This window comes from Conger conger, chromosome 4 (assembly GCF_963514075.1).
Source record: "Conger conger chromosome 4, fConCon1.1, whole genome shotgun sequence".
Classification (NCBI taxonomy): Eukaryota; Metazoa; Chordata; class Actinopteri; order Anguilliformes; family Congridae; genus Conger; species Conger conger.
Window position 1 is genome coordinate 40,942,776 of NC_083763.1, and position 144,179 is coordinate 41,086,954.

Consider the following 144,179-nt stretch of genomic DNA (forward strand, 5'->3'; position numbering starts at 1 on the left):
AATGCCTTTTTTAAAGTGAATTTTAAATTATTTTATTATTGGTATTATTCTGTTAAATATACTCCTATCACTAGTGTTCATGACAGTACCATAGTTAACTCTACATTGACTTCAGATACAGTAAGACACTGTTAAACAAGCCATTTTTAGTTTTCAGCCCCTCTAGGCTGCCTCATAATATGACTGACTGTATTCCGGCCGCTTCCACCAGAAGTTAACTTCCGTTGAATGGTAGGCCATTTCTTCTCCTCAGGAAGGTGGTTCCTGAATATGGTTGCTTATTGGCTATCACAGACACTGAAACACTTGGAAATAACTACACAATTTCCCTGTGTTCGAAAGATCGTGTTAGCTCAGGATGTTCCGAACACCTATTCACGATGTTCCGAACGGCACTACAACAGTTTTGCACTCTGTTATGCTGGCAGATCTCTAGAGAAATATTTACCTGGTTAATCTTAACATTACTTAAAACTGGTACCGCCTAGCTATATAAAACGACGTGTGTACGTGCGTGAACAATTTTACAAGGAACACTTTTGGCTGACCCGTGCATCTAAGCCTGCCCGGTTCGCAGTCTCTTGTTAGCAGCAGCTTCCCCACCATACTGTCATAGGGGAGCACTGTTACGATGCCACTGTATGATGAAATGTAATGCGTATGTGACTCGTACCAAGTTTTTTATGAATACGTCAGGAATTGAACTTTACACACACAAAATCGAAAACTGAAATCGATCTGAAAGTTGCACTGTTCGGAACATCATGTGCTAACTTGTCGTTCGGTACACGGCGTCTACGCACTTTGCGCACTGATCTGCAGTTATGACACTGTAAGTAACAATAAGTGAGAGATGCAGTTTTCTGCACGAGACTTAAATAGTCATCAGGCGTGTAACTGACTATAGGGTTTGCTTCAAACAGACGTTTGTCCGAAATACTATAGATAATGTTGCAAAAACAAAAATCTGTATAAGCAGCTGCTTCAATTAATCGTGCAAAAATGCAAGCAAACCCGAAATCACCTTTAAAGTTCTGTCAGCATCAAGCAAAAGCACTGCCAACGACAACAAGGGCGACTTCCAGGCAGCTTTGCAGTTTCCGTATTTTTAGTATATAGGCGACAATGATAAGACATCTAGCCAAATAGCACGCATGACACAGAAACCTCATTGATTGATAATTGATGTTTCTTATTTGCCGAACAGGCGTTTCGCGAGAAAAGATCTACAGTTAGTTACAAGTTACATGTAGCTTTTCAAGTTAACTCACCTGTCTGAGAGCACTTTCTCCTTTTATCTCTAATTCAAATTATAGAAATTCACCCGGAAAATACCCAGAAACTTCACCCGAGATAAGAAATTTAAGAAATGATGAAACTCTACAGAATGGCTCTTTATACGTTGATAGAACTATCCACTGAATTTCATAAAACATTCACTGATGTTAACTGTTCAGCGGTGTTATCGCAAGCTAACGTTACACCATTCAAACAGTAATCCAAGCGCAAACTGTTGCCTAGGAAATGACGCCGACGCCTTTTTTAAAGGTTACGTTACCATTCACAAACAGGTGTATGTTTTCTAGTCTATACATGGGGTAAATTATCAATATAACGTTATAATAATTATACTTGCAGCCACGCTGTGATATCCATTCATTAGATTTGCAGTATTGTTGTTAATAGTCTGTATGACAACTAGGCTATTATTTAAAAACAATAGATTGACAATAAACAAGATTGAGCGCCAGCAGTCTACCTAGTTGGTCCACAGGCTGCATTCTCATTGTATTTGGCAGTAAAACAAAAACAAGATTTAAATAAATTGGCCTAATTGCACCTTCAGCGCTGAAATGGTTTAGAAATTAATTGTGTACGGTTTATGAATTGGGGTACTTTATTCGCCACTTAGCTACTAGGTAACGTCGTGACAGTCATTTTAAGTTTCTGCGTGGTTTGAGATATTTTGTAAAAACAGAAAATATTGAATGGCCTGTCATATGCAATGCGTAAGATTTCAACTCAACGTGATAAAGTAAACGAATATTTTACTTTTCCAGTTCTGGAAAACTTCTGGTCTGATCTACAATTTAAAACGATTCCTGAAGGAATGTGTGCTTTTTGAAGATGATGTACAGGAGATCGGCAGGAATTCTGTAGGATTTTAAAATGTCCCAATGGAATGGAATTACTTGACCCATACAGTGCTGTCCATAACTATTTGGACAGTGACACGTTTTTTGTTGTTTTGTGTCTGTACTCCAGCACATTAAATTTGAAATAAAACAATGACTATGAAATTAAATTGCAGACTTTTAGGGCTAGTACATTCACATTTGGTGAACAGTGAAGGAATTGTAGTCGTTTTTATACATAGTTCCCTCCTATCTTAGGGGACCAAAAGTAATTGGACAATTGGCTGCTCAAATAGTTCTGCGACAGGTGTGCTAAATTTCATCATTCAGTCATCAAGGAGCTAGCAAAAGGTCTAGAGTTGATTCTAGGAGTGTCATCTGCATTTGGAGTCTGTTGTTGTCTCTCAACATGAGGACCAAAGAAGTGTCAAAGCCAGTAAAGCAGGCCATCATTAGGCTGTAATACCAGAATAAATCAATCAGAGACAAAGGCAAAAAATTTGGTGTGCCAAAATCAACTGTTTAGTACATTGTTAAGAAGCAAGAACGCACTGGAATGGCAAACGACATGGTAGACCACAGAAGACCAGTGTAGTGGATGACAGTAGATGACTCCTCTTGGGGCTGTGAGAGGGTGTGGATGACATCAAATAGTGAAGAAAGATCCCTTTGTAACTGCTAAACAAATCAAGAACACTTTCCAGGATGTAGGCATAGATGTTTCAAAGATGACTATCAAGAAAAGACGAAGCCAGCATAACATCAGAGAGTTCACCACTGGATGCAAACCCCTGGCAAGCCTCAAGAATAAAATGGCCAGGTTACAGTTTGCAAAAATGTAACAAAACAAAGTGTTATAGACAGATCAGATGAAGATCAACCTGTACCAGAGTGATGGAAAGAGGAAATTGTGGAGAAAGAGAGGAATGATGATCCAAAGCATACGACCTCATCTGTCAAACAAGCAAACCGTCTCAGTTCAGTGATGATGCGACTGGTGACAGCAACAGTGGGATGAATAAAGAAACAGAAACATCATATCTCCTCACGTTCATGCAAATGATTTCAAATCTGATTGGACAACACTTCATCATGCAACAGTAAATGATACAAATCATACAGCCAATGCAACCAGAGTATTTTTAGGCTAAAAAGTGGAATATTCTTGACTGGCCAAGGCAGTCATTGATTGCAAAGGATTTGCAACTAAATATTTCATATGATGACTTTATTTCAGTTTGTGTTCATCCGTCCAAATACCTAAAATTGGGGGGACTATGTACAAAAAGGGCTGTAATTCCTACATAGTTCACCCAATATGGATGTAAAAACCCATAAATTCTGCCCTTTAACCACATACAGTAAATCCTCAAATTGTGTCCGGGATTCTATTTGAAGCCGGGCCTCGGATAATAGCTGGGGGTGTGGCCGATTTGGACAAATAAAGGCCGGCCCCCAAATACAAGCCGGGGTAATATTGCCTACAAGTAGGGCTATCAGTCCATGAGCACTAGAAGACATTGTTTCGATTTAACTCAATTAAATAAAAGAGCTCTTCTTAATATTTTATATTGTTGGTTGGTTTAATACTGTTGCCAATGAAAAGTCGTTGTCCAACACCATGGGTCTCCAACACGTTGCTCTCAAGCTACCAGCTGCTTGCTGCCCCCTTCTAAGTAGCTTACCAAAGGCTGAAGCAGTATACAATTGTTGCCGCGAGGCATTCCAGCCTACGAATTTAATAAAAAGTAAATCAGGCAAAATAAAAAATTAACTCAATTTAGGCTACTTGGCTACGCAATAAAGTTTCCATGTATTTACAGCACAGTGCACATTCAATGAATGAATGAAAGCAGCTTCCTTGGCTCGCAATAAACAGACGGGTGGAAATCCCGACACTCTTTCAACTACGTAAAACTTAACAGTGAACCATCAAATACCCCCCAGATTTCAGTGCCCATCAGTCCCAACATTTAGCAATAGAATCAAACAGTCCAAAAGCAAATTAAATCCCAAACCAAAGCGAAAATCTTTTGATAGCCTACCAGTATGCTGCTCCAAACGAAACGCATGTCTCACAATAAAACGCACTTTAGGAAAAAAAGGTTTTTAACTTGCTGTTATCTACGCTAATTTGTTATTGTTCATGAAGGCGTGTCTGGCAAGTTGTTATTTTATGGATTCTGGACTTGTATGTGATTTATTGTGTTTGAGAATATTTGCAATAAACTAAGTCTGTTAAGACTGACACTATGACTTACCAAACGGTGTTTCCTGATTAGCCTACACTAATTGATTTCTGAACGGTTACAGGAAGTGTTGAACAGTGTTGGCCCACTTGAAGTGTAGCCTTTTACTTTATTTCAAAGAATAAAATTCTACAACAGAAGCCTAATAAGAAATAAAGGCCTGCCTCGAATACAAGCCTGCCCCAAATAAAGGCCTGTTCTTTGTGCAGCCTAAGTAAATAAAAGACCCCGAACACAATTTGAGGATATACGGTAGTCTAATTCCACCTTTTTCTTTTCTGGAGTAAAGAGACAAAATAACAAAAAATATGTCACTGACCAAATTGTTATGATACTGATTTCTGTCTGTTAGTTCATTTGGTATTTTTGTAAATGTATTATTTTTCATATTCATGTCTGGTTTTCTGTTTACATCCATTAGTCTTTGCACTTGTCTTCCCCTGTGATGTCTGTGTCTGAATTTTCGCGAGTCTGCGAGCCTGCATCCTTCACTATTCCGGTGGTTTCTTCCGGTTTCCCACGATTCCTTCTGTCTCGCTGTTCTTACTTGCTTTCTCTCCAAATTTTCCATATTTGTAGATAGCACTAATATACTAATCCCAACTAACATAGAATTTGTATAGTACTAATTATATAACTAAATAAAATAACAAATATTAGCGATTAAACATACAGATAACCTGAAGGATGGAGTTCTTCGGAAGACTGATTTGACTCCGCATAGATGTCATGTAACACCAAAACAGTCATGTATAAAAAATAATGTATTAAACAAAACTACAAACACAGTGTACGCAATGACTAATCTGAATGAATGCTAACAAGGGATGCTATAGGGAATGCTAACCAAGGAATGTGGGTGTGGGTGCGTGTACGCGCGTACGTACGCTTTGTCTGGGATAAAGGAGAGGTGTGTGTGTGCGTGTCGGTGCGGGTGTGCGCATAATTGTACCAGAATTATTTTTGTCTCTGGACAAAGAGGAGGATACATGGTGTGTTTGTATAGTATGCATTAGTGGTTATTATTGGAGTTCGGAAGAGTTAGTTGTGGTTAGTTGTAAAACACGTGTGTGTTTAGAGGTTACATACGTGATAACGGTGAACCGATTCACATAAATAAGCAACAGTTAACAAGCATACTCGCATAATAAAGTGAACTAACATCACAGACAGAAAACACATATATTTGCCGAAGGCAAACCACAATTAAGACTAAACTAAACAGTGGCTAATGCTTGGGATGTTTGGTCAGTCTTACTGAGTCCGTTTATGCGTTGCTGTCTCCGGTCGTGGATGTCCTGGAGAGATACGATTTCTGTGGGGAGCTGTGTGCCACATGAATGTGACAGGAGCACCCTCTCAAAGCCCCAAGAGGAGTCAGGCAAACCACCATGACACATGGCTTATGGCTGTCATCTTTGCAAGGGCTGTTCACACATAGTATTAAACCATTGGTGCCAATAATTGTGGAACATCTTTTTTGGTTGATTCCATTGAATCATGAATAAAGCGCACAACTTTACGCATGTTGGAAAACGTCAATAACTATATTATTTTTTAGTTTTTGTGCATATTTACCAATAACTCTGGAGCCCTTTGTATCTGCCAGGCTTCAAAATTTAATATTGGGCAAACGCACCCCGTAATTGCCACAATGCCCCCCTGTAATCCATCATGCTTCCAGGGCCCCTTTGCAATTTCAGAATTACTGCCCCCATTGAGAAATAGCCTACACAAATAATATGTTATTATTGGGGCCTTCACAAACAATTTGTCATTAATTTGCCAGTTTTTTCAAAATGTAGAGGTTATCACCCCCTTTCCCCCCATAACTTACTCCTTTGCGTCAGACCAATGATATCCTTTTCCAATCTAATTTGGCCAGTGACACTTAGGAAGGTGTCAGGATTAAAATCATAGCACAAGACATTTCAGGACCCACTGAATTGTGAGGTTTAAGTTATCCACTCAGTTGTCATTAGTGGGTGCTGTGGTACCTTTTTGGACCTTTTTGGTGACATTCAAGAAGTGTTCTACTGCAACGGCCAATTTGTTACAATGAATAAAGCTATTTTGTGTTGGAAGGAGTGAGAGCTATTTTAAGCGGCTGCAAGATGTGGACAGTTTATTCTGCTTCAATTTCATGCACAGTTGGGCTCACCTCCTGCTCATCCTTCTTTGTTCTTACAGTGGCTGGACTTAGTCTTGGTGGTCATCTGCATGCAAAATACTGCCATCTGGTCATTTAAAGTATGATTGAACAAAGGTGCAGTGGTCAGATGAGACAAAATTAAATATTTTGGTCAGATACAGCATCAAATGTATGTTTGGCATCAAAACATAGATGCGTAAAAGGAGATGTGCCTCATACACATGGTGAAATATGATAGAGGATCAGTGATGTTTTGTGGCTGTTTTAAGGTCCAGCGGCACTGGTAAAAAATCAATGGTATAATGGATTCCACCATGTATCAGGCAATTTTGCCTGACAATCTGGTTGCCTCAACCACAAGGCTGAGACTTGGCTCTAGGTACTTAACGAGAGGTGCCAATCATTATGGAACCTTGATTTTGATTAAATCTATTTTTTATTAAAAACCTTTGGTTGATTTGGTTTGTTCCATTGAAACATTATTAAAGTATAGTATCTTTCACATGTTGACAATTTAGAGTTTATCTCAATAATTCTCAATAAAGATAGTTTTTTTTTAGTATTTGTTTGTGCATTACCACTGTAGTTTTCTTATATGTTTGAACATAACATTTATATTTATTCATTCGTATAAAGGGTGTCAATAATTCTGGAGTATATACAGTATATTGTGCATTCCATTTTTTAAACATTGAGCATTTTTGAAGTAGACCATTACACATTATGAAGCGCATCCTTACACATTCACAGATTAGACAAAAATAAGTACCGTTTAGCCATACCAGTGACCCGGCGCACTGCAAACACATAATGTAGCAATATTAGAACTGCATTGGAAAATGTCTCTGTATCCCCACTGTAGGGGTCCTCGCCCGGGACTCCAAATTATGTAGGGTCCTCGCACGGGCCGCCAAATAACGCAGGGATTTTACTCTCTACGAAACCGGGGCGCCAGTTAAACGTTGTGTAGCAGTATAACTGCAAAAAGTAATCAGTCTCATAAAATTACTATTATCAGAAATATCTAACCACAAATTTAGTATTTTAATTAATAATTAAAATAACCAATTTTAATGATTAAACATACCGATAACCTGAAGGTTGGAAGTTCTTCGAAAGACTGCTTTAACTCGGCTCTCATGTCTATGCGATTCCAAAACGGACACCGGGGTTTAATAAAATATATTTTTTTTTTTTAATAAAATATATTTATTAAACAAACATACAAACACATAACAGATAAACTAACGGGAAGTTAGTAAGGAAATTTAGTTGGGTATGTGCGTGTGCGTGTGTGTGGCGCGCGCAAGCGCGCGTGTCGCTAGAGTTCTGGGTGTGGTAATGAGTTAGAGTTAGCTGTGAGAAGGGACTACTTGCGTAGTTTTACTCTATATATGCGCAAAAGACGGCGAATCAATTCACGTACATATATATGTAGCTAACCAAACACATTACAATGGTCGGATGGAAAATATTGAAACACAGATTCACAAAAACAGTTAAGACTAAACTAAACACTGGCTATGCCTGAATGTTTGTTTTCTTACTGAGTCCATACGCATTGCTGGATCCAAAAGACATGCTGTCCTTGTAGAAGAGGCGATGGTGCTGTGAATGGTGTCCGGGAGAGATGCGCAGGCTGGGGTGTTCCCGTCTTAGCAGCGCGTTGTCGTCTGATCCGCTGGTCCTTTTCCAGGTGTAAAAGTTCGTTGCTGTTTCGTTGTTGAGCTTTATTGGGGTAAACTGATGTAGCGTTCCGCGTACAACAATTTCCACTCACTATAGGCCACGTAGTTACCGCGAGGTAACTGGGTGTGTCCGTAGGCCTGGTAGTGCGCTGTGCAGCCTTCAGCCTCTGTCCGAGTCTCGGAGCAGATGAGCTGAAGCGACTGGCCAAAAAGGGTGCGTCGAAGAGAACAAGCAGAAGAGGCAGAAAAAGCAGAAGAGAGAAATCCCAAGAACGTGTCTTGCTCTTATACGGGACCGTTTATTGCTCCCGCCATTACGGGATTGGCTGAATCAAGTTAGACGTCATTCGTGGTGGACGTCGCAGAATTTTCCTGTGGGAATGTGGAAGTTGTAGTCCCTACACCACAAATTCCCGAATGTTGCAACACAACAATAAAAATACTTTGCATGCACTCCCATCCACTCTGAATAAAGCATGCAAACATAAAAAAGAAGATTACCTGTGTTTTAAACAATTTGCATTGTGATCATGTGCTTCTGAAAAAATATGAAAAGAACCAGATCATAAGGAAGGTGAATAAAACAAAGATACAGAAAATATCTCTCAGTAAAACAGGTCAGAGAGAGTAGGCTACCTGGTTTATTTCACAATATGAGAAGTAAAAATGATCTCAGTGGTGCCCAAAACACTGCAAAAAAACCCCAAACATTATCTGAACAAGCTAAAGGTAAAATACCAAAAAAAGGAAGTCTAATTAAAAATAAGTCTCATTATTCCGACCAGTAGTGGTTTGCATAACACACTGGTCTTGCTGGACCCTGCTATATAAAATCAAGCTATGCCAGCTTTAAAATTGAGCTGGTTAAGCTGGTCAACCAGCATGGCCAAGCTGGTCATAAACCTTGGCTAACTGGATATGAGCTCATCAACCAGCTAGTACTGGTAGCTTGTCTGATTTCAAAGCACAAAGTGAGCACCATACCTTATTGGACAGTGATACAGTTTTTATTATTTTGGTTCTGTATTTGAGGGTATTTTCATTCATGTCGGATGAACTGTGTAGAAACGACAGCACCTTTTTGTACAGTGTCCCCCCATTTTAAGGTACTACAAGTATTAGTTGGAATGGCTTCACAGATGTCTTTCATTGGATAGGTGTATTAATTTGTGTCATTAGTGAATGCAGAAGAGAGCTGTTGATGTCTTGTCTTGATTCAAGACTTTGCAATTGCCTTGGTTTGCCTTGCCCTCTTGTTTTGGTTGCCCATCCGTTTCTTTGGTTTTTGATTATTTGCTTGGTTTTTTTTAGCCTTAGCCCTTTTGTACCTTCGTTTTTCTGACTCCCTGGATTTTGACTTTTGCTTGGTTTATTCAACTATTCTTTTGCTTTCTGTTTTGGGCATTGTCTGTTGATCTCTTGGCTCTGAACTAGGACTGAATAAACAAAGTTTTTGGATTATCCCTTGGTCTGCTTTTGGGTCCTCAGTGTCGTACATAACAGGAACATTGCAAAAACCATGGGCATGCCCAAGTCAACAGTTTGGTTCATTATTAACAAGAAAAAACTATTGGTGAACTCAATTATGCCAAAAGACCTGGTAGACTGAGGACGACCACTGTAGTGGATGACCAGAGAATACTCTCTACAGTGAAAGTATATCACACATAGAAGACTATACCAGCATGACTACAGAGGGTACACCACAAGATGCAAAGTACTGATAAGCCTGAAAAACAGAAAGGTGAGATTAATGTGAATGTGCGCTGATTTGTACAAATACGTACCTGCGATCACTTTTTAGTATTTATTAGGCTTATTTTAACAAGCTGGTGTTTAGGTCTACCCAATAAAATGATCACTGAGTGTATTTGTGAATACAGATTTTCCCTTTTGCACAAACATGTCTCCAATTTGCATGTGTATCTTTTCCTGTAAATCATTCTCAAACTAAAATTGGTTCATGAAGTGTTGAATCTTGGCGGCACGGATTCCTCCGGGTACTCCGGTTTCCTCCCACAGTCCAAAGACATGCAGCTTAGGCTGATTGGAGAGTCTAAATTGCCCATAGGTATGAGTGTGTGAGTGAATGGTGTGTGTGCCCTGTGATGGACTGGCGACCTGTCCAGGGTGTATTCCTGCCTTTCGCCCAATGTATGCTGGGATAGGCTCCAGCCCCCCTGCGACCCTGTTCAGGATAAGCGGGTTAAGATAATGGATGGATGGATGGAAGTGTTGAATCTGCATTTGCGGATACATGTGAGTTTATGAGTTTCCTTTTTTATTTTAGGGATTTTGCAATCAGTCCACAAATGTGCCAAAGGAGGCTGTAGTCTTCTGTAGTCCTTGTATATGGAATGCCAAAAGGCTCATAATTTACCAGGTTTTATCCAATTTATCAATTTCACCTGCTCAGATGGCTGGCTAACACGCACTGAATTAACAAATTAATTAAACAAGACCTTAGTGCTAGGTAATTAGTCATCTGTAATGTGTGTGTGTGTGTGTGTGTGTGTGTGTGTGTGTGTGTGTGACTAACAATGGTTTGAGAGCTGAAGCTACCAACTCGCTAGGTCTGCAAATACTGGGAATAGGTTTAGCAAAATATTTGATTGGAAGCCCAAAACGATGCATTTATTTTGTTCATAACTTGCCAGCTATCTAGCTGTATATTTTAGCTCTGGGACCACCAGATCACAATTATAGACGACCAATTATCTCCAAATGGAGAACACTTGGAACCATGCTGAATCCTCCCAGGAGTGACTTCCCTGTTCCTCCTAGGGCACAGTGACAACTCATCAAGGAAGTTGATGAGCTGAAGCTGAATTGTAATTGGGTTGTGTAGCACAATCATAATAATCCAAAATGCAAACGCAAGTTGACATCTGATCGACTAAAAAGAAACAAAATTATGGTTGGAGTGGTCTAGTCAAAGTTCTGACTGAATCTAATAGAGATGCAGTGGCAGGACCTGAAAAAAGCAGCTCATACTTTAAAACCTACCAATTTGTCTTTATTAAAGCAGTTGTACAAAAAGTGGGGTAAAAATAACTAAATTACAGGAAGTGTTTGGCTGCAGTTATTGCTGCTAAAGCTCGTTATTAAGTTTATGGCGTTTCTGAGTTCTGCCCTTGTGTTCCCTACCCCGGTTCTAGCCTCCTCTTCCCCGTGCCTTCATCCCTGATTATTCTGTCTGTTTTGTTTTGCTGTGCTTTTTTATTTTTCTGGTTTTTGACATCTGCCTGGCTTTGAACTTTGTGTTTTTGGATCTCGTTTTGTACTTTTGCTGGTTGGTCTGTCTCCTTGGTTATTGAACTCTGCCTGCCCCGCATGTACCTGTCTGCCTGGATTTCGAGCACATCCTGTCCTTGGATTATGTTTTGGATCTGCCCCGTTTATTAATAAAGCCTGCCGTATTTCTTATCCCTGAGTCTGCTCACGGTTCTTCTGTCCTGAGTCCTGACAAGCAAGCACTTTTTCACAGGGGTGATATGGATGAAATGATATTAAAATTAAATTATATTAAAATGGTGTTTTGTGTTTACTCAGGTTTAATTTTCATGGCACTGTATACTAGACAGGATCACGCTTTCTCCTACTCACCATCTGACACAAAGGTGTTCCGTCCAACTCTTCCAGAATGCCTTCCCAGACACTCCCACATCACCCCCCTGCTCACTTCCCTCCACTGGCTGCCTGTTATGGCTTGCATCAAATTGAAAACATTGGTGATAGCTTTCACTCTGACTACCTTCAAGCGCAGAATGACGACACACATCATCAAGCTGCACCTCTCCCCACCTCTCCCTACCTCCCTGTAATCTCTAATTGATTAGTAGTTGATATTTTTCAGTTCTCTCAATAGTGTGTCATTACTTGTGTAATAACTTCTGGTCAGCCAGTAGGGTTGCCAGGCTGCACTCCACCTGTCGCTAGTAGTAGCGACACTCTGCCTGGAGAGGGTGTCAGCATTACCATGGAGTCAGCCTGCTTGGTGCTGGATCTTAAAGTTATAGCCTTTTGATGTTTTGATCCATCAGGCCACCTCTTTGAAGTTGAGGAGCCAGATTAGGGAAGCATTTACATTACATTACATTATTGGCATTTGGCAGACGCTCATATCCAGAGCGACGTACAACAAAGTGCATATCCATAACCAGGGATAAGTTCGCTGAAAGACCCTAGAGGGAAGTACAATTTGAACTGCTACCTGTACAACAAAGATAAGGACAAGGGCCAATTTTTATTTTTATTTTTTTAAAATTTTTTTTGAGAACAAAGAAACAAACAAACAGAGCAAAAGTGACTAAAGTTAACTATCAAAACACTGCTTACCTAGCCAACTAAAAAATACCGATACACAAAGCAAGTCACAGAGACAACAATTAAGGTTCACAGGGAGGTAGGGAGGGATGGGGAGAGGTGCTGCTTGAAGAGGTGTGTCTTCAGCTTGCGTTTGAAGGTGGGGAGAGATTCTACAGTTCTGACCTCAACGGGGAGTTTGTTCCACCACCGTGGAGCCAGAACAGACAGCAGTCGTGAGCGTGAGGTGGAGGTTCGGAGAGGGGGAGGTGCCAAGCGGCTTGTGGAGGCTGAACGAAGAGGTCTGGCAGGGGTGTAGAGTCTGATGATTTTTTGTAGATAAGCTGGGGAAGACCCCTTAACTGCTTGGAAGGCTAGCACCAATGTTTTGAATTTGATGCGAGCCATGACAGGCAGCCAGTGGAGGGTAGTAAGCAGGGGGGTGACGTGCGAGTATTTGGGAAGGTTGAAGACCAGACGAGCTGCTGCATTCTGGATAAGTTGGAGGGGTCTGATGGCAGATGCTGGGAGGCCAGCCAAGAGGGAATTGCAGTAGTCCAGGCGGGACAGAACCATCGCTTGGACCAGGAGCTGGGTCGAGTAGGGGGTGAGAAAGGGGCGGATTCTCCGTATGTTGTATAGGAAGAACCTGCAAGACCGGGTCACCGCCGCAATGTTCTCGGAAAGGGACAGTCTGCTGTCCATCACCACGCCGAGGTTCCTTGCACTGGGTGACGGCGTGAGTGTGGTATCCCCGAGGGAAATGGAGAGATCCAGATGGGGAGAGGTATTAGTAGGGATGAATATCATTTCAGTCTTGCCTGGGTTGAGCTTTAGATGGTGGTTGTCCATCCAGCTCTGGATGTCCCTCAGGCAAGCAGAGATCCGGGCTGAAACCTGCGTATCAGACGGTGGGAACGAGACGAAGAGTTGGGTATCGTCCGCGTAGCAGTGATAGGATAGCCCATGTGCAGTGATCACAGGGCCAAGGGAGCGAGTGTAAAGAGAAAAAAGAAGCGGGCCTAGGACTGAGCCCTGGGGAACTCCTGTGGCGATGTGTCGATACCGAACCAGCCCAGGCAACCTGGAAGGAGCGACCAGAGAGGTAGGACTCAATCCAGTCCAGGGCTGTGCCACAGATGCCAGTTGCTGACAGGGCAGACAGGAGGATGGAGTGATCCACAGTGTCGAAGGCAGCAGAGAGATCTAGAAGAATGAGGACAGAGGAGAGGGAGGCTGCTCGTGTGGCATGGAGTGACTCACTGACGGAGAGGAGCGCAGTCTCTGTCGAGTGGCCCGATCTGAAGCCAGACTGATGGGGGTTTAGCAGGTTGTTGTTAGAAAAGAAAGAAGAAAGTTGAGTAGAAGCGGCTCGTTCGATAGTTTTAGAAAGGAAAGGAAGAAGAGATACCGGGCGGTAGTTCTGGATGATGGAGGGATCCAGAGTAGGCTTTTTTAGCAGCGGAGTGATGTGGGCCCTCTTGGAGGATGCCGGAAAACAGCCGGAAGACAGGGAGGAGTTGACAAGGGAGGTGACAAATGGGAGAATGTCAGGTGTGATAGTTTGGAGAAGAGAAGAGGGGATAGGGTCAAGGGCACAGGTTGTGGGGCGGTGGGAGAGTAGGAGTTGAGAAACATCAGAGTCTGTAAGTGGGGAGAAAGTGGAAAAAGAAGGGATGGGCCTAGAGGGGGGGAAGGGCACAGTGAGGGGGGCAGTGGTTGTAAAGGATCTGCGGATGACTGTGACCTTCTCATCGAAGAAATCAGCAAAGTCATCAGCAGCGAAGGAGGACTGAGGAGGAGGAGCCGGTGCGTTGAGGAGAGAGGAGAAAATAGAGAAAAGTTTCCGGGGGTTAGAACCGGAGTTCTGAATTTGTGTTTGATAGTATTTAGCTTTGGCGGCAGTGACAGCGGAAGAGAATGCCGCCAGGAGAGACTGGTAAGTTGTGAGGTCTGAAGCGTCTCTGGATTTCCCCCACTTCCTCTCCGCTGCGCGGAGGCTGGCCCTGGAGGTACGGAGGGTGTCAGATATCCAAGGGGATGGGGGGGATGTGCGAGGCGGCTTTGAGACAGGGGGACAGAGGGAGTCAAAACCAGAGGAGAGAGATGAAAGAAGGGCGGCAGATGCAGAGTCAGCGGGGAGTTTGGAGAAGGATTCGAGAGGGGGGAGTGAGACGGTGAAAGTGGTGGCAAAGGAAGAGGGTGAGAGGGAGCGAAGGTTACGGCGGGCTGAGGAAGGGTAGGTGGGAGGAGGGGGAGGAGGATGGGGAGGAAGAGGGAGGGAGAATGAGATGAAGTGGTGATCAGATGTATGCAGAGGGGTAACCGTGAAATCAGAGCATGAGCAGTTCCTCAGCATGATCAGCAACAGGAAACGTTTGCCTTAGAGGTAGGGCCTGAAATGGCATAGGGCTTCCACTACAGCCAGCAGGTCATGGTGTGTGACGCAACAGTTTTGAGAGCCACCACCTCACCACTTTGGGCCAGCAAAGCACCCAATCTCCATGGCGTCAGTGTCCATGATAAACGTTTGCCTGGGGTTAGGGTACGCTAGGATGGGGGCCTCAGTGAGCATGGTGCTAGCAGAGCTAGTTGAAGGCCGTGGTGCAGGCCTTGTCCCACACGTACTGGCAGCCTTTGTCTGTGAGGCAGTGTAGCAGGCTTGCAATGGTGGTAAAGTCTCTTACAAACCGCCTGTAGTAGGAAGCCAAGCCCAGGAAGCTCCATAGCACAGTTATGTCACGTGGGACAGGCCAGCCCCTTACGGTGGCCACTTTGGCCAGATCTGTGGCCACTCCCTCAGCACTCATCGCATGCCACAGGAAAGTTGTTTCTTGCCACAGTAGGTTGCACTTTTTAGGGCTCAGGTCCTCGGCGAATGGCAGTGAGGACCTCACAGAGGTGGGTCAGCTTAATAACCCTTTAATGTCATCGCCAAGTAAAGAGCCATGGAAAACATAATCTGCTCTACCAAACGGTCAAGCAGAACATTAAAGGGTTAAGTACCAGCAGGTCATTGAGGTATACGACACAGGTGTTTCGGCGCACGTTGCCTAGTACTCTCTCCATGATGTGCTCAAAGGTGGCTAGTACATTGTACAGCCCGAAAGGACTGTGAACTGCCACAGGCCTTGGCCGATAGTGAATCCTGTCTTGAGCCGTGCTTCTGGGGTCAGCTCCACCTGCCAGTAGCTGGTCTTGCCCTATGATGCAGGGGTCTTGGATATTGGCTAGCCAAAAGTAATGATGGGTTTGCTTGCTGACGCACAACAGCTTGCGTCCTCTCATCTCTGCTCGCCCACTAGTCACTGTTCTTAGGGCCGCTGTGCAGGTGGCCCAGCCAGGCAGAAGTGTGCCCTTGATGTTGGGGAGCATGCCAGGCCAGATGATGGAGACGGTGGACCCTGTGTCCATCAGGGCTTGGCAGAGGTTCCTGTCTAGTTGGCAGTTGAGATAGAGCCCCTTTGATTGACCCAGCTGGCCTATTCAGAACTATTCTTGATCAAGGAGTGGGGAGTCTTGGGGCAGTAGTCTCCTCACTGGGCCGCACTGTTCTAGATTCCCGCAGGCTGTGCTTGGCTGTGCTTGAGCGTTGGCTTCGGGCAGTTGCAGGCTATGCGGCCTGGTTCCCCACAGTCGTAGAAGGGGCATTGCAGCGCAATGTGGCTTAGCTGGCGATGCCGATGGCGGTCAGGCCTGGCAGGCGGCTCCCCTTTTGTCGGCGTCTTTGTGGCTTCTATACCCAAGGCTTGGGTTCACGGATAGGCATCAACGCTGTCTCTGCTTCGATCAAGGCGTCATGGAGGTGTTGCGTGTTGATGTTCCATCATGAAACTGACACAGGATACAGGAATTCAAGCTCAACTGTCTTCAATACTCCGTAAACACGTAATCAAGCAGACATTCAGAACAGAATAACTTTCCAATGGCGGCTGGGCCAATAGCACACCCCCAATCCCACACAGGATAACACACATTATGTTAACATAGGTACATGCTTTCTGGCATGTTAACATAGATCGCTACGTTAGCCTTGCATGAACATAAACAATTGTTGGCAACCGCACGTATTTACATTAAAAGTGTGTTAGCCAACCCAGAAGTGTGCTTCCCGTTGCACAAAGTACGCCGGGAGCCCCCCAGTTAGCCAGTCCGCAGCCCCGGGCGCCACATTAGGTAGGGAGGGCAAAATAGAGCTTCAGAATGAAGACCGCTATATGTGCACGTGAACTCAACAATGAATTATATTCAATCCCTTATCAAGACCCCTCCGTTCTGCCACTTCGTGCCGTCTGGCGCCTCCCCCTCGCCACACCTGCACTTCACGCTCACGACTGCTGTCTGTCCTGGTCCCGCGGTGGTGGAATGACCTCCCGGTGGATGTCAGAATGGCAGAGTCTCTGACCTCCTTCAAGCGCAGACTGAAGACTCATCTCTTCAGGCTACACCTTTCCCTCCCTAACTCACCACCATGATTAGCCTTAGACTGTAATGGCACTTATGTATAGATTGTAGAGATATTGTTACTTAGATAGATATTGTTGTTTTTTATTGGCTGTTATATTGTTGTATTCAGTGTATTCTAGCTGCCAACTGTGGGATGCTAGTTTGGAAGTTGATTGTACTCTTCAAGGGTTCTGATTATCTGTATGTGTACACTAGGACTCGGAACTGTACTGTCCTCTCAGGTCCTCTTCTTAGCACTCATACTTCTGTTTGATTTGCACTTCATTGTACGTTGCTCTGGATAAGAGCGTCTGCTAAATGCCATGTAATGTAATGTAATGAATTTCTCACAGAAAACATAGAAGTGGTAAAACTTACAAGAAGAAAGTGCTAGTGAGTTGGTAACCTTTAATGATACCCGTATGAATGGTAAATGGCAGGCATTTATATAGCGCCTTTATCCAAAGCGCTGTACAATCAATGCTTCTCCATTCACCCATTCATACACACACTCACAAACCAACGGCGATTGGCTGCCATGCAAGGCACCGACCAGCTCATCAGGAGCATTTGGGGGTTAGGTGTCTTGCTCAGGGACACTTCGACACAGCCCGGGCAGGGGATCGACCCGGCAACCCTCCGACTGCCAGACGACTGCTCTTACTGCCTGGGCCATGTCACCCCCAGGTTAGCATGATGTAGCTAGCGCAAGCGAATAGCAATAACGCATACAATGTGCTGCTTAACGGTGCTTGGTCATTCGAACAATAAAAATTAAAGCATTCGACTTCAGTCAATGGCACCGAAAATGTATGCCACAGTGTCCATAAATGGCAAAAGTTCCACCATAGATTCGATTTAAATCTTTAAAAGTTATCAATTTCCTGAATCGTCATTAATTTCTCTCTTGTAGTTCCCCTCCTTAGATCTTTGTTTTCTTCAGTTACAGGTCAACCATCCAACCTTTATATGAAAACTGATATTGACTGGGCACCATCATAATATGTTTTAACGGACGCCATATAATCAAAAAATGAATGGGTTGCTAAGGCCGCTGGTCCTCTAACACGTCATCGTTAAGGAAATTGTCACGTGAATAACAACGATCCATAGGCGGAAGTAGACAAAATTATTTATTTCATGGATTGTTTCGGGGATAATGACTTGTAAACAATCTCTTTTCCAACAACCCAGTAAATTAATGCTTACAGAAAATATTAAGTCGGTCCCGTTTTCATTCTATAAGATTTGTTGTTATATGGATTATAAGCATGTTATTTATAATTTGCTTTTAAAACTTATTCGCTTTATAATTCCATCCAAAACAAATCTTCCTACTGAGGATATATTCTCGTTCACTACGACATAACAATCGTAGCTTGTTTGGGGAAGTATTTAATTCAAAAGACCCAAGAGTCTGTCAGATCGGCTAGGTTATGGTGCTACCTTTATCTAGGAGCGAAGATTGTAAGGTAAGTAAAAACAACAGATGAGTTGTGAACACGGCGTAAATTCATTCTAAAACGTGTGTTATATAAATTATAGAAATATAATTTATAATTCGCTTATTCTCCACCCAAAACAAATCTTCCGACCGAGGGTATGTTTTCGCATCGTGTCATTTTTGCGTTAGGATTGTGGCAGTTAAATTGTCCAATCATAGTCGAAGATGTAACATAGCTATTTTATAATTGACGAATAATTGAGCTTGACTGTGCATGCGGCTGCAGTCACGTCCAATAGTTGTACTTAAGGGTGGGAGTCGAAGTGAGGGTTTGCTTGGAAGTGTGATTACTTCGTGACGCAGAACAACGCTCCGCCTTGAACTGAGCAACGGCGACTGAATCCGAGATGAGAGAGCAAGGGGTCGCTGAGGCGAACTGAGATTGAGCGCTTTCTTTCGTCATACAGGAGGCAATTTAGGCGAACATTTGGTCTATAGCTAGTTACATGCTGCCCTTTGGGATCACCAACATGCAGGCATACAAAACTTTAATTTATCCAGCATGAGACAACAAAAGTGACTGCATAGCTAATTAGCTAGGGACAGAGCTAGCAAACAGGCAAACTGGACAACGCTACCGAGCGCAAGCTATCAAAGCATCCTCTTGTTTTGTTTCTGCACGCTCGATTTTATTTTCATTCGGCGAATGCGGTATGACTAACAACCCGGCAGTTTGATGGGGCTCCTAAGGATTATGATGCCGCCCAAGTTTCAGCTTCTGGCGATGTTGGCGTTTGGAGTGGCCATGCTCTTCTTAGAAAACCAAATCCAGAAACTGGAGGAGTCTCGGGGAAAGCTAGGTAAGGCTGTGAGTTGAAACATCTCCGTGCACACTGTAGCAAACGTTAGCTAGAGCTGGCTAGCTTGCTGGCAGTGAGTCGGATGACAGATCGGATAACCAAACACAGTCGCGTGCTGCAGCCAGCCAAACACGATCTGCTTGGCAGCTATAGTGCGAAGGCAAACTACCCGGTCCAATAATATGTTAAATAACTAACATTATTCCGTACGTCATTAGCTGGCCAGTTACTTAGCTGTCTAGGATTAATTAACGTTACCTAGCTGAAATGTTATTTGCATTTTGTAGTCGTTTAGGTAATGCATAGTCTATAGACGTATAGCTAATTAACCAGTGTAGTTACAGTGGCATAACTGGCATGACCCGTCCGGAGAATGGTCGCTTTGGGCAGTGAGGAGTTGGACTGAACTGCAAGTAAGTTAGCCAACTAGCAGGAGTCGGAAGTCATTCCAGTTCTTTACCTACATGATTAAGGGACATTTCCTTAGCGTTAGTCCTCTATCTACTTTCTTTACCTAGCTAGCTAAGGTATGTTCACTGGCTTGAGTTAACGTTGCTGCTCCAGGTGTACTGTTCCAATTGCTTATTCTGGTATTTTAGTAAAGCTGTTAATGAACGCTATCAATATGCGTCTAATTTCAAACAATCGACTACCAAGTTATAATTGCTAATGGAATACTTTGCCATTGTCAAAATTTTTTTTAACTATGTAGCTAGCATTTAATCTACCCAGTTCTGCTAAATATGATGCATCCTTAATTTGGAGTAAGCACATCCGTTTATTTTGTACCTCTTTTGTTTGCTTGCATCATGGGATACTGTGTTTTGGACTATAAGGGAAATCAAAAAAGAAAATGTTACCCAAAGCTTGTCATTGTACCTTTAAGCGACCAAAAGTCGAAGAACCGACCTTGCGGGTCCCACTCATGTACCTTAACCACCACGCTACAGGCTGCCCCTCAACAGTATTACATACAATGTGGCCACTGCTGATGTTGGCATCTCTTCTCGATGCATTGCCTGAAACCAGTTAACACTTAATACAGGGAACAGATTACAGCAAATATAAGTTTGATTGGGCAAGCAAGAGGAAACTAATCCGATGTCATTTGCTTGTTGCTTTGTTGGCAGTTCTCATTCATTCATTCAAGAGGAGAAAGCCTTCTGGATCTAAGACCCCAGGCAAGGCAGTCCCCTCAACTAACCCCACACCACCGCTACATGTTTTTTCCCCCCTCACTGTTTCTCAGCATTTCACTTTTCCCAGTGAATTCATTTTGGTGGCAGGCTATGTGAGCACGTTGGAAGAGGAGAGATGCAGGGTACCTTTTAGGCTTTGCTTGAATGCGCTGTATTTTCCTTGACATTGGAGGCATGGCCCTCTACCAACTTTTTTTGATTGAGTGCCTTACAGTGATTGATGCACTGTGCCCACTAAGTGCATTAGAATCATACTGAAATTGCTGCATGCCCAGACTGTATGGTGTAAAGAATTTTAGTTGACATGTTGAGGACCAACTAGAAGTTGCAGGTAGTGCTTTCAGGATAATGTGATTTTAGGAAATGTACTTATGTTTATTGGGATGGTACAATATATGTGGAATAGAATTGTGGATTATGACCTCAGCATCATTTGAGTCATCCTGTATATTTATGAAATATATTATTTTTATATCGACAGGCAATCTGTAGGGTGATTGTGTAAATGCATGAGGGGGCGACATGGCTCAGGCAGTAAGAGCAGTCGTCTGGCAGTCGGAGGGTTGCCGGTTCGATCCCCCGCCCGGGCTGTGTCGATGTGTCCCTAAGCAAGACACCTAACCCCCAAATGCTCCTGACGAGCTGGTCGGGGCCTTGCATGGCAGCCAATCGCCGTCGGTGTGTGAGTGCGTGTATGAATGGGTGAATGGAGAAGCATCAATTGTACAGCGCTTTGGATAAATGCGCTATATAAATGCCTGCCATTTACCATTTATATATAATTGTTCTTGTAGGCCTATATCATTATATCTGTTCTTGCTCTTGCATGTGTGCTTGTAAGCTTCAACCTTACATCATGCGTTCAGATAGAAAAAATCTATCAAAAACAAACAAATGTAGGCCTACTCCTTGTTTGACATTAATCCTGGCATCACTCATTTCCATAAAATGTCACACTTAAATATTGTGAGTGGTTTAATATTTATGCAGATAGTCAGAAATGTGATTTTTTTTTAAATAAACATTTGCAGTATGATTTAACTACCAAATTGAGTCTACTAAGACATTTCTCATTCAAATTTGAATGGCACGGGTACCACTTTTTGTCTGCAAGTTTTTCACGTTTTTCTATAATTGTACTGAATGTTAGGATGGGGATACCCATTCTTTAAATGTTACATCCTGTGGGCACTTCTAAACCAACATGTTTTAAGAAGTGTTGGTGTGATGTTTGAAAAGTGTAAAGTGCTTAAAAGGGGAAATGCTGTTCCCCAATATATGTCATATGTTTTAAACAGGAAATGAATTTAAATGGATGGATATTGATTAGCTAAGTGAAATGGCTGATTTCTTTTTACTTTTTTGGCTGTGAACAGCTGAAAATCAAGAGTTCTTCAAATACTCAATTAATTAAAGCCTTTTGATTCACATTTGCATTATGGGTGTTATGAATCTTAAGTCCATTAAGCTGTTGCTAATTGAATTTAATTGAATTAATCTCTGGGAGGCTTGCAGTAATACAGATGCAGTCAATTACAATGAGCGCTGGATTCTGCAGGTGACTCTATTCTTGTAAATAAAATAAAGCAAACGAGAATTCCTGCAATGACTCACAAGAATGGCACCTTGAATCTCCAATAAAAAAAAACTTTCCATGAGTGTCTGCTTTATTTTATGTTGGGGAGAACCGGCACAATCGTAACATTTTTCACTTCTTACTCAATTTCTCCAATGTAAAACGTTCAAAAGCAGGGAACTTTAACCACTTTATAACACTGTTTAAGACATCCATAACACTTTCTCAATGCATTCTATATTCTCAATGTGACAGTCTGGAATCTGTCTGTGTCTGGTAAATGATTCTCTGGCTTTTCACAAGTTGCTGCAGCCAAGTCTTGTCAAGTGGGCTGTGGAATCATGAAAGCTGGCGTGAATGCCCTTTGTTGAATAAAATGCGTGACCAAGAAGTCATTTGAAAATGTGACCTGCTCTATCAAAACAGTCACATTTACCCCAAAACTTATTTTGAGTTTTAGATAAAAACTAAGTTATCTCTCTACTCCATATATCAACAGAGTTGTGTCCCGTTGGATTTTGCCACGAGATGGTAGTTGGCCTACATCAGGCTGGGAGGCTACCAACACTGGGCTAACGAAACTATAGGGCTCTTGTCATCTTTTGTATATTTTCACTCTGGACATTACTCTTGACATTAATACATGCAGACCATGAAAGCAAATACATATTTGAGTAAATTCAGATGTAACTGAATAGTTGCTACCTCCTCATCTTATTTTTTTGCATGTAAAACTGTACAGCTTTTAAGCAACTCAAAGATGTAACAATAACCCTTCATTACCTGCACAAATAAAACTAATGTTATGCCGTGGTCTGGGTGAACTCTATTCTGAATGGCTGGAACGTGGTTACAAGCTTGTAAGCTGCAAATAGTATCGAAGGCAACCACCGCTGCATAGGCTTCGACTAGTTTGTGCCAGAAGAAATGTTTTCATGTCACAGACTAATTTATAAAGTCATGCACAATAAATGCCACTAAGAGATAACTGACTGATCATTGCTAAAAATACAGTCCCCTCCAACAGTATTGGAACAGCAAGCCAAATTCCTGAAATACAAAATACACTGAATACATTTGGGGTTGCGATAAAAAGATGAACACGAGTTCAGAATTTCAGCTTTTACTGCCTGGTATTTACACCTAGATGTCTTAACCTACTTAGAACATAGCACCTTTGGTATCAGACCACCTCATTTTTAAGTGAGGAAAAGTATTGGAACAGAGAGTATTTAAAGGAGTAACATGGTGGTTGAATGTGGCATTCCAGTTGTCTTTAGGCAACAACAAAATAAATGTGCATACTTTCTTTATTATTCAGTCATTTAATTCTGAGAGATCTGATGGGCAGATGAGACTTGGTGGGCCAGTCATTTTCTTGCCTTGTTTACACTCTTGTAGGCTTAAGCAAAAGTTCCTCCACTTGGCTAGCACAAAGTCATTCTTTGTAAATATCCAGTGTTGGAGAGGAATCTTAAATATTATCAAGCAGTTAAATCTTCTGGGGATAGTTCACATAATTTCCTTCTTTTTACCTTTTTTCATAACTAGTGTATGAAATAATATGCTTTCACGGTGGCGCAGTGGGTAGCACTGTTGCCTCCCAACAAGAAGGTACTGGGTTTGAAACTCCGCCTGGGTCTTTCTGTGTGGAGTTTGCCCCTTGTCATCTTGTCTTTCCTACATTTGTACCTTCTTGAACGAAACAGAGCCCCAGCTTAATTAATGAATTTGGGTCAATGACATGACGTGTTATTGTTGTAAGTATATAAAAATAAGTATCCAGCTATTTGACGGAACCCACCTATAGTACATACTGCGTTATAGCAGGCATCATCATTTAGGACCGTTTTCCTTAAGTTGGTATGTTTGTTGAATCCAACGTGGCACATACTCCTACGAGTCCTTTATACGAAAAAATGGTGTGAGGTATTTATGATAAGAATACAAGAATGTTCTTGCATGATGAGGTCCATTGTGTTGAAAACGCAACTGCAGTTTGGGGTCATGTACTTTGTATTTTCAGACGTTATCCAGGTTGGATCACTTCTCAGCATTGTCAAGTTTTGTGTAAGAGACTTGGACACATTGACCTGTAATCTACTGCAATTTATTTGCTGAACATTTATTATTTATTCGGTAGCAATAAAAGCAAAAAAATGTATATTTTGGAAATGAATCTCTTATCCCGATCACATTTGTGACTTTGATCATATGATTCTAAATTAAAATGTGGGCCAACAAAATTTTAGAAATAACTAAATATACTAAACTAAATATAATTCTAATGAAGGTGCTTTTATGAGCTTTTTTTTATTGCACTTTTTATTTTATTTTGTTTAATCCTGGCCCATTTACCAGGAGGCCTGAATGGTTAATTTTGTAATTCTGTTCACTGGTCAAACTTATTTCTGATAACCTTCAAAGTTTTTGTGTGTGTGTGTGTATTGAATGCTTTAAAATGTAATTGATTTCATTAGTTTACTTCTATACAGGCGTGGTAGACCTGAATTCCAACATTATTTTAGCCTGTGAATGTAGTAGTGAGAAAGATATTACCGGTCCCAGAGGTTGGGAACTTTGAACTACCACTGGAGAAAAGTACAATGGAGAATAGAGAAAATACTGCTTTGCCTAACTTGCCTTTGCTGTTTTGGTGATATTGCTTATATATACATCACAAGGCAATATTTCAGTGAAGATAATTAAATAATGTTCGGTGAACCAAAATTCAAACAATTTTTCTTGATGTTGTTTCAAATGGTGCAGAGATGTGGACAAGCTTACAGTCAATCGGGAACTAGAAATTTAGGAATAACATAGTATGGTGATTAAGAATATGTTCCATAAAAAGGACAACAGTGTTCAATTCTTGCATTGAAATGAGAAAGCAACAACCCTGTCGTGCCAATGGCTGCTATCATCTGTTATCTCTTTAGATTGAAGACGTTATAGATTTGACCTGAAGTCACCCATCTCCTTTTGCAAACCTTTAATTTTGCTGACCTGTGTTTCACCTGTATAGATTTTTTGATACTATATTTAGTAGCAAGTAATTTTCAATTGTAAGCATTTCCAAAATGTTACCAAAAGTGGGCTAGATAATGGATAGATGGATGCATAATGCAATCATCACATTTACCATCTACTTGGAAAGAATTTGGCTCTATTCCTAAAAGAGGAATTTCCTTAATTCCAAATATTAAGAGGTCCATACAGAAAAAATAATTTCTGAAATTGTATAGTGAAAATTGATAATGTGTCGACACTTAGGTGATGTGACAAGTTGGCAAAGCACTTGGTCATTACATCGGTGTTCATTTTTGTAGATGAATAAAAAATAAGAAAAGTGGGCCAACAAAATATTATTTTCATAATGTGTCATTATGACACACGCACACACCCACACACACACACACGCACACATTTTGTACCCCATCACTTCCCATGGAATTGCCAGTTGGACTATGCTGTTGTGATCTCTTGTACTTGTTACCTTTCATTTTGGGGTGAACATAACATATGGACTTGAAGACTTATACAGTGATATAAGAACAATTTCTCCACAACCTTCAATAATGGAGATATCTCAAGTCAAAGTCATTGGGGGCACGCCAATTAATGACATTTTTTAGGGAAATTTAGTGAAAACTTTGTTAGCCCATGTCTCCCAGATCTGAGACCACTGCAATTCCGGTTCCAGGGGTTTCTAATAAGGCCAAATCAGCATGCCAGATCTCATTTAAATCTGTGATGATGCTGTTCAAAAGTATGGTAAATTGACCCTACAGGGCACGGAATGGCCCTACATGGCATTAGGTCTAAAGCAAGAAAAAACTAATCTTGTTCAACAATTTATCAAAAATGTACATGAAAACTGATGTATCAAAAAACCCAGAAGGGGAACTGTCCTATTGAACCAATTCCAGAGAATATACACTATTATGGATACTGTAAAATGCATGCAGCCACAATTCCCCAACTGAGCTGAGACTGCACAATTAAGACAGGTGGTGCATGCAGACCGCAGGTTCCTCACCAACCACCTGGGTGCAATTCTTTGTAGGTTTCATGGAATGCAATGGACAGACATTCAATTCAATTTGCAGCAAAGCTATAGTCACACTTTGCAAGTTTCCTATAAAAGTGCCCTATTTTGTAAACTAATATGTCAAATTCCGGCTTTAAAAATGGCCTGCTGCTTTTCAACGGGGAACATTTGTTCCTTGTTCATTTCCCCCAATTTGGCAAGAATGGCAAAGTGAGAGAAGAGAAAGAAAAAATAAATATAGCGGTGATACCTGGGGTTCAAGCGCACAGTACAATGCTGGAGAAGGCCAATGAAGGCTAAACCAATGTGCTCTCATGGCACTGCCATCACCTGCAATTCATTCTTAGCATTGCATGCTAATTTGCATACAAAAATATAACTGGCTATCATTTGGCCATCTTTCAATGCTTCATGAGAAGATTTTTTCCAGGCTAAGAATGCTAAATTACCTATTTGTTTATAGTGGCCATGTTTTCAAGCTATCAACTCCATTCAAGTTTTGTCTTGTTCAGAACACCATGGCCTTCAAAGTAGAAAAAGTAGAATGTTTCAAGGCCAAATGCAATGTCTGGAATTAATGACAGTTGTTTCAATAGAGATGCCCAGATGTGTCAATTTAATTGGCTCGCCATTCAGCATTCAGTCCATGGATGATATCCACCAAATCTGACATCAATGGGATGTACGGTTCATGAGAGAATCTTTTGTGTTTTTCAGAAAATTCGAAATAGTGCAAAATCTAACCAGGCACGTTTTATCGGCTCAATAATATTATTTGTTCGTCGTGAGCTGGGGAATCTAACAGCCCTAGTCCCATGTCAAAATGTATGGCTTTTCAAATTTCATAATTTGAAAACGACCCCTGTGGCGATTGGTGCCATATTGTAATAGATCACAATTCTACACATCACTTGTATACAAATTTTCAAGAGACCGTTGGGGAAATGTAAGCATTCAAAGTAGAGATGAAAAATAATAATCATAAGCACTACATGCTTGGGCCCTTAAAATCAGAACAAAAACAATTGGGATCCAGCACTTCATGCTTGGACCCCTAAATATAAAACATGGGCTGAATATGGGGATGAGTTGGTGAGATTGCTTTAAATTGACTCACAGATGTCCAGCAGCCAGTAGGCTATTTGACTTTAGCAAGCTTTTTTGGGGGTATTTTATAGTTTCTCTAGCAAAGCTGTCACAGTCTACCAACAAGGAATTTTGAAGTTGGGTTCTAACTCATGGTGTTGGTTTTATGATCTACATGATCACCGGACATGTCCACATGCACGCCTTATTATGTTGGATGACAAGATATGACACGAGTCATACCATAATGTCATAAATTAACCACAGCTACAGATTTAAAACACACAGACATTCTTTGATAACTTGAATACTGCAGGATTCAATTCCCTGTGGTGTTTGAATTCTTAACCCTGAAATAGCCAAAGATTGCTTGGTCACTGCTGATTGACAGGTGACCGTAAGGAAAGGATGGCACTCTACAACACACTATGGGTAACAGCATCTCTTGTCCTGTCACCAGACTAACTGGTTAAAAGCCTGATTATACAGGTCCATTTTAATCTAGATTTAAATATTGAGACTGCATCTAACTATAATAAATAAAATAAAATAAAATAATAATAAAATGAAAACACAGCGGCTATACTAGTTACTGCAATCGGAATCTTCCGTTTTAGATAATGGGGGTGTTACAGGTATTTAGGTTAGGACATTTGGAATGTTGTATAAACAAAACCCACCTAGTACCAAGGCTAAATCTTTCGAGAAAAGCTGATTAAGAATGTACCTTCAACATATCCAAAGTTGAGGCTCAGGTGAAGTTTCTGACATAGGCTTCCGGGCCGGTTTAAATGTGCCAAAAATGGCCAAATTATTATTTTTCCATGGGTTTCAACTCTGCTGTGAGTCATGTGCAAGATGTTTATCTGTACACATTGAGAGAATGCTCTCAGATGACTCATTTACAAATAAAATGACACTAAAAATATTTTTACTTTTGGAGATATGACCATATGAGATCTACTCCCCCATGAAAACAGTTTATTTCATTTTTTCTGTGTGTTAGTATAAAAGAACACATTTGAGATTTCCAAATATTCATTTTCCAAAAGATTAAAGTTTACAGAGACATTTTTGTATTTAAAAAAGTAACATATTACTGTTTACTACTTTTTACATAAAAACTTGATCAAGGCTGTCTGAGATCAGAAGTGTAGAACCTGCACAGCTAGACCAATGAGGGAATAGCTGGAGGTGAAGGGACGACGTGTTCTTTCCTGGCTGTTTAGAAGTGAATGAAAAAATTTTAATTATCAAACTCCGCACACGAACAGAGCACAATTATGTTTAGGAATATACTGGGTCTGTTGCCACGGGTCGGATATGGATTGACCTGCCCCATATCCCGCTTACAACTGGCCTGAAACAGATCAGTAAAATTCCTAATATTCTCCGTTCGTAAACGGGGCCGTATTGAAAGCTTAGTGGTTACTCTCGTTCCACTCGTTTATCTGACTCCATTTAAGATATATAATTTAGAAATTTGGGTTTGAAATTTACGCGAACCTCGGGAGCGATTACACTCGACTCGTACCTGCGCCACCATTACTCAATATATGTTCTCGCGATTAACATTATTGCTGAATATCTCAGTTCGGTGTAGAACTCAGAGGCTGAGGGTCCAGTCAACACAATACATGCAACACAGTCATGATAGTTGCGAGCCCAGGTCGGCGCAGCATTAACTGGGCTCCTTAGAGATAATTTGACAGGAACCAGCGCCGTAACGCCCAGGGGTTCCCTTCGCGTCAAATCACAAGAGCCGTGCCTAACCGACCCTTTAAGTTGGCAGAAACTTGCTGGCCTCACAGCTTAGAACTATCACCTGTACCAAGGGACTGCCGATCGGTCAGTCCTTGGTCCCCATTGTCCCCCTCAATATTCAGTTGTAATTTAGGCTGAAAAGGTACAAGATGAATTAGAGTCATGGAGATCACGCAAGTTACAAACAAAATAATTTATTTCCAGACGGGTAGGCAGTTAGCGTAGAATAAAACAGTCAATTACAGTCAATAGACAAATTAAAGATAAATAGAATAGAGTGAAATCTTACCCAGCCTGCTTTCGCTACACACATATACAAAGTATGCACAGTGTGGGAAATCGAGTGCGATCTTCCACTGCTACACATACATACATACATACATACATACACAAGACATGTTGTGTGGGAAGTCGAATACGATCTTCCCTGATAGGCTTGTCACCCTGGCTTTTATGCCAAATCATGTGTTTGATCCAGGCGGCAGTGCCATAAATTAGCCTGGTGGGGTTGTCGAATCTGGAATTTAGACCCCCACCGTTGGGGGTTGTTGCGTAGGGAAAATTAGATGATTACCAAGAGAGGACGTGTAGGTTTTCCCTTGAGTTATTGAAACTATGGTTTATTAAAATCCATTTGGTATGAAATGTATCTCATCTGATTCCTTGACTTTACTGGATCACATCCATACCAAACAGATTATCCTAATGTTTTGTTATGGTGCAGTTATCATGAAACCTCCCTCCTGTGTATCCATTTTACATGTAATTCCTGTTATTACAACAATGGGCATAATGCAATACAACAAGGATCACATGGGCAATGTTTACAATATTGTACCGGGTCTATTGACCATCTCAACCACAGTTCTGAGGTTTTCCTCCAAGAGAGTAGTCCCTGGGGTAATGACAGCAGTGCCCAAAGGAGGGCACTGTGGTACTGCCCGGAGTCTTTCCCCCTGGAAGTGACCAGGTGTGGGGTCATAAGATATTAGGCACATTCTTTTCCTGGGAGTTGTAATGGCCCTCATGGCCTAATTGCCTGGGAACCGCTCATCCACCCACCATATATCTATCCTTTATCTTCTTGGCGTCACTGGTCTGGAACTCCTCAAAAGGTACTACAAACAGTATTGTCCTTTGTCCCTTTTGACACACACCAGAACCCCCACCTCACAAATGGCAGAGTCAACCCCCAGCTCACAGGCTCCTCACAGATGGCAGTCACACTTCGCCTCCCTCCTACAGAAGCAAGGAGCCAACCAAAGTCTGCAGAAGAACTGTGGCAAGTTCTCCAACATGCTTGGAACAACCTCCCTGCTAATTGTCTTAGCCAACGCTGTCCTGCAGTTCTATATCTCAGAGAAGTGATGCAGTTTTAAGGGTGGTCACACAAAATATTGATTTGATTCAGTTTTTAACTATTCTGCCAATGACTAAAATGTAATGTAAAATGTATAGTACGTTTATTTAGGACCTTTCATTGAATTATTTTATAAAGAATCTTATCTGTACAGAATGCTATACAGGTGCCTAAGACTTTTACACAGTACTATATATATGTTTTCTGAGGTCAAATATGGATTCTACAAACAAAATGACCTCTATCTACAAATTGGGGATTTTCCTTACAAAGTGATGGACCCCCCAAAATTTCTTGCCATGACCCGTTTTTCATCGTAAAACCCAGAAATATTCTAATGGCTCTACTGGCTAAACAAAGTGGTGGATGAAGCTCATCAAAATCATCCAAGCAGAGATGTTCATAAGTCATGAAATGCAAGTTGAGTCTCTGAGCAAGAGTCCAAGTCAAGTCTCAAGTTTCCAGAATGGTGCAGCCTAACAACAGTATGGCTATAGAAATTCATCACAATTCCTATGCTAATTGAAGATCTAGAAACCAGAAGTTGAGAAGACATATTGTCACACAAAACAATTTGTAGTTATTCAATTTTTATATATATTTTTTTACATTACATTACATGTCATTTGGCTGACACTTTTATCCAAAGCGACTTACAGTTGATTTTAGACTAAGCAAGAGACAGTCACCCACTGACCTTGTGGGTCCCAGTCATGTACCTTAACCACTATGCTACAGGCCGCTATTTATTTATTTGTATATGAATGAACTACCATGTCTGAGCCAACGTTTGTATGTGATGTAGGTAATTGATACATCAATAAATAAGATAAAATAAATAACCATTCTATTTTTTAAGAACTCTGTGTGACTCATAATGTAAGCATTACCATTTAGGGGGCTTTTGAAGCCAACCTGAAGAAGTTTTAACTTTGCTGTACCCTACACTAGTGGTTCTCTAACTTGCATAGCTTTTCAAGATCAACCATTTGAAATGTAAGCCAACATCGCTACAACTTGGCAGTCAACAAAATAACAGAGTTCCATGATGCTAAACTGTGACACAAACATTATACTGAGTCTGAAACACATAATTTGGCCAACACAACAGTTTAGCCAAGTTACGTTAACTCAACAATTTAACTCTCCGTATGAGTTTTCAAATGTCGGATGAAATTTGACGTGGTTGTTCCTGCATCTTTTATTTTCATGCTGCACGTTTTCCTACTTGCAATCATTTTGTTTGGCTCGTTGAGCCTGAATTATTTAAACTCAAAAGGCCACACAATGCCAAACTGTAATCTTAGCGACCTATGCTGCAAGAAATACAGTGTAGTGTGTTGCTATGGCTGCAACTGAAAGGCGTACAGTGTGGCACGTAAAACGATGTTGGGTGTGTTTTTACTAAGGGATTTTTTGTAAAAACAATAATAGATAATTGAAAAATAATCATTGGTTGTGACATTGTTCACTTCGTCATTTTCACGATGGCATTTGGCAGACTCTTAGTTCATGAGTCCATATTGATGAGTTCCAGTTGAGTCTCTAGTCATTTTTGGACAAGTTCAAGTGGAGTCTGGAGTATGTGACGACTTAAGTGCGACTCGAGTCCCGATATCTGCATCCAAGAAGTACAATCCCCTGGAGTTGGCACGGAATGGCCCCTTTCAAATATTAGAAGCTTGGCTAGCTTTAAATGAGCCAGGCTCAAACAAGTACAAAATACTACGCCCTTGTTCATCTCTCCATCCATACAGTGGGCTCCAGAATTATTGACACATTAATAAAAATTTAGAAAAAGGCTACATATGATAATCAACACATATAATAATCTGTATGTTTTGGGAAAATTATATACTTTTATTGCAATACATTTCCTCATATTTCTATTGTGATTTATATTGTGATCAAATTTTTTCAGAAAACCATAGGTGTCAAAATTATTAGCACTCCCAACACTTTTTGAAAATAAAGTCAAGCGCAGTAAAATTCTTAATAACAGTTTGCAAATTTTTTTAAATTTAACTCTATATATAACTATATTGTGTAATTTCATCACTTCCTGCTTCACACGAGTATGAACATGAGGTAACAAGCATGGAAAATCCCTTTGTCATCCATCAGCATGGGAAAAGCCAAGGAACTGTCCATTCAGAAGCCATGGATGGTAATTGACCATTTTACAAACAAATACATAAGCGGTTAAACATACCATAAAGAAAAAGAGGAATGCGTACCAGGAGAGGTACCTCATGCCTACTGTCAAATATGGAGGCGGGTCATTCATGTTTTTGAGATGCTTTGGTCCAGGCACACAATTTAAGATCAGTGGCGTGATTAATTCAACAACAGTCATGTTTGCAGAAGATTTAGCAATAAATCTTGTTGCTAGGAAGCTGAAACTTGATTGTCCAGCAGGGCAATGACTCCTAATGTATCTCTTCCAAAAGTATACCCTGACAATTGAGTTTGAGGTCAAAAGATAGATGACCAATCCAAATTTCAGCTTTTATTTCCTGGTGTTTTTATCTAGATTTGTTAAACAACTTCAAACATATTACCTTTTGTATCAGACCACCCAATTTTTAGGTGAGCAAAAATATTGACCGGTGTTTCTTGTTGCCTAGAGGGGTCCGTTATATTGATTGGTTAAACAATAAATAGTTCTGAATGTCTGCTCTTGGTTTTAGCCTTGGGTTTTGCCTGTGAAGAATGCAGTTTTGAGACTAGAAAAGAGGGCTTCCAAATATATTTACTTTCATTTACTTAAATACTCTCTTCCAATACTATTGCTCACCTAAAAATGTATAAAAAGTTTACAGTACATTCTGTATTTATCAAGGGTGCCGATAATTCTGGACCTCACTATCTCTTACACTATTGTCCATGGCAGTTTGAACATATAAGCAGTTGTTTATTTCCATACCACAGCAAGATGTTTTCCATCCCATTCAATCAACTTAGGAGTGACATCGGCTCAGGAGGTACGTGCAGTCATCTAGCAGTCGGAGGGTTGCTGGTTCGATTCCGCCCTGGGTGTGTGTGTCGCTGTTAGTGTGTGAGTGTGTGTGTGAATGAGAAGCATCAATTGTACAGGGCTTTGGATGAAGGCATTATATAAATGCCAACTATTTACCATTTACATATACAGAAAGAGCATTAAAGCATGCTCATAATCGGGGAACCTTGTTCTGACAACTTCTGAATGGGGTGACTTTAGTTTGCCTAGTGCATGGTTATTCTTATTTTGCTTGTTTACACAGAGAAAAATATCAACAACCTCCATGTTTCATTCTTAAGAATGAAAGGGTGAAAAAAGATGATGATCCTTGATAGGATGTTGGTGCAAACATCAAAAATGCATTTGAATATCTCTCTGTTTGGATAATTATACTGCTATTAAAGTGCACTTCAAGCAGGTACAGTATAATTTTGAGTGAGTGGATTGTGTGTTAACCGAAAACATGAAAGTAACATCTGAACCAGAAACAGTGCTGAATTTTTATATATATATATATATATATATATATATATATATATACACACTATATGGCCAAAAGTATGTGGACACCGCTACTAATTCAGGCGTCAGGGAGTTCAGGCGTTTCAGCCACACTTATTGCTAATAGTGCATAAAATCCAGCACGTAGCCATGAAATCTACATAGACAAACATTGGCAGTAGAATGGGTTGTACTGAAGAGCTCAGTACATTTTCATCAACTGTATTCTCGGTTTTGTAATTGTTGCACATGGTTCTGTAATAGAAGCTAGCCAGCGTTAAATTTGCATTAACTAGCCAGCTAAAGTAGTTTGTATGTTGCGTGTTAAAATAATATTTGGTGCAAACAAGAAATTATCGATGTAACTTAATGAATTCAGCAGACAGACACACCATGTTATCTGTCTTTGAATTGTTAGAAGTTATGTTCTTAATGCTCCATAATGTTCCTTTCAATGACTCTTTACTTGGCAATTATAGATTTGTAATCAAACAATTTGCATGGGGTCAAAGCCTTTATTAAAGGGTAAAGCGTAGGGGCCCTCTTAATTCTTGTTCATGGTTTCTCCATATTTCTTTTTTCCTGCAAGAGATTTTGGTTCTACTGTACTACTAAAATGGATCGAGTGTGTGCAACCTGCTTTCATCATCCCCATAGTAACCTCCTCAAATAAATTGCCAGGCCATGTCATTGTTTATTAAAGGGGCTTCATTTGACTTTTCCCTCATTCTATCAAGCACAGTTGGTGGTTTGAAAAGTGAAACTCAACGTATTCATGAAAACTTTGTCATTAAATGTAATGTAAAATTTGGATTTCACTGCAGGAACCATTTAAGGCTTTAATGCTTTTGATGTTCTTCTTCCGGAGCCAAAGACTGAGGAACCCCAGTATCCTCAGTAACTCGCTGAAATAAAATTGATGTACTTTCTGGCCCATAGCTTCAAAGGTTAATCCCCCATTAATTTCCTAGACTCCTGTCATTGAGGGGATGTCTGGTCTTTCCTCCGCTCCCTGTGCTTGGTAGGGGCTGCGTGTTCAGATACAGCATCAACAAATACTGCTGTAATAACAAATGAATAGACATTCTGGGCAGGGGAAAATTGACCACATGGAGTATGCTGAAAATAGTGTGCCTGTGCTTAAAATGGATGAAAATGTTGCCCCACAGATGAGGTTACTGTGAGTGCCGTGCAGAAAGCAGTATTTGCAGCATCTTTTGTACATGTACATCATCTGCTGTCTGGTACACAAAGCCAAATGTACCGTAAGGCCTGTTGTTAGAAAGCATTGCACATTTACCTCATTTTTTTGCTTCAGCTGACAGTAGAGCTTTCAGTCGTAGGAATGTACGTGAGTTCAGCTGGGAAATGCATTATAAGCATACAGTCAGGTCCATGAATATTGGGACATCGACACAATTCTCCTCTTTTTGGCTCTATACACCACCACAATGGATTTGAAATGAAACAAACAAGATATGCTTTAACTGCAGACTTCCAGCTTTAATTTGAGGGTATTTACATCCAGATCAGGTGAACAGTGTAGGAATTACAAGTTTCTATATGTGCCTCCCACTTTTTAAGGGACCAAAAGTAATGGGACAATTGGCTGCTCAACTGTTCAATGGCCAGGTGTGTGTTATTCCCTCATTATCTCATTTACAAGGAGCAGATAAAAGGTCTTGAGTTAATTTCAAGTGTGCTATTTGCATTTGGAATCTGTTGCTGTCAACTCTCAATATGAGATCCAAAGAGCTGTCACTATCAGTGAAGTAAGCCATCATTAGGCTGAAAAATCTAAACAAACCCATCAGAGAGGTAGCAAAAATATTAAGTGTGGCCAAATCAACTGTTTGGAACATTCTTAAAAAGAAAGAATGCACCGGTGAGCTCAGCAACACCAAAAGACCCGGAAGACCACGGAAAACAACTGTGGTGGATGACAGAAGAATTATTTCCCTGGTGAAGAAAAACCCCTTCACAACAGTTGGCCAGATCAAGAACACTGTCCAGGAGGTAGGTGTATGTGTGTCAACTCATTGGACAGCGCTTCACAGTGCAGATGGACAATGACCCAAAGCATACTGCGAAAGCAACCAAAGAGTTTTTTAAGGCAAAGAAGTGGAATGTTATGCAATGGCCAAGTCAATCACCTGACCTGAATCCGATTGAACATGCATTTCACTTGCTGAAGACAAAACTGAAGGGAAAATGCCCCAAGAACAAGCAGGAACTGAAGACAGTTGCAGTAGAGGCCTGGCAGAGCATCACCAGGGATGGAACCCAGCGTCTGGTGATGTCTATGCGTTCCAGACTTCAGGCTGTAATTGACTGCAAAGGATTTACAACCAAGTATTAAAAAGTTTGATTTATGATTGTTAGTTTGTCCCATTACTTTTGGTCCGTTAAAAAGTGGGAGGCACATATACAAACTGTTGTAATTCCTACACCGTTCACCTGATTTGGAAATACCCTCAAATTAAAGCTGAAAGTCTGCAGTTAAAGCATATCTTGTTCGTTTCATTTCAAATCCATTGTGGTGGTGTATAGAGCCAAAAAGATGAGAATTGTGTCGATGTCCCAATATTTATGGACCTGACTATATATATATATATATTATTTCGTTTCCGAATGGCATCATTTGCAATACTGTATTATTTCCAGCTGTGACATTCAATTTGCAACCAGCTTAAGTGTAAACAAATAAAAACTAGGGCTCCTTAGAGATTAACCAGGTTCCTTTTTGTCTCTGGATGAGCCTCAGTCCTGCAGACCTCTGAGACAATAGTCAATACCCTATCAGAACAGGGTTGCTGCTGGTATGTTTGGCTAAGTGATGTTGGAGCTGAATCTAGCACTAGAAGGCTGCTTCATTTAGCCAAGTAAAGCTCTTTATCAACAGTAAATAGATGTCAAAGCCCGCAATTGATGCTCTATACTTCACAGATGATTAATGGGCCAAATGTAGATCTCTGCTTTCAGAAAACCCCAGGATTGGTTGCTAGTAACCATAGTTACAACATTAAACATACAGTACCAGGTCACCTGCATCTCTAACACAGTGGGTCCAAGCTATTAAGGGTCAGTGTCGAAAAATCCTGGAAACTGCATTTGCCAGCACAGCTGCTGTCCTTCAGTGCTTTTCTCCCAAAGTGGCACTGCCATAATGCATCACTCTGATTGGCCTTTTTGTTTTAATAAAACCATTATCTAAATGAATACTCCCTCTTTCCAAGCTGGTAGTGCAAGTGTGTCATGGGTGGATCCTTTATATAATATAATTAGCTATCAACAACCATACTTTGTGAACTTCAGTATAGTTCGAGAATTAGAGTTGCCGATCTTCCTCGGCAGTGCATCAACATCCAGTTCATTTTAGAGTAACAAAAAGCAAGCTAAAACTAGTTGACGTGCTATATTAATGCACATTCTAATTGAAGTGCTTTGTAGTTTTACATAAATGCATAGACTGTAAAAGTAGGCAATATTATACATTTATAGTGCCATGTGTGTGGTGTTTATCACCTGCAAGCTTATTTCACTAGTACGAATACATCTTGCACTTATACACTCTCCAAGGACTTTATTACGAACATTTTTACTTTATTACACCTACTTATTCATGTGATTATCTAATCAGCCAATTGTGTGGCAGCAGTGCAATACATACAATATGATATGGGTCAGGAGCTTCAGTTAATGTTCATATCAACCATCAGAATCGGGGGGAAAAAATGACTTTGACCATGGAATGATTGTTGGTGGTTTGAGTTTCTCAGAAACTGCTGATCTCCCAGAATTTGCGCACACACTGGTCTCTAGAGTTTTCAAAGAATTGTGCAAAAAACTAAAATTAAATTCCAGTGAGCAGCAGTTCTGCTGACAGAAGCACTTTCTTAATGAGAGACGTCAGAGAAGAATGGCCAGACTGGTCAAATCTGACAACAGTGGTACACAGAAGAGCATCTCTGAATACACAACGCATAATAACTCTTAAGTGGATGGGCTTGCAGTCGTCTTGCTTGGTGAGTGTATACTAATATATTTTCAGCTTATATTAAGGAGCCTGTTATGTCACTTAAGACCTTTTTCTCAAGCACTCACCTGCTCAGAACACCAGGTCTCGATGTGGAAAAATAAGCAGGTGGCAACGGCATGTGTTTCTACAAACTTCTTACTATAATCCTACACTCTCAAGAATCAGCAGTGAGGTTTACAGATGAACGTGGCTGTTGCTGCAGATTATTGAACATTCTGAATTTGGGTGGGGATTGTATATATAGGTCCCTGCCCACATTTGCTTGTCTTCTCTGGTGATGCTCTGCCAGGTATGTATTGCAGTCATCTTTCGCTCATGCTTGTTTTGGGGGCTAGTCCCATGACTTTCTCTTCAGCATATGAAAGGCATTCTCAATTGGGTTCAGATCGGCCAATTTATAAATAAAAATAAATAAAAAAAAGAATGCAGTGTGTTTAGATAATTGTCTTGCTGTAGAATGAACTTCCGGCCAATGAGTTTTGAGGCATTCACTTGAACTTGAGCAGATGAGATGGTCTATACACTTCAGAATTTGTTTTGCTACTACCATCAGCAGTTACATTATTAATAAAGATAAGTGAGCCAGTACCTTCGGCAGCCACACATGCCCAGGCCATAACACCCCCACCACCATGTTTCATAGATGAGGTGGTATGCTTTGGTTCTTGGGCTGTTCCTTCTCTCTTCCATCACTCTGATATATGTTCATCTTCATCTCATCTGTCCACAATACCTTTTTCCTGAACTGTAGTTGCTCTTTCAGTAATTACTTCTTGGCAAACAAACCTGGCCATCCTGTATTTGCGGGTAACCAGTGGTTTGCATCTTGCAGTGTTGTCTCTGTTGTATTTCTGTTAATGAAGTCTTCTGCAGACTGTGGTCATTGACAAATCCACACCTGACTCCTGACAAATGTTTCTGATATGTTGGACAGATCTTTGGAAATTTGCCCGATGTCTAACAATTTTATTCTTGTATCTCGGTCTCATAATGGCTTCTTTGATTTTCATTGTCGCAACTCAATTGATAAACAGCAGTAATTGTTTCCGAAGATGATCGAAAGACAAGGTTTTGAGAGCTCTCTTATACGTGCATTAAGGACATTAAAAACACCTGAGCAATTACAAACAGCTGTGAAGCCATATGTCCCAAACATTATGGTGCCCTTAATCTATGTATAAACACTGCTGTAATTTCTACATGGTGAAACCATGTGTTAATTGTGTGATTCCAAATCTAAAATTGTGGCAAATGAAGACATAATGGTTTTGGTAATTTGTCAAACCTTATATTTAGTGAAGTCATATTAAATCATTCTAAGCTGGTGCCCTGCAGTTTCAACAAAACCTTCTCCATGCGGGTTCCTTCATAATCATATATTTCTTGTCCATGCAGTTTGAAAACAATTCTATTGCCAAATATGAAATATTATAGAAGGTCCAGAAATTAGTCATAGCCTCTTTTCAATGCTTTAAAAAAATGTCAAGTCTTTTGAGAGAGCTGCAAGGATCTATGCAATGTTTATAGAGGCTGTCAAAGGTTCCAGGACTACAATGCTACATATGCGCATTATAAATGAGTAAAATGTCATGTGATGTTTTCGCTATTTGTTATCTTAATTTGCAAGATGTGTGTCAATGCAATGAGTTTAGAAAATGCCCTTTTCTGCCAAATTGGTCGCCAATTGTACCCTATCTATATGAATTACCCATGTTATCTAGGATACACTGCATACATACGTCCACGTACCCGATCCAGAGAGCGACACATCTTCTCCTAGCCACATCTTCTCCAACCGCGTCTGTGACTCCAAGGCGATCAGGGCGCTGTTGTATGTAGTGAGCCTCCCCCTGCTGAATCCTCCCCCCTCCCTCGGAGCAGCGAGCCAATTATGCAGCTCCACGTGAGCCGGCCAAACTCAGCCTTCGGCAGGACCACGGCTCCCTATGGTCCAGTTCTGATGCTTACATGCCCATTGTAGGCGCTTTTGCCGGTGGACATGGGTCAGCATGGACACTCTGACCGGTCTGTGACTACACAGCCCCATAAACAGCAAGCTGTGATGCACTGTGCGTTCTGACATCTTTCTATCATAGCAACTATGAACCTTTTCAGCAATTTGTGCTACAGTAGCTCTTCTGTGGGATCGGACCAGACGGGCTTGCCTTCACTCCCTGCGCGTATCAGTGAGCCTTGGGTACCCATTACCCTGTTGCAGGTTCACTGGTTGTCTTTGGACCATTTTTGGTCGGTACTAACCACTGAATACCGAAAACACCCCACAAGACCTGCCGTTTTGGAGATGCTCTGACCCAGTCATCTGGTCATCAAAATTTGGCCCTTGTCAAAGTCGCTCAGATCCTTATGCTTGCCCATTTTTCCCATCAATGTGATACACTTCACCTGTCAGTGGTTGTAATGTTGTGGCTGATCGGTTTATATGGTTGCTAATATCCTAGTTTCTGCCAGAGACTACAGAATACTGCTGAATGCTTTAGCGTTCTCAGTTCTCCTATGTTATTGTATTTCATTATGTTTCCATTCCAAGTCACATCTGAACTGTCACTACAGAAATGGACATCAACTGAACTGAGCAAAGTCCAGAAAATGGTTTGCATTGCCTTACAAATTCAATTGATGCTGTAAATAAGGTTGACAAAGTATGCAGAGTAAGGCCTTGTAGTATCCGGAATTTTTATATTTTATTTTAACTATATGCTTTGGCTACACTCTCTGCTCCAGCTATGCTGGCCTGTCTGTTAAAAAATGTTAGTTCTATTTTGCAGATTAGGTCTATTATGAGCCACTTGTAAACATTAATGTAAATTAACAATTTTGCGTAAATGTATAAAAACAGAAGTCTTATAATATACTGCTAGTACTCTCTTGGCTTTTAGTATTCATGGTAAAACCAAGCAAACTATCGCTCCTCTCTCATTTGAGAATTTTTATTTTTTTATTTAGTCAGTTCCTACTGACTAGCGAAGCTAAACTTCGGGGAGAGTCATGTGGAGGCAGCTCAATAGATTTATTTTCCCTTTCTTTCTGTTCCTTCCTCCCCAACTTCAGAGTAGTTGCCTGGTTTTTTTGGTGCACTCTTTACAACGGTTGGCTGTCCCCAGTGAAGCCAGCATCACAGAGGGAGGCGGAGGGGTGATTGACAGACGCCCCTCACAGCTGCAAGCTTTGTTCTCTGTAAGTGTTCAGTCTAATCTCAAAGACACCTGCTTCGGACAGGAACCTGTTGAAGCTATTATTGCAAGGCGTAAATTATAGCTAAACTAATTACATTTTTATGGATATGTTGATTTTATTTTGCTGTGCATATAGTTTTTGAGGCGGCACGGATGGTGCAGTGCCGCCTCACAGCAAGGAGGTCCTGGGTTTGAATCCCCGTCGGCCGGGGCCTCTCTGTGCGGAGTTTGCATGTTCTCCCCGTGTCTGCGTGGGTTTCCTCCGGGTACTCCGGTTTCCTCCCACAGTCCAAAGACATGCAGGTTAGGCTGATTGGAGAGTCTAAATTGCCCATAGGTATGCGTGTGTGAGTGAATGGTGCGTGTGCCCTGCGATGGACTGGCGACCTGTCCAGGGTGTATTCCTGCCTTTCGCCCAATGTATGCTGGGATAGGCTCCAGCCCCCCTGCGACCCTGTTCAGGATAAGCGGGTTAAGATAATGGATGGATGAATGGATGGATATAGTTTTTGGAGGGTGGCACGGATGGTGCAGTGGGTAGCACTGCTGCCTCACAGCAAGGAGGTCCTGGGTTTGAATCCCATTCGGCCGGGGCCTCTCTGTGTGGAGTTTGCATGTTCTCCCTGTGTTTGCGTGGGTTTCCTCCGGGTACTCTGGTTTCCTCCCACAGTCCAAAGACATGCAGGTTAGGCTGATTGGAGAGTCTAAATTGCCTGTGGGTATGAGTGTGTGAGTGAATGGTGTGTGTGCCCTGCAATGGACTGGCGACCTGTCCAGGGTGTATTTCACCCAATGTATGCTGGGATAGGCTCCAGCCCCCTGCGACCCTGTTCAGGATCAGCGGGTTAGGATAATGAATGAATGAATGAATGAATGAATATAGTTTTTGGAAAGGCAATTTTATAATTCACCCCCATACTTGAGGCTACTTCTTTCTCATTCTCAGGAAGCCTGCTGTGTTCACTATCTAAGCCCTCTCTGTTTCGATTTGCAGGTTGACCATCTTTGTAAGTGTACTATAAAGTTGTGTAGTTTAGTGAGACTGTCAACTAAGCTACAACAGCACAGACGGATCAATTCAAAATCAATTTCTCTCTGACACCATGCAAAATCATCTGTCACTGTATTATGAGGCAAACCAAAGTTATGAACCTCTGCAATGTTATGGATAATGTATTTTAAAATGATTGTTATTGCACAAACTAGTTCATGCTTCATGCGTCTTGTCTTGATTACACAAAATTAATTCTGCCATAATCAGTTTTGATATCTAAATATTGAAATGACCGATAACATGAACTTGAAATCAAGCTTTTGGATGGCACAACCATAAGATGGATGTTGCGTGTAGGCTACATATTAAATACCTCCTCCATAGTCTTGCGAAACATTTTTGGTGAGTCACTGATAAAGCCTTATACTCATTTTCTTTGTGATTTAAAGTTATGTTTCTAGCTGATGTTTGGACTGTGGTTGTCTTTTTCCAAATTGCCTACTATACACTGGGAGCAATAATTATTTGATCCTTTGCTGATTTTGTAGGTTTGCCCACTTACAAAGAATGGAACTGTGTAGAATTTTAATCATAGGTACATTTTAACATTGAGAGACAGAATATCACAAAATAATCCACAATAACAACATCATATACATTTTATTAATTTATTATCGTATTTTTGCATGAAATAAGTATTTAATCCCCTACCAATCAGCAATAATTCTGGCTCCCACAGACCAGTTAGTTTTCCATTAAGAAGCACTCCTAATCTCAACTCATTACCCAAAACACCTGTGTCAATTCATTACATCGTTATGTAGCTGTATAAAAGATACCTGTCCACACAATCAATCAGATTCCAACGTTTCCACCATGACCAAGACAAAGGAGCTGTCTAAGGACATCAGGGACAAAATTGTAGACCTGCACAAGGCTGGGATGGGCTACAAGAAAATAAGCAAGCAGCTTGGTGAGAAGTTAACAACTGAAAATGGAAGAAACACAAAGTCACTGCCAAGCTCCCTCGGTCTGGGGCTCCACGCAAGATCTCGCCTCGTGGGATATCAATGATCATGAGAAAGGTCAGGGATCAGACCAGTACTACACAGGAGGAGCTTGTTAATGACCTGAAGGCAGTTGGGACCACAGTCACAAAGAGAACCATCAGTAACACACTACACCGTGAAGGATTCAAATCCTGCTGCGCGCACAAGGTTCCTCTGCTGAAGAAGGCACATGTACAGGCCCATCTGAAGTTTGCCAAAGAACACCTGGATGATCCAGAGGAGGCTTGGGAGAAGGTGATGTGGTCAGATGAAACCAAAATAGAGCTATTTGGCATCAAATCGACTCGCCGTGTTTGGAGGAAGAGAAATGCTGAGTACAACCCCAAGAACACCATCCCCACTGTGAAGCATGGAGGTGGAAACCTTATGCTTTGGGGGTGTTCCTCAAATGGGTCGTGGATGGGTCTTCCAACATGACAATGACCCAAAACCTACGGCCAAGGCAACAAAGGAGTGGCTCAAAAAGAAGCATATTAAGGTTCTGGAGTGGCCTAGCCAGTCTCCAGACCTAAATCCCATCGAAAATCTGTGGAGGGAGCTGAAGCTTCGAGTTGCCAAGCGACAGCCTCGGAACCTTAAGGATTTGGAGAGGATCTGCAAAGAGGAGTGGACCAAAATCCCTCCCAAGATCTGTGTAAACCTGGTGAAAAACTACAACAAACGTCTGACCTCTGTGCTTGCCAACAAAGGTTTCTCCACCAAGTATTAAGTCCTATTGTTCTATGGATCAAATACTTATTTCATGTGAAAATATGATATTAAATTAATACATTTGTATGATGTTGTTATTGTGGATTATTTTGTGATATTCTGTCTCCCAATGTTAAAATGTACCTATGATGAAAATTCTACACAGTTCCATTCTTTGTAAGTGGGCAAACCTACAAAATCAGCAAGGGATCAAATAATTATTGCTCCCACTGTGTGTATATATATATATATATATATATATATATATATATATATATATATATATATATATTCCTTTTGGATGGATGTCTTTGTTCTTGGTTATTTGTAGTTACTGTCTTTCTGTAAAAGGTGCATTGGCCTCTAACGTGTTTTGGAAATCAAATCTTTGTGGAATCCCATCAGTTGACCTTTTTTGCAGGCAAACTATCTCTTTAATTCTTTTTCTTCTCCAAGAAGCATTCTTATGCAATAGTTTTGTTCTTTTATCATACCTTTTGATAGTTATTTGGGAAAAAGATTTCAAACAAAATACAGACTTCTCGAATGGCTTTATCTTATTGTTTAGAGGAATTATGAATATTTTCCTTTTAGTTGTGATTTATGTGGTCCCGCTGAATGTCCTCCCTCAATGTTTCTCTATTAATCTTTCCCAGGAGGCTACCTTTTTATATTAATCATCCCACACTATGATGAATGATCTGGTCATACTGGAAATGTTGTAGCAAGGTTGCCAGGCCACAAGCTGTGGGGTGTTCAAGAAAGGTTAAAGGGCTGCAGGACCTTACATTAGGGATTCACCAGTATCTCTGTATCAAGTTGCATATCCTATGAATGCCTAGTCTATGTAGTTTATTTCACTATATGACAGGTTTTTTGAGTGTTCTGAACTGCTAATGGCAAGGCTGTGTTATGAGGCTCTTTCTTTTTTCCATGCTGCAATATAATTCTCATTTTTGTTTGGTTAATATCAAATCACAAGAAGCTGTATTTTTTGCAATTGGGCTGAAATTGTGAACAATGTGGAAATATGAATGATCTAAGACGGAGAGTATCATAAATCTTGCTCTGTTGTGTTTAATGGCTGACTGTATGTGAGAATTGGAAATAGTGGCTTTTAATCTATGTTTGAAACAAATTTAAACAGTTGCAACTTTCTAACCAGAGGGTGAAGTTTTAAGTGGACTTAACAGAATTTGTAAAACTATAACATTTTGTAAATGGTGAGCTAGATGCATTCTTTATTCAGAATCTTTTTGTTTTGGCTATCCATCTGAGCCAACCTATTGATATATAATGGACTTCATGATTTAGTATAGCAGCAGCATCGGCTAATGCTGCCTTGCCCTATGATGCTCCTTGCGTTTTGAATGTCCCCATCTCCAATGGCATCTCTCTCCAAATATAATGCTACATAATGCCCGAGAATACTGGTGTGCTTCGGTGGAAACTACTTGCGTGGGCACAGTTGCTGAGTTCCAGCAATAGGAGAAGAATTCTGGATTAAAATGTGCATTTTTGAGCTCTGATGTTCACAAGTAACTGTGGCTTTATATCTGGAAAGAGATGTTTCTGTTGAGTTTTTCAACGTTGTATGAAATGATATGACAGGATTTTAGTTAATCTTCCTCTTCATGGTTATATTTTATTTCATTAGTCTGGCTTTTGCTCCCTTGAGCTTGCCTTGCGTAGTACTGGCGAGTTCACTGCAGAAAGAAGAGGCATGTAAGTTAGTCTTCACCAGCGTGCACAACCTTACCTCACCCCAACTGTAAAAGTCAATGAAGACTGAGAGAACCACTTTGTCATTATATCAATCACTAGCGATTTCATCAGTCCTTGGAGCCTGATGAAAGCAAGTAGAGGACTTTCCTTTTTCCACAAAGAATGAACAAGATATCCTTCTAAACACAACCAAAGGTATTGCAGACTCTGGGGAAGACTTGGCCCAGAGAAGATTCAGGATCTGAAGCATCCATTTGACTAGCAATGAACAATTTTCATATTCGGGTTACATTGTCAATAAAGAATCTGAAATGGGACATGAGCATACAATAACTGTTTTTTTCCCAGTGAAAATAAGACGCCCCTTGGGAACTCCACACAATACCAATCACCCTGTATCTGATGTGAGGTCCTGAGAATGGCTTTCTTGGACAAAGTGAAAATTACAGGCTTCCAAGAGCACACAGCTAATTTGAGAAAAGAAAACTGTTCTCAAACAAATGCTCATAATTCAAAAGTGGAAGTAGCTACTACCCAAAAGCTGTTGACATTTTGAGAATCAGTGTGAACCGATAATATATAAATAAATAATAAATAAAACTTTTGGATAAGTGCTCCATTAATATGTTATTTTATATAATTAAATCCAAAAATTTCCCTGAAACATTTCATTTTAGAAAATTAATTTTTGGAATCTCTTTTGTACTGACACATTAATGCATGAAGGAATCATCTGTTGAGAAACATATTTTGCAAGTTCAGTGTGATCATACGAGTGTCTGATGGAGGAATATGATGCTGCATCAGGTATCTTCAATTCCTGACTATAGTATGACCGAACAACAATGGCCCCTTGTTTTACATTGTTTTACATTTAGATTGTACTACAATCACACTCAGCTTATCAATTTTTTCCCCAGAGCAACATACAGAAGTGGAGGACAGAGTAACTCCAAAATATGATTTCTTCAAGAAAGCACAGAGGCCACATGAGAATCAGTATGATCTAAAGAGCTATAACTATATAATATTTCATAACTATCATATTATATAATATACTAATACATTTAAATAACTACGGTGCCTGGTGTACTGCTGAATTTGTATTTTCACTTCCCACCTGCCTTATTGCCACTTGCTGCCTGCTCAACCCTGGTCTAAGGTGCACGTTGCAGCCCTGTGAATAGCATATTGCTAATTTTACGGCTTTCCCATGCAATGCACCGTGATCTGCCTACTCAAAGCCAATTAACAGTTTTCATGGATCATATGCTGTTCAGTTTGTCTTTCATATAAATCCCACAAGCAGGAAAAATACATACATTGAATTTATTCTTCGCTGTTTATTTTAATTCTTGTATACACTCACCGAGCACTTTATTAGGTATTATATTAGACTTCTAGTGCTACAGCCTATCCACTTAGTTATAATGCGTTGTATGTTCAGAGATGCTCTTCTGCATACCACTGTTGTAATGTGTGGTTATTTGCGTTACTGTTACCTTCCTGTCAGCTTTGACCAGTCTGGTCATTCTCCTCTGACATGTCTCATTTTTCCCCAGGAGATCAGCAGTTTGTGAGATACTCAAACCATCCTGTCTGCAACCAACAATCATTCCACTGTCAAAGTCACTTCGATCACATTTTTTTCCCCATCCTGATGGTTGATGTTTTTTCAATTGAGCAACAGGGCAAAATGTCAATAGCTAATGCTAACTCTGCATCGCCCAAAAGAACATCTTGGGTCAAACATCTGGTTAGTTATCCATTTCCTCATTTTCCATTCCCTTAAAAGACTATGGTAATTGACAGTATGCCCTGAGCAAATGCACATGGCTCTAAGAGGGAATGGCTATGCATGACTTCAGTTTCAAGACACCCACTGATAATATATTCAACATAATCTAGCCCATTTGCCATCTGTGCCACATGCTTCGAGCTGTGCGCTTAACTGACCACGTGCACCATTGACTGACCACCCGCCATGCAAAACTGATTTCCAAAAATAGAGCCCTAAAAGTTTGGGCATAGACTGCAATTAGGTCCATTTTGAACTGCTGAATTGAATATTGTATTATGTGTTTATATTCCTTATTGTTGATGCTGGGGGTAAATTAATGTTCTTCTAATGTTGAATGTTGAGTTTGTTAGCCAAATGCGCCATTTTCACAACAAATAAATGGATCTCCTTTAGCAAATGGGAACAAAGCGTAAAACAAAATGATAGAAAAGAAAGGTTTTTTTTCCCAAATTCACCCTCCTGCTAGAAATCAAGGTTATGTAGATGGAAAAAGTATAATGATGTAGTTTTAGTGGGCATAATTGCATTTTTTACATATTTTCTTTTTTTTGTCATTTGGCAGACGCTTTTAATCCAAGGGATTTACAAGTACTCTTACTCAACAGATTAATTTTGCACTCAAACCAAGAATTCTAACAAGCATGAACTTTTGTTGAACCAACCAATCCAGATTTAATGGGCTTCAGTAATAGCCCCGCCAAAATGAAATGTTTGGAAGAATCTTATTTGGTGGCAGCACTCCATTGGGTTCCTAATGATAAAGACAAAGCCCTTGCTGTCCTTATTGTGTAAGTCCATTACATATAGGCTATGTTTTTATAATCAATATCATTTTAATTTCAAAGATAAGTATAAGGGGTTGAAGTGTAGACTGTCCTTGTACATCCATATTGGGTGATCCGTGTAGTAGTAGCCAATCGTCTCCTCTAGCCCATATTGGATCATGGAGTGTATGACACATCTAGATTCTCCTGAATGTGTAATGCATGGCATTAATTTCAGGCCATCGTTTTTGGACATGCCTGTTAGTGCTCCTAGGATTCCAAACACATCATTAAACACATTTCTTCATCAAAGTTTTTAAACACAGAAAAACTGGAAGTGTTATAGAGCACAAAAGATTCAATGATTGATAAGTCTGATTACAGTGTCACCAATGAGAAACAATGTATACATGATCAGATATGTATCCGTGCCAAAAATAAAATTGATTAATTGACGTATCCATTTTTAATATGCCAAAATATAATTAGTTGCATTTAAAAAATGTCATTAAGCCACTTCTGGAGTTGCGTTTACTTCCTGGAACTCGAGACAAGAGTGATCCCACATTTTGCATCATTATGTCTTAAACATTTTTATTGCCAGATAAACTTTAGCTAATGACTCATGTTATGTTATGCTATTAAATCAACCAAATTTGTGGAATATTTTATGCATTTCCTGAACTATATACTCATAAAAACACTTAGTAACTCACTGTATCTCCTTTTCTGTTATTTTCAAATCTCTACCAGACATGTTCGCTGTTTAGAAGAACAGGTCTTAACATGCTACATATTCTTCTGTCAGCTACCCCAGGCCAGCACCATTGCACTTGTCTTGTAGAGGTGGTCCAGTGATGGATGCTTATTTTCTTCACACTAAATCCCAGACCTGCTGCAGACTGGGACAAGGTCACTGCATTTTATTGTGGACCTACAAGGTTAAGCAAGCTACTTTAACCTTTGGGCTCGCAATGCCCATGATACCGGAGTGCTTCATTTTCGCTTGCTCATCAGTGAGACGGGCCTTAAATCAGGGGTCCTTCCACTGTAGTTTGTTATGAGTCATTCGTTTCTGCCGTACTGTGTGCGAGTACACAGAAGGCTGCATGGGCCCGGCTTCCCATTGCATTGCACTTTGAGGTTTTAAGTTTGTTCAGTTGCATTATTTAGATCTGAATTTGAAGGCAAATCAATTTGAGGGAGATCTGTGGGTCTCAAATGCCAGGAGAGGAGGTAAATGTATGATAGTATGCTATTTAAATATTCGTCTAAATTCTGTTTCAGTGATTAACAAAATATTCTGTCTGCCGAGGAAATAAGAGATCTGGAAGTTATAAAGATCTTTTGGTATTCTAATATTTACACCTTGACTGCTGTTTACAATTATTCATCACTGTTCATCACTGCATTTTTTGAAATTTTTTTTCAAAAGTGTGTGCTTTGGTATTGCAGTGCTTTGGTATTGCAGATAATCTGACAGCACAGGGGGCAGCACCTCATGGGTCACTTGGCCTGCTGTTGGTTCCAGTTGCGTTTCAGGAAGGAAAGAGTCTTATCGAATTTGATGGTGAAGTTTAGCTCTTTATTTCTTTGTTACAAATCTATGTGGTCTTACGAGGAAAGGTGCCAACAAAAAGCATATACAAATAATTAAGTAACTATGGGGCAGTTAGTAGGTTATGCTTGTGAGCTGAACTTGTATGTGATGCGTGTCAGTATATGGCTGTGATTGTCTCAGTCCTCGTGTGGTGTACTCATCTTCGGGTCGTGTGGAGAAAGCAGTCCTCTTCCAATTAATTTCCAGTCTCTGGTCCTATTCACACCAAGACTTTGTTTGTTGTCCTCCTGGGTCAAAGATCCTCCGCGGCAAATGCTGGCTTGGCATAGGGCAGTCCAGGGTGGTGTGATCGACTGCGTTACCACAGTGGTGGGGACATTGGTCGTCTCAAATCTAAATCAGACAGGAGAAACAATGTGGCAGTATCACGGTCATGGTATAACATCAACTTCTTTCAAACAGCTTATTTTAGATATGAGGACAGATCTAGCTTGTAATGACATCATAATTCAAAACATCTTTTAAAAAATCTTAACACTTCTCGTAGGCTATAAACAACATCATAATTTAAAATACACAAGAGCAGAATTGGCTATGTACAGTAGGTTTCATCTTCAGGCTATCACTTTATTTTACACCACTGGGGGGCTCAGTGAGTTTGCAAAAACTAGCATGAATCTATTTTTTCCTTTTTAATGTCAAGCACTGTGGCTTGTACACCATGGAGTGACCTCCCTCCAGTGGTTCTACCCATTTGTTGGACACTTGCTGAGCAGCAGTCTTGACTGCTTCAGTCAATTGTTTGCAGTATGAAATCAGAGCGTCTGATGTCAGATGCATGTCCGCATTTCATAAATGACTGGGCAATGGCATTGGTCTGCCCGTTATCACTTCAAAGGGACTCAGGCCTGTCTCTTTCTTATGTGTCCTTCCCGACACAAAACAGCAGGTAATGCATCAGGCCACAGCGCCTTGTTGGTGAATTTTTGCCAGTCATTCTTTCGAGGTTAAATTTGTTCGCTCGACAAGCCCAGATGATTGTGAGTGATGTGGGCAATGTTGTGACCACTTCATTCCCATCATTCGGCGAACCTCTGCACAAACAGTTCCTATAAAGACTTATCAACAAAAACCGAAACATTGTTGTACCCTTTACACTAAAGAAATGTAGTCAACTTGCAGATGAAGAAATGCCCCGAGGGGTGCAGAGGTCCGTTGAACAGGAACTTTCACACACCTGCCACTATTGTGACATTGACAAAGAGCATGCCTTTAGATTCATTGTTTAGCTTCACGCAAAAACATTGGGTCCCTATATTTTTGCAAATTGATATTTCATCTTTTCCACGCCATGACCAAGTGATTGTATTTCCGTCTTGCGATATACCAGGAGGCTGTTAGGTGCCACCATCCTGGAGCCATATCGCTGCACCCCATCGTCATGACATTTCACTCCACGTTCAATCCATCCTTCTCTGTCAGCACAGTCTTGCATTTGTCATTGTTATTCTCCATTTTTGTTACGTCTTCAACAGCTGCTTTTTTGGCGGCTTCATCAGCTAACACGTTTCCTTCTGCTTCTACTGTGTAAAGAATCGACACTTCTAAGATAACATTCCTCCTCTCCTCGTAACGAGGTGGGGCAGCAGGCTGCCTTGCTAACGCGGCACTCTCAGGAGCCAATAACTGCACTCTGCAAATGCTTAATCTGTTCTTTAATTATTTCTGCATCTTTCTTAGCCCTCTTTGCTTAACGCTTTTCAGTTCTTCGGTTCATCTTTACTCATCTTAGGTCTTTATTCATCTACTAGAGCATTTTACAGTCTTTGCATTATTCTCTCTCAAGCTATGACATGCTTTCAAAGAGGTGTCAGGCTGGACCATTGACAGATCTTCCTGGACCAACCTGGCTTTTCCAAGTCGCCCTCTTGAAGAATTTGTGTCGTTCATTAGATCCATCCGGGCCGGGTCGTTGACGATGTATCTTCATCGATAATTGTAAGAGATAGGGTGCAATTTGGAGAAAATGGGAAAAAAGTTAGTCGAAGTAAATTACTTATTATTATACCATTATCTGTTATGGTAATACTTGAGTAGTGTAAGTATTACTATAACATCTGATGGCCGTCCTTCTTTCATGCAGTCCTCTTGTATACTACTTTTTATCATATACAGTACTGTGCAGAAGTCTTGGGCACCCTAGACATTATTATATATATGTTTATATATTTTTTTCTGTGTGTTAGTATAAAATAACAAATTTGAGATTTCCAAATATTCATTTTCCAAAAGATTTAATTTTACAGAGACATTTTTGTATTTAATTTTAAAAAGTAATATATTACTGTCAGCAATTGACTACTTTTTACATAAAAAGTAGTCAATTGTCAAAAAGCCACCATTCAAGAAATATGCATTTGTGTGATGGCTGTGTTCTGGAGTTTGAACTGCCTTCCCAGTTCACCAATCCTTTCCTTAGAATGCCCTATAACTAACACGCCTGAACCATAGTGGATGAAGAAAGGTCCACACATTTTTAATGATGGTAACTAACCAATGTTTTTAAATTTGACATCCATTGACCTCATAGACCTGCACTGGGAAGGGAGAAAGTAATGTCCCAGCCTCTGACTAGACTCTGACTAGGTGGATTGACTGTACTTGACTGCCACCACCACCACCACCACCAATGCTACAGCTTTCAGGAACATGGACTCTCACTGTCTTTAATTCAGTCATTGCTTCAATGCAACAAGCAAGTGAGAGCCTTAGTGGGTTTCAGTCAACAATCTTGATTATTTTTCATTGGTAATTAAAAATAATTGGGGACGGGTACATGTAGATTTCTTTTCCATCTTTTCTTTTACAAATTTTGAGGGGGATATTCCATCTTCTGAGTTCCCATATTGTATCCAGAGCAACGTCTTTATTGATGGCAGTATTTATTTTTTATGATCCTGCAAAGTGCAATTTTACTTTTCCATAGAACTTGAGTGTTGGTTAGGTGTCACTACCATTAGATTATGTGCCATATGCATGGCTATAATATACTTTGTTTCTCCCCCCAAAGGCTCAAAGGCTCTGTTGTATGGGATTGAGTGAACACAGAATGGTGTAATGGGGAATTGCAGCTGCCAAAATTTACCATGAACAATAAAGCATGCGAACACTTTTTGGCTGAATGTTGATGTCTTTCTTTCCTCTGTTAATGGCATTAGTACTTACAAGTACTTCAAGTAAGGTGTCCACAAACTGAGCTTTAATAGTGACTGGGAGTTTAATTGGTATTTTTGCCACAAAGGTTCTCATTTTTCCTCAAGCTAGTTATCCCACACTACTTGCCTTACTGATCTCAGGTGAACTTTTCATCAGATCTGGACTTCCCTGTGTAAGATTTGGTGCTGTGAATCAGAATGAAAAAAAAAGAGTTTGTCAGATTGTCGCTGTATCCTCTCTGTGAGGATTAGCGTGAGGTAGTGCACCAGCAGACACTGACATTTGGAATTTGGAATTATGGAAATTGTCTAGGATTTTTAATTGTATAACAAACTACAAAGGCTATATTTGCATGCATTATTAAAATACACATTTGATGTTTAGAAAGTGTCTGGTGTGACAGTTGACAGGTCCACGTTGGGTCTAGTGCCTGGAGAACCTAGACGGTTGAAAAACAAATTTTTGCTTGGGTTAGAGAAAGGGAACTTGCTGCCGTCATATGTTGGCTTCTTGTTTAACAGATTAATCGCAACTGCCTCGATTAAATTTGTATTCTGTTTGCCTGACTTATAAAAGCTAATTTAAGGTCAGAATTATGCTACATTATCATTGTTTAGGTTTAGGTTTAATATACATTTTTCAGGAAGTCTCATTTGGCATAACAAAAAACATCAAGCTGAAATGGTTTATTATTCTCACATTTGACTTGCATTTTGCCACTATCTTTAAGGCCAATATTCAGAACACAGAACTGGGAAAAGATCAAGTGCAGTATGTGCCATCTGTGAGAGTCTGGCTCGGATCCGCAGAGGATCAGATGTAAATTATACATGAATCAGATGCTTCACTTGACTGACTGTTTAGGAGGAAGCATACAGGACTGTCCTGTGACTGATAGTGCCCAGTACAACAGGTATTCATTGGAGATCATGGACCTATAATATGTGCATCTATGGTGGGTAACTATATTGTTTATGTATGTCTGTGGGTAGGGGAAGAGGTTTTGAATGGTAATGTTTCTTGGCTTCAGGGGTCACCTCTGTAATGTGTAGGAGTCATGTATGCCGATGGAATTATTTTGTGTGGCCCTTTGTCCTTTGCTCTGCAGGCCTGCTCATTTTCCTTAGGCAAGTGGATATAGCTGACCTCACCGGGCTCTGTGGCAGCCCACACATAAATAAATAAGTCCACCTTGTGGATTATTTTACATTACAGTCATTTGGCAGATGCTCTTATCCAGAGTGGCATACAATAAAGTTCTAAACCATAACCAGAGACGCTGAAACCCCTAGAGGGAAGGACAGTTCCAAGTGCTAGAGTAACCACATAGATAAAAACTTGAACCCTTGTAGATGAATCACATGAACATACCAAGAAGTAGCAATAAAAGAGTTTTCGCAACTATAACTCTAAGAATAAATTAAAATAAGTATACATAAGTGCGATAATTACAACATGAATGGCTAATTAGGAATTACAGGGACATAGGAAAGGTGCAGTCTGAAAATATGCGTCTTCAGTCTTGAATGTACGTTCACAGGTGAGCTGTCATTCAGTGCACAGCAAGCACTGCTTCCTGATGGGGAGTGGGGGTGCCCTGTGTCGCAGAGCGGCGAGTTGGAGGAGAGTTCACTGAGCTCACACAGAGATGAGAACGATAGCAGAGACAGGAGCTCCTCTGCTTCCCCAGAGCGGTCAGCATTGTGTCAGGTCAGCTTCCTGCTGTTTGATCCCTTCAATCAGAGCTCTGACTCATGAGACAGTGGAGGTGAGGTTTACATTTTCTTCCCATCTCTTTTGCATCTTATTTTTTTATGTGGGTGTACAGAAAGACTTAGTGTTATGCAGCATTTTAGCAGTATTCATTTTTATTATGTAGGTACATACTGTGATCATCGTACTATTATTCTTTTAAACAGTTATGTGAAACTTAATTACCTCTCCAGAAGAGGTCAGTGAGCACGGGGAAGGATTCCGTAACATTTTCTTCACATTGGGGGAAATTCCAAGAACAGCATTCCACCCAAATTGCCCCTCATTTTCAATGTCATAGAGGGAACGGAGAGTTTCAGTGAGCCTGGTGCGACCTTTTTACAATGCCACCATTTATCACTGAAAATGAAAACCGAAAACCTTTCTGAAAATTGCTGTATTGTACATGATGAGGAAATATGTCAGTCAGATATGAATTCCTGCACATATCTCTCTATGGAAAAACTCCTCATATATTCAGTTATGAGCCAGGGTCTGTGATCTGAATGATTGCACAGCTAAAAGCCGCCCCCGCTGCTGCACGGTGCCCATTTCAAAAACTGACACAAAGGGGTTTAATGTAGATGTTTAGGAATCGCGTTGCTGAGTGTAAGCTGTAGACTTTTTATGGTTAGTTTGTCTCCATTGATTGTATTACTTGAGTGTATTAGTCATCTTTTTAATCCACAGCCTAAAGGAAAGAGTTCTGCAGTTGATGAGATTGGCAGTTCAAGGAGTGCCAACGTTTAAGATTTTAAATTGTGCATACGCCTTTGTGGCTACTCATTCTGAAGATGTAGTTTTCTGTTAATGTTGCCAAGTCTTGAATTTCTAATAACACTGTCTAGATGAAAGTGTCGTAAGCAAACACTGGAAATCGCCTAAAGTGCCAGTCAAGGGAGAAATTGAGTGTCATGCATTGAATTGGGCCCTCTGAAACAAAGAGGAGCCACATGTTTAGATTCCTCTATCCACAGTTACTCAACTACACTGTAAAAAATTACTGTAAAAATACAGCCAAATTCTAACAGTAATGTACAGTTTTTCTTAAGTACAGTACAATACTGTAAAATGCAGCACTTTTTTGGCGCCAAAAGCATGACTTGCTGTAAACAGCATGCTACTGTGAAATTTTACAACTATACAGTACAATACAGTTTTGTTTTTGTTTTTTTAAACCAAAAGACGGTTGAATTTGAGCCCGCCCAAATGCACCCATAACTGTGGACTCACACCTGTATTTTTCCCATAGAGTTTTTTTCACCAACTTCGGTGAAGTTAAGTGATTTGTTTTGCTATTTATACAAAATGTGAAGAGTAGAAACTGCAGCCACGATGGAGAAAAGGCTTTCATCGTTGGAAACCCCTCACCGCAGTAAGCAGTAACGTTAACTGCATATTTCCGTTCATCTTCTGGAGGAAAATCACATGCATATGCTGCTTGCTTTTAGCTTTGGAATACGATTCAGGTTCAGTTAGAATGTTTGGCGAATATTGTATATTGCAGATCTAGGTTACAATAAAACAGCCGGATAGCCAAGTACCGTTACTTCAGCTAAATAACGTTACCCGCAATTTCTGACTTCCAGTCTGGTTTACCAGCGTTAGCTTTTCCGGTCATTTGTTGAAGCACAGTGCTATTGTTAGCTAGCATAATAGAGCAAAATCTAAATATTTGACTGGTAATCTGTTCCCTCTGTTTCATGTTATTATCCTGTGAGAGTACATCACAAATATATGATCACTCCAGAACTGTAAAAATCTTTATCGCCTTTGTTTTGCTCATGCAGCACTGTGACCTTCTTTGGAGCTTTGATCAACCTGCGGAAACATTCTGTTGTTACCTCTGGCCGCATCCATTTTCCCCACCAAGGCTAAAGAATGCAAATGCCAATCCAAAGGTGGCCCCTTTTTTATATGTGGTAACGGGGCACAAACAACAAACACCTGGGTAGGTTGTTCACTGAAATGACAGCCAGGTGTTTCAGCAGTACATATACAGCAGTAATTATATTTACCCTATATACATGCACATTTCAATGCAAGTATGATCACTTTTGTGTAGATGGTAACAAGGCTGCAAACAAAAAAAATTGAATAAACTGAATAAACTGCTCAAATCAGAATGATCTGACTTACGTATTTCAACAGTATAGTTTCATTTATCTGCCAAAATGCAGCATATTTCCTTCCACAATGATCAGAATTTTATTGGGTTTTGAACTGAAAGTTAACTGTTTTGAACAGAGTATCTAAATGTCTGCAAAATTTGCTGTATTTGTACAAACTTTTGCTGGTAGTGAACACTGACTGAGAGAGGTATTCATGAATTTTCGAAGAAGTGGTGATTGAATGCCTTTAGTATGAAAGCAATGCAAAAATATCCACAGTTTAGTTCACATAGTCTAATGATATGGTGAATGTGTTAAGTGTTTAATGTGTTTATGTGTTAAATGGTATTGAGATTGTAAAAAACTGTAAATATATATTTTTTCTTTAGGAAACCATCTTTCTCTTTGTGTTTAAACTACATTTACTAAATTACTACATTACATTACTAAAAAAATGTTGGTGAGTAATATGCATTGGCTTTAATAAATGTTGTAAGGCCATCTCTTGTCTGATCCATTTCTATGCTTGCAATTTTCAGGAGTTTTTAATTTGAAATGTCACTTTTTAAAATCATTGACTTGTTGAAGAAAATCATATTATCCTGCTGTACTTTAATTTTACAGTAATACACAGTATAATGGAAACCAAACAGCTGACCATATCCTACTGTAAAGCTTAAATAATATTACTGTTAGTTTACAGTAGGTACACTGTAACGCAAATCGTATATACAGCACATTACTGTATATTTTTACAGTACTAAATTGTTAAATTACAGTAAGTACATTAGAACAACTGTAGAGTACTGTAATACATTTTACAGTAATTAACTGTTGAAATAAATTACGGTAGAGGCACTGTAAAAAAACAGAAGAATACTGGCGAATTTAGCTGCCAGTATTTTACTGTAATTTTACAGGATTTTTTTTTACAGTGTACAGTCCAGGGCCCCATTCCATATATGTCACAAACTCAGTTACCCTGACTAGATTGTTTATGTTTTAGGATAAAGTCAGGACACTCGGGTTGATAAAGGGATTTCACAACTAAGACAGGCTTGTTGCTCGGACAACAGTGTTTTTAGCACAGATCGGCAAAACCCCTTAAGCCTCACCGGACCAGGGCTGGGACGGTGAGGGTTTTTTTGCATTCATTCAGTGCAATTTTCAATCACTATGGTAAAAGGATATACCGTTTGAAAGCGTTCCTTATTTTGTAACATGTGGGTGGTAAAACAAGTGTGGGGGGGCCTCACCTTATCAGCATTTTTGAAATCCACATACTACAAGAAATAAGGTAATGTCAATATCCTTTACACAAGTGTCCAGTAGAGTAAATACATAATAGTTTCTCATCCTAAAAATGTGCTAACTCAAAGAAACATTGCTAGAATGTCCATTGTTTACTTAGAATTTCTCTGGAGCAATAATCATTGTTGTCCATTTTGCCATTGTATACTTCTATAAAAAATACTTTTACATAGAAATGCTATTATCTATGTCTTGTATAGGCTCTCTCAACCACGATGAGTCCAAGTCTGACCAGCATTTATATTTATATTTGTATTTGTAACGTAGTTGGAGAGTATATGCGTTACTCCCAAACACGTGTAAGAAAATTCAGTTTAACTTCAGCTCATCTGAAGCCGAAACCGACTACAGGAATGTTATAGAAGTGACGACCAAAAAGCATTTTAGCTAATGACATTACATTTACAATGGTGTATAATTTGTTAGGCTTGCTTAAGACAACACAACATTCGAAACTGTAGCATTTTCAATTATGTTGCGAGTCTGTTGTGCATCAGCAAAAACAGTTTTTGAGATTTTATGCCAAAAAGGTTTATTATGTCTACATCTAAAGAGAGGACTTCCTTTTGAGGACTTCCAAGGAATCTCTCTTCTGAGTGAATATTTCTGAGGAAGACAACAAAATACAGGGCATTTTCAGTGACATGACCACATTTTATGTCGGTGAGCATCTAAATACATTCTCAAAATAATTTATACATGGTTGCGTATTTGACAAAAACTTCAATTAATGGACCTGAATTAATTTATTGGTATACAAGATGGTATTATTGTGATTATTGTACTTATATTTTATGACCTTCTCAACCTGTTGCTGTCTGATAGCTGCAAGAGAGGGAGTTTGGTACAGAGAGGTAGAAGAGGGTGATAGGCGGGGGGAAGTGCAAACACTTTTTTCAAGAAAAAAGGTGTTGTTTAGTAAGCAAAAGGCATAAAGGCATAAAGACCCATCATATCATTTAGTTTCCATGTGTCCTTTTGGAGTCTCGAAATATCCTTCTTGGAAAACTGCCTAGACATAGATGAGAAAAAAACTATGCAGAATGCTCATTTTTGGTGATATTGTCCTCAAATTTGAAAGGGGATTTATCCAATGTTGAGACTTGTTTCTAAGCACACTAGCCACAGCTACAATAATCTGTATCCAGTCAAAAACAGAAAATCCTTTCAGTAAGAAAAGCACCTTCCACTCTTACTGTGTTTGAGCTTCTGTAACTTTGTTTTAGTAATTCTTGGAGTAATTCCGATTACCATTTGATTTTGGGTTTGTCATTTTTAAGCTTGTGTCAAGAAAAGGGGCAATACTTCAGGGGTTAAGATTAAGTTAGGAGAATAACATGTAGAAGCAGAAACAAGCTCAACTTTTGTAAGCGAGGTTCTTGTCAATGACCAAGCCATCATTGTAAAAAGGGAGCATGTTTTTACAGACCGACAAGACTTCTTAAGTCTACAGTCCCCTCAAAAAGTATTGGAACAGCAAGGCCAATTCCTTCATTTTTGCTATACACTGAATACATTTGGGGTTGAGATAAAAAGATGAACATAGTTCAGAATTTCAGCTTTTTTCTCCTGGTATTTACACCTAGATGTGTTAAACTACTTAGAACATAGCACCTTTGGTATCAGAGCACCCAATATATGGGTGACCAGAAGTATTGGAACAGAGAGTATTTAAGTAAATGAAAGTAAATTCCGCTTATTATTTTGTAGCAATAACTGCATCAAGCCTGTGACCATTGACATCACCAAACTGTTACATTCTTCTTTTGTGATGCTTTTTCAGGCTTTTACTGTAGCCTCTCTCAGTTGTTGTTTGTTTGAGGGAGTTTTTCCCTTCAGTCTCCTCTTCAGGAGGTGAAATGCATGCTCAATTGGGTACATGACTGGGACCTGCAAGGTCGGCGGTTCGATTCCCGGTACCCTGCATTGCTCCAGGGGTGGATTGTCTCCTGCTTAGTCTAATCAACTGTACGTCGATCTGGATAAGAGCGTCTGCCAAATGCCAATAATGTAATGTAATGTAATGTAAGGTCAGATGATTGACTTGGGCAGTCTAAAACCCCCTAATGAAGTCATTTGTTGTGTCGGCAGTGTGTTTTGGGTCATTGTCTTGCTGCATGATGAATTAGTTTGGATGCATTTCTCTAGTTGGCAGACAGTTTTGTAGACTTCTGGGGCCTCATTTATAACCGTTGTGCACAAAAAAAGGGCTTGAAATGTGCATACACCACTTTCTAAGCATAAATTGGGCACCAATCTAAACACCAATTTCTAAGCAAAACTTGCCGAGGAAATGTGCATACCCATGTGCAGAGGGAAATAACGACTCTGCAGGCAAAGTAGTGAAATACAGAAAATATGTTCTAATGATACGTTCTAATTTCACTCAATTATTTGGACTCCTTATAAAATTAGATTAATTTTCATAATGGACTTGGGGCATCAATTCATCCTCACTGATTGATTCAAATTGTGAAGCAATTCCACTATTTGTGAAAGTTATAAAATGTCTGGGTGATGACCGTGCACAATGGCTGCTTTAGCACTGTTGGAGGGCTTTGCCAATGGCAGGCTGCGGCTGGAGAGTGTGTTCAGGGACCACAAGGATTTTCCGGCCCAAGATGATTTGTTGATTTTGATTTCATTGAACCTCGTGATGCCATCCGTGTGGGACAGCATAATTGGAATGACCCAACAATACATACGGTTTCCCTACACTGCAGGTGAACAAACCAACATCAAAGAGCAATTTGCTGCACATTCCCAAATGTAATATCATATATATCGCAATAAGGACACAACACAAGCTAGGGATGTGACAAATCATCAGGTTTTGTAACGGATACCATCCAATTTTTTTAACGGTTCACTGTGTGACCGATACTGTTCGTATCTTTTTTTTTTGTTAACTGTCCTGACAAATTTAATTGCATTTTCCATCTTTATTTTGGGCCATCTTAATAGTTAAATGTCAACATTGTAAATCAGATACATATACATTGCAGTGTAACCTTACAGTTACAGCAGTCGGTAGGCTAGTTCAATCCATGTAGTTTACGTCCAGGCATGCTGGTCGATCGCGTATCATTTAAAACAAATGCAATAATAATACATTTATAATCTTCATGTTTTCATCCCCGCTTCTGCCAGACAGACTTGATTGGCATGAAATCTGTAAATATGCTGCTGTTAAGAACTTACAGACTGGGTTAAGCAATTTTATATATTTTTATGTAACAGTAAACTTTGCCAATGCATTTTATATTTTATATGGCGCAATCGTGGTTGTGAGATAAACATGGTCAATTTTTCACTGAAAGCAGGACATTTTATGTTTATTTCATAATATTACTATTGTAATTATCATATTGTCTATGAACAAAAATCATTTTCCTATTTGAAATGTGGTTTCAGAAGTTAAAAGTTCAGAAGTTAAAAGACTATTTTACAAGTTTCAAAGTTAAGAAGTTTGAAACTTGTAAAATAGTCTAACAGTAGTCCGATTTTCAGTACAGTACATTTTTGCTTTCAATATCCAATGGATAAATTGTCTTATGATAGTGTTTTGCTTTATTTATTTTCATGTAGATACCGCATAGAGTAAAGCTATGTTCAGTTATCTATTATCTGCTATTCTCAGCTCTGCGCTTGTTTTGAGGAAGGCCAGCCCAGTGATTTAGCAATTTATTGAAGCACTTGAATTGCTGAAAATGTTTTCAATCAGAAGAAAATGGATGGAATTTCAAACAGATTTATCTTATTTATGAGATTCGGAAGACCATTTTTGAAAACAAAAATAAAAAAACAGTGCAAGTCTGTACCTGCTGCAAAATAACATTTTGAGAGAAGCATCTTCCTTATCCTAATCTTCCATTGTATTCATAGAGGCTATGGAATTTGCCAATCCAACCTTTGCAATATGCATTGAAACAAGGTAATGAAACAAGTAATGAGTTCATTTGATTGGATATGAATGAATCAAGGTACACCACACCCACTGATAATATAGTGAGCATAATCCAACCCGTTTTTAACCTGCGCCATTTGATCTTTGCTCTGTGCGGCCCTCGCCTGTCTTTGGAAAATGGCGAGATTCAGTAGCCACGCCCAGTAAGCCATGCAGCTCGACAGCTGACTGCACCAGTGCGCCGTGCAAAGTTGTCAGTGAAAAAGGTTGCTCAACACTGGACCAGGCTGTTCTGAAAGCACCTGAAGCCACAGTCCATCTTCATGAACTGCTGTTGTTCAAGAACGGAAAGGCACAATCTGGACAATGCTTCTTTGAAGCTCTTGCTGGGTGGCACAAATATCTGGTTTGACAATGAAAACCATTTTAACTACTTTTTAAACTTGTCGACTTTCGGAGAGACCCATATTTTGGCAGATTTTCCTCTTAGTTTTTAACTCATAAAACTTTACCTTTACCTTCATGAAACCATGGTTAATTTCAGAACAGTCTCAGATACATAAACTAACCATTAAGCAGCTATTTCATTATACCGGCGGTGACCCGGTCATGCAGGTTCTTCCTATACAACATACGGAGAATCCGCCCCTTTCTCACCCCCTACTCGACCCAGCTCCTGGTCCAAGCGATGGTTCTGTCCTGCCTGGACTACTGCAATTCCCTCTTGGCTGGCCTCCCAGCGTCCGCCATCAGACCCCTCCAACTTATCCAGAATGCAGCAGCTCGTCTGGTCTTCAACCTTCCCAAATACTCACGTCACCCCCCTGCTTACTTCCCTCCACTGGCTGACTGTCATGGCTCGCATCAAATTCAAAACATTGGTGCTAGCCTTCCAAGCAGTTAAGGGGTCTTCCCCAGCTTACCTACAAAAAATCATCAGACCCTACACCCCTGCCAGACCCCTTCGTTCAGCCTCCACAAGCCGCTTGGCACCTCCCCCTCTCCAAACCTCCACCTCACGCTCACGACTACTGTCTGTTCTGGCTCCACGGTGGTGGAATGAACTCCCCGTTGAGGTCAGAACTGTACAATCTCTCCCAACCTTCAAGCGCAAACTGAAGACGCACCTCTTCAAGCAGCACCTCTCCCCATCCCTCCCTACCTCCCTGTGATCCTTAATTGTTGTCTTTGTGATTTACGTAGTGTTTCGGTATTTTTAGTTGGCTAGGTAAGCAGTATTTGGATAGTTAAGTTTGGTCACTTTTGCTTTGTTGTTTGTTTATTTGTTGTTTAAAAAAAAATAAAAAATAGGCCCTGGTCCTTATCTTTGTTGTACGGGTAGCAATTGAAATTGTACTTCCCTCTAGGGTCTTTCAGCGCACTCAGCCCTGGTTATGGGTATGCACTTTATTGTACGTCGCTCTGGATAAGAGCGTCTGCCCAATGCCAATAATGTAATGTAATGTAATATTGTGTGTGTGTGAACTGCAATGAAAGAGCAAAAAAAAATTTGAAATAACTGAAGTGAAATTCTTGTATTTTATAACACTCTGAGGGCCTTATTTTCTGGCCGTGCTACAAGTTGCTCTGCTGGCAATTTCATATTTTCCGAACCAACCAGATGCCTCTGTCTGATAATTCTTGATAAGACTTGCTGCATGCCAAAAAGCCGCTGCTCAGGGTGTGTCAGTGAAGAGCAAGCAGCTCATTGCCATTTTGGTGTTGTTTATTTCCATTTTCTGGTAAGACAGGTCCGCATTTCATCCTTTCGCCACCCAGCTGCTCAACCCAGGTATAAGGTGCAAGTCGCAGCCCTATAGTCTATTGCATATTGGTAATTTCTGGCCTTTCACATGCAATGCGTGCATGATCAGCCTGCTTAAAAGCCTAAAAACAGTTTGCGTTGATCATATGCTGTACAGTTTGTATGTGATATAAATCCCATGAGCAGGAAAATGCATCGGTTACATTGTATTTATTGCCATTGGTTGTGGCAGTTAGAACCAATTTACAACCATTGAGCATGAATTATTGTACAGCTGTACAATGTTTTGAGTCTATAAACACAGGCAGAGGGTGAGTCAACATGTCAGTGAGCCTTTGTCAATGATAGGAAGGGATTTAAAATGGTCTTGTAAAAATGTTTTAACACAGAAATCTTACCTATTGTACCTTTAAAGAAGAAAAAAAATTAATGATGAGCAACTGTTAATGTACTGAAGTCACAGAATGATGAAGGGACATACAAAGATCAACAGAGAAAGCATATACGTAGGCCTGCATTTTTTACCAGGGCTTCCAGAAATTTTGGCTATCATATCTTTAAATTGACTCACTTTTCCTTTGCGTTGTGACTCAATGGGTATGATGAATGTGTTGAATAATATTACTATTGTAATTATCATGTTGTCTATGAACAAAAATCATTTTCCTATTTGAAATGTGGTTTCAGAAGTTAAAAGTTCAGAAGTTAAAATACTATTTTACAAGTTTCAAAGTTAAGAAGTTTGAAACTTGTAAAATAGTCTAACAGTAGTCTGATTTTCAGTACAGTCGATGTCGTCAGTGCTAGTAAATAAATAAATAGCAGGCATTTATATAGCGCCTTTATCCAAAGCGCTGTACAATTGATGCTTCTCCATTCACCCATTCATACACACACTCACACACCGACGTCGATTGGCTGCCATGCAAGGCCCCGACCAGCTCGTCAGGAGCATTTAGGGGTTAGGTGTCTTGCTCAGGGACACTTCGACACAGCCAGGGCGGGGGATCGAACCGGCAACGCTCCGACTGCCAGACAAAAGCTCTTACTGCCTGAGACATGTCGCCCCTAGTGTTGTTTAGCACATATGTATGTCAGTAGGAAGTATACAGTTAAATTGAATTCATTTTGCATTTATTCTTGTTAGTATTTGTATCTCTCTTGTTAGCGCCTTTTGCACATTCATGGGATACAATATACATTCATGTAAAATCCAAATGTTTTATCTCTTCAGAACAGATCCTTTCAGGGAAACCTGTTTGGAATTGAGCTTGCATTTACGAGCAAGTCCATCACCAAAGAAATGGATGAAAAGAGGTTTGAAGCCATCGTAGCCTACTATTGTTCTACTGATGTTCTCCTAATTATCTACTAATGTGATAGTGCCACCGGTTTCAGTTCGTCTATATTTTTTTACATTTTTTAACTTAACACAATGCAGGTTTGTCACATTATCATTTGTTTTAAACTGTCTTTGAATGCTTCATTATCAAATTATTCGTTTTGGTGGTCATGTGTCCCCTTGTTCATCAATTAAGTTAATTTTATCAGTGTTACCTCTTTATGTATTTGCTTGCAATATAGCATATCAAGAGTAACATGAACATCCAAAATATCATGGTTGGAAACCACTGGTCTGTATACTGTTCTGCATGGTCTGAAACCTCACTTTGTCCCTACCACAAGTTCCCAAGACAGTAAACCCGAAACCAAAAACGAACACTATCGTTCTTTTCTGCTTACCAGATTACCCACTGCAACAGGAAAAATTTCTCCATTCCTGTTGAGAAACAGAAAAATTAAAAAAATAACCTCAAATGTTGTTTTTTTTTTTGTCTTTTTTACCAGCGTAATAGAAATTAAATAACAAATTAACTAATGATACAGGAACCTATCATATAGCCCAGTAAAATCTCTTGTGCATGTAAATCACCATTGTTATTAGTTCACTGCTTAGGGCAAATTATCTCTGGAAGTTATCTTGGCCGCCCAAAAGTTATTTGGGAAAACGTTAAAAATACCAATTTACTGTGTGTAAAGTTAATCTTACTAGAAATGACTGAGGCAAGAAGTGAAATCAAGCGTGAAACCACTGTACATGGAAAGGAGAGATTCTTTACCCCAGGGCAAATTTATGGATGAGAAAATTTCAGATAGTAGTACAGAGCCAAATCAAGAAACAATTGTCTTTATGGAGCTCACTATATAAGTGAGCCATACAAAGTGAAATTATTTTGGGTCACATGCCCTAGTAAACTGGTGTCTGTACTGATGCGACATGGACATCAACATGCTCAAGCCTTAGAACTCCTTGTTGACTGGGTTGCTGGTTTGCTTTTTGCTGGAAACCCCCATTTTGGCTCTGACCCCTTAATGTTCATCCCATTATGCACATCAGACACTGCCATCTGTTAGGAATTAGAAGTCAATTGCTTTGAGCAGACACCTATGGACCATCCAGATCAGAAATTAATAAGTCATTTTGGACAGGATTACAAGCACAGGCCATTCTCGGTAATTGCTGCCACCGAAGGGCACATCTCTCCTCAGTGAGTGATGCTCTTCTTATAAAGGGGGGCATTAAAAATGAGCCGCTCTGTTATTATAAAGAGTCAAGTTAAATGAAGTGTGGCAAATTTCAATTATACCACCAAGCCTCACTGTTGCTTGTGTTTGAGATGTGGTGGAATCAAAGCGAGTTGGACTCTGCTTTCATACTTTGAATTTGCTATAAACCTAATTAGAAAAGAACAGGGGCAGACACACCTTTATCTTTATTGATTTATTTTCCCAAGAGGTGAATACCACTGTCTTAAAAATGTATCACTTCTGGTTTTTACAGGGGCTTCATAATGCAGTCCGTTCTTCATGAATCAAGCCCAAAAGAAATATCTCGAGTTTTGCAGGTGCAATGGTAATTGCTAATCCTTTACCTCTCAGCCCTGTTCATAAATACTATTTATTAGTTCAACATGCACCATTTTCCAGTCATATGTTTATGTTTTTCACATTTTGGCATCCAATTATACAGCTGGAACTTCAGAGGACAACAGGAGGACCGTACCTGGGATTCAACGTAACAGTCCTACAATTAATCCGGAAGTTTGACTTGTAATTCAATTTCTTTTTTCTTTACAAACCCTAGTGTTGTTTGGCAAGTTCAGTAATGGCCCGAAATGAATGAAATGTTGTTAAAGGAGCAAATGCTTAGTTAAAGTTAAGTGCAAATCTTGATCGAACACGGGTTCTTATCTAAATTGCTAAAAAGTTTAAATGTTATCAGGAAAGTGACATCAGCAAAGAAAGACATTTTTCACTGGTGTTAAAAAAAGCCAATTTATTCTATTGACAGCAGAGGATGGAAAATTAGCATGGCGATCATCAAGTTGTCTATGGAGGCTATTTCTATTTCACCTCTTGTTCCAAGGGCAGTGACCACTCGAGGTCCGCCAAAGTGATAGTAACATTTCTGAGCAGGGGTGCACAGCCCTTTCTGGTCAGTGTTTCTAATGGACAGGAACCCTGCAGAAGGAGAAGAAACTGCTGAACTTGATATTGCAAAACAAAGATTACCACTGCAAAGTTGTAGCAGCAACAATATCCAAGCAAGGATCAAACTAATGTGTCGAGCAGAATGTGGGCGCTTATTATTTTTCATGCTAAAAGGCACAATCCCATTTCCCACAGTCATGTGATCCTTCTGCAGTCTGAGCCATGAATGCAATTTTCAGTGAAATGCTAATCTCTTTCCTCAGAACAGCTGCACAGCCATAGTTTTTTCACGCCCTGTCATGCAGTCCTTGCGAGGCTGGAACCTCACAAAAAGGGAAGGATTTCAGCCCCTATTATTTTATTTTGAGTTTTCTGTCTGATGGCTATGATTTCATTAAGGTGTCTTTCTTAGAATCGAGAGTTGCTCTTGCAGAGGACCTGTTATGCTTGGGGCATCAAGCTGCCAGTGCGGCGAAAGCTGCCCTTTGGGCTGAATACACTGTGGGCCACTTAGATCCGTTTTCATCAAAGTGTGGGCTTTTTAATTTGGGATTGAGGATTTATTACAGTTTGTGGTAAGCTAGACTAGTCAAAATGACTTTAAAGACTGCTCATGGTGTCTGGCCGTTTTCATCCTGTCCATGATGAAATGCAGGAAAATCAGTCCTATTTCATCGGTGACATATGGCTTTGACTTGGCAGACAGTCATTCTGATCAGTGGTCTGGCATTTTCAAGGGCATCTGGAAAACAGCAGGGATAATGAGAGGGAGGGAAATGGCAAATAAATCTCCACACAAAGAAAGAATGCCACATGCACCAAACTGGCCAAATGGCAGTAAAGAATAGTCAATTCTAATATTCTGAGAAACTGTCAGATTTCACTTTATAGTTGCAGGAAGTTCTGTAATTATAATCGCTGTAAATTAGTGTGGATGCCCAGGCACAATAAAATTTAATATAGCCTTCCCCTGTCCAATGATGAATTACCTGATCAATAAAGAATTTCTTTACTCTGGCAAATTGTCCTGTTGAGGATGAGACTAGAGCACTCAAAATGGAAGTTTCCGATATGTAATTTAATTTAATGCGTCAGGGACGAATATGGTAGGTTGATATTTCAAATTAACAAGCATCTACAAAAAGTATCCTGTTTTATGAAATTAAGTTACATACACTCACCGAGCACATTATTAGGAAAATGTTTACTTTATGACACCATTCATGCGTTTATCTAATCAGCCAATTGTGTAGCAGCAGTGCAATGCATACAATCATGTAGCTACGGGGCAGGAGCTTCAGTTAATATTCACATCAACCATCAGATTGGGGAAAAATGTGATCTAAGTGACTTTGACCGTGGAATGATGGTGGATTTTCACATATACTAGTCTCTAGAGTCTAGAGTTTGCAAAGAATGGTGTCAGCTACGTTTTGTGTGTTCCACAAGAGACTGAATCTCATGGCACGGCATTTTGCCACTCTCAAAAATGAGTGACATACAGTGCAGTCTGTAGGTATTTGGACAGTGGTACAATTTCTGTTTTTTTGGCTTTGTACTCCACAGAACAGCCTTATTGACTGTTATTGGCACAAGTCCTCATATTAACAAACTTTTAAGCTCTTATATCTGCACTAAGGAAGTGTTTGAATATACCTGACTAATCAGAAAGAGCTGATAATTACTTTTGGTCCCATAAAATGAACTATCAGACTATGTATAAAAAGTAATGTAATTCCTACACAGATCACCTGATAGGGATATAAATCAATTTAAACCCTCAATTTAAAGGTAACAGTCTGCACTTTAACCTCTGTGGTGGCCCGATCAGGGATCGATACCCCACTGGAGTGGAATGGCGAGGACGCCGACGTCAGGAGCTGGGTAAAGTGATTGACGGCAAATATATCCCTATGTCCGTTTTAAATAGAGCCGCACCTTGGAGAGAGCCGGGAGGAAGAGTCAGCACCACGGCCAGCACCACCGGGGCGAGGCACGTGCGGAATGCAAATCCCTAACCAATTTTAAGTACACAGGCACAGCTGAGCTGAATGAGAGAGGAGAGCAGCACGCTACAAAAAGCCGGGCTGGAGAACAGAGCGGGGCTGACTACGGAGGCGGAGAGCTGTGCAGCCCGTGCTTAATTAAAGAGTGCAGCCTAAAGCCGAACGAGCCACCACGAGGAAAACAGGGCGGAATTCCACGAGAAACCCCGCGACCAAACCTTAATTCGGAGCCTCACGTGAGCGTATCTCTCCTGTAGTAAAACCGGCTAACCTATCCCGCTCTAAATTCAAACAGAATCCCCTAAGGAGGGCGGACAAGCTGACTACCGAGGCCGGGGAGACACGGAGGCCAGGAGCGGCCCAGCCACGGACAAAGAAGGACGAACGGCGTCACGTGGATGCCGGTTCTGTTTTCGGGGCACCACACCTCATATTCATTGTATCATTTAATTGCTGTTGTACAGAGCCGAAGTAACAGAAATTGTACCAGTGTTCAAATACTTACAGACTACACTCTACATTGATGTAACATATGAACAGCTGGCCTGCATGCTCTTAGATTCATGAAGAATTTTATCGACACAAGTTTAGATATTGTTGGTATATAACTTTCCCAACAACAGTGGACTCCAGAAGTATTGGTACCCTTAATAAAAATTGGGAAAAAATGCAGGCTTATGTAATCCCCTCAGATATGATGGGGGACGGTTCCTCTATGGCCCCCTCTGCTTCAACTTGAGGTATGATGTACAGATGCTCTTACATACATCAAAGAGGCAACACACAGTGATGTGGTGATTGCTGTTACAAGCAGTTTTATTTAATAAAAACAAAAACGGCTTTATGCCTGTCCCGGGCCAAGATGCATGGAACATGCAAGAGAGGGAGAGCGAGAAAGAGGAAGAGAGAAAGAAAGACCACAGCTGCGACAGGACCCGGGCCCTATTGGCAGGGAGAGAGTGCAGACCAATCCAACACTCACATTACAGAATATTAACTGCAAGCTATAGGGACTGTAAACCATATACACTACAAACTGTAATTCCACTGCAAGCTATAGCCATGGCAAACCATATGCACTGCGAAAAGTGTATACCACAGACCATACTCCCTTATAAAACAAAGGATATGTGAACTATTATAACACCAATAGCCTATACCCACCACCTCACCAGTGCCTGCCTCCAGCAACCCAGGCCTGCAATCCGCCATGGCTAAGGAAACAGAAAAGCTAGAAAAGTAAAAAAAATAATATTAAAAGCAATTCAAACAAAGAACTCTCTTCTAAAAACCGTATCACTGGTAGACAAGCCCACAGGAAATGTAATAGAAATAGTACAAATCACAATAGCTAATACATAGGCCCAAAGGCTGACAACAGAGTAGGCCAAGAGCTTTAAAGTTGACCACAGGAAATGTAAATAAAAGTTTTTTATATCGCTTGAACCAGCACATAACAACAAGGCTCTGAACACCAGGTTTCCAAAACACGTACTGGTTCACTAATAAATAAGGTTTTCAAAATACGTACTAATACATAAACATTTTCTATTAATACCTTGATTAATTAAAATATGCCATTCAGAGAAGAATCAGGGGCTGGCAACCCAATCAGAACCACAGGATATCTAAAGGAATAAAAATTGCGTTATTACCATATCTAAAACGAATGCCCTCTGTTGATTGGTTGGTAAATACCTTTTTAATAGTAGGTCATTAACATTAGCCTTGCCTCGCAGCTGCGGCAACTAACTATAAGATAGTGTACCTTTTGTATTCACCCACGAATGCAGTTAGTGCTGCAACACAGGTGTAGTAAACCGCAGCAATCTATCAGAGTCTTAGCTTAAAAACATCTCCTGTGCACATCTCTGATTAAAAGTATTTCCAGTGTACCTTAAGTTTCCTGGGGTCTCATGGCTGAGAAGGTGTAAGTAGAAGTGCTTGCAACCCACTGCCCTACCCCTTATATAGGGTGACATGGAGTTCTGGGAATTGTAGTTCTTACCTACCCCCGCTACACTTATAATAAACAACATGGATTATGACCTATATGTTACAGTGGGGTGCAAAACTGTTGGCACCCCTGGTTTAAATGTCAGTTGCAGTGAATCAGTATGTGATACAACAGATACCTACATTACATTACATTACATTATTGGCATTTGGCAGACGCTCTTATCCAGAGCGACGTACAACAAAGTGCATACCCATAACCAGGGATAAGTTCGCTGAAAGACCCTAGAGGTAAGTACAATTTCAACTGCTACCTGTACAACAAAGATAAGGACAAGGGCCATTTTTTTTTTTTTTTTTTTTTTTTTTTTTTTTGAACAAACAAACAAACAAACAGAGCAAAAGTTACCAAAGTTAACTATCCAAACACTGCTTACCTAGCCAACTAAAAATACCGATACACAAAGCAAGTCACAGAGACAACAATTAAGGTTCACAGGGAGGTAGGGAGGGATGGGGAGAGGTGCTGCTTGAAGAGGTGTGTCTTCAGCTTGCGCTTGAAGGTGGGGAGAGATTCTATAGTTCTGACCTCAACGGGGAGTTCGTTCCACCACCGTGGAGCCAGAACAGACAGTAGTCGTGAGCGTGAGGTGGAGGTTCTGAGAGGGGGAGGTGCCAAGCGGCCTGTGGAGGCTGAACGAAGAGGTCTGGCAGGGGTGTAGGGTCTGATGATTTTTTGCAGATAAGCTGGGGAAGACCCTTTAACTGCTTGGAAGGCTAGCACCAATGTTTTGAATTTGATGCGAGCCATGACAGGCAGCCAGTGGAGGGAAGTAAGCAGGGGGGTGACGTGTGAGTATTTGGGAAGGTTGAAGACCAGACGAGCTGCTGCATTCTGGATGAGTTGGAGGGGTCTGATGGCGGACGCTGGGAGGCCAGCCAAGAGGGAATTGCAGTAGTCCAGGCGGGACAGAACCATCGCTTGGACCAGGAGCTGGGTCGAGTAGGGGGTGAGAAAGGGGCGGATTCTCCGTATGTTGTATAGGAAGAACCTGCAAGACCGGGTCACCGCCGCAATGTTCTCGGAAAGGGACAGTCTGCTGTCCATCACCACGCCGAGGTTCCTTGCACTGGGTGACGGCGTGAGTGTGGTATCCCCGAGGGAAATGGAGAGATCCAGATGGGGAGAGGTATTAGCAGGGATGAATATCATTTCAGTTTTACCTGGGTTGAGCTTTAGATGGTGGTTGTCCATCCAGCTCTGGATGTCCCTCAGGCAAGCAGAGATACGGGCTGAAACCTGCGTATCAGACGGCGGGAACGAGACGAAGAGTTGGGTATCGTCCGCATAGCAGTGGTAGGATAGCCCATGTGCAGTGATCACAGGGCCAAGGGAGCGAGTGTAGAGAGAAAAAAGAAGCGGGCCAAGGACTGAGCCCTGGGGAACTCCTGTGGCGAGGGGCCGAGGTGTCGATACCGAACCAGCCCAGGCAACCTGGAAGGAGCGACCAGAGAGGTAGGACTCAATCCAGTCCAGGGCTGTGCCACAGATGCCCGTTGCTGACAGGGCAGACAGGAGGATGGAGTGATCCACAGTGTCGAAGGCAGCAGAGAGATCTAGAAGAATGAGGACAGAGGAGAGGGAGGCTGCTCGTGCGGCATGAAGTGACTCACTGACGGAGAGGAGCGCAGTCTCTGTCGAGTGGCCCGATCTGAAGCCAGACTGATGGGGGTCTAGCATACATGGCCAGAAAGAACAACCTCAACACAAAATTAAGCGTCTGAAGTATGCAAAAGAAAACATTGAGGAGCCTGAAGCCTTTTGGAACAATGTACTTTGGATTGACAAAACCAAAATTGAACATTTTGGCCACCACCAAAGAAGGTATGTTTGGAGGGTGAAGCCTTTGTAGAGATGAACACCTTGCCAACTGTGAAGCATGGAGGTTGATCCATTATGCAAGGAGGCCAAATAATATTAATGGTTTATACATTTTTGTCCCATTGTTCACTAAGAAAAGCAAAGACTGCTTTTGAAGTTTGTAGTTCTCAATTAGTTTGTTTTCAATAAATGAAATTGGTTGTCGAGAGAGAGAGATGGTGACAAAAATAGCAGGGTGTATTCATTTCCCACCTCAAGTCCCCCCAGCATGCTTTGCAAGCTTTCTCTTTTTTTAAACCACATACTGACCTTTCCCAGTCATTTACTGTGCGTGTGGATTGCCTGGGAGGCAGTTGGCCCCCACAAACACTGAAGAGTTGCAGGAAATGTAATTGCTTCTCAGGCTGAGATGTGCAAGTTAAAGGTGACATTTATTATATTGATGGAAGCCATCAGGCATAATAAAAGTATAGAGAGATGAGTGTTTAATTTGTCTCTGCTCCATGAACTCACCTCAAGTCACCATCTTGCCATTTCCCTGCTGTGCAACTGAAAAGATAAACTGAAGGCCTTTTATGCTTCCCTCATTGCTCAATTCCATTTAGTTTTTTGGTTTTTAACTCTGAGCAGCATTGTGAATATTTATCAGCTGAAAATCAAGCTTGTTTCATGACTTGTGGTTTGATCATGAGAGCCTGTTTCAGATGCTGTCACAATTAAAATGTCCTCCCATTTAGATACACAATTTTAATTGACACACAAGTCATGTTCAGAGACAGACTTAGCCTTACTTCTGTCGGTTGTTGTTTATAAAATTGAAGCCGAGACCAAACTAGAAAATAGGTTTTGACATATGAATGCAGATTATATTTGTCATGCCATTTTTAGGCTATCCATTTAAAATAAAAGTCAATTACAAATAAGTTCAGTTAAAAGCTGGTCTTTACTTTTATCTTCAGCACTTATGAGTGCATATGCTCCTTACTACTCATTTATTTCGGCCAGTTTGATAGAGAATAAAGATGCTCATTGCTTGTTGTCACCTTTCCAATAATTGTATTTCTCTAGAGAGCATGGTGGAATTTTAAAATTTGATGTATTGAGGTCAGCCTTTCAGTCCTTTCAACAAAACCCAAGGGATCTGAAAGGAGCCATTTCTCCAGGAGACTATTCCCGCACTGCTTGCCGTCACACATCAATAGTGCTATTTTACCGTTCACAAAAATAATGACTCTCAGCACTGTATTTATGGACACTAATACTGCCTTAAGGAACAGCTGAAAACTAACAAGTGCAGCCTGGATATGTCGCAGCCTTCTTTGGCCTGAGTAAGAGATGCTCTGATAAATCTGTAAAATACTGTAAGTCTTCCCCTAACATGCAGGGAAGAGTCAATAGTTCTTTCTTCAGCAAGATTTGTTGTAGGTGAAAGACTAGGAAGCAGTTCCTCTGTAAATCTTAATTTCATCCTTCCAACCATCTCTTCCTGATATAGAACGTTTCAGAATCCATGTAAGGCTTCTGGGTGCTGCCAGGGGCACCAGTTATTTTATTCAAGCTCTCTATCCTAGTTACTTAATGCAGTTTGCAAAGATCCCTGCTGATCCCTGATCGTTGCTCACCTATTTGATTTCCTGAAAAAGAGCACTTTTGACATTGTATCCTTGAGTCTGGCAAAATGATCTCTGAAGACAGATGCAAGACAACTGGGCAAAGGCTTGTATTAAACTAGGTGGTGAGTAAACAGGAATTATATGGGGGGCTGGTACTGTCAACAGCTCCTGCTAAAGGGACTTTTTTGTGAATTTGTTTTCAAGCTGTTGATGCATTTTTGTAGTTGATGCTCTACATGGCTTTGGAGATGCACTCCAATCCGCAGTCCACTGGTGCCAGAACTTTGCTCATTGTGCTGTCCCATTGACCAGCTGCCACCCATCTGGCTCAGAACTGATAACTCAGAACTAAACCACAGATAATACTATATCCCCTTCCACTATTCTCATATAGTAAGGGCCTGCTTACCTCTTTCTTCTTTAATTTAGTGGCTGTTGTACAACAGCATGAAAGGAGGAAGCGGCTTGTCCAGGGAATTTGTCAAACCGACCTTCCTGAGAGGCTGAGGGCTTCCTGAATGTACTATACATCCACACAACTCAGAAAGGCTTTCAGCTGCCCTGCATTTCCCTTGAGAGAGAGAGGGAGAGAGAGTGGGATGGAAACTTTGAGTTTGAAGGGCTGGCAATCGGGGAGATGAGATTTTTGTTGTTCATTTTTCCTGACTAGCATCCAAGTAATCGACAAATTTAGTCTCACACCACACGTTTTTAAAATATCAACCTCTGATGAACACAGAACTGGTAGAACATCTTTCATTAAAAAAACTGTACATAAAATAAATTAAGTTGGAATGATACTGGTTCATGTATTCCGCAATTTATTTATGAAGAGATACGGCATCATTTTATGTTGTGCCTTATCTCTTCATTACTCAGTAATTATGAAGCATTCCTGACAGCTAATGAAGTAAATCATAATAATGAGCTTTATTTATATAGCACCTTTCAAAGTGCTTTACATTCAGCCAATGACAAGGAATTATAAAGACAACAAATTGTAGATTAAATAATACAGAAATAAATAAAACACCATGATTGTAGAAATATATCCACACAACAAACAAATAACAAGACAAATACTTCCCCTGTGTCTCCCTCTAGTGCAGTGGTTCTTAACCTTATTGGAGGTACTGAAACCTGCAAGCTTCATCAGTGCATTCACCGAACCCTTCGTAATTGGAAAAATAAAATATGATTTCTTCAAAACATAGGTATATATTTTATGACCCCTGCCGAACCCCTGGGTTTCGATCGAACCCAGGTTAAGAACCACTGCTCTAGTGGGATGACACTGATTGTGAGAACATATCAACACTATAAAAAGAAGTAAAGAAACAAAATAAATATAAGCTGCTAGATATAGCTCAAAGTGATGAAAAAAATTAAGGAGAAACAATAATAAAAACAAGGAGAAAATAATAGAAAGGAGTGCTAAAAATAGTCCTGCTAAATACACTCACTGATCACTTTATTAGGTATTTATTAGACTTATTTTTTAGACTTCTACTGCTGTAGCCTATGCACTTAAAGTTATGATGTGTTGTGTGTTCAGAGATGCTCTTCTGCATACCACTGTTGTAATGTGTAGTTAATTGCGTTACCATCACTTTTCTGTCAGCTTTGACCAGTCTCGTCCTTCTCCACTGACCTCTTTCATAACAAGGCATTTTTGCCCACTGAACTGCTGCTCAATGGATGTTTTTTGTTTTTCCACACCATTCTCTACAAACTCTAGAGACTGTTGTGCGTAAAAATCCCAGGAGATCAGCAGTTTCTGAGATATTCAAACCACCCTGGCACTAACAATCATTCACGGTCAAGTTACTCAGATCAAAGGCAAACATGCTATTGAAATTAACCCTGAAAATCTCATAGTTTTTATTAAAAAGATGTGTGAAAATATTTTTGTAAGAGCTTTTTTTGCGTTCTTCTACAAATTTTTTAAAGCATTGTACAGTTTCTCACCATTAGAACACGTCCTACTTTTAAACGGACTAGTGCCTTTTGCAAAAAGCGGGTTTACATGAGCTACGGTTGTTATTAAAATGTATATTTGGAGAACAAGGCCAAATATATGTCAGTTATCGCAAGTATTCGGATTGAAAAACAATTATTTCCCACTGTAACATCTGTAAAAAATGTATTGGTAATAAATATGTCATTTGGAAACAGTTTGTTGAATACATTCATCCATGCATGTTTACGTAGGCGACTGAAATAACGAGCAGGGCAGCTACAGTTAACAGTCATGCTGGTTTTATGTAGGCTACAACCAAATACATAAACCCACTTCCCTGTTTTAAATTGCTGAATTTGTTTGTCGGACCCACTAAAGCAAACTGACATTTCACAATCAGGGTAGGATGACATGCGTGACAATAATGACACAAACATTTGGCTAAATATTTTTGCAGGACCTAATTGGGGGAGTTCAAGTTCCCTGTCATCTCTGCTTTCTGGATCTGAACAATTCCAGATTTTGTTGGGTTGGGTTTTCATAGTAGCCTATGTGGGTGTGAGCGTGATGTGACCCAGGAATGTGTAAAGACTTCTGCTGAAACATACATCATCGTACACTACGCTGGGGGAGTGGAGGAGGGCGGAGTTTTATCTGTTTTGTTCCTATACTTCGAAAAATTGGACAGTGGAGGGAGTCCACAAAGATCAGTTTCCGGGGCACGGAGTGGAGGAGGGTGGTAGTGGATTTAAGGAGTATGCACTTTCCGGGATGCACCCGTTGTCTTTCAAGATGGCAGTTAGCTCAGCTAACATTAGATATTGATAGCCAGCTAGCTTGTTAATTACTAGTAGCTGGCGCTACAACAGTAGCAACATGGGGCGACATGGCTCAGGCAGTAAGAGCAGTCGTCTGGCAGTCGGAGGGTTGCCGGTTCGATCCCCTGCCCGGGCTGTGTCGAAGTGTCCCTGAGCAAGACACCTAACCCCCGAATGCTCCTGACGAGCTGGTCGCCACCTTGCATGGCAGCCAATCGCCGTTGGTGTGTGAGTGTGTGTATGAATGGGTGAATGAGAAGCATCAATTGTACAGCGCTTTGGATAAAGGCACTATATAAATGCCAACCATTTACCAACAGTACAAAGCTATAATTAAGCTATTCAACTTAAATAAATATATATGTGTTACCCCAACTAATGTTACTTACCTAGCTAGCTATCTATCTATACTTCCGACTTAAGTTACCCTGCTGCTCTAGGATCTGATTTTATCTGATTATGTCTTTACATACTCATACTTTACACCACAAAAAACAGCATCTATGGTTAGTCTGTAGCTATTCTAGCAATCAAATTTCTATCGGTGTGTCTTGTTGGGTTAGCTAGCTAGCTCTATGCTTAGCTAGCTAGTCTATACCTGCTTAGTGGTAAAGTACCGTTAACATTACTAGCTAATTACATTAGCTAGCTAGCTATGCAAAATAGGACAGTTTTGCTATGATGGCAAATTCTAGCTAGCTAGCTATGTTATTAACTCCTGTAAAGCATATACATTAAACCAACAACAGCAGTAGACTAGTTGTCACTGCCAAGCTTACAAAACAACATTGCCTTAATGTAACATTTCCTACAGATATCAACAGCTAGCACATCCTGGCATAAGGCATGACATCTTCTCTGTTCATTCTCTTTTACTGCCCACCACTCCATTAATTACATGGATAGCTATCACAGCTGGCTTTGATCATGCTGTAACGTTAGCTAATTTGAACAGTAAAGTTATCCAAACTTTGTCTTCTATGGTTGGTTGGTCACGTAGCTAGCAAACATATATTTAGCTAATCTTTGTAGTCAGCAGCTATTGAAATGATCTTGTGATGGAGCTGTCATGTTTTTTTTTTCTGTTGTTGTGCTCTGGGTTGAAGTTATCCCAAAGGATCTAGGATCAGATTTCCCTCCCAAAATCCTAACATTAACCATAAGTAAATGAAAAAAACAACAGACCCTCAATCACAATGAAAATAAGTCTGACTTGTTTTTTTTACTTTGAGCAATATTGCTACGGCAAGCTGGAAATAAAAAACTTTACATTCTCACGCAACCCGACAGAAGTTTCACCGCATGTGGTGCCATATAATTCCAGTGGAGGGAAGAAGGGTGAAACTGATGTACGATTAGATGGATGCATTTTTAAATATGCCGGTCTTTATTTGAAAAAAATTCTACATGTCCTGGAGAACCTGTTAAAACATGATCATGAATACCAGTACATACTAAGATATTTCAGTAACAAAAGAACCCCCAGCCCAATGACTTTACAAGATTTTCATTTTCTTTTAAAAATTAAACTTTTGAATGTAATTCACTTATGATTATCTAAGTACAAATGTCATATAATTAAATATTAAGTGTATATTGACTAGTTTAAAGCATTTTTAACTGGTTTAAGCAAGTGGGTTTAATGTTGTGACTGATTGGTGTACAGTGGTGTGAAAAACTGTTTGCCCCCTTCCTGATTTCTTGTTTTTTTGCATGTTTGTCACACTTAAATGTTTCAGATCATCAAACAAATTTAAATATTAGTCAAAGTCAACACAAGTAAACACAAAATGCAGTTTTTAAATGAAGGTTTTTATTATTAAGGGAGAAAAAAAAATCCAAACCTACATGGCCCTGTTTGAAAAAGTGATTGCCCCTCCCCTGTTAAAACATAACTTAACTGTGGTTTATCAAACCTGAGTTCAATTTCTCTAGCCACACTCAGGCCACACCTGTTCTCAATCAAGAAATCACTTAAATAGGACCTGCCTGACAAAGTGAAGTAGACCAAATGATCCTCAAAAGCTAGACATCATGCCGAGATCTAAAGAAATTCAGGAACAAATGAGAAAGAAAGTAATTGAGATCTATCAGTCTGGAAAAGGTTATGAAGCCATTTCTAAAGCTTTGGGACTCCGGCAAACCACAGCGAGAGCCATTATCCACAAATGGCGAAAACATGGAACAGTGGTGAACCTTCCCAGGAGTGGCCGGCCGACCAAAATTACCCCAAGAGCGCAGCGACGACTCATCCAAGAGGTCACAAAAGACCCCACAACAACATCCAAAGAACTGCAGGCCTCACCTGCCTCAGTTAAGGTCAGTTTTCATGACTCCACCATAAGAAAGAGACTGGGCAGAAATGGCCTGCATGGCAGAGTTCCAAGACGAAAACCAATGCTGAGAAAAAAGAACATTAAGGCTCATCATAACATCTTGATGTTCCCCAAGACTTTTGGGAAAATGCTCTGTGGTCTGACGAGACAAAAGTAGAACTTTTTGGAAGGTGTGTGTCCCATTACATCTGGCGTAAAAGTAACACCGCATTTCAGAAAAAGAACATCATACCAACAGTAAAATATGGTGGTGGTAGTGTGATGGTCTGGGGCTGTTTTGCTGCTTCAGGACCTGGAAGACTTGCTGTGATAAATGGAACCATGAATTCTGCTGTCTACCAAAAAATCCTGAAGGAGAATGTCCGGCCATCTGTTTGTGACCTCAAGCTGAAACAAACTTGGGTTCTGCAGCAGGACAATGATCCAAAACACACCAGCAAGTCCACCTCTGAATGGCTGAAGAAAAACAAAATGAAGACTTTGGAGTAGCCTAGACAAAGTCCTGACCTGAATCCTATTGAGATGCTGTGGCATGACCTTAAAAAGGCGGGCCATGTAGGTTTGGATTTTTTTTCTCCCTTAATAATAAAAACCTTCATTTAAAAACTGCATTTTGTGTTTACTTGTGTTGTCTTTGACTAATATTTAAATTTATTTGATGATCTGAAACATTTAAGTGTGACAAACATGCAAAAAAATAAGAAATCATATATATATATATCAGTGGTCAAACTAATTATATACACAAGGGGAAAAATGCAGATTAAAATGTATCCAGTCAAGCAGATATTTTGAGATATTCTGACCCATGATATTTACATGGTCCTGGGTAGAAAGTTACAGAAAGTAAAGCACATGCGTCTCTTTCATCTCTTCTCTTTTTGCGCTAGCTTTGTGATCTAGCTAACTAGTTAGTTTAAAACAAACGTTAAAAGATCCACTTGCAATGGCACAAGCCAAATGGTAGCTGTTTTGCAAAATCAGCCATCAGAACGCTTCTACACAATTACTGTAACTTCGATTATTTTTGGAAAAGGTGCTTTTGGAAAAGACCTTCATTGAAGCTCTTGCTGCTGTGACATTCACGTGTAAGGGCCATTATGTATTTGATAGGTAACCGTCTTAAACTATTTATTCTGAACGCAAGTGGAATATTGTAAAACACAGATTTTGAAATGGTTTCCTTTCTGAAAACACAAGATATCATCGGTCAGGGCAACCACATTACCTTCCGGTAAAAAAGTCTGTAAATTCAACCCAAAAAAATATGTTGATAATGTCACAATGGTTGGCAAAAGCCGAAAAAGACAGGAAATTCACAGAATTTCACGCACGAGAACATTATCTTGACCTATGCACTGACAAGGTTCCAACACACAATACATTAATACCTGCTATGGGTACTGTAACTATGGTGGCCTACTTCAAACAACATGTACCACTGGGCAGGCTGTTGAGGATAATATTCTCTTTGAATCAACAACCAAAGCAGATTATCGGAGGTCAATTTGGTATTTTGTTGCTATATGTAATTCAAATGTACCAATTACGTGTCTTGTTACTTTCTAGTAATTAATGCTCTGTAAAAGAAACTAAAAGAGGTAATCACCAATTTACAAAAGTACATAGTGTATATCTGAACTAATGGTAGCAGCCATGACAATCGATGTTCAGACAACTGTGCAATAACAGAGAACATCACTGGAGAGAACATGTTTTGTAGAATTTATTATTTGATTGATTTTACTTTTAAATTGTTTTAGTTTATATTTTTTTAGAATGTATAGTTCTAATTTTAAATGTATTACCTGTCCCGTTATGAAAGAAATGCACCCAGAACTAACAGCATCAATTACCTAGGTATACTTGCACACAAGGAACTCGGCAGGTAGCTTGTTCCAAACATCTTGGAGAACTAGCCATAGTTCTTCTGTGGATTTAGGCAGCCTCAAATGCTTCTGTCTCTTTGTGTAATCCCAGACAGGCTCGATGATGTTGAGATCAGGGCTCTGTGGGAGCCATACCATCACTTCCAGGACTCCTTGTTCTTCTTTACACTGACGATAGTTATTAATGACATTGGCTGTATGTTTGGGGTCGTTGCCCTGCTGCAGAATACATTTGGGGCCAATCAGATGCCTCCCTGATGGTATTGCATGATGGATAAGTATCTGCCTGTACTTCTCAGCATTGAGGAGACAATTTATTTTGAATTCCAATTCGTGTTAGCTCGGGGATACACCGCCCACACCCCGTCCCTCGGGGGCCTGAATGGATCTGGCGATCCGAGAAAAACACACCTTCTTCAAGCCGTCTCCTCTCATGCTCGTGACCGTGATTCCGAGGCGATCCGCTAACCCTGTCAAGTCGGCCAAACTTGGCTTTTGGCAGGACCAGGAATCGAACCCCGGTCTTCGGTGTGCAACTGCAATGAACTGCAACCGCAAGTCCATTGCATCTTGCAAAATATTTGGCTGCAAGTCCACTGCATCTTAGCCTGTTGTGCCACCACGGACCCCTGAGACTATTGTTTCACTGCTGCCTGCAGACACTCATTCTTGTACCGCGCTCCAGCCCTTTGGCGAACAAACTGTCTTCTGCTACAGCCAAGTATTTCACATTTTGACTCATCAGTCAAAACAGAAACTGCTGCCATTTTTCTGCACCCCAGTTACTGTGTTTTTGTGCATAGTTGAGTCACTTGGCCTTGTTTCCACATCAGAGGTATGGTTTTTGGGCGCAATTCTTCCATGAAAACCACTTCTGAGCAGACTTCTCCACACAGTAGATGGGTGTACCTGGGTCCCACTGGTTTCTGCCAATTCTGAGCTGATGGCACTGCTGGACATCTTCTGATTACGAAGGGAAGTAAGCATGATGTGTCTTTCATCTGCTGCATTAAGTTTCCTTGGCTGTCTACGGTCCACAACGTTGCCCGTTTCTTTGTGCTTCTTCAACAGAGCTTGGACAGCACATCTGGAAACCCTATATGATATAGTCTGCCTTGAAATTTCTGCCTGGGAGAGACCTTGCTGATGCAGTATAACTACCGTGTGTCTTGCTGCTGTGCTCTGCTCTGAATGCTGTTCCTCACCCAGTTTTAACCCTCCTACACAGCTGTTTCTGTTTCAGTTAATTATTGTGTTTCAACCTGCATATTAAATTGATGATCAGTAGCTCCTGTTTGGTATAATTGGTTAATCACACACCTGACTATATGCCTACAAATCCCTGACTTTGTTCAAGTGTACCTTGAAGAATTGATGCTGGTATGAAGGCAAAGGGTGGTCACACCAAATATTGATTTGATTTAGATGTTTCTTCTGTTCACTCACTGTGCATTTTGTTAATTGATAAAAATAAACTATTAACATTTCTATCCTTACTTTACAAGCGTTTTTTCCACACCTGCCTAAAACTTTTGCACAGTACTGTACATTACCTTGCTCAATCACAAATGAATGGTAAAGATAGGAAAGCATTTGGGCTGAAATTAGCTTGTTCATATTGATTTAATTCCATTGATTTTGATATTAAGACCAGTACAGAATCTACTATGCAATATGGATTCATTGAGCCATTAGGAACAAAGAGAACAGCTAAGACATTTTGGGGTGAAATATGAATTTACTTGATTTAATGAGTACCCGTAATGATAGAGAAACATCTTCCCTTCATCAATAAAGCCTACATATGTGTTATTCAAGACTAGATTAAATTGAACAGTTTAACATTTAGAAATATGTGTATATTTCAAATTATGATATTGAGATATATACTGACTGAAAGAAATGGATATTCCTCTATGACTATCTATTATTTTCATTGTGACATGAATATGACAGATTTTTTTTCTTCTTCTTCAGAGCATTAATTACTAGAAAGTAACAAGACACATAATTTTAAGTACATATACCAACGAAATACTGACCTAATTGATATCTAGAAATTAATCAACAGATCGAATCCTCAGCAGCCTGCCCAGTAGTACATGTAGACCACCATAGTTACAGTACCCATAGCAGTTATTAATGCATTGTGTGTTGGAAGCCTGGTCAATGCATAGCTCAAAATAATGTTCTCAGTGCTTCTGTGAATTTTCAGCTTTTGCCAATCATTATCTCTTCTTTAAAACATAGTTTTTGGGTTGAATTTCTTGTCTTTTCAGCTTTTGCCAACCATTATGACATTATCTCTCATATTAAACTTAGTTTTTGGGTTGAATAATAATACATCTTTTGTATAGGGCACTTTTCAAGGTACTCAGATTACAATGGCCACTATTCAGCTACACCCCCCCCCCCCCCCCCCCCCCAAATCTAAATATACTCAATTCCAATAGTATTTAATTCACAGTCATCGGCAGTGAGAGCTGTGTAGTGAGATGATAGCACATCATTAATACAATATTTGATATTGAACAATAGGGAGAACAACTGTTAATGTACTTAAGTCACAGAATGATGAAGAGACATGCAAAGATGAAGGGACGTGTAAATTACTTGACTTGTTTTCCTGGCATTGTTCACATCATATCACCAGCAATGGCAATGGCATTGTTATAACAAGAAAAACAAATGAGCACAGATAGCCTACTAATAAACTTTAAGCCTATTAAAGCCTATATAAGCCTGTATCCTACCAGAGTGGGATGAATGATATGCACTGAAATGAACGTCTACATTCCAGTTGGTCCACTGCAGAAATTCACAACTCGGCAACACTTTAGCCAGATAGTCAACTTCGGGGGGCTCACAACGAAACAATGTATTTAGAACTCTTTTACTTAAAAAAAAACAACCTAAGCAGCCAAAATGAGAGAGAAACTGGCAGGAGATTATTTGCTGATAAATCAAATTTGTAATAATACTTGGATTTAATCGCATTGTAATAATGCAAGCACAATGAAACATTCAATTACATAATTTGTCATGACTTGATGAAAGATGAAAAAATTATATAATTCAACGTTTCAGTGTGGTGGCATTAATGAAAAGTCAAGTAAATAAGTATACTAATTATTAAAATAGTATATTCATAACCAATTACTTGTATATTGTATTGAGCAAGTGATTAACCTCACAGGACATTTTTTGAAATGCTATATTTATTTGTTTGTGATTATGCACTGTAGCCTACGTTGCATTTATGTATGACGAAAGGACAAAGTTTATTGTATTAATCGCTGGAGGTAACTGATTCCCTCATGACTAAATTGGAAGCGCCCATGAAGATAACATTAAAAGGTGCTTACATATGTCATGGTCCTTCAGGTGTGGCCTGTAGTGTAGTGGTTAAGGTAAATGACTGGGACATGCAAGGTCGGTGGTTCTAATCCTGGTGTAGCCACAATAAGATCCGCACAGCCGTTGGGCCCTTGACCAAGGCCCTTAACCCTGTATTGCTCCAGGGGAGGATTGTCTCCTGCTTAGTCTAATCAGCTGAACATCGCTCTGGATGAGAGCATCTGCCAAATGCCAATAATATAACGTAATAATGTAATGGTGCAAACTAGGAGATTGTGAGCTCACTTCTGTCTGCAGTTGTGACGGCAGCTTCATTGTTACAACTGTAGCTGCTTTAACACAAAAAAAAGTAGTCGGGCAGTAAGATATAGAAGTCAGTTAGGGATGGATGGGGAGAGGGGGAGTCATTTTGCTTCTGAGTTAATTTCTCATATGTGTTTTATTCTCTCTCTCACAGTTGTGAGAGTTCTTCCGAATAAAACAATCACAGTTCGGGGCGAGACGTTTACGAGTTTCCGAGTCACTCAAATGGGTGGTATTAGCAATTTATTCCTCTCACCCTTCGGTGGACTCGCCCTGATGCCCGCTGCTGCTGGGGCCTGGGGTTGATCAAACTCTGGATCTCTGTCTCAATAGCCAGCCACGGTTCAGCCGAGTCCCCACTCGATTGAACACGTGCCTGCTGGCATTCAACCTTCACGCATACTCTTCTCTTTCATTTCCTTACGTGGTGTTAAGCTCAGCCTTTTTTTGTGAAATGTTTTTATTGTGTTATTTTCAATTAATTTAGTAAACAATACTCCAATAATCATGACAGTAAAAAAAAAAGAAGTTATTCAAAAAGCGGGAGAATTATCAATGACGTTAGACGTATACAGGGAGGGGAAGTGGGCAGCATTAGATAGCTCACCAGGGCTGTTTATCATTTATACCATGCAGAGATCACCTGATGTGAGCTGCCGCATGGTCCCTTTGATCCAATGGAACAGGCAGTTGCTTATCATTGAGATGGTTTAATGGCCACACAGCTATGCTGGTGGAATGTGCTTTCAGTACAGCATGTTACAGCTTAGTTCCAGCACACATTAAACATCAAACATATTAACAATACACACTGTGAAATAAAAAATAACAGCCATGGGACAGTACAACACACATTTAAACACCGACGTAATAATAACATAATAGTAATAATAACATATGATTTATTTAATCTGGATTGTCTTTACATTGTTGCATTTTATTCAGAAAGGCAGTGCCTGCCCACGTTCACCTGCGGCTGACCTTCTTTACGATGCTGCGACTTTTGCTTTGATGCTGTGGGAGTGTGCCCCGCCTAAGGGAATTGTTGCATTAGTCTCGGTCGAATGGGCCAAAATGAGCAGAGAGCATCCACAGGATCTGCTAACCTTTGCTTCCATAAATGCCTCTGTAAATGCCTGCTGAGGAAATTTTAATCTTGCACCTGCAACAGACTTTATTTGAACACCTGCAAATTGTGATCTCTGAGCAGGGCTGTGAAAGTCTTAAACTTTTCTGCTGTAAGGTTCTGCCTGTGCTTGCTACCCTGCTTTCGTTGAACTGTTATTTTCGATCCTTTTATCCAAATGCGGGCCAGTCAAAAAATGGGCCTAATAATAAGCAAGATACATTTTTAATTGAGTCAGACTGGAGGCAGACGGATGGGAGGTAACAAAAAAAAAAAACCCTTCAAGTTTCTCTTCAGGTTTTCAGGTTTGCGTACAGCACAATATATTTTCCAGTTAATCAGGAGGAAATCGAGCAACCTGTCAGCAATATTGTCCTTTCAGACAGAAGGGTCTCCTCCCTGCCAGGTACTGTGAGATAATGTACGGCTCCATGGATGATTCTTCCTGCCTCCAACCTGTGAGCCATCATGGATGGGTGATAAATCTGCCCAAATCCAATTAAATCAACAAACCTTATTAGGACTGATCAATCCATGGCACTCCCGGCCTCCCTACTTTCTCAGACTGAGGGAGGATGATATCACCCAAAAACCATTTGCATGTGGTTTCCACTCGCCAGGGCATGGGCCAGCTCAGGTGTGATTTGCAGCCTAGTGGTAAATGATCGGGATCCAGAAGGTTCAAGCCCCAGTGTAGCCACAATATGATCCACGTAGCTGTTGAGCCCTGGGGCAAGGCCCTTAACCCCACATTGTCCCTGCTTAGTCTAATGAACTGTAAGTCACTTTGGGTAAAAGTGTCATCTAAATAACAAATTATTATTATTGTTATTATTATTATTAGATGCTGGAGTTCAGTGCAGTAATGTGTGTCAACAGCCCACGTCAAGTGCCTGGGCTCCAGACCTGGGTCAAATACGATTGTTTTGGATTCAAATAATTTTCTACGCTTTACTGAGCCTGTTTGGTGTGTTGGAACCTGTAAAATGCAACACACTCTCAAAAAGTGCAAACACTGCCTTCTGGTTCTTTTGGTTGGCTCAATTACACCAAGCTCAGAAAGGTATCTGAATCGAAAAAAATTATGTAATTGACCCATGTCTGGTACATGAGCTCAGCACAATGATAAGAATAATAATAATAATAATAATAACTAGAGATGTGCATTTCCTCAAGAAAATGTGCAGTGTGATTGCAGCAAATGAACAATTGCTACTACTGCTAATACTATGGTGTTGAAATATTACCATTTACAAGCTGGTGTACCTAATAAAGTGTGTACCTAATTAATTGAACTCTGCAAGAGGGCAGAGGCTATTGTGACATCACGGTGAATCAGTGGTGTAAAAAAGGCTTTAAAAACAGCTGAGATAAGTCTCGGAAAAAAAAGCCATAATTTATTTTACAAAACCACAAGTGAACATAGTGGCTAGCCTTTTCCATCTCCTTTTCAAACTGATAGACACTTAAATGGTAGAGCTTGCACCTGTGTTCCATTTTAAACACCAACACCTGGCTTTCAAGTAAAATCAATCAACCAATTAAATTATATTAATTGACCAACTCTGGTGGCTAGTGAAGGGCCACTCCTTCACAGGTGGACTATTGCCAGTACTGCTAATAAAGTGTATTTTGATGTATAATATATGTATTGTAATTGAGAGAGTACTGGCACTTCAGAAAATACATTCTAACTGTCTCTGTGGAAACTGAATATTCCTTCATTGATTCCTATTTTTTTTAAATAATATAATTGGGGTTTTTTTATAGGTCATGCTATTGCCTAGTTATAAGTCCCCAGCCTCTGGTGCCACAGAACGTCTATGTTGGTGGCAGTTACATCATCCCCAAACTGGAAGCAAACATGGATGCCATTTTGAGAGGATTTTTGTTCAGGCGTAATGAACCCTTCTCTTTTTCAGAGGCAACTCATCCAAAATTGCTCTCCATTGATTGTTGTTGCTGACCCTCCCCCTCCCCACCACTGAAAAAACAAATTGAGTCAGGAAATCAAGGTTATAATTAGATTTGTGAAGCTGTCTCTTTTTTATTTTATTTTATGCGTTTATAAAAAGCTGGCTTTTCACTCTCCTTCCATATCTAACTTTATTCAGCCCTGGTAGCAGAGCAGAGACCGTAACAAATAGAGAAGGGATTGCACTACAGAAAGTGCCAGGGCACAGGATTGAACCTTCAGTCATGTGGGTGGGTGGTGTGGGTTGGGAGCCGGCTATCCTACCTACGGACTGCCTGACATGTATTGAATATCTCTTCTTCATACAAACACCACAGCAATCCACAGCCCTCAGCCTTCTCTTGCAGACGGGCCCCCACTCTAAAGGATAAGCTGGTGCAGTGACCTGTCTCCCTTAGCTAAGCCTAGTTGGCTCCCCAAACCACCCGTAGGCAACCACCCATGTGGGAACTGCAACCAGTGTCACCACATTGTGAGAACCAACACATTCAAGGGCACTCATGGAGCCAGTACATATAAGATCCAATCATTCGTCAACTGTAATACCACTTTTGTTGTATACAGGTTGGAATGCGAATGTGGTTGTTTCTATGTTGGGCGCACCAAACGTAGATTGAGGAACAGGGTATCTGAACATGTGTATGCTATTAAGAGGCGTACTGATAGATACCCTATGGCTAAACATTAAAGACAGGCTGGCCATTGCAGCCACAATTCCTTGAAAGCCATAGCTATTGAAGAGTAGGTGTAGGGTCTGATGATTTTTTGTAGATAAGCTGGGGAAGACCCCTTAACTGCTTGGAAGGCTAGCACCAATGTTTTTAATTTGATGCGAGCCATGACAGGCAGCCAGTGGAGGGAAGTAAGCAGGGGGGTGACGTGTGACTATTTGGGAAGGTTGAAGACCAGACGAGCTGCTGCATTCTGGATAAGTTGGAGGGGTCTGATTGCGGGCGCTGGGAGGCCAGCCAAGAGGGAATTGCAGTAGTCCAGGCGGGACAGAACCATCACTTGGACCAGGAGCTGGGTCGAGTAGGGGGTGAGAAAGGGGCGGATTCTCCATATGTTGTATAGGAAGAACCTGCAAGACCGGGTCACCGCCACAATGTTCTTGGAAAGGGACAGTCTGCTGTCCATCACCACGCCGAGGTTCCTTGCACTGGGTGACGGCGTGAGTGTGGTATCCCCGAGGGAAATGGAGAGATCCAGATGAGGAGAGGTATTGAATATCATTTCAGTCTTGCCTGGGTTGAGCTTTAGATGGTGGTTGTCCATCCAGCTCTGGATGTCCCTCAGGCAAGCAGAGATACGGGCTGAAACCTGCATATCAGGGAACGAGACGAAGAGTTGGGTATCGTCCGCGTAGCAGAGGTAGGATAGCCCATGTCCAGTGATCACAGGGCTAAGGGAGCGAGTGTAAAGAGAAAAAACAAGCAGGCCTAGGACTGAGCCCTGGGGAACTCCTGTGGTGAGGGGCCTCGGTGTCGATACCGAACCAGCGGTAGACGGAGAGGAGCGCAGTCTCTGTCGAGTGGCCCGATCTGAAGCCAGACTGATGGGGGTCTAGCAGGTTGTTGTTAGAAAAGAAAGAAGAAAGTTGAGTAGAAGCGGCTCGTTCTATAGTTTTAGAAAGGAAAGGAAGAAGAGATACCGGGCGGTAGTTCTGGATGATGGAGGGATCCAGAGTAGGCTTTTTTAGCAGCGGAGTGATATAGGCCCTCTTGGAGGATGCCGGAAAACAGCCAGAAGACAGGGAGGAGTTGACAAGGGAGGTGACAAATGGGAGAATGTCAGGTGTGATAGTTTGGAGAAGAGAAGAGAAGAGAAGAGGGGATAGGGTCAAGGGCACAGGTTGTAGGGCGGTGGGAGAGCAGGAGTTGAGAAACATCAGAGTCTGTAAGGGGGGAGAAAGTGGAAAAGGAAGGGATGGGCCTAGAGGACTGAGGAGGAGGAGGCAGTGTGTTGAGGAGAGAGGAGAAAATAGAGAAAAGTTTCCGGGGGTTAGAAGCAGAGTTCTGAATTTGTGTTTGATAATATTTTGCTTTGGCGGCAGTGACAGCGGAAGAGAATGCCGCCAGGAGAGACTGGTAAGTCGTGAGGTCTGAAGCGTCTCTGGATTTCCCCCACTTCCTCTCCGCTGTGCGGAGGCTGGCTCTGGAGGTATGGAGGGTGTCAGATATCCAAGGGGACGGGGGAGATGTGCGAGGCGGCTTTGAGACAGAGGGACAGAGGGAGTCAAAGGCGGAGGAGAGAGATGAAAGGAGGGTGGCAGATGCAGAGTCAGCGGGGAGTTTGGAGAAGGATTTGAGAGGGGGAAGTGAGGCGGTGACAGTGGTGGCAAAGGAAGAGGGTGAGAGGGAGCGGAGGTTACAGCGGGCTGAGGAAGGGTAGGTGGGAGGAGGGGGAGGAGGATGGGGAGGAAGAGGGAGAGAGAATGAGATGAAGTGGTGATCAGATGTATGCAGAGGGGTAACCGTGAAATCAGAGCATGAGCAGTTCCTCACAAAGACAAGGTCTAGGACATTGCCTGCCTTGTGGGTTGGAGGAGAGTGTTGCAGGGAGAGGCCAAATGAGTGGAGTAGCGGTAGGAAGGCAGCAGCCTGGGAGGCTTCAAGGTGGATGTTGAAGTCTCCAAGGAGAATCAGCGGGGTGCCATCCTCAGGGAAGGATGAGGCTGCAATCTCGTTTAGCAAATAAGTGTAGATACACTGAATATATTTTGGGTTGAGATAAAAACATGAACATGGGACAAGAGCTTCAGCTTTTATTTCCTGGTATTTACACCTGATACATAAGATGCTATGTTCTAAACTTCTTGTAACATGTTGCATTCTTCTTTTGTGATGCTTTTCCAGACTTTTACTGCAGCCCCTTTCAGTTGTTGTTTCAGTCTAAAACCTTCCACATTTTCTCCATAATGAAGTTATCCATTGTTGTGTTGGCAGTGTTTTTGGGTCATTGTCTTGCTGCATGATGAAGTCCCTCCCAATTAGTTTGGACACATTTCTCTGTAAGTTGGCAGACAGAATGTTTTTGTAGACTTCTGAATTCTTCCTGCAACCAGCATGAGTTACATCATCAATAAAGTTCAGTGAGAGCACCCCAGAAGCAGCAATGCAAGCCCAAGCCATGACCCTTCTTCCACTGTGCTTCACAGATGAGTTTGTATGTTTAGGATCATGAGCAGATCCCGTCTTTCTCCACACTTTGGCCTTCCCACCACTTTGGTAGAGTGTAATCTTGGTCTCATCAGTCCATAAAACTTTGTTCCAGTACTTTTGTGGCTCAATGCATTTGAATTCTCCAATACAAATGCAAAAAAGTTTGAATGGGCATGACTCCACTGCTGGTAATAATACCATGCTACCTACAACAGTCTTTTAGTGGGGAGATAATATAGTTGGACTGGGAGAGAAAAGAGTACGACATACAGTGCATCCGGAAAGTATTCACAGCGCTTCACTTTTCCCACATTTTGTTATGTTACAGCCTTATTCCAAAATGGAATAAATTAATTTTTTTCCTCAAAATTCTACACACAACACCCCATAATGACAACATGAAATACGTTTTTTTTTTTTTTTTTTTTTTGCAAATTTATTAAAAATAAAAAAAAACTAAGAAATCACATGTACATAAGTATTCACAGCCTTTGCTCAATACTTTTTTGATGCACCTTTGGCAGCAATTACAGCCTCAAGTCTTTTTGAATATGATGCCACAATCTTGGCACACCTTTCTTTGGGCAGTTTCGCCCATTCCTCTTTGCAGCACCTCTCAAGCTCCATCAGGTTGGATGGGGAGCATCGGTGCACAGCCATTTTCAGATCTCTCCAGAAATGTTCAATCGATCAAGTCTGGGCTCTGGCTGGGCCACTCAAGGACATTCACAGAGTTGTCCTGAAGCCACTCCTTTGATATCTTGGCTGTGTGCTTAGGGGCGTTGTCCTGCTGAAAGATGAACCGTCGCCCCAGTCTGAGGTCAAGAGCGCTCTGGAGCAGGTCTATGATACATTGTAATGTCTCTGTACATTGCTGCATTAATCTTTCCCTCAATCCTGACTAGTCTCCCAGTTCCTGCCGCTGAAAAACATCCCCACAGCATGATGACGCCACCACCATGCTTCACTGTAGGGATGGTATTGGCCAGGTAATGAGTGGTGCCTGGTTTCCTCCAAACATGACGCCTGACATTCACACCAAAGAGTTCAATCTTTGTCTCATCAGACCAGATAATTTTGTTTCTCATGGTCTGAGAGTCCTTCAGGAGCCTTTTGGCAAACTCCAGGCGGGCTGCCATGTGCCTTTTACTAAGGAGTGGCTTCCGTCTGGCCACTCTACCATACAGGCCTGATTGGTGGATTGCTGCAGAGATGGTTGTCCTTCTCCTCTCTCCACAGAGGAACGCTGGAGCACTGACAGAGTGACCATCGGGTTCTTGGTCACCTCCCTGACTAAGGCCCTTCTGCCCCGATTGCTCAGTTTAGACGGGCGGCCAGCTCTAGGAACTTCTTCCATTTACAGATGATGAGGCCACTGTGCTCATTGGGACCTTCAAAGCAGCAGAAATTTTTCTGTACCCTTCCCCAGATTTGTGCCTCGAGACAATCCTGTCTTGGCGGTCTACAGACAATTCCTTTGACTTCATGCTTGGTTTGTGCTCCGACATGCACTGTCAACTGTGGGACCTTATATAGACAGGTGTGTGCCTTTCCAAATCATGTCCAATCAACTGAATTTACCACAGGTGGACTCCAATTAAGCTGTAGAAACATCTCAAGGTTGATCAGTGGAAACAGGATGCACCTGAGCTCAATTTTGAGCTTCATGGCAAAGGCTGTGAATACTTATGTACATGTGATTTCTTAGTTTTTTATTTTTTCAAAAAAACTTTTTTCACGTTGTGTGTAGAATTTGGAGGAAAAAAATTAATTTAATCAATTTTGGAATAAGGCTGTAACATAACAAAATGTGGAGAAAGTGAAGCGCTGTGAATACTTTCCGGATGCACTGTATGTCATAACATTTACTGCAAAGCAAAAGATCAGATCATTGCATTTGATTTTTCGAAGCATGTACATTCTGTGATTTTGTGTTTCATTTGGTGGTTTGCTTCTGCGGTAAGAATGGGAAAAAATAATTACTAGGTTCAATTATTTTAAGTAATGTTAAGATTAACCAGATAAAGATTTAATAGAGATTTGCCTGTCTAACAGTGCAAAACTTAAGTAGTTGTGCTTCAGGTGCTGTTTGGAACATCATGAATAGGTGTCATGAGCTAACACTGTCTTCCGAACACAGTGAAGGTGTGTATGTATTTGTCTAAAGAGCAACCTCATTCCTCAGGAGAAAAACTACCATTAAAGCTAAATCATGGTAACCTCATATGGGGACCAGTAAAGGCCAACAGCAAACTAGCACTTGTGAGTTTTATCCCCACTGCTGTGAAGTAAAAAAAAGTGGACAAACTACATTTTGTGTGAGAAATGTATTGTGGAGTTCTTGTGCACACACAGCGGTCTACATTCTAAAGCTCCATGCATAAAATTGACAAACTTTATAATATGATGTTATATCCCTGTCCGGCTTTAGAAGCGAATATCGACAGCTAATATTGGCTCGCTATCTTGTATGTTTACATATTTGTTTACTGAACATTAAGTTTATGTTTGTACTGATGAGCTAAAGTTAACAAGATCCACGTTTCTATAACACTACTAGTTCGGAATTGCAGTCTGGACCAGCTTTAATACAAATTGATATTCACTGAAATATGGATGAACTGAATGGATATTCTACCTCAAAGAAGGTAGTATTTTTCAACAATTTTAAATTTAAAAGTGCATTATTATTCTTTGTGATATTTTATACAATGCATTTATTCCACACTTAAAGGTCCAATAGGTCATTTCAGACTTCTAATGGTCAAGAGAGGAATCTCAGCAGCAAACAGCCTCAAACCACTACACCGTTTATCCCTCCCATTTCTCTGTGAACGTGCTGATGTTGAAACCCCCCTCTACCCCATTAGCTGTGGCAATTAGAACCAATTTTCAACCAATGTGCTTGAATTATTGTACAGCTATATAATGGTTTGGTACAGTTTCTAGGTGCCAGAAATACCTGTTTGTAGGTGCCCGAAGTTGGTCGACTCGATGCAACGCAGATGCGCAACAGTTATCAAATACAATGGTTATGCAACTAAATATTAGTTCAGTAATTTAAAGTGAAGTTAAATCTTGAAAAATGTCTTCAGTTTATACAGTACGTGTTTGAGTTTGAAGAGAAAAATGTCAGATTAATATTCCTTTTCTTTGCTTCCTGTAAATGAATAACACAGACTTGATAAAATTAGTTAATCCCTTGATTTGGAATTGAATGTGTAATGTTTCCACTACATTTGAAATATGGAACTAAAAGCTATTAAAAAATATTTGAACTTTATTCCTTTTTTTTTTAATTTCTTTTTTTTTTTATTTGCTATTTATTTTAACACAACTGTAGCTGATCTTAGCTGTCCCTGGTGTAAAATCCAGCTATGACCAACTACCCAGCTGTTTCAAAACATTGCTTGAGCTGGTCAAACCATGTTGAGTATGGAGCTTGTCTAACTGGTTACTGGTCTACTGGTCTAACTGCTGTTTCAACACCTAGCTTAAGCTGTCTTTTTCAGCAGGGGTTGATATTCATTTGCAAAGCTTTACAGGAATGTAACGTTACAAGCAACCAGAAAACAATAATAGTGTTTTTGGCTGTGGGTTTAGTGTCTTGGGAACTTAAAGTGAGGTTTCAGATCAGTTTGCTTCATTGTCTTCACCCATCCCTCCCCCACCAGAGGGAGTGCTGATGTCTGTTTGGCCCGCTATTCAGTTAACCGAATGACTGTAGATTTCAATGCTCCTGATAAGGTGAAAACTAAGATGATGCATGTCCCTTGCTCAAGAAAAAAATAGCCCTGACTTCTTGTAAGTTAGAGAAAAAAATTAATGGTTTATTTATCCACATTGCAGATCCAAACAAACCAATATCCACATTCCACCGACATAGTGTTATAACATGTTACATTATATTCCCATTGATTCCCTAATCGTACCCTATTATGAGCAAACAATTACACAACCTCACAATGTGCATTAGGCTAATATTGTAAAAATAAATATTTATACATTTTTATTTTTTATTTTAAAGTTCGTTATGCGAGTATAATGGAGTTCTACAAAGAAACAATAAGGTTAGTGCAAATCCATGGAACTACATCAATAGTAATTGTCACCTTATAAAGACATGCTCTTTATAATTGCCGGTCGTTTAAATCTCAATGGGGAAATTAATTCAGGAAATGTTCTTCTGGCACAAAAAGTGGAAGTGATGTCACACTTTGACTCTCATTGTTCTATCTTTATCGATTAAATTATTCATAATTGCTTCCTCCTGCAATTTGACTAGTTTCAAAAACATAGGCTACATACATGACATTCCTCTCCTAGGCTTCTTAAAGTTGTAAAAAGATTACATTAAGTACTTGTGACTAGCGTAGAAGTTACAAAGCATAAATTAAAAAGCAATGCAATACAGTTAGCAAGCAACAAGCTGGTTAGCCAAGGGATTTGTCAAAAATCCAGAAACGAGAGGACAAATAAAGTGGATTATATTCTCAGCGTAGCCAAGAGCACTTAAAAATGTGCTTGTCAGAGAGTGCAAGTGCTCCACTTTGTGAAGTGCACTTTCATGAATCGCTGGAATGATGACCTAGATAACATTAAAAGGTCTTGTCGTTCCAAAAAAAATACGTTCCCTCACTTACACAGCTGAACTAATTTCTGCTGCTTGATTGTGTAGTGATTGCCTGTCTGAATTGTGAAATCCCTTCATGAAACGGAACGTCGTGACTTTATCCCAAAACATGAACAATCTAATTGGGCTAACCAAGCTCAAATTGGTCATAGCTGGATTTTCCACCAGGGTTGTCTGCATTCTGAGAAAAAGAGACTGAAATCGCACCCCTGACAAAGAAATGTTTAAAACTTTTTATCTGATTTGAGTATAATTAGAAACAAAACATATTCAAATAATTCAAATGTCTGTTTCCCTCTGGTGAGTATTTTGGTTCTGCATTTACTTCCGTAAACAGACTTTTCAGCTCTTTCATGATAATGCAAGCTTCTCATTTTTAACTGCTGCCCCTCTACTGTCGGAACCTGCAAGTATGTCAGACTGCTGTGGATTAGTGCGCTAACATATGCCACCTGGTGGTGGTTGTGCGAACAACAATAATTACTGTGAAAAAATGAAAACGAAAACCACTGTACATCATTTACAATGTCTGTAAGTAACCATGTTTTTAAATCTTAACTTTTGGAGCTTGTTGCTCGATAGCAGCATGGTGACACACTGGACTCCATTGCTCTGGGGAGGGGTGCCCTATTGGACAATATTTAAAGATGGTTGGTTTGTCCACTGCGGTCTTCTGCCTCGGAAGATTAGTTCACAAATGCATACATAAATGTAATTAATTGTAGTATAAAGAGTGCAAAAGTTAATGAGTGTCCTTCTGGTGTAAATGCACTAAAACAGGCATCCTTCACTCTCACCGTCAACATGTCCTACCTCTTGCCTTTGTGGTCATCCCTCTGTTGATTGATTGTGTATGTTTAGCCGTAGGGCACATCAGTGCATGAGGACGATGGCCATATATGTTTGTTTAAACATCAAGAAGGGATTAGTGAAGTGATAGTGAAGGGAACAGCCTATTTTAAATATCAAACCATTCTGTACTGTACATTTGAGTTTCAGGTTTTTGTGGGCATTTCAGATCATTTTTTTAAATGGTGTAGAACCTTGTGCTTTCTGGAACTGAATGATGCGCTTTTGGAATAATTAAGAGCATATGTAGCATATAGATTTATCACAAGGTACAGTAGTGCGCAGTGATGATTATACACCACCACGTTTGTTGAAAAGGGGGCTATTACTTCTTTCAAAAATGTTGGTGAAACTGTGGAAGAACCTATGCACTTGTAAATCGCTTTGGATTAAAAGCGTCTGCTAAATGACAAAAATGTAAAAATGTAAATGTAAAATGTATTGAACAATACTATTGTAGGCAATGAGAACAAAACAAATAATTCCCACAATTACATTGGGGTAAAAGTATGGCTAACAGAAAAACTTTTTTTTTTTTTTACTTTTGCATAGCATGAATACATGTTTGAAGGCTCATTCCATGATTGTTGATGCTAAACAATTTGTTTAAACTGGTTTGAAGCAACATTATTCTGCAAAATTACTTCTGTCAGTTGTTCCAGTATTTAAGGTAACACAAACTTTGAGCAGTGTCAGAGTCTTAAACACGATGGCACGACGGAAGGAACTCTCTGAGATTGTTCGTAGCCGCATTGTAGCCTTACATGATGCCGGTTGGTCACTTGATGAAAATAATCATCTGGTGACATAAAAGTTATGACTTGGCCCGCTCAAAGTCCAGACTTAAAACCATATGGAATGGTTTAACGAGTGAAGAAATAAAAAAAAATATGTTAACAATTAAATGCAAAGAAAAGGGTGGCTACACTAGACATTGACTTTTTTTCTCCAAAAGAGACTATTATTTTTGTTTTCACAATATGTTGTTAACTGTTTACTTATTTTCATCTACATGAACCAATATTACATGAAATAAATACTTGAATAGTACTTGGTTTCTGATTTATCTTCATTGTGTTAAGTGCATAATCATCACTGCACACTACTGTAATTTTAAATTTAGTTTTTTTTCTCAGTCCTAATTTGCCAGAGTTTTATCCCACTGTTGTGATGGGAGAAGCATAAACAAAGAAGAGTGAGGTTTTTTTTTTCAGACAACCAGTGACCACCTGTTCTCACACCAGAGAGTGTAATGATAATAACTGAGTAAATATTAATTCAGCAATAATGATTGCATGGTGGCAGCGGGATCAGGTGGAGCACAGTTGAACTTGTTGCTGCTTGGCAACGGTAAGCTCTTAGTTCTCTAGTCCTGTCAGTTAGTATGAAGGATGCAGTCCCTGGTCACCACTCCTCAGTGGGCAGAGCGTCTTTCCCATTTGACGGAGATATTGAACTGGCCTTCTTGAAAGGGAACACAGGATCCGAATGGGCAGCAACTCAAACTGGGCCCTGGGAGGCCACAACATCGATCCTGTTTCACCTCCTTGCCTGAGGTGCCCAGCCCACACAGAAGCCTGACAGCTTTTTCCTCACACAAAAAGAAACAAAATTCTACTTGCCCCCCTATCATACCTCAGAAAGCAAAATAATAAAAGTTAGGTGGTGCTGGCACCCAAAATTTAAAAAATCCAAATCAACTGAACATTGGGCAGGGTGGAGCCTTTAGTGTAACTCCACACATTTCAATTTTATGCCTCTTTCGATTAGAAGTACACTCGAGGGATTTGTATCAGTTTTTTTTCTGGGGCAAGGCATGGCCAAATTGCCAAAGTTCATCATTTCGCAATGTTCTGAAGATTCCTCTATTGAATGCCTGCATGCCACCATCTTTTCATTGCAGCCCAAAGTGGAAGAGAAACCGGTTGAGAGAGATCAATGTGAGGAGAGACGGAAACTGACAAGACTGCTTGTAAAAAGTGCCAGTAAAAAGGATGTTACACAGTAACCTAAGGGTCTCGAATGCATCAGTTTTGTGCTAATGTTCTGAAAAATCACTATGTGGCTTTTTTTTTTTAACAAAGCCCTCAGATTTAAGGAGGATAGGATTCGTTCAGAACAAGAGGATTGCTCTCTTTACACACAATCCTGTGATAAGCTACTCTAGGTGTCAGTGCTCAAGGTCTATAATGAAAGTGACATAAAGCTCAGGTGGTCGAATTGGCATGATTACTTACCTATGATAGATTTAGAAAGGAATATTTCCTGAAGCAGTTCATGTTGAATGGCTTCCTGAAGTTCACAACAGAATCACCCCACCCGGCATAACACTCACCCATTAGCAGAGGTGGAAGTTCCAGGGGTCAGAAAGTAAAAATGGTCCAAAATGAAATACCATGTGCACTACTGTCACAATAAGTGTGACAGGCTATCTTTCACCACGAATAATAATAGTTTTGTTTAATCTCAAAAGATTGCTTTGTCAATAACTTAACAAATTGACACATTAGATGAAGGACAAAACTAGGGTGACCAGATCCAAACAGTCCAAATCCGGGACAAAGGGTAAGATTTTGTGGGACAATGCGGGACAGATTAATAATGTCCGTTCTTTATAGGTTGCTAATACAAAATGTGTATAACTTTGATATAATGCACATATCCAGCAAGCCTGCAGTCACACTCTTGCCCACTAGTCAGCACACACAGTATAGCTTGAATAACAAACAGATTTCAAAATAAATTGGTAACGTTATACTGTAGGCATGACCAAGTAAGTGTATTGATACATAATTTTGATCCAACGTGCAATTCAAAAATATAATGAATGAAAAGTCAACAAACAACAGTTTAATAGGATAGCTCAATCACATCCTTCTGAATCCTGACCTGACTTTATATTTAGGCGTAAAGTAAGATAAATTCAGTGCAAATCTTGCATTTCAAAATCAAATGTCTAATTGCATGGACATGAATTGGATGGTTCAGTGGATTTAAAAACGAAATGCAAAAGTAAATCTGCTTTTGTGCAGCTACATGATATTTTCTTTGCAATCTCATAGTCTGAGAAAATGACAGGGCTAGCTTGCTACACAGTTGGCTGACCTGTATGAATACAAGTGGTGCATTGTGAGACTGGCCTCATGCAGGGATGTGTTATTTGCCATTCTTGGCTGTAAATGCATGTTCTTTTCTTTTTGCTAATATCCGTCTTGAGATATTGCTTGTTAGCTTTGACTATGTGCCTTGTTAATGCTTTTTGACTGAAGAGCATGTTAATTAAGACCAATCAAACTGCGATATGAGTTAACGTATGAGTGAGAGCTAGAGCTACAAAGGGAAAGCGGAGATGACTAAGCAATAGGCAATGCTGGAGATTATTGTTGGTTATATCACGGCACTGAAAAATAACCGACCACCTAGGGCAAATATGGCATTTCGTATAACCTTGCTTACAAGAACAGATCAAACAGGTGTGTAGAACATCTTGCACAATGCATTTCTAATAATTTTGACAGTTGTGCTGTAAAACTCAATGACATAATATGGTTCAATTCAAAATGGGAAGGGCTCCGTTCAGTTGCATGGCACTGAAGTCTGTAATACAGTCTCAAATTTCTATAAATTGCTTACCATAATTTTGGAAGCTAATATTACTTAATAGCCTAACATTATATTTCCTTTCGCCAATGATGAGGTTGTGAACTTTTCTTAACTATGATGCAGTTGGCTTTTACTTGCAGAAGGCAATTTTAGGCTGCGTGAAGATTTTTTTCACAGCAACAGGGACTGTTTTTTCTCCCATTCCATTGCGTTTCAATTACTACATTTGTTTCTAAACTAAGAATAAATTGTCCACAGCTGCATTACTTTGGCAAGTTAGCTGTGGTATAAGCAGGGTAATACCCTATGAACAAGTAATTTATGAGGAAATAACTGCCCTTCAGGGTGGGTGGTAAACAGCCCAACCCGAAGCACCACCCTGTTGGGCAGTTATTTCCTCATAACTTACTTGTTCATTGGGTATTATCCCTTACATAGTAATCCAAATCGATAATTTAATGTTTAAGTGTTATTTTGCTTCAAAATGCGTGACTATCTCCATATGTGTGACGTGGGACAAAGGCTAAAAATGGTAATTGGTAAATGGCTGGCATTTATATAGCGCCTTTATCCAAAGCGCTGTACAATTGATGCTTCTCATTCACCAATTCATACACACACTCACACACCATGGATTGGCTGCCATGCAAGGCACCAACCAGCTCGTCAGGAGCATTTGGGGGTTAGGTGTCTTGCTCAGGGACACTTCGACACACCTAGGGTGGATCGAACTGGCAACCCTCCAACTGCCAGATGACTGCTCTTACCACCTGAGCCAATATCGCCCTTAAAATGCTGTGCAGTGCAACATCAAGCATGACACCTGGTCACCCGAGACAAGACACATTGCAACTGCATTTTGTTGTGGGAAAAATGTATTGACCTTGTATCTTTACTATATTGTTTCCATTGACTTGCACTGATTGGGAGCTGATCCTCCTGTACTGGAATCAACGGCACTGCCGCTAGTGAGCAATTAAGTAATGTGGAGAAGTCTTTAATTGCATATGAAAATAAGATGTGCAGTATTTTTTCCAACAAACGAGCACCATGGCAATGTTGTGGAAATGTGGTATTATAGTTAATATATATGTGGCCAATGTGGAAAGGACATAGTGCAGCAATATTTTTAAAAGCACCACAGTTTGTGTTTATGGTGTGTCAGTGAGAGATGGTATTTCCCCCTTACCCGTCCTCTCCACTTCCTCCTAATCATGTGTACAGAACATTTTGACCTGAAGAAAAAAATATCATATTCACTTTTCTTTTCAATTTCTTCCACAGAAATCTGTACACAGTGTTATTTCTCGCCACATAAAAATTGTATTGTCAGCAGGACTGCACTACTTTTTTAATTTTTCAAAGGACAATCATTTATGTTGTGCTGAGAAATTATTTCTGAGTACCTTTTGTCCAGTTATTCTTTTCACCGAACAAAAAAAAAAGTTAATTCATTCAATGTCCAAGTGGAGGCTGAGTTGGATGACAGTTTATTTGGTCTTAAGCCTGATTCCTCCAGTTCTGATTCCTCTGTGTGCATCTCACTTATTGAAGGTGTTTTTGGAGTTGTAATGCGGGCAGACTTTCTTTTTCATTTCTGTATTATCTCAGCCCAGCACCTTATCTTAGGATGTGAGACTTTTTTATACACTTCATGGTTTCTCATTAGTCACATACTATACTGGCCTTTTTATTCCTAGATGCGGCGGTGACGTTATTGATGCCTCCGCATGTCCAGATAACGACCCTCTTCTCGTGTCACCCCTCCAGAGCGGGCAATCGCCAAGCACGAGGTACGGGAGATCGAGGAGAGACACTCCATGGACAACAGCAGGAACCTGGAGCTGGATGAGAGTGACGATGTGGTCATCATCTACAACCGTGTGCCCAAAACCGCCAGTACCTCCTTCACTAACATTGCCTACGACCTGTGCAGCAAGAACAAGTACCACGTCCTGCACATCAACACCACCAAGAACAATCCTGTCATGTCCCTGCAGGACCAGGTGAGGGCTTAGTTTTGTACAATCCCGTTGCGGTGCCAGGCCAAAGCTCGCCCCCACCCGACCAAGGTGTCGGATAAACCGCCAAATCATATTTCAAGGCCATGTTTCCACCCTCCCAGGTTGTTGCTCACGCTTCATAAATGGGATTCCCGTGCACCTTCACTGCAAAAAACGAAAAGTAAGTCAGCGAGAATTTTAGTCTTATATTGAGACTTAAACTCTTTATTTAACTTTTTTGCTAAATAAGACCTAAATATTGCCAATGAGGAAAGACAGTTTGACTAATAAAATATTTGTCAATGGGGTAAGAAGATTTAACTTGTCAAGCAAACGGTAAATTAAAGCTAGCATTTATTACTTGAGAGAAAGGAATAAGATCTTAAGTCTTAAAACGAGAATAAAATGTTTGTTAGGTAATTTTTTGCAGTGCACCTTTTGAGTACCTCAGTAGCAGCTGTCTTCCAGCTTCACCCAAACCTAAGGTTCCTGCATTGAACCCTCATGAAATGCAGGCAGGAAAGTCACAAACCCCTCTCCAATGGAGCATGGTATCCCAATGATTTATATCATCAAGCCTCTATCTGATGTGAAGAAGAACAGGTGCTTGGAGGGCTTACTGTCCTGGCTTGTGTAAATGTCCTCACCCGCCAGTGGGAGGTCGCACCCCGTTTTCACCTTCGTCCCTATCACTTTCCGGACCACGGCAGATGGCGCGGGTTCACTGGGCGCTGCGTTTTTCTAACAAGCTATATCTCCGGATCAAAGTGAGATTCGTTTGCCCGTTGTCTCCGAGATCTCATACATAATTTATGTATTGTAATCGGCATGAGAATGACAGCATTTTTCATTTTAATTTGGTAAAGAAAAGAGGACTTCAGAAAAGCATTTTGATTACATTTTGGAGAAATGTAGGGGGGGTTTGAACAAAAAGCAGCTGCCCTTTCCAAATAGATTAAGTCCACTGTGCGATACGCCGGCTCACTAGATTCTAAAGTGCATGTGGCTTTTGAAAGTGAAAGGGTTTCTATAAGAGAGTTTATGTGCTGCTGAATTTACACAGCCTTCTCTGCAGTTCCAGAAGAATCCATAAAACATTGCTCTGTGTATTTTTTGCCCGGATGAAGCGGTAAAGAATTTCACAAGAGGCCATTGTATATCCAGAGCATGCAGAAACACAATTTGTAGTGATTAGAGGTGTCTAATTGGAGACAGGCATTCATCATCTGCAATCACGCTACCTGCATTATTTCTTGAATATTTTTTTTCGACAGCCGACAGCTGAAATATCCTGAAGGAATATCTCACGTTCTGGCCTTGTCAAATAGGAGTGCATGCAGCACTCCACCTTTTCTCCCGACAGTGTAAATTTGTGCATTGGTATTCATGTCACTGAGGCACAGAGTGGAGAATGTATGCCCTCAAGGTGGGAAAGTATTATTCTCGCCGCCTTCGCCAAGGTAATATCCTGTCTGTGTTTTCACAACAGATTGTGTGTAGACAAAGGGTTCTGCTGAAAGAGATGTACGCTCAGTCATTTGTGTCCGCCTCCGCCCACCGGGCTGCTGGGAAGGCAAGAGCCGCTTATGTTCGCTGTCTGCGGTGCCCTGACAAATGGTTTGTCCTGCCAGGTGCGCTTTGTGAGGAACGTCACGTCCTGGAGGGAGATGAAGCCCGGGTTCTACCACGGTCACGTAGCCTTCCTGGACTTCACAAAGTGAGTGCTGGTTCATCTGTTCCTTCTTTTTTTTTTCTTTGTGGGGAGGGGAGCCGGCAAACTTGTTTTCACCAATTGGAAAATGTGGCACCTTGCAAATGGAGTTAAGCCTTTCAGTCCCAATCCAATATGAAGTGCCTCCACCCAATTTGCAAGAGGGTTTGGCTTTGGTTGAGAAGATTTAGTAGGGTTCTAATATAGGCTAAAAATAATAGAGCAGTCATTGTGATTAGTTGAAAAGGTATAAGGTTGAGAGTGCAATATGACCGTCTTAGGACTGAAATGGTTAAGGGAATGCAAGAGTGACTGTAATGCAGATTTAAAAAAACAACTCTATTATAGTTCCTTAAATATTCCAACCATATACCCATGCCCATTGCTCACAGTTATAAACAGCAATAAGCAGCTTGGAGGCATTATCACTTTGTTTGGTACGAATGTATTCATTTGTTTGTGTAAGGAAGAAGTAGAACGTTATTGTTGTTTATATAAGTACAAATATCCATAGCTCTCACCTGTAATCCATCTACAACTGTTTTTGTAGATGGACTGCATATGCAATATACAAGATGACAAATTATATTTTATAATTCAACCAGAACTGTGTGAAATACGTAATTGTTTGGATTAAAAAAAATTTTATGTGCTCGATTCATCTTGCCTGGTGTAATTCAGCCAACCAAGAGGACCAGAAGACGAGGCTGGCACTTTTATATATTTTATCAATTTGTTCCAATACACCAGACAAGCTCAGTAAAATTCAGAAAAGTATTTGAATCCAAAACAATTACATATTTCACCCAGGTCTGTATTCAACAGAACCTCAGTTTTCTGGCGATTGAGACGCTGTTCTTTAAAAATTACTTATGTAGCTACTACCATCTAGTGGTGAAGTGAGGAAATGGCTCACTTGTTTGCCTTAACTATACTTAACTATAATACTAAATACACAACACTAATGACATTTCAGATAATGTGTCTGTCCTTATTTGTATTGCAGCTTCTTAGAATTATTTATAATTATTAAATCCAAGCCAACATAAAACATTCCTCTTTGTATGAAGTGCTTATAACCATCATGTCATGAAGGAAAACATGCTTTGCTATGCTTTTAACTGGAAATCTACCAACAATCTTTGTAGAATACTAGAAATACATTAGTAGTGTGAACTAGAACAAGTTTTAAGAAGATACTGTATCAGTTATGCTGAATTTTTCTAAGCAATTACTCAATAACTTGCATGTTTTCATTCATGACATGATGGTTATAAGCACTTCATACAAAGAGGAATGTTTTATGTTGGCTTGGATTTAATAATTATAAATAATTCTAAGAAGCTGCAATACTAATAAGGACAGACACATTATCTCAAATGTCATATAAGTTGTGCTGACTTTTTCTGAGCAATTACTTAATAGTTACTTTTACTTGGATTCTCTCTTAGGGCCCAGTTCATCAATTTAGTATCTCCCTACCATTAGTGTAGGTATTCTCCAGATTAGCAATATTACATAATAAAGCATTGTGGTGCTCTTGCTGTTCGACTCACTGCTGTTCGACTCTTGCCCCCCCCCCCCCCCCCCCCCCTTCATCAACACAGGTTTGGGGTGAAGAGAAAGCCTATCTACATAAATGTTGTCCGTGACCCAATCGAGCGCCTCGTCTCCTACTACTACTTCCTGCGTTTTGGTGACGACTACAGGCCCGGGCTGAGGAGGAGGAGGCAGGGAGACAAGAAGGTTATTTATTTTGTTGGTCAAAATTGAGACATTCCAGGCACTGGTGCACAGCTATAGAGCAGGGGTGCACAGGTATAATGCATGGTGTAGGGCGGCCTGTAGCGTAGTGGTTAAGGTAAATGACTGGGACACGCACAGTCACTGGTTCTAATCCCGGTGTAGCCACAATAAGATCCGCACAGCCGTTGGGCCCGTTAGTTTGTCTCCTGCTTAGTCTAATCAACTGTACGTCACTCTGGAAAAGAGCGTCTGCCAAATGCCAATAATGTAATGTAATAATGTATAGACATACTACCACTATGTTGCTCTTGTCACATTCCCCATGTCTTCATCCATCTCACTGGAGAGACAACAGAAAAAAATAATATAAAATAAGAAAGGATGGAAAAGAAGAAAAAACTGTATAGTAACAATGTCACAAATATACCCTCAAAAATCTAATGTGAGTTCTTCATTACATTGTTGATTTTTATAGGATGCCTCAATCAGAGGACGTTAGGCAGGTCGCATTTGGCTAATGTGTCTTGCATTTCAGACCTTCGATGAGTGCGTGTCAGCAGCCGGCTCAGACTGTGCTGCAGAGAAACTCTGGCTGCAGATCCCTTTTTTCTGCGGTCACTGTTCCGAATGCTGGTGAGCACACAAGCCCTCCCCACATAATCACATGTATACCAAAACAGTCAATACATTATCCTCACCTAAAGGAGCATTCATATTTCCATTGGGTATATTGGATCTCATGTATACAGTAATTTGATGTTTCATATGGTGCTTCTGCCTTGGGAGACCTGTGTGGGGGCTGGCACATTTGCATAAACTTTTTGTGTGCACAATCATCACCAGGTGGCAAATGTGAACACTCTAATCCAGAGTCGTCTGAAGTACTTGCAATGTTCCGACAGTAGGGGGCAGCAGAGTGTCATATTTCTATTATAGGCCTACGCTTCAAGAACAGTCCACAAACTGATGCTTTTCCAGGCTTTTACCGCAGCCCCTTTCAGTCATTGTTTGTTTCAATCTCCTCTTCAGGAGGTGAAATGCATGCAGTTGGGTTAAGGTCTGGTGATTGACTTGGCCAGTCTAAAACCTTCCACTTTTTATCCCTAATGAAGTCAGGCAATGTGTTTTGGGTCATTGTCTTGCTGCTGGATGAGGTTCCTCCCAATTAGTTTGGATGCATTTCTGCTTAAGTTGGCAGACAGAATGTTTTTGTAGACTTCTGAATTCATCCTGCTGCTGCCATCATGAGTTACGTCTATAAAGATTAGTGAACCCACTCCCGAAGCACCCATGCACTCCCAAGCCATGACACTTCCTCCACCATGCCTCACAGATGAGCTTGTATGTTTTGGATCGTGAGCAGATCTCTTCTTTCTCCACACTTTGGTCTTTCCATCACTTTGGTAGAGGGTCATCTTGGTTTCATCAGTCCATAAAAGTTTTGTGGCTCATCTCTCTACTAATTTGCAAATTGTAATCTTGCCTTCTGATTTTTATTACTGATGAGTGGTTTGTATCTTGTGGTATAGCCTCTATATTGCTGCTCTCTAAGTCTTCTTTGAACGGTTGATTGATATATCTTCACCCCTACCCTGTGGAGATTGTTTGTGATGTTGTTGATGTTTTGGGTTTTTTCTTGACAACTCTCACAACGTTTCTGTCATCAACTGCTGTTGTTTTCCTTGGTTGACCTGTTCAATGTCTGTTGCTCAGTATGCGTTTTTTTCTTTTTCAGGACATTCTAAATTGTTGTACAAGCTATCCTCAATTCTTGTGCAATGGATTTCCCCTCTTTTCTAAGCTTCAACATGGCTTGTTTTTCTTCCAAAGACAGCTCTCTGGTCTTCATATTGGGTTATCTTTTCTAATACAAATGCAGTCTTCACAGGCAAAACCCAAGGCTAAAACCATGCCATTCAGAACTATTTACTGTTTAACCAATGAATCTAACAGGACACATATGAGCCACAAGAAACACATGTCAGTCACATGTTCAAATACTTTTGCTCACCTAAAAATTGGGTGGTCTGATAAAAAAAGGTGGTATGCACTATGTTGTTTAACAAATCTAAATAAAAATGTCAGGAAATAAAAGCTGAAATTCAGATCTGTCATCTCATGAACATCTTTTGATCTGAAACTCGTCTGTCTTCAGTGTAAAGCAAAAACAAAGGAATTGACCTTGCTGTTGTAATACATTTGGAGGGGACAGTAGCTGGTAGCTTGTTCACCAGTTCAGACCAGCTCTCAGCTTGACATAGTTCAACTGGTTCACCAGTTCAGGCCTGCTCTCAGCTCAACGTGGTTTAGCTAGTTCACCAGTCCAGACCAGCTCCCAGCTTGACATGCTTTCACCAGCACAAGCTATGTTTTGAAACAGCTGGTTGACCAGCTACCAGATAAGCTACCAGCACTGGTTATGGATCTGGTCTGAAGCCATGTTCTAAAACAACTGTTAGCAGGTCATTTAGTCTGCAAAATGTAAGCAAATTCATCCATCTAACACTTACGTCCCAGCGACATAAAGCCAGCAATCAGCCGCTCTAAATGCTAAACATCCAAACGGGCACAGCGATGCAGAGCCAGTGAGCAAATGTAGCTAGCTAGCTAAATAACAGTACAATGTAACTTATTCCCAATGAATTTTATTTGTGCACATGAAATTACCAGATACCAGCCTTTTCAAAACATAGCTTCAGACCAGATCCATAGCCAGTATGGAGATGGTCTGAACTGGTCAACCAGCTAGCTACCAGCTATTTCAAAACCTAGCTAGCTAGCCTTTTCAATCTTTAGTAAGCTTGCCCAGGTCAGGGAACAAAAGCCGTTTTTCATGGCTATATGAATCCCCAAACAAATACTGAAAGTTACATGTATGCAAGCAAAGTTTAGTTAGCAAAGGATATTGGTTGTTGATGATAATGTAGCTAGCTACCAAGCCAACTATATAATTCAAATAGTGCAAACAGTAACGTAAGCTTTTACTTTGTCTGCGCCTTGTACAGATGCAGGCTGTTCCAGTTCAGCAGCGCTTCTCTTCTCTCTTCTTCACTCTACAAATTTATATTAGCTAGGCAGGAATATGCCTTAGCCATGCCGAGACATTCAGAAATATTAATATTTTATTGCTATAGAAGAGGAGAAAAAACAATTACAACCACGTCTTTTTCCTTCCAGCCAAGAATGCGTAAAGCACACACAATAAACAAAGGTAACTCATGGGAAGCTCAAATGGGACAAATAATACATTGTTGGAAACTAGTTATTTTACTCGACTAGAAATTATGAAATTATGGATAAAAAGTGTGGATAGAAAGCGAGAATTTTCGACTTATTACTACAAGTATCACTGGGTGGAGTACTCGGTTGAGAAAGGCGCTGTCCTTTGCTTTGCCTGCCGCCATTTCCAGGGTGAGAGCAGGGTGAAAGATTCATTAAGAAAAGGTATGAGGGACTGGAACAAACTGGGTACTAAATTCCACAAACATGCAACCTCAAATATCCATCTAAGCTGTAGGTCTTCAGGATCTATTGCAGCAAAACTATCAGAGAGCCACAAAGCTGCCATTGACAAAAACAGATCTTCTCCATGCAAGGTGGTTGATATCGTAAGGTTGCTGACTCATCTAGGATTGCCTTTCCGTGGACACAGGGAAGGAAATGAGGGGGACTCCTGAGGTAACCTTCTTGAAATGTGTGGCTTTTCTTCTAAGTATGATTCATAATTAGAAAATATGCTGTGACTTGTGGTGCAGAAACCCGAGTGGCAGAAGTCTTGGCCGAATAAGCCTTTGACTAGTTAATATAAGATAATAAGCCTATGTTTATTCAAAACAACTTTAATTCCATGCGCAAAGTAATTCCAAGTTAGATACTTTGGACGCTGCAATTGTTAGGATAATTTCACCGAGACCTGGATTACACCAGAGAACACTGCCACCCCTGCTGCCCTCTCATCCTCCTTCTCTTTCTCACACACCCCCCGGCCCTCTGGCCGTGGAGGTGGCACTGGCTTGCTGATCTCCCCTTTGTGGAAATTCTCAGCGATTTCCCTCACTGACCTATCCCTATCCACCTTTGAATGCCACGCTGTCTCAATTACTCACCCTGTTAAACTTTATATTGTCGTTGTTTATCGTCCTCCGGGTGCCCTGGGAAGTTTCCTTGATGAGCTTGACACTCTATTCAGCTCTTTCCCTGAGGATGGCACCCCACTTATCCTCCTGGGAGATTTCCACATCCACCTGGAAGCCTCCCAGTCTGCTGCCTTCTTACCACTACGTCACTCCTTTGACCTCTCTCTGCAGCACTCTCCCCCAACTCACAAGGCTGGAAACCTTCTCGACCTGATCTTTCTGAGGAACTGCTCCTCTTCTAACCCCACTGTTACCCCCTTACACAAGTCCGATCACCACCTCATTTCCTTCTCCATCCCCCTAGCCCCTCTGCCTCCCTCCCCTTCTCTCACCCCCACTGTTTCTGTCCGATGTAACCTCCACACACTATCATCCTCCTCCCTTGCCCCCAGAGTCACCGCTTCCCTCCCTCCTCTTGAATCCTTCTCCAAACTACCCACTGATTCCGCATCTTCCGCCCTGCTTTCCTCTCTCTCCTCAGCCCTTGACTCTCTCTGTCCTCTTGTCTCCCGGCCTGCTCGATCCTCCCCTCCCAGCCCATGGGTTTCTGACCTTCTATGTTCCTCCAGGCCCAGCCTACGTGCAGCTGAGAGGAAGTGGAGGAAATCAAAAGACCCATCGGACCTGTCTTCCTACCAGTCTCTCCTGGCGGAATTCTCCTCCACTATCACCACTGCCAAAAGAAATTACTTCCAAACAAAAATCCAGAACTCCACTTCTAACCCTCGTCAACTGTTCTCCATTTTTTCCTCTCTCCTCAGCACACCCCCCCCACCATCTCAGTCCTCGCTCACTGCTGATGACTTTGCGGTATTTTTTGACGAGAAGGTTGCAGATATCCGCAGCACCTTTGCGACCACCACCACTTCTATGCCTGTCTCCATTTCTGTGTCTGCCCCCTGTTTCTCCTCTTTCTGTCCCCTTACAGATGTTGATGTGTCTCACCTCCTGCTCTCCTCTTTCAGGCAATCACGCCTGACATCCTCCCGTTTGTCACCTCCCTTGTTAACTCCTCTCTGTCCTCTGGCTGCTTTCCCACATCATTCAAGAGGGCCTACTTCACCCCGCTCCTGAAGAAACCCACTCTAGACCCCTCCTGCATTCAAAACTACCGTCCAGTATCTCTCCTTCCTTTTCTATCCAAATCCATTGAACGAGCCGCCTCCAACCAACTCTCTTCCTTCCTCTCTCAGAATAACCTGCTGGACCCCCACCAGTCCGGCTTCAGACCTGGCCACTCGACGGAGACTGCACTCCTCTCTGTCAACAAGTCCCTTCAGGCTGCACGAGCAACCTCTCTCTCCTCTGTTCTGGTCCTTCTTGACCTCTCTGCGGCGTTCGACACGGTCAACCACTCCAGCCTCTTAGCCTCCCTGGCATCTACAGGGATCCGTGGCACAGCCTTAGAGTGGATCCAATCTTATCTCTCTGGCTGGTCCTCCCAGGTGTCCTGGGCTGGAGGAGTGTCAACCCCTCGCCCCCTTGTTACAGGAGTCCCCCAGGGCTCAGTCCTCGGACCCCTCCTCTTCTCCATCTACACGAGATCCCTTGGCCCCGTCATCTCTGCTCATGGCATCTCCTATCATTGTTATGCCGATGACACCCAACTCTTTCTCTCCTTCCCCCCATCAGACACACAGGTCTCTACCCATATCTCTGCCTGCCTGAGAGACATCCAGAGCTGGATGGGCAACCACCATCTAAAGCTCAACCCAGCTAAGACCGAGGCGATCTTCATCCCTGCTTTAACCTCTCCCTTCTCTGATTTCTCCATCTCACTGGGGGATACTAACAGTGACCTCATGCCCTAGTGCAAGAAACCTTGGAGTGGTGATGGACAACAGGCTATCCTTCTCCAAGAACATTGCTACGGTGACCCGGGCGTGCAGGTTCTTCCTGTACAACATCTGGAGAATCCGACCCTTTCTCACCACCTACTCCACTCAGCTCCTTGTTCAAGCAATGGTCCTGTCCCGCCTGGACTATTGCAATTCTCTGCTGGCTGGCCTTCCAGCATCTGCCATCAGACCCCGACAACTCATCCAGAATGCTGCAGCTCGTCTGATATTCAATATTCCCAGACATTCACATGTCACCCCCCTGCTCAGCAACCTCCACTGGCTGCCTGTTATGACTCGCATCAAATTTAAAACTTTGGTGCTCGCATACCAGGCAGTTAAAGGATCAGCCCCTGTGTATATTCAATCCCTTATCAAGACCTATACACCAACAAGACCCCTCCGTTCTGCCACTTCCTGCCGTCTGGCACCTCCCCCTCGCCACACCTGCACTTCCCGCTCACGACTGCTGTCTGTCCTGGTTCTGAATTTCTGTATGTTTACACTAGGACTCGGAACAGTACTGTCCTCTCAGGTCCACTTTTGCACTTGTTCTTGTGTTTGATTCGCACTTTGTTGTACGTCGCTCTGGATAAGAGCGTCTGCTAAATGCCACGTAATGTAATGTAATGCTTGTGCTAACTTTGTTGAGGTTGTGTAATTGTTTGCTCATAAGAGGACTGTATAAAAGGACGTGTCGAAGCTATACATATATATATATTCCACAAGATCTAAATTACGTATAATGCTTTTTCAGGAATGTGGGGAGCAGATGGGCACTGGAGCAGGCCAAGTACAACCTGGTGAACGAATACTTTCTAGTGGGTGTGACCGAGGAGCTGGAGGACTTCATCATGATGCTGGAGGCCGCTCTGCCTCGCTACTTCAGGGGTGCCACCGTACAGTACCGTACAGGTACTCTCCTGGCCTCTTCCTTAGCCCTGCCACTCACATCATACAGTGGTGATTTCCTCTATTTTTGCATATTTCACACTTAATTGTTACAAATCTTCAAACAAAATTTAATATAAGAAAAAGACAGCCCGAGTAAACAGAAAGTACAGTTTCTAAAAGATCATTTCATTTATTGAAGGAAAAAGATTATCCAACAGCAATGGCCCCTGTATGAAAAAGTAAGTGCCCCCTTAGTTACTCAATCAACCAATAGCCACATTTAATTTATAATTGGGTTCAATTAGACTAGACACACCCAGGCTTGATTACTGCCAGCCCTGGTGAATCTAAACATCACTTAAATAGAACCTTTCCTGCAATGTGAAGTAGGCTACTGGGTTCCAACAAGCAGCACACTGTGCCACGATCAAAAGAAATTCCGGAAGAGATGAGAAAGAAAGTTATTGAAATATATCAGTCTGCAAAGGCTTACAAAGCCATTTCTAAGGCTCTTGGATTCCAGCGCACCACAATGAAAAACTTGTGGTGAATCTTCTCAGGAGTGGCCAGTCTACCAAAATTCGTCCAAGAGTGCATTGACGACTCAGTCCGGGCGTCACAAAAGAACCCAGACGAACATCTAATGAACTGCAGGCCTCACTCGCCTTGGATAAGGTCAGGGTTCATGATTCCACCATAAGAAAGAGACTGGGCAAAAATGGTATCCATGGGAGAGTGTCAAGGCGAAAACCACTGCTAAGCAGGAGGAACATAAAGGCTTGTCTCACATTTGCCAAAAAACACATTGATGACCCCCAAGCCAATTGGGATAATGTTCTGTGGAATGATGAATCAAAAGTGGAACTTTTTGGAAGAAATGGGTCCCATTACATCTGGCGTAAAGCTAACACAGCATTCCACAATAAGAGCATCATACCAACAGTCAAATATGGTGGTGGTAGTGTGATGGTGTGGGGATGCTTTACTGCCTCAGGACCTAGGCGACTTGCCATAATTGATGGAACCATGAATTCTGCTCTCTACCAGAAAATCCTCAAGGAGAATGTCTGGCCATCAGTCCGTGAACTGAAGCTCAAGCGAAATTTGGTTATGCAGCCAAGACAAAGCTCTGAAGCACAAGAGCAAGTCCACCACTGAATGGCTAACAAATGAAGGTTTTGGAGTTGCCCAGTCAAAGCCCTGACTTAAATCCCATTGAGATGCTGTGGCAGGACCTTAAACGGGCAGTTCATGCTCGAAAACCCTTGGATGTGGCTGAATTAAAGCAATTCTGCAAAGAAGAGTGGGCCAAAATTCCTCCACCCTGAGCTCCAGTTATCGGAATCATTTGGTTGCAATTGTTGCTGCTAAAGGCGACATGGCTCAGGCAGTAAGCGCAGTCATCTGGCAGTCGGAGGGTTGCCGGTTCGATCCCCAGCCCAGGCTGTGTCGAAGTGTCCCGGAGCAAGACACCTAAGCCCCAAATGCTCCTGACGAGCTGGTCGGTGCCTTGCATGGCAGCCAATCGCCATTGGTGTGTGAGTGTGTGTATGAATGGGTGAATGAGAAGCATCAATTGTACAGCGCTTTGGATAAAGGCGCTATATAAATGCCAACCATTTACCATTTAAAGGTGGCACTACCAGTTATTAAGTTTAGGGGGGCTTTTTCACAGGGGACTTTTTCACAGGGGTGATTGGTGTTTCATAACCTTATTCCTTCAATAAATGAAATGATCATTTAAAAAGTGTATTTTCTGTTTATCCGGGTCATCTTTGTATTAAATTTTGTTTGCAAATAATTGTTTCAAATCTTCAATCTACTTGCAAAAATAGAGGAAATCGGAGAGGGGGCAAATACTTTTTCACACCACTATCTCAAAAGGCCCATCCACACCAGGAACTATAACTACAGTGGGAGCAATAATTATTTGATCCCTTGCTGATTTTGTAGGTTTGCCCACTTACAAAGAATGGAACTGTGTAGAATTTTAATCATAGGTACATTTTAACATTGAGAGACAGAATATCACAAAATAATCCACAATAATATCATATAAATTTTATTAATTTATTATCGTATTTTTGCATGAAATAAGTATTTGATCCCCTACCAATCAACAATAATTCTGGCTCCCACAGACCAGTTAGTTTTCCATTAAGAAGCACTCCTAATCTCAACTCATTACCCAAAACACCTGTGTCAACTCGTTACATCGTTATGTAGCTGTATAGAAGACACCTGTCCACACAATCAATCAGATTCCAACGTTTCCACCATGGCCAAGACAAAGGAGCTGTCTAAGGACATCAGGGACAAAATTGTAGACCTGCACAAGGCTGGAATGGGCTACAAGAAAATAAGCAAGCCGCTTGGTGAGAAGTTAACAACTGTTGGAACAATTATTAGAAAATGGAAGAAACACAAAGTCACCGCCAATCTCCCTCAGTCTCTGGCTCCACGCACGATCTCGCCTCGTGGGATATCAATGATCATGAGAAAGGTCAGGGATCAGACCAGTACTACACAGGAGGAGCTTGTTAATGACCTGAAGGCAGTTGGGACCACAGTCACGAAGAGAACCATCAGTAACACACTACGCCGTGAAGGATTAAAATCCTGCTGCGCGCGCAAGGTTCCTCTGCTGAAGAAGGCACATGCACCTGTCTGAAGTTTGCCAAAGAAGACCTGGATGATCCAGAGGAGGCTTGGGAGAAGGTGATGTGGTCAGATGAGACCAAAATAGAGCTATTTGGCATCAACTCGACTCGCCATGTTTGGAGGAAGAGAAATGCTGAGTACAACCCCAAGAACACCATCCCCACTGTGAAGCATGGAGGTGGAAACCTTTGGGGGTGTTTCTCAGCTAAGGGGACAGGTCGACTTCACCGTATCGAGGGGAGGATGAATGGGGCCATTTACCAGGAAATTTTGGGCGACAACCTCCTTCCCTCAGTGAGAGCACTGAAAATGGGTTGTGGATGGGTCTTCCAACATGACAATGACCCAAAACATACGGCCAAGGCAACAAAGGAGTGGCTCAAAAAGAAGCATATTAAGGTCCTGGAGTGGCCTAGCCAGTCTCCAGACATAAATCCCATTGAAAATCTGTGGAGAGAGCTGAAGCTTCGAGTTGCCAAGCGACAGCCTCGGAACCTTAAGGATTTGGAGAGGATCTGCAAAGAGGAGTGGACCAAAATCCCTCCCAAGATCTGTGCAAACCTGGTGAAAAACTACAACAAACGTCTGACCTCTGTGCTTGCCAACAAAGGTTTCTCCATCAAGTATTAAGTCCTATTGTTCTATGGATCAAATACTTATTTCATGTGAAAATATGATATTAAATTTCTAAAATTTGTATGATGTTGTTATTGTGGATTATTTTGTGATATTCTGTCTCTCAATGTTAAAATGTACCTATGATTAAAATTCTACACAGTTCCATTCTTTGTAAGTGGGCAAACCATAATGATAACGATGTGAGCATCCACACTGATGAATGATAACGTCCTGTAAATTGTCTCTCGGCTAAATTGGGCCTTAAGTATGGATGGCAAAATTGAGCTTTAGAATTAGTAGATTAGTAATTTAGTAGACCGGAGTGGGCAATTCTGGCCCTGGAGGGCCAGTGTATAACTATAACCAGGTTTTCACAATGACTTATGTTAGCATTTATTAAAATCTCATTCTTGGTAAGTTGGATGCAGATTAATGCTCCAGAACCTGAAAAGTCTAAATAATGGAATTCTCAGTCAAGGCTGCCTGTTCTCTGTGTCATCAGGGTTCCCCTGTTACTATTGATGGAATGGTTGGCGAAATGTGAATTTCAAATTTTGTTAAAGGCAAAATTAATATTTTAATCATAATAGTTATACTGAGTTGCAGAAAATACATTTACTTTAATTACGTTCAATCATAATATACCTGAATTGACTAGGCACTTATGCAAGTAGAGCCATGACATTATTGCACATGTATATACCATCAAACATTTACAGGCAAAAGAAGGTCAATCAGTATTTACATCGAAATGAAATGAGGGAGTCAACACACCTTCATTTCTTTTGTGGTGTCACACAGGGCCATTCAAAGGTATGCAGACTGTTACTGTGTGTTTTCCTTGCTGCTCAGATTTACTGTGTGCTTGCTGTACTACAGATGGTAACAGCTATAGTGTTGTGACGGTTTCAGATAGCGTTCACATTTTGAGACAGGATAAACAGCTGGGGAAAGATGCAGTGCTACTGTAGGTGTTAGCAGGATATGCTGTGACCTCTGCATCTGGTTTGTCTGGTACCAGGAAAGAAATCCCATCTGAGGAAGACGAGCGAAAAGAAACCACCCACCAAGGAGTCCATTGCCAAGCTGCAGCAGTCCGACATCTGGAAGATGGAGAACGAGTTCTATGAGTTTGCACTGGAGCAGTTCCAGTTTGTCCGCGCTCATGCTGTACGGGAAAAAGACGGGGAGCTCTATATCTTGGCACAGAACTTCTTTTATGAGAAGATCTACCCTAAAATGAACTAAATGGGGGAACCGATGATACGGTTGTGAAAAGGCTGTGAACTTTGTCTTCATACTATTGTCGCAGGGGGAAGGAAGAAGACATAAAATATTATGTCAAAGGGCTGACTACATGGGGGCTGCGACTGCGTGAGGGACTTGTAACCAGACTGGTAACCAGCACCCAAGCCCTTTCCAACACAATACTGGTTTTATTTGCTTCCATTTCTGCAGTATTCCTGTGAAGGAGGCCACTGTGGAATACTTTTGAGTAAGAGTGGAAGGTACTGTTTACAGAGGTCCAGTTCATCAAGTTACTTCATCCTGGATCTGCACTGTGACTGTCTACTCTTTCACTTCTTGAACTCCTGGCAATGGGGTGTTCCAAGAACACACAGCAAGCACTGCTAAATGGCAGTGTCTCATACTCACTGTTGTCCTTTTCTTTAACACTTTCTTCATATTCATTTTCATAGCAAAGGGTTTTCTTTTCTGGTTTTATAATTCATTTATATTAATTCATTTTATAATTAGTGGCGGCACGGATGGCGCAGTGGGTAGCACTGCCGCCTCACAGCAAGGAGGTCCTGGGTTCGAATCCCCGTCGGCCGGGGCCTCTCTGTGCGGAGTTTGCATGGTCTCCCTGTGTCTGCGTGGGTTTCCTCCGGGTACTCCGGTTTCCTCCCACAGTCCAAAGACATGCAGGTTAGGCTGATTGGAGAGTCTAAATTGCCCGTAGGTATGAGTGTGTGAGTGAATGGTGTGTGTGCCCTGCGATGGACTGGCGACCTGTCCAGGGTGTATTCCTGCCTTTCGCCCAATGTATGCTGGGATAGGCTCCAGCCCCCCTGCGACCCTGTTCAGGATAAGCGGGTTCAGATAATGGATGGATGGATGGATTTTATAATTACTTTTTTTTTTTAATTTTATAGGGATGTTTTTTTCAAAAAGGATGCTTTGGTGACAAGCAATTTTATCACCTCAAATACAAACACAAAATGATGCGTCCAAAAGCCTTTTCATGATAATTATGACTACTATTATACTGCAGGAGGACAATCCTCATAAAAACTTGTTGATCGGGCGAGAGCCTGTCAACAGGAAGTGACCTCATGCTGTTTGAAGTCATCATCCTACAATATGTTATAGGGCCGAGCTGTTCACACATGGCTATATGGATAGCACGTCCTCGTTTTGCTAACAGCTGTGGTGTCCTACTGTTATCAGACTTTCAGAATCTGCATCTTGTATACTTTTACCTGTAGAAATATTTTTTTACTAGGGTGCTTTATAAAGTGTTTACAGGTATCAGTGAATGAAAGGAGAGCCAGAACTGAATTGATTTGGCTGCTGTAAATAGTGCGTCTTTTGGACCAAACAGCTGGACTAAACCTAAAAAGAACTTGTGGATTTGGTCCCAACTGCAGCTGTTACATTACTCAAGGCAATGTGCGGATTGCATTTAAGACATTTGTATCATACAATGAAACAATGCAAAAGCTACAGATACACTCACCTTTTTAATGATTATCAAAGCTTGTTTCATACAAGCAATTGAAGTCCCATAAAAATGCTGTGTACCACTGTGTTAAAACAATATTTTATTAGAAATATATATACAGTTTACTTGTTAACATTTTTATTTGAAAGACTTACAAGTTAACATAAGAAATTGTTCATACCATTCAGTAAGTTGTGTTATGAAGTGCATTAATACTTGTGGGCGTCTTTCTTGATTTCAGGTCTTTTTAAATTTATTTTTATCTGTTTAAGTTCTGTGATGTCTTAATCAGAGAAGGGCAGAGGAATGCTGTCTTCACATCTCACTCCATACTAGTGCTAAAATTGAGTTTTCAGCCATGAGGCAGGAGAATAACGCTGGTCAGTTGACTAGGTTACACAGAAACAGTCAACACATCACTGGCAAAACGGACCCAGCTGCATAAACGTAAGGGTTGTGGCCCCACATATTGCATCACCTCGAGTGCTTCTTAGTGTTTTCACACACGATTATGCTCTGTACTGAGGAGACAAAAGAGGACAAACTCGATAGTGCCTTCATTACAAATCTTTGGTGAGAAACCCAGACCACCCAGCCATTGCAACCAAATCCATTTGAATATTTATGCTTGTTCTTTAGTCATCAATTTCATCCATTGAACTACCAGCTTCTTGTTTTGTATTATGTTTCATATTACTGGAAACCATTTGAAATAAATGCCAAATTCAAACATATCCAGCCACCTGTTCTCACTTCACTGTTCTGTCTTTACCACCACTACAAGAACCATTTGGTACATTTTTGTTTTCTAGGACAAAAGCTACCATGTGAAGGGTATGCATTTATTGCATTTTGGCACCCATGAATGAAAAATGAAAAATGTTCTGTATGCAATTTATTGTTTTCACATAAAAATTAAAAGATAGGAATACTGAGAAATATAGGGGTTAATATTTTTTAAATGGAAAAAGCCCTAAAATGGCATACGCCTGCTTTTTGTGCCCTTTTTCAAAAACTGTATGGTGGCCTACCTGTGGTCACAGGCTAGTGTTGCCAAATGGTGTGAAAAAGTATAATGCATTGTTACAAAAGGTGTATGTTGTCTACTATGAACACATTCACAGCATTGATGAATGTGTTCATGAAACTGAACTATGGAACTGCCCAGCTTAACTGAACATTCTGCTCTCTTTCACAAAGACAGGCCATACTGATTAATTATTTAATTCATTCATTATGATTATTCACTGAAAATAAAAGGAAACCTCAGAGATTAATATGTTTACAGCTTACAGCTGCAACAAATAAAAAAAATTGTCAGTAAAAAGTAGCTAGAAAGGGGAAGGAACTTCATGGTCTTCATCCAACTGTTTGCAATATTCTCCAAAGACTACTATACATTTTCTAAAACATTTGTCATTACTAATGTGTTTATCTTTGGCTTTTATAATGCTCCATAGATTTTTCAAAAGCAAAACATTTGGGTTTAAAACTTTATGAATCACAAAAAACTATTTTTTACATGAAATGTAAAAAAAAAAAAAAATGGCATTGATAAGCCCAAACGTGAATATCAGCCTACTCACCATCAAGGTCAGCAAAGATCTCTGAAAACTGCTACAGCCCTGTATATGTCTACTAATGGTGATCATATGAGTACCTGTCACAAATATTTTCTGAATATGAGTGTTGTGCAAGTAATTGGATTTATTATCTGTAATCAGAGAATTGGCCTGATTTATTTATTTTTTACATTGGCTGCAGTAGCTGTACATCAGTGAATAATGTGCAACATAAAGTTAACACTGTTTTGTGATAGGCCAGTTCCTCCCTGGTTCCTCCCCCTTAGATCAGTAAAAACTACTGCCTGCTGTTATTTTCCTCACTTCTCTCTTCTTTTACATTTATTTAGGATTTTTCCCTTTTTCTACCAATTTGGTAGCCAATTGTACCCCATCTAATCCAATTAGAGTTAGTGTTAGATATACCGCCCACACCCCGTCCCTCGGCGGCCCAAAGGAGAGCAACACACCTTCTTCAAGCCGCCTCGTCTCATGCTCGTGACCTTAATTCCAAGGCATCCGAGGTGCTTATTTTGCAGTGATCAGATAATCCAGCCAAGTCCCTCCATCTGGAGTAGCGAGCCAATTATGCCACTCTACGTGAGCCGGCCAAACTTCCTCACTTCTCTTTTGCGCATGTCAAGAGACTATTGTATGAACTTGTTCCGATAGTAGATTAAGGATATAACTACATAACTAGTATCTTGTCATCATGTGATCAGGCGTGCATTCAAGATCGCAAACTTTAGCGAACATATTCAAACTTTTTTCAAAAAAGCTAGTGCACTTGTAGCCTCATATATTCGTCTGCGTTGTGTCTCAATGAAAGGCAGGAGACGTGGGACCAGTTTGTCAGTTTATTAGCCTGGCGCAAAAGACAATACGTTGGATTCCGTAGCAAGGCGGCATGGATCAACACAGCATGCTAATATGAAAAGGAGATGAAATATTAGCTATTCACACGTGTTGTTATAAACTTCGATAAAAAATAGCTCTCAATGTGCAAAAGTGTAACACAAAATACACTGTTTACATAAGGGACGCATGTAGAACACATTTTAGTAGTTAGTGTTAACTTAGAACGTTCAGTTGTAGAATTGTTAAATAATATTCCAGGAGCGCTTTTTAACACAACTTACCGTGGCTCTAATCCTTTTGAACTGGGACGAGAGCCACGCAGTTCTACCTGTTTATCCCCTAGGGGCCAGTATTCTCCCAACAGTGTTATATGTCTAGATAGTAGTATAGAAAATTATACAGAAAGCTTGCAAGTGGAAGAAACCAAATCATCACTGTTACATTCTCCCCTTCTGAATTCCACTTGCATAAAAATCAAAAGACTATATCCACACCCCTGCATAGGATATCCCCAACGACACTCAGACACCAAATGCCAAGTCACAATACAGAAAAATGACCAGGTACTAACAACAGTATCTCAAATACATTCCATAACACCACACTGGATCTTCACATATTATACACACAAAACTCTTGAATCGAAATAGGTAGTCCCATACCTCTGTCAACCAAAAGGCTGTTCATCTAAGAACTCATGAGGGCTGTGTAGCATTATCCACAAACCCTACAATGTAGACCTATAAAGTGCCATTTACACTTCAGACATTCAATTCACCACTATGCACACGTTCAAGTGCACCACAAGTGCACCATATAACAGTATCACAAAGACACTAAGCCACTGTATCAAAGCAAAATAAAAAATAAAACAAAGCATAGCATAGAGAGTAGGAGGAAGACGCTATCCTAACAAACGGTTCTCAGACTGAGAACTGAACTGGCCCATCGCCTAAGTTTATGTGCAGGTGAAGGTACCTGGGCTGACATATTGTAAATGAGCCTATTAACAGGCCTAATAATACGACCAACCCTGGACCTACGTGTAGGAGTGTCAGAACGGTGTTGGGACTGTGCAGGATCGAGGGAATCCAGGGGCTCAGTGTGCGTGTGTGGTGCAGTCTGGACAGTCTGGTCAGTATCTGCATCAGTGGCACAGATCTCCCGATCTTGCACAGCACTGGCAACTTCTTCACTGTAGGACACAGACTCATGGTCTGCCATCAACTCATCCAAATCTTCATCTTGTGAACTGGCATCACCGCCAGGGCCTCCAATCGAACGTTCCGGCTCCTGAACAGGGATTTGAGAGACCCATTCATCGGTGCGGGCAGTTCTATCAACGCACTCAGCTCGTTGGTCAGAGGGAGTATCAGTGTCATCACATTCAAAACTGCAGTTAGTATCCAAGGAAATACTCTCACCTTCTGTGTCGGCCATGACAGGAAGAAAGTTGACACACAGGAACATGTTACGGTGCACAACTTTAGTTTGTCCGGAAACTGGATTGAGTATTCTGTAAATGTGAGTTGTTGGATCACTGTCGGTCACTGTGTAAATGACATTCTCCCATCTATCTGCCAACTTCCTTCGGCCCCTTTCACCCTTGTTAGCTAGCAGCACTCTGTCACCGCACACAATCTGGCCACCCTTGACCCGTCGGTTGTAGACTTGAGCTTGATGTCTCTGCTCTTTGCTTGTATTCTTTTCAACAAGGAGCATTGCCTCACGAAGATCTTTGTGGAGTGAGTCGACAAACTTTGGATAGGCGGCCTCACCGTCTTCCCTCAGAACGGACTTAAACATTACATCCACAGGAAGCCGTGGGACACGGCCAAACATCAAAAAGAACGGAGGAAAGCCAGTTGTTTCATGCACAGTGCTGTTGTACATGAGAGTCAAAGTGTGTAGCATCTGAGGCCAAGCCTTTTTTTCTCTGGGCGGGAGAGCTCTTATCATGTTGCCGAGGGTACGGTTGAACCGCTCAGCTTGGCCATTTCCCATCGGGTGGTAGGCCGTTGTATGAGATTTTTTCACGCCCGAGATCTGGAGGAGAGCAGCGATTAAGTCACTCTCAAAGTTCGCTCCCTGGTCTGAATGAATGCGCTCAGGGAAGCCGTAAAAGCAAAAAAAATTGTCCCATAGCTTCCGAGCGACCTGTTTCGCTGTCTGATCTGGGCAGCAGAATGCAGTGGTAGTGTAGTGGTCGGTCACCACTAAGACATCCACAGATCTGCCCTTTGCATCCTCTGCAGTCCAAAAATCAATACAGACCAACTGGAGGGCCGCGGTTGTCTTGACACTTTCAAGAGGAGCTCGGCCCTCAGGCTCTGGTGTTTTGCTCACCACACATCTGGTGCAGCACCTGACATGGTGGGTGATATCCCGTTCCATGCTAGCCCAGTAAAACCTCTGTTTGACCAAATGTATCGTCCTTAGCTGACCCTGGTGTCCTGCATCCTCATGGCAGCCTCGCAGAACATCTGACTTAAGGGACTGAGGAACGACGTATTGAAATCTCTTCTTGCCAGTAGCTGGATCTTTAGTGACTCTGTATAAGATCTCATCTCTCAAAGACAATTTTTCCCACTGCTTCAAAAGTTTCAGTGTGCTCCAGCGCTCCTGTGCCCGTTCACGCCTGGAAGGCCGCCGTCTCCGCCCAACGTAAAAGATGACACGGGCAAGGTCAGCTTCATCACGCTGTCTGTCCTGGAGCTTCCGAGCCGAAAAAGATGGCAAGGTATCCTGACCTACGTTAGCCAGGCTCTGGAGGTGACTGGCCAAGGGGACAGCTCTCACTCTAGTGGCCATTTCCCAGTTACTGTGACCACTCATGACTGCAGCCACTTCAGCGGCAGTCATCGAAACAAGAGCAGGGCGCTGACCATCTGACCCCGTGGCCTGAGTGACTTGTTGAGCAGTTTGACAAACAGCAGATTGGCGTAAAAAGTCCTGAAATTCAGGGCCGGGCAGATGCTCTGAGGCGGAGAGGAGGGTAGAGTATGGCTCATGGATGATGCGGTGACTCACATTGCCGGCTGCAAAAGGGGTCCGGCTCAGGGCATCAGCGACTACGTTTCTCTGTCCAGGCACATACTTGACATCAAAGTCGTAGGCTGCAAGCTTAGACACCCAGCGATGTTCGCATGCATCCAATCTGGGTTTCGTCAAAATGTGCGTAAGTGGATTATTATCTGTCCACGCTGTGAATTTGTGGCCCTTCAACCAATGACTAAATTTTTCACACACTGCCCATTTCAAAGCAAAGAATTCCAAGCGGTGGGCGGGATATTTGATCTGGGCCTTACTCAAAGTCTTGCTCGCAAAAGCTATAGGGCGGGCCCGATCCTCTCCTGGCACCACCTGCGACAAAACGGCACCCAAGCCATCAGAGGATGCGTCAGTGGCCAGTATAAAAGGTCTTGAAAAGTCAGGGTGCGCCAGTATGACATTTGCAAGAAGAGCATCTTTCAGTTTAAGCAAGGCTTGCTCGCAGTCAGGCGTCCAATCAGCAGCGGTCAGTTGTCTGGACACAAGAACCTTTTTTTTCTTTCCCCCTCTGGTCATTCTGGTCTGTTTGCACCCGGCTACCAGGTTAAAAAGTGGCTTAGCTATAGTGGAGCAGTTTTCAATGAAACGCTGATACCACATTACCAGCCCTAAAAAGGACTGTACCTTCTTGGCGTCAGGAATCAGCCCATCAGCTTTCATGAGATCTGTCCTGGCCATACTGGTGATCGCCTCCACTTTGGCAGGGTCAGTGGAGATGCCTTGACTGTCTATGACATGCCCAAGAAAACGCACAGAGCGCCGCAAGAGGAAGCATTTCTTGGGAGCAAGCTTCAGGTTGTGTAACCGCAGCCTCTGGAAGATAATTTCAAGTCTCTCCAAAGCAACATCCACAGTTGGGGCAAATGACATGAGATCATCTAAGTAGCAAAGCAGACTCATAAAATTCTGGTCACCGAAGATCTTTAACATCATCCTCATGAAGCTAGCAGGACTGTTGCAAAGACCCTGAGGGAGTCTATTATATTCATGCAGACCGACAGGAGAGGAAAAAGCAGTGTACTTTTTATCATCCTCATGGAGGGGAACATTATAAAAGCCAGAAGTGAGGTCCATTGTGCTAAAAAACACGTTGCCGCCTAACGCAGCCAGACAGTCTTCTTGGTGAGGCAGTGGATGTGCATCCTTGACTGTGCGGGCATTCAGCCACCGAAAATCTGTGCAAAGTCTCAGATCGCCATTCCTTTTCCACACAAGAACTATAGGAGACGCAAATTCACTCGTTGACTTCCTAATAATCCCTCTCTCTTCCATCTCATTCAGGACAACACGAAGTTTCTGATAGTCTGCAGGAGTGACTCGTCTGTATGGCAATCTGAAAGGCTTATCGTCCACTAAATGGATACGGTGGACAAAATCTTTGACCTCGCCACAGTCTAGGCTATTCTTGGAAAAAATGTCAGAAAACGTCACTGCAAGTTTACACATCTTATTTTTCCAGCTGTCAGACACTTCACACGATTCAATGTCCAGATCGCTGAGGCCATGTTGTTTTAATGTATCAGAGATGCTGACACTTTGCTCTTGTGTGTTACCGTCAATGCGCTGGCCATTTGACACAAGGTGGGGAAGCTCACCGTCTTGTATGTCTTCCAGAGCCATGCAGGCATGAACGTCCGCTACTTTAGCATTTCTACGAACAACTACAGTCTTATCCGTCGGATTCATTATCTTCATGGGAATCCACCCATCACCCCATAATGGCGTAATTACACGACCCACAAGGATGTTCCTCGGGACTGCCCGTGACGTGGTTGGCTCAACTATGACTGTGGAACCCGGTGGGCCACGTGAGTTCTCTGGAAGTTTGCCCCAGACCAAATGCTCATGGCCTGGCAGAAGAGTGACTGCTTGGTGGAGCTTCACTGTGCCAATTCTGTCGGGGAGGTTGCCACTTTTCCACTGATGCACACCCGCCAGCATGGCGACAAAGTCATCCTGGTCGCCTTCAACACCACAGCTGCCCTGAGTTGAAACTACTTTCCAATACATGTCGCTGCTTTTCAATTTATGGGTCAAAAACTTAATCACATTTGTGCCAATAATCAAATCGTCAGTCTGGCCAGGCACTACTAGCGTGGGCACGATGACGGTATATCCATACAGGTCAAAGCGGAGGTCACAGACTTTCTTAGGATGAACAAATTTTCCTCCACAGCCCACTAAAACAATGTCAGTGTCAGATTTAACACCACAATCAAATGAACCAGCGTCAGTTAATTTTCTTTCAATGTCTTCACTAATGGTGCATGCCATAGATCCAGTATCGAGCATGGCTCTCACAGTAGTAGTTCCATTAATAACAACAGAGGTATAAAACAAACTGTCACTTGTATGTAAACGTGATGTGTTCTGCATGATGACTGTGGCAGTGCTTGGCAAAGGTCGTTTAACTGATTTGAATATGGCCTCCAAGTCAAAAGAGTGATTGAGGGATGTACTAGAAATGCCCACACTTTCCCTCTCCAAATGCGGGCTATCTAGTTTAACTGAGGGGGAGACAGGGGCACATTGGTAGGGGGCAGCTGAGGAGTTGCGGGGCAGGACTGTCTCAGGTGTCCAGGCTTGTGACAGCCAAAACATAGACGGTGAGTTCTGCAGTGATCAAGTGTGGAGTGAGAGACATCATTACATATCTGACAACTGCCACGTTCTCTCCTCGTATGCTGTGGAACACGGGGTGAGTTAGCAGCATGCAGGGCATTGATACTCTGAAGAACTTGACTGAGCATATCAGTCATTTTGTCCACACTATTCTGTGAGGTGAGCCCAGACTCATCAGAACGGCGGGGCTGATCTATGTTCTGCTTACAAGACTGCAATGCACACTCAGGACTGAATTCACTGTGGCCCTGCAAATTCTTAAGCATAAAAGCTGCATTCTGTCTAGGCAAGTAGCTGACATCAACACACTTCGTCTTTATCTCACTCTGATGCTCATCAATTCTTTCCTGGACCTCCTTAGCTGTCCACTGTTCAACAAGTTTACTTTTGAACACCATGGCAAGTGACTGGTCAGGGCAGTGGCGCACAAACATCATTGCTACTTCTTTGTTCACATCTTCCATTCTCTTACCCTGGCGTCTCAAGCACTCATCAGCCACATCTGCTGCCTTGTTTAAACGCACCCAGTAATCAAAAGCGTTCTCCTTTTGTTTGGGCAATGTGCTGTAAAAGTCCGCAAGTGGCATGCACGAATACGAAATGTCACTGAAGTGTTGTTTGAGAATGGCATAGATTATTTCAGGGTTCTGAGTAGCATCACAAGATGGGTCGCTTCTGAGTGCAATCTTGACCACATCCTTAGCCTTGCCCATTAGCTTAATCTGTAACTCATCTGCCCTGTCTGCAACAGCAACTTTTTTCTTCTTTAGAAAAATCTGCATGAGATCCACCCATTCACTCACTGTGCATTTATCTGTGCCATCACCACGGAACATGGGCGGGTCCTTCACCTCTGACCTAAGCACCACGTTAAGCTGAGACATATCTACTGTAGTACCCTGGGACTGGTGACTGCCCCTGTCACAAGTATCAGGAGTGAATGCTTGTGAGCCTACTTGATCTCTGTCAGACATTAAACGGGCTGTGACAGTGTCACCTATGTGTCTGCCTAATTCAGTTATCAAAACTCCTAAATGCTTAAGTGTGTTCTCTGTCTCAGAAGATGAACTGATAGGGGTGGACGTGAGGGGAGCGGGGTCATTATCAGGGAATGAATCACTACCTCCACATGCACCCATGTGCGTAGTATTATCATCCAATACATCTATTGGGCTAGGTGGCACAACTAACTTCCCAGGATTATGTGGCTGAGCCCTACCACATATCGAAGGAGTAACAGAAGTACCCAACATATCACTCCCTCTCCCAAACCCTGCTAGCTCTAAACCTCTTGCCCTCCCAACACCCAGTGTGTGATCCCCTACTCCAGGCGCATCCATTATTCAAGGTATTGGAAAGAGAGACAAAACGAAAATGCATAAACACAAAAATAATACAGTGGCCAAAAAATAATAATGCAATTATTATTAACAGACGGTTCATTCAATTTCACTGCGCATTAACGCATACCAAAGTTTTCATTACATTCACGTCATAGAGCTAAGCTAAGCCGCACCGTTAGCTCACTTAACAACTGCGCTGCTAGACAGTGTTTTTGCAAACTAGCTCGCCTCGAAATCCCACGAAGTCCGACGAAAATCACTGCGTTGTCCCACGAAGATCAGCAAACGCTGAAGAAGAAGTCCAGGGTCACGGCACCATTGTAGCCTCATATATTCGTCTGCGTTGTGTCTCAATGAAAGGCAGGAGACGTGGGACCAGTTCGTCAGTTTATTAGCCTGGCGCAAAAGACAATACGTTGGATTCCGTAGCAAGGCGGCATGGATCAACACAGCATGCGTGGCTCTAATCCTTTTGAACTGGGCTCGCTATTTTTATAAGTTCAATAAAAATACAGCAAGAATATCCAAATGAAATACATAACATGTACCTGGCGCAAAAGACAATACGTTGGATTCCGTAGCAAGGCGGCATGGATCAACACAGCATGCTAATATGAAAAGGAGATGAAATATTAGCTATTCACACGTGTTGTTATAAACTTCGATAAAAAATAGCTCTCAATGTGCAAAAGTGTAACACAAAATACACTGTTTACATAAGGGACGCATGTAGAACACATTTTAGTAGTTAGTGTTAACTTAGAACGTTCAGTTGTAGAATTGTTAAATAATATTCCAGGAGCGCTTTTTAACACAATTTACCGTGGCTCTAATCCTTTTGAACTGGGACGAGAGCCACGCAGTTCTACCTGTTTATCCCCTAGGGGCCAGTATTCTCCCAACAGTGTTATATGTCTAGATAGTAGTATAGAAAATTATACAGAAAGCTTGCAAGTGGAAGAAACCAAATCATCACTGTTACACACTGCATACATAAATGGCTGCCAACGGGGAAGACGTGACCACACAGCCATGTGCTTCAAACAAGCTACGTGACAGAGCTAACTTTAGACATAAATGATCCAGGATTTAAAATTAATTAAGTTAATTGTAAGGACAGAGGATGCAGTCACGATTTTGTGGACATGGACATTATTTTAGCTAGAGGTAAGGTAGTACATTTTCTCAATTTAGCTTTTTTCTGGTGGTGACACTTTTTAAGGTGTTTACTAGCCAGCTAGCTAGGTACTGGGATTGTGCTGTGACACGAGTGGTGATTGCCATCGGCTTGATTTGTTTGTTGAAGTTGTTTGCGCTAATGTTACAGTGGATTTTGATACTGGTGGTATTTGACAAAGCAGGTTAGCGGTCCGAGGATGGGACTGTGGTCACTGGTCACACAAGTGTTCGTGATTTATGGTTATTTGAGTGAAATTAAGACAACGTGGATGTGTGTTTAAAGGGCAAGTGTAACAGCGACGTGGATAGCCAAACGTGTTCCTTATAAAATTGTTAAATTGGCAAGTGGGGCTCGGTTTGCGGGAAGGAGGCAGGGCAATCTGACAACTATGCCTACTGGTTAAGTAGGCACACACCTGGACTACATTACATTACATTATTGGCATTTGGCAGACGCTCTTATCCAGAGCGACGTACAACAAAGTGCATACCCATAACCAGGGATAAGTTCGCTGAAAGACCCTAGAGGTAAGTACAATTTCAACTGCTACCTGTACAACAAAGATAAGGACAAGGGCCATTTTTTTTTTTTTTTTTTTTTTTTTTGAACAAACAAACAAACAGAGCAAAAGTCACCAAAGTTAACTATCCAAACACTGCTTACCTAGCCAACTAAAATACTGATACACAAGTCACAGAGACAACAATTAAGGTTCACAGGGAGGTAGGGAGGGATGGGGAGAGGTGCTGTTTGAAGAGGTGTGTCTTCAGCTTGCGCTTGAAGGTGGGGAGGGATTCTATAGTTCTGACCTCAACGGGGAGTTCGTTCCACCACCGTGGAGCCAGAACAGACAGTAGTCGTGAGCGTGAGGTGGAGGTTCTGAGAGGGGGAGGTGCCAAGCGGCCTGTGGAGGCTGAACGAAGAGGTCTGGCAGGGGTGTAGGGTCTGATGATTTTTTGCAGATAAGCTGGGGAAGACCCTTTAACTGCTTGGAAGGCTAGCACCAATGTTTTGAATTTGATGCGAGCCATGACAGGCAGCCAGTGGAGGGAAGTAAGCAGGGGGGTGACGTGTGAGTATTTGGGAAGGTTGAAGACCAGACGAGCTGCTGCATTCTGGATGAGTTGGAGGGGTCTGATGGCAGACGCTGGGAGGCCAGCCAAGAGGGAATTGCAGTAGTCCAGGCGGGACAGAACCATCGCTTGGACCAGGAGCTGGGTCGAGTAGGGGGTGAGAAAGGGGCGGATTCTCCGTATGTTGTATAGGAAGAACCTGCAAGACCGGGTCACCGCCGCAATGTTCTCGGAAAGGGACAGTCTGCTGTCCATCACCACGCCGAGGTTCCTTGCACTGGGTGACGGCGTGAGTGTGGTATCCCCGAGGGAAATGGAGAGATCCAGATGGGGAGAGGTATTAGCAGGGATGAATATCATTTCAGTTTTACCTGGGTTGAGCTTTAGATGGTGGTTGTCCATCCAGCTCTGGATGTCCCTCAGGCAAGCAGAGATACGGGCTGAAACCTGCGTATCAGACGGCGGGAACGAGACGAAGAGTTGGGTATCGTCCGCATAGCAGTGGTAGGATAGCCCATGTGCAGTGATCACAGGGCCAAGGGAGCGAGTGTAGAGAGAAAAAAGAAGCGGGCCAAGGACTGAGCCCTGGGGAACTCCTGTGGCGAGGGGCCGAGGTGTCGATACCGAACCAGCCCAGGCAACCTGGAAGGAGCGACCAGAGAGGTAGGACTCAATCCAGTCCAGGGCTGTGCCACAGATGCCCGTTGCTGACAGGGCAGACAGGAGGATGGAGTGATCCACAGTGTCGAAGGCAGCAGAGAGATCTAGAAGAATGAGGACAGAGGAGAGGGAGGCTGCTCGTGCGGCATGAAGTGACTCACTGACGGAGAGGAGCGCAGTCTCTGTCGAGTGGCCCGATCTGAAGCCAGACTGATGGGGGTCTAGCAGGTTGTTGTTAGAAAAGAAGGAAGAAAGTTGAGTAGAAGCGGCTCGTTCTATAGTTTTAGAAAGGAAAGGAAGAAGAGATACCGGGCGGTAGTTCTGGATGATGGAGGGATCCAGGGTAGGCTTTTTTAGCAGCGGAGTGATGTGGGCCCTCTTGGAGGATGCCGGAAAACAGCCGGAAGACAGGGAGGAGTTGACAAGGGAGGTGACAAATGGGAGAATGTCAGGTGTGATAGTTTGGAGAAGAGAAGAGGGGATAGGGTCAAGGGCACAGGTTGTAGGGCGGTGGCAGAGCAGGAGTTGAGAAACATCAGAGTCTGTAAGGGGGGAGAAAGTGGAAAATGAAGGGATGGGCCTAGAGGGGGGGAAGGGCACAGTGAGGGGGGCGGTGGTTGTAAAGGATCTGCGGATGACTGCGACCTTCTCATCGAAGAAATCAGCAAAGTCATCAGCAGCGAAGGAGGACTGAGGAGGAGGAGGCGGTGCGTTGAGGAGAGAGGAGAAAATGGAGAAAAGTTTCCGGGGGTTAGAAGCAGAGTTCTGAATTTGCGTTTGATAGTATTTTGCTTTGGCGGCAGTGACATCGGAAGAGAATGCCGCCAGGAGAGACTGGTAAGTCATGAGGTCGGAAGCGTCTCTGGATTTCCCCCACTTCCTCTCCGCTGCGCGGAGGCTGGCCCTGGAGGTACGGAGGGTGTCAGATATCCAAGGACTGGGAGGGGATGTGCGAGGTGGCTTTGAGACAGGGGGACAGAGAGAGTCAAAGGCGGAGGAGAGAGATGAAAGGAGGGTTACATTATGGATCAGTCCAGGTGCGTATAAATGTGCGCTTCTTTCCACGGTAGGCGGCTGAGACAGGTGAAGATTTTTGTTTATACCACAGTCTTGGTGAATATTTGATTCTGACTTGATGCTAGGTGGTGGTTATTTTCACATAATCCTTCAATATTTGGCAGGTAGTCCTAGTCAAGCCAAAACAGAAACCGCCTTAAGTGCTGGGAAAACCTCTTTGAAGCGGTTGTCTAAATTCTTGTCCTGTTCGGAGGTGTAGTTTTGGACCAAATTCCAGAGGAACTTTAGGGTGCTTTCATACGTATAGTTTGCCTGATTTGGTCCAAACCAAATACAAAGTAGCATTTTTTCGTTTGGTACAGTGTTATGTTTCACAATGCCTTTTTTTTAAGTGAACCACGACTTCTAAACAAAATCACGTGTGTGCAAAGGTTGTTCATTTATTGGATAGAAATGTGTAGCGTTGAGTCGGACAAACTGGAAAAACTAAACTTTTCCATAATACATAGTGCAGCTTGCTATGGCAGCCGTAAACCCAAAATGCACAATGTTTACTGTAATTGGGTGGGATCATGTTCTCACTACAAATGATCTGCTCCAGAATTTGTTTGTAACCAGACCGAGACCACTGTCTCAAGAGGGTCTTGGCACGATTGTTTTGGTCCGCACCAGGGTTCGATTGCTGTATTCACACCTGCCCAAAAGAGGGGGGGGGGGGGATCTTTAGTCTTGGCCTTGGTAGACTCAAGGGAAGGCTTCAAACACAAATAACATGTGTGCTCCTTTTGAAAAATCTTTGATTAGAGCATTCAGATGAGGTAGTATTTTGTTCAGCATCAGCAGCATGCCCACACACTTTGCGTTTTTGAACTGTCTGAATGTTTGTAGCAGAGGAACAAGGTTCTTGCAAAAACTGGAAACTGAATTGCCAGTTGAAAGCCTGCCGCACAAGGTGGCTTTCTGTACCTTGACTGCAATTTTACTGATGAGGTTCTCTGGATGGTTCAGCTGGTGTATGGCTTTCCACACCTTCCCAAAACTTGCTGAGTGTTTTTTGGTATCTCAACCACTTCCACACCTGCCTCAGAGTAACTTCAATTACCTCAATGTATCTGACATGGTAATTTGCATTACCGCATGCCAATGCAAGGCGGTGGTTTATGCAATGACTTTGAATCATTAAAGCTTCTTCTTCAAACATACTCCAACTCCTCCTTTTGAGCCAGACACTCACACTGTGATCCAAATCCACACACAATTTATGGTGGTAGGCCACAAAGTTTCAACTCAGCTCTGAGTGCAGTGATTGTCTCAGCATTGGCTGAGTTACTTGTTCTAGGACTTCTTCAGTTCAAGAAAGTCGAAATGTGTCTCCCCTTGCAAATCAACATAACCAATATATATAAGTAATTGCTCCAACACCGCAGAGTCAGTTACCTCATCAATGAGTATGCTGTAATATGAATCTGTCTTTTATCAACTGACCTAGAAGCAGTCTCATTCCCCATTGTAATTTTTGGCTTCTTTGCTTGAATTGTTACATGTTAACTCCTACCTGTTCCTCTTGGTCAATCAGTGATACCAACTTCCAGTTCACAATTTCCTCTTTCCCAAGTCAATAAGTGGATAGATGTGCATTGTAGGCCACGGTGTCTCTGACTTGTTTTGCAGATAATTATCTGCCAGGGAACATTTTCTCCTCTCAGGCTCTTTCTCCGGTGTACGAAAGCCAGGAGGTGACATAGGGCTTAACTCTGGAAATGTGGAACACTGGATGGATGAAGCATATTGGAGGTGGGAGACAAATTCAGATGGGGTAAGGACATGGGTGATGATAAAAGGGTTGATGAATCTGGGGGCGAGTTTGTGACCGATGGAACGGAGGGGAATGTCTCAAGACAAAAGGCAAACCTGTTGGCCAACAGAGTAGCGGTGAGTGGGACGACGGCGAGAGTATGAGCGAGATTCCGACAGCAGGGGGCAGTCGTGATGCGTTTCAGGGTGACTCGTATGGTCCGAGAGGACGACCATGTGTTTTTCCAGGAAGTTGTAATGGAGAGTTTGTTGTGTATAGAATGCCAAAAGGGTCACAATTCACAGGAAATGGAAATTTATGAGACACAAGTTGACAGATATTTGTTTGTGGATAGTAAAACACATTTGTAATGTGTTTCTTATTTGTGGATCATAGTACACGAATTTGTCAATAATATTGAGACTAATCTCTCTCCATCTCAGGTTGGAGTCCAGGAGCTGCCAACTGCCGCATATGAAAGATCTTGCAGTCTCTTCCAGTGGCCCTCTGGCTTTAGTCCCACTCCTTCCCAAATGGTTGCCTGTAGGGTGGCATAGTCGGCAAGGTCTGGCTCAGTATTCAATAGCTAACTGATTGATTGTAGACTTCAATGCTTGTGATAAGGTGCAACTTCAGTTGGTGCGCGTAGATAAGAATGACATTTGTGACACAACGCGGTAAATGGTGTATCGCGCAGATCTCATTTTTCTTTTTTTCATTTGATGTGAAACTAGAAGATCAGAGCTACAAAATGAGGTCTCAATTGTCAGGATTGGCCAATCATTTTTTTGAGCAGTTGTCACAGTTTCTCACCTAGAAGTGACCTAGGTGTAAAAACTGTCCCATCAGCCTCTGCGTTGGAGGGTCTGGAGAGATTTGGGGCATGACATAGGTCTGGGGGTGTCAACAAGCTGCATAAGTAGGCATGAGCTTAAGGTGGGAGGCGTAACACTTGAAAGGCAGTGTACGACCTATAACAAAGACTATGAAATGAAATTTCTAAAGTATTGCATTTTGCATGTTATAGGCTAATTAAGGGACAGAAGCAGAATTTGTGGTAGTTTTTCTCCTGAGGAATTTTGTTTATTATGGTTGCTTCTTGACTTTCACACGAACACTTTTTGTTTAAGTGTCTGGGATAGCCCAAAAAAATGAAATTGAATGGACGCTAACTTCCTGGTCGCTTCCCTGTGTTCTGTTTGGAACACGGCAGTGAGTCTACGTGAGTCCTATATTTATTCAAACAAACCTAGCCTATATTGATGTGTAGCAAATTGTTTTATTTGGAGCATCTTTGAGAGAGACACCACATTGCACGCACCTGCGCATGCTGTCTTCTACAGTATCTACAAACCAAAACAAAAAACATGGCGAAAGCACGGGCGAAAAGTGATAGCTTTGTGTGGACGGACGAGGAAGTGGCATTATTATTAAGAGTGACCCTTGATTTCAAAAGTGTCAAATTGCAAGAGAACATTGACCGGGAGTCCTGCCAGTCAAAGTACTCTGATATCTTGGGTGAATTTATAGAGCAGTATCTGAGAAAAACCCGAGGTAAATACAGGCAAGCGGTGGACGTGTGGTTTTCATGTATTTTGAGCTGTGCAAGCAAGGGCGGCCTGTAGCGTAGTGGTTAAGGTAAATGACTGGGACACGCAAGGTTTGAGGTTCTAATCCCGGTGTAGCCACAATAAGATCTGCACAGCCGTTGGGCCCTTGAGCAAGGCCCTTAACCCTGCATTGCTCCAGGGGAGGATTGTCTCCTGCTTAGTCTAATCAACTGTATGTTGCTCTGGATAAGAGCGTCTGCCAAATGCCAATAATGTAATGTAATGTAATGTAAAATATGGGGTGGGTCACCAGCAACAACAACAATAGAGGGAGGCTTCGAAACAGCTGATATAATGCAGGTCAGCCCAGAAGAGTCCCGAACCTCCAATAGTTCTGCTAATAGTTCTTTGATTCCTGTTTCGGACTCCATCGTGGCTTTGGATCCACCAAGCTCAAGCGAAAAGACAGGTGGCTGCAATCCGCCGACTTGAGGTTGTAGGATGCGATGAGACATGCTACAGGTAGGTTTGTTTGGTAATGTTTTTGTTAAGGAACCTATGTCCTGTGCTGCATACTAGCACTAAAGCCCTATTTATATCTTGTTAATAGCTTGTAGATCTGCTATTTTCAATGACCGACCGCGTTGTGCGTCAGAGTATAAATTATACATACATGCACATTACCACGTCGTTTTGGTGTGGCACACTCGCCAAGGTTCTAGTCAAATGTCCAATTATAGATCAATCTGAAATACATTCTCATTATGTTATTTTATAGGCTCCACAGAGGCAACATTAACTCCAAATCCTCCCGCAGCTTGGTAGGCTACACCCAGCCTATTATTGGGCGGTGTAGCCTTGGTCAACGGGAGATAGGTTGCCGATGTGGCTAGTAGGGTACAATCACATAAACGCCATAACACGGGATAGAACTGTAACATATTCACGAACAAGATAATGTCATGTCAAAAAATGGGCTTACTACTTCCATACTGTTGCCTAGTTCTCTTCTTTGTTCATTAATGTTAGCTAAATTTCATTAGTGTATTTTATAGAAACAACTCACCAAAATTCACTGTTGCATAAGTGATTTGGCATTTTTCCATCTGGTGGGGAAACCATGCCACCCACCCCTTGCCATACCTTGGCCTTTGCTGAATTGACGCTGCTGCACATAGCCTAACACATAAGCAGTGTGGTGCTCCATTTCTAAAGAACATATTTTCCCTCTGCTCTTTTCAAGGCAAAGCTCAACAGCCACAGAAGGGACAGGCGAAAGAGAAAACTTCATACAGATCCCATGCAGGAGGACCTCCGACTAAAGAGAAGGATGGTGGACCTTCTGGAGCAGTCGGAGAGGCACAACACAGAGAGGCTAGCCAACAGTTTCACTGCCATTACCAAGACCATCTATGAAGGCTTTTCTCTGATGAGGGAGATGATGTCCCAGTCACAGCCCCAACCCCATGTTACAGATCCCCATGGTAGCAGCAGTGATGGATGCAGCAGTGATGGATACAGACCCCCACCCAGGTTCATGCACACACCCCAGCATTCATCACATGCACCCAAGTTCTTGTACACACCTCAGCATTCATCCAATGCCCCAAGCCCATACACACAAACACCCATACAGCCACACACAGCTCCTGTATACTCTTACAGACGGACACTGCTACAGCATTCACAGCAGGAGGATGACACCCTGTTACCGCTTTGATCCACTATGAGTCATTTCTTTGCAAGCTTATCCTGAACAGGGTCACAGGGGGGCTGGAGCCTATCCCAGCATACATTGGGCGAAAGGCAGGAATACACCCTGGACAGGTTGCCAGTCCATCGCAGGGCACACACACCATTCACTCACACACTCATACCTACGGGAAATTTAGTCTCTCCAATCAGCCTAACCTGCATGTCTTTGGACTGTGGGAGGAAACCGGAGTACCCGGAGGAAACCCACGCAGACAGGGAGACAGGGAGACAGGACGAACATGCAAACTCCGCACAGAGGGGATTCAAACCCAGGACCTCCTTGCTGTGGGGCGGCAGTGCTAACCACTGCACCATCCGTGCCGCCCCTGAGGCATACCATGAGCATGAAATCCAGAAACTAGCTCCTCTGCCTCGGGCTCAGTGAAAGGCAGCTTCATGTAGTTTGGACCAAGGTGGACAGCAACGGCTTTGCACGTTTGCCTGACTATGACCGACACTGTAGGTTGTGACAAGTCGAAGGCGTTTGCCGTTTTCCATAGTCATTCCTAATCACTTAAATAATACAAAGTGCAAGCTACCTTTTTTAAGACTCCAACTGGTGATCTCATGTTCGCCCTTTCCCCTTTGATGTAAGGATGAAGTTCTTCGCTCAGGGCAACAAGAGAGGCTCTAGACATATGGAAGTTTTCCCACCATTCTTGCTCGTCAACAACACCATTCACAAAGTCGTCCCACTACAGGCTTGTTCTCCCAGGTCTTGTCCAAAAACGTCTTCTGGTTGTCCTACGTCATCACCCACCTCCTCCCCTAACTCCTCCCACCGTCATCACAAGAATTGCATCTTACCAATTTACACGGAAACGGTAAGGACGCCGTTTTCAAATAATTCCACTCTGGAGCCCGTTTTCAAAAGTTATCGTTTTCAGCCCTCCAAAACGCCGGTGTCATGTAAACAAAATGCCGAAACGCAACAAAAGTGTGCCATTTTCAGCAGGCATCGTTGTTGTGTAAACAGGCCCTTAGTCGCAATAATTAATCCCACCAATCTTCAACATCTTCTTCACTAGGCCCTTTGCAGTCTATGCATTTTGAGTGATTGATTTTATGTGCAAAATTACTTTCAACAAGGCTATTAGTTTTAATGCGTCAGCCATTATGTTCCTGAGTAGCATAGCCTACCCATTCACTCCTGAAAATGGCAGAAATTGTCTGCATTTCTTTACTGAGTCCAGTTTTTTCATTTTAAAAACACATGTGTTTAGGAAAAGCCATAGAAGGAGGAGGGTATTGCATTCATTGTGTTGCAATCCATACAGGTAAGGGCTAGGTATTGTAGCCTAAATAATTTTTGTCATGTAGGTATGGTGTAGTTGGCTTGGCTGGTTCGCTAGTGGGCATGGTGAGGTGCAGTGAAAGTGAAGGCTGGTAGCAGGTTGCCTCAACAACAGTCCCTGATGACATAACCCTCAAATTAAAAAAGAACGTTGTTGCCCTTGGCTAGAGGCAAGTTCATCTTTAGCTGACTGGTAATTCTCACCCATTACATAGGCTGCAGTCTAACTTAGACTCACTGTGTTCCAAACAGAACACAGGGAAGTGGCCGCTTACAAGATGGTGAGTAGATGGGATCATACTTATTTTTTGAAAGCTAGAATATCATAGAGTTGAATGCACACCACCTGTTATGGCTTTGAGTGTATCCACTTTTAGAAAGATTGCGACTGGTGGTTGATGCACATCGCCTGTGCTGGTGCTAGCGGGGCGACATCCGTACCTGTGGGAATATGTTTTAAGTGGGGGGTGCAGTGGTTATGACGCTATATTTTAAAGTTTTTTTCTCCTCTGTATGACGTTGATGATAATACAGCGACCACTGACACGGTTATTCACTTGCAAAGCAAAATATAGGCTACACACACACACACACACACACACACTACAGCAGTATCAGGGCACTGGCTCATAGGAAAGCCAGATTTACACAATAAATGATGATAAAACAGTCACCACTGACACTGTTATTCACTCGCAAAGCAGAATATAGGCTACACATGCACACACAACAGCAGCAGGGCACTGGCTCATAGAAAAGCCAGATTTACACAATAAACATTGATGATACAGCAACCACTGACAATTGCAAAGCAGGCGATGATCGGATAGCAAGCATAGTATACAGAAACATAATACAACAGCAGCTATGCACTGCACTGTTATGGAAGCCAGATTTACAAAATATCTTGATGAGAAGAGCATCAACCACTGTATTCACAGGCAAAGCAACAAGCGCATCTGATCATCAAACTAACAGTTTACTAGTAAAGTGCAGATCACACAGCTGATACGTGGTTTGTTTACATGGTGAAATCATGCGCCTTTACGCACAGCCAACATTCACTCATACAGTGGACTAGGAAGGCTATATAGACAGCTCAAACCGGCTCTGGCACCTGCTGTGGTTCGTGCTAGCGCGGACAGCTTCCTCCTCTCCTCCAGTGTTAGCATGATGTGTGCTGCTGCAACTCATAGACAGGCTGCTGCAGGTACAACACCTGCTGTTGATGTTGACTGGTCAGTTGGTTTAGCTCTTTTTGATGCCTTGCCAAAGAAATCCGAAATCCTCTTTTGCTGTGGCGCCGCCATAATGCAATTTGTTTTTCTTGTACTGAATTTGCGCGCCTATATGCGAATGGAAGTGTGTTGCCTAATGTAATCGTAAAGTTAATTTCCAAACAGATTGGAAATTTGGAACCTAAAATCCACTATTAGCCACTTACTGAAATCAAAATATCATTAGAATTTGAACATAACCAACACAAATTAAATTAAACTTTTTTATTGTTTATTTTTATTTATTAGTGAACGTGCAGGTCCTCCACCATACTCCAGGGGGTGCTGCAGCACCCTCCGCACCCCTACTTCCCACGGCCTAGGCAACATCTGACTTATTTCACATCCAACAAAAAAATATATAAACGTAATGAAAGAAATAACCCCCGGAGGATAACAAGGGCATTTTCCTCTACATAACTATGTACAGATTGTAGCACTTTGTAACAGGATGCCAAAATGAAGAGTTCAACAGCATTATGGAAGGCTTGCTGTCGGCTTGAATGGTATCTGATTTCCAGCAACAAACTATTATTTATTGCGGTACCTCCTTTACCACGCGGCATTACATTTAGTCGTGTTTTCACAGACGCGTTTTCTCAGTCAACAATATAGGAATCAGATTTGCTGGCTTGAACTGATGTGTATTAAAGCACCCCCCCCCCCCCCCCATGTAATTTTTTCATACATTCATCTCTTTTGTCATTCTCTTGAAAGCTAGATTGTGCACTCACACTCTTGTTGCTACACAATGCAACCTTTTAACTAACATAATCTGTTTTGTTCTTGTTTATATACGAGTGTAGGTAAAAAATTCAGTGTATTGCTTGTATTGTATCAAACCTATTGAGCAATTGCTATTTAATTTTACATTAGTATTTAGTGATACTGTTTTTACTTCCGGAAACAGACATTTCAATAATACAAGCTTTTCATGAAAAAGGGCACTGCAGCCCCCCTACTGTTGAAACCTGCAAGTACTTCAGACTGCTATGGATGAGAGTGCTCATGTTTGCTCCCTGGTGGTGGTTTTGCAAACAACAAAACTGCAAAAATATATGCAGATCCCCCGCGGCAGAAGTGCCAAATGAAACATGAAAGTGACTTTGACTTGACAGATTGGGTGGTTTGAATATCTCTGAAACTGCACACACACACACACACACACACACACACACACACACACACATACACATACACACACACACGCAAGACAGGCTGCATTTACCCAACATTTTCCATTATCATAAGCACAGTGCATGTGTATGTGTTCATTTTTGTGGTTGCAGATCGCACAAAAGAGGTGGAGACACACAAGTATGCACACGGACACACTTTCATTTCATTGTGAATCAGTCAAAGACAAATGTTGATTGAATCCTTTATCTTTATTTCATTTAGCCACTGGAGGGAGACATCAGCATATGGTAATGTGTTGCATTTCTCACAACAAAACAGTCTTCCCCACCTGGTGCTGCCTTTAAAACCTATCACTATTAAAGTCCTGCTCATGTCTCCATAATGCCAAATTAAATAATCAAAAAATGTATTTTCATTAAGAATACAGACAACCTTATGACTATACATCCAGGCTTCATGCACACCGCTATAGCTATAGCTCTACTTAAAAATAAGTATTTTTCATTTCTGGTTCAAGATAAAATTACCTGGTGCTTTTAGTACACTTGCATAATGGCACTGCACTGCAGGTGATCCTAAGGACCCCAGTTTAATTCATTATGTGCTAATGGTTGCATCTCTGCTGAAAATGGCAATTTTAGGGAAAGTGGACAAAGTGAGCTCTTTGCAAGTTCTTCTTTGAATGGATTTACCTGGAAAGACAAATTAAACTTGATGGCCCACATACATCTCATCTGGGCACCAGGGCAAACCAATATACTCTAATTTGATCCAGCAGTGCTAATAAGCCAAGTAAACTTTAGTAAAGTTGTGGTTCTGATGTACTGCTGAACTTGGCTCACACTTTCTGCAGGTGTCCTCAGAAAACATGGAAAAACAAAAAGTTGATACATTTGAATAGGCAGCAGCATGGTTGTCAAGAGATCTGTCTCAAAACTATAGAGTGGGGTGCAAAAGTGTGGTCACCCCTGGTTAAATGTCTGTTACAATGAATCTAGACGTGATCGAAAGCAAACCTGAACTCTAAATGGTACACAGTTAAACATGAGACCTACCTACAAATTTTAAAGCAAGATTGCTTTAAATTTTCTTTATGTTTTACTGTTTATGAATGATATAAAAAGGAAAAGGGCGCTGTACAAAAGTGAGAACCCTTTTGAATTATTGCTGGTTACCTTTTAAAAGATCATTACGAAGGCCCAGACCCAGGTGATTTACTCGTTAGTGCTTCAATGAGTCAGGTGATTAGAATTCCAAGGTTGAACTTTATATTCTGAAGTAACTCCAAGCCTTCTAAAGCACAGGTGTCAAACTCCAGTCCTGGAGGGCCGTAGTGTCTGCTGGTTTTTGGGGTGTTCTGGGTTCATTCAAGTCATTGATTGGTTAAAGTATCCACACGTATTGTTCTCAAGGCTTTAATTGGCCTTAATTGGCTGATTGAAAGGAAACCACAAAAACCCACAGACACTGCGGCCCCCTGGGAATTCAGTTTGACACCCCTGTTCTAAAGTATCCAACTGCTGTGGTTGTTCTGTCTGGTGTTAACAACCATGGGTTCCTCTAAACCAGGGGTGCCAAACTCCAGTCCCGGAGGGCCGCAGTGTCTACAGGTGTTTGTGGTTTCCTTTCAATCAGCAGCCAATTAAGGCCTTGAGAACAAGGTGTGTGGACTCTTTAGCCAATGAGAGACTTTGAAATGTATCTCTCGTGGTGAAACACACCAAAAACCAGCAGACACTGCGGCCCTCCAGGACTGGAGTTTGACACCCCTGCTCTAAACAGTTGTCCAATGATGTCAGAATGAAGATGGTTCAAGAAGAGAAGGCTACAAAACCATCAATGTTTCAAAACCTGTTTCCACGGTCAGAAACATTATTAGAAAATATAAGATAAATGGAACATTTGAAGTCAAGGCAAGGTCTGGAAGAAGTCATGGCTTGAGACCTGTTGAAAAATGCTCAGAAGAACCCAAACATCACTGCAAAGGGAAAGAGTAGCAGACACAGGTCTAGCTGTTCACAGGACAACAATACAACATACTTTATTAATTTCTTAGCCTGAACAAATAACATGTAACCAATGTTGAGGGTTTCCCTTGAATGTATTGTACTGTGAAGGTTGCATTTCATCAATAAACTTCTTCACATATAATGGTGCTTATATTAGCCCAAGACACTAAAAGATAATAAAAAAGACAAGTTAGAGGTTTGACACAGGACATCACAGAGTTCAGCAGCCTGTCTCAGTTTAAAGCCCACTCACCACGTCAAGGTGCAGGCGAAGAGTGGGAACACAAGATGTTTCATGCAAGGCAAACCCTGACGAGACACACTAAAAATTACAGTCTCATGGCCTGTGAGCACTGAGCAGAATGGAGATTACATTCTCACAGGGACACTTTGCTGCAGTTTAAAAGTAAACATACACTAGGGGTGGTAATTTAAGCAATGTAACATTACTTGCAGCAACTTGTCTTTTTTACATATTAGGCAGACTAGCATCATGTGTTGGCTATACAAATTTAACAACAGAATGTAAGAATAATCAGCTTTTGAAAACACCTCTCAGTGACCTGGCACACTGCAACCATGCCTGGTGATAGTTGCTGTAGGCCACCTCTGTTCTTCAAAGCCAGAAAAGGATATGCTATCACAGATGTCAATGCCTGTGAGCAGGGCATGGAGGTAACCTTCTTCCCCATTTGTTTTCACAACAAAGCCTGCAATGTAGTTGATTGCAGCATTGTATTCTGAGAGGTGATCAACACCTGGAAGGTCAGGGATGGTCATCTCCAGGCAGTATTATTTCCACCGGCTCTACTTCCACCCTGCGTCCAATGTTGACTGTTGCAGGTGTTGAATCAAGGATGTTAGTGTTGTCTCGGAGGAAGCAATTGCCTGTGCTCGTCTTCACTTGGTGCCTTACAAGTAGGTGCTTATAGGCTAGCATTAGGGTTCGCATCTTCAGTTTCAAAAACCCCTGCTGTTGCAAAAG

The 144,179-nt window shown here is 41.6% G+C and overlaps 1 protein-coding gene across 2 annotated transcripts; it reads left to right on the forward strand.

Moving 5' to 3' along the window:
• The first annotated feature begins 18,766 nt into the window (after positions 1 to 18,766).
• On the forward strand, positions 18,767 to 119,742 carry LOC133126908 (heparan sulfate 2-O-sulfotransferase 1-like). 2 transcript variants are annotated; one of them, XM_061239405.1, is made up of 7 exons: positions 18,767 to 19,279; positions 102,447 to 102,682; positions 104,311 to 104,396; positions 105,998 to 106,136; positions 106,672 to 106,769; positions 112,868 to 113,025; positions 117,305 to 119,742. In XM_061239405.1, exons 1-7 carry the CDS (start codon positions 19,156 to 19,158, stop codon positions 117,529 to 117,531), a joined length of 1,068 nt encoding a protein of 355 aa, XP_061095389.1. In that variant the 5' UTR covers positions 18,767 to 19,155; the 3' UTR covers positions 117,532 to 119,742. The 2 variants fall into 2 exon arrangements, with proteins under 2 accessions (XP_061095389.1, XP_061095390.1); XM_061239406.1 differs by lacking the exon at positions 18,767 to 19,279 and adding an exon at positions 57,895 to 58,031.
• Positions 119,743 to 144,179: the final 24,437 nt, after the last annotated feature.

Coding starts and splice junctions, on each gene's coding strand:
- LOC133126908 (XM_061239405.1), top strand. CDS start 19,156: ATGGGGCTCCTAAGGATTATGATGCCGCCCAAGTTTCAGCTTCTGGCG. Junction 102,683..104,310: donor TCATGTCCCTGCAGGACCAG/GTGAGGGCTTAG, acceptor TTGTCCTGCCAG/GTGCGCTTTGTGAGGAACGT. Junction 106,770..112,867: donor GGTCACTGTTCCGAATGCTG/GTGAGCACACAA, acceptor ATGCTTTTTCAG/GAATGTGGGGAGCAGATGGG.